The following is a 107,789-nucleotide window of genomic DNA, read 5'->3' as shown; positions in this document are numbered from 1 at the left end:
AATGAAACCATCACAGATAACCATATAAATAAAGATGTTTGGTTCTCTCTGCTTCTTCTTAAGCCCAGAATGTGTAACAAAAGGGGTGCTCTCACACCCTGCCTTACGGGACATTATTCTATGCTATCCCAAAAGATCACCATTGCCTTAGCACACAGGGAAGACCAGAACAGAACCTGGGAAAAGATAGAAGTTGGAGAAACGGGAAGGAGGTACTGAGAGGTCTGGAGACAGCACAGCCTCAGAAAACCAGGGTTGTATTTCACATCGTGGGGCATGATCAAAAGACCTCCATGTTGCGCTTTCTGAGCTTGGGTGAATTCTTCTAAATCAAATTTGCATTAGTGGACACATACAATTATACGTATCAACAGAGAACTGTGTGATGCTTTGAGTCACACACACCGTGTAATATTTAAACCAGATTAGGCACATCTCCTCACACACTTGTAATGTTTGCATGGTGAAAACACTGGGAGTCATTTGTTTTAGTTCTTTTGAAATGTTACTGTCATCTATCACCAACCCGCAGTGCCATGACAGGTAGGGACCTTCCTGCTCTGGCTGTGCTGTTAACACCCAAATGACCAATCTCTGTTGTCCTTCCCTTCCACTCCCTCAGCATCCTGCTTCTAACCCTCTGTGAGGTGAAGCTGTTTTATAATCCACACATGAGTGAGATCATGTGGTACTGATCTTTCTGCATCTGGCTCACTTCATTTAACGTGATGATCCCCAGTTCCCGATGATGCAAAGGACAGCATTTCAGTTTTTAATGGCTGAAGGATTTCCCATTGCACGTGCACACGGAACCACATGTTCCTTCTCCGTTTGTCAGTTGGTGGACACTTGGTTTGTCCCCATTCCTTGACTGTTGGGAATAGCCCTGCAGTAAACACAGCAGCACAGCGGTGTCCTTAGTGTGCTGATGACATTTTCTTCGGTGTTTATCACGTGGTGTAATGATAATGTCCCACAAAGGTCCATGTTGATTAAGGGCTTGGTCCCTAGCTTAGCGTAGTAGGGAGGTGATAGGGACACTTAGGAGGTGAGACCTTGGCTGGGTGGGGTGGTGCACATCTTTAATTCCAGCACTTGGGAGGCAGAGGCTGGTGATGTGAATCTCTCTAAGTTCAGGGCTAGCCTGTGCTGCATAGTAAGACACTTTATCAAGGAAAGAAAAAAAAAACAGACGGAAATCAGGCGGTTAGTCATCAAAGGCGTGCCTTCAGGTGGGGGTATTGGGTTCCCCACTCCTTCCATCATTGTCTCCATCACGTGCACCTCACGACAGGACCAAAACCTTGGGGGCAATTAGTCATGGGAGAGCTCCAAAAGCGTGAGCCCAGACACATTTTCCTCCCAAATGAATTGATAATCTCAGGTACTTTGTTACAGTTCCAGAAAACCGACGGACACGGGGATTGCTGGATTGTATAGCAGTTCCATTTTTATTTCTATTTACTTGTAGATTAGTGAATTATAGTCTTCTCTAAAGTTGGGTCCACGTCCAACATTTTATTCTTCCTGCTTTCTATGTTTTGAAGCAGCTCTGAAAGTTCACTGGGCGCTAAGTGTTTTGTTGGCACCATTTCCTCTGAACCATCCTTATCCTTTTATTTGGAGGCCTTTCTCTTTTCATGAAAAAAAAAAAAAAAGGCTTGCCACCAAGGACTGCCCCTGGCTGCACAACAGGATTTTCTGAACAGAGGCGGGGAAGCCTCCTACACAGCTGTTTCTTCATGACTCTACTCGGTGGGCTGGTATCTCACATGCAGAACCATCCAGAGTTTGCTTCTTGGCTGCACTTGTATTTTTGTTAGTTATTTCTTTCAGTTAACCGAGAGTCAAATGGCCAACGTGTGGAGCACGGGGAGACAACTTCAGCTGTCTGTGTGTGAACTGAGTCGCATACATGGCGTGGTGGTTTGAATGAGCCGTGTCCCCTGCAGACTCAGGTGTCTGAACGCCTGGTCCCCAGCTGCTGGAGCTCTTAGGTGAGGTTGCAGGACCTTTAGCCTTGCTGGAGGAAGTGGGTCCCTGGGGGCGGGGCCTTGAGAATTTATAGCCTTGGGTCCATTTCCTGATTGATTACCCTCTGAGATCTCCCAGTTTGCTGATCTGGCTTCCTGCAGCCGAACCTCTCCCGCCATGTGGACTCTCTGTGGATAAACTCTTCGATAGGTTGCTTTCGATGTTTTCTCACAAAAACCAAGAGGCAGAAACACAACTGGTGTCGTAATAGCGACTCCGACTCCAGTTCTCAACACCGATTGACAACCTTTGAGTTTCACGTCTCGCTCTCTTCCCGAGGGGCTGGTGAGGGAGCCAAAGCATGCAAACTTTGGACAGCCCTCCCCTCTGCTCACTGTGAGCGTCCCAGCCTCACTCATTCCTGGGTAACTCAGGCCATTTTTCATAGCTGCTTGAGAGGGCTGCCCTGTTCTCTCCAGAAAGGTTCAATTATGGAAGCAGCAAGCAGCGTGAACAATAGGCTCACCCTCCTCTAGGGGCAAGTGCAACCTCATCAGTCTTGACATCCAAAACCCGTATCGGTGGACATCCATGCTGTCTTTCCCCTGGAGTGTACCCAGGGGGCACGGCTGGTCACGGCTTAAAATGGGTGTGTTGTTACTTATATGGTGATCAGCGTTGACACTTTCTGTAATCGGCTCGTGCAAGTATCCCATGCAGCCGAAATGAGAACTGTTGATAACTGGTATTATCTAACTAATTGTGACATGGGGCATTTTCCTTTTCAGAGCCGCACAAAGAGGGCTGGCTTATAAAGCACTAAAATAAAACAAGACCGGGAACTGGATAGCGATGGATTGAGAAACACATGCAGAGTGAAGACTAGACACGGACAGGCAAAGAGGCGTCCGTCCACCTTCTTGCTAAGGTGTCTTTTAGCCTATCTCATCCCACATCCCCAGGAGACACATGGCATTACTCGCCCCTCCCATTGTTCTAATTATAACACAACCCCTTGCTCTCTCCCGGGAGAGCACACCAGAATCCCGGTGAGTGGCTACAGTAATCTACTTAACCAACACACACCCTTCTTCACCCCTAACAGAAATTAGACTTTTGTCCAGTTACCCGCGATGCCCTGTGAAGTCACGAGCTTCAGGCACAACTTGCCAAGGCAGCAAGAGCAGGGGGCTGGATGTCCATTTTCTAAGTCAACCATGTGGATTCTCGTCCCCTTGTCTGCCAGTGGCTTAGGAAGCAGCGTATGATCAGACTGGCCACCGAGAAGAGGCCAACAAAATCTTTCCAAGGATGGAGGCTTCTGGTAAAGTGTCAGTGGTAAGAAAAAGAAGACCCAAGGCAGAGCCTGGGACCTTTTGTGGAATGTTTATGGCTGCCACCACTATCTTGGCACCTGGAAAAAGGCTGGCTGGCATATTGTAGCTGTCAGAGTGGGGAGAGTGGGACTTTGGGGTGAGAAATGAGAAATCACATATATGAAATGACGTAGTATTTGTATAAAACTCATGCACCTTCCTTTATTCTTCACATTTACTTATTTATTATTAAGACAGGCTCTCACTATGTAGCCCTGGATATGGTATCCTAATGTTCAGAATTCACTATGTAGACCAAGTTGGCCTCAGATGTTGAGAGATCCACCTGCCTCTGCCTCCTAAGTGCTGGGATTAAAGTAATCTACCAGCACACCTGGCTCCTGTGCACTTTAAATCATTTTGATGGCTTAAAATACTGAATGAAATGTAAATACACTGTACTGTATCATATATGGAATAATTGCAAGAAAAAATAAAACCTGTAACTTTAGCACAGACACATTTTCTGAACGTTTTCTATCACTCTGGTTAGATTGGGAGACTCAGAACTTGATAGAGAGCTGCTGTACTCTACAATAAAAGAGAGAGGTGGAGACATTGTTATTACACCATCAGTGATCATGCATGACGTGTCTGAGTGTCCCTCACCCCAAGGAGATGGACACTTTTGAGGCAACACTTCAGAAAAAAAGTGTCACTGGGCAGAGGTAGTGAATGCCTACAATCCCAGGGACAGATATTGGGGTTCAAGCTTCAAGCTGAAGATCAGAGAAACAAAGCAGCCAAGCCAGTAGCTCTTACCTCTACCCAGCTGAAATGACAATCCTGTCTTCATAAATCCTCATGGACAAAAGCTCTGAGCTCTTATTTTCTCTCATCCTTATTCCTTTCTCCACTCAGCCATGTCACTCCTGTCTCCACCTCCCTAGTGCTGGGATTCAAGACCTGTGATCCCAGGTGCTGAAGATCACCTTAGTGTGAGCTTTTTTTCTTTTTTTTAAGGACTGGATCAATTTTGTGTAGTCAGTGTGGCCTTGAACTAACAGAGATGCATCTACCTCTTAATCTTGAGTCCTGGGAATAAAGGTGTGCACCACTACTGCCTGGCTTCTAAAGCTAACTAGTATGGCTGGCATCCTGAACCCTCAGGCAAGCTTCAACAAATCATAAATAATATATCACCACACATGTGAGTGTTTTAAAGTCCCCCCCCCCCCCCGCCGTCTTGGAGTGTTTCTTGTGTTAAACAACTATGATTTGTAATTTGAAAAAAATGAGTTTAATAATAATAACAGAAACAATTCAGGAGACATAACATTTTCACAACTTGTGAATGGAGCAGACCTGACTCAGGGACTGTCACCAGGAAATCATTTTATTTCATGTAGCTATTTAACGAAAGTATTTGTGCGTCTATGTATGTGCTGAGTGGATGTGCATGCAGCATACATGGACAGGTGCCCCCACAGCTCAGAAGCACCACTTAACCAGAGTTACAGGCGGTTGCGATAAACATGTGGGTGCTGGGAACCGAACCCGGGTCTCCTGTGGGAGCAGCAAAACCGTTCAACCATTGAGCCATCTCCCCAGTCCCTACTCCACTATTCTTTTGAATTCATTCAGCAGTGCTTGTTGGTGGTTGCAGGATGGGGGTGGGGTGAGGGTGCCACCATGGAAACCTAAGCACTTCTATGACTTTAGCTTCATTCTCAGTACAAACGGTCTCAGCACAGAAATAGACCGGTCCAGTCACCTGTAATACTCTGAGTGGAAGCTTACACAGGGCATTTCCCCGTGAGCCAGGGCAGGGGCAGAAAGAACTTTAGAAAACAGGTACCTTCTCTTTTCTCCACCCCAAGTCTTCCCAGTCCCCGACACTCAAGGGATGACAGCTGCAATTATGTAATGGGGACAAGAGAAGGTTGATGAGAATTCAGTCAGTAGCATAGCGAGCTGCCTCCTGGTTCCACAGTCCTGGAAGACAACCACGCTCACCCTTTCTCTGAGGAGGGCTTGGATGATTTTCTTGGACGTCTCCCTCCCATGATGGTAACCATCTCTTGCTGTAGCTGGCTTTCTTACTTTGGATCACCAACCAGCTCCCAAACCGCGACATGGAGACGTGTTATTAGTTGTGAATGCTCAGCCTTAGTTTATGTTCGTCTCAATAGCTCTTATAACTTAAATTATCCTGTTTCTCTTCATCTACACTTTTTGTATCGGGGCTTTTTACCTTTCTTTCTGGGTGTTCTATTCCATATCTGTCTGTCTGGCAGCTGTTGGCGTCCCGTGACAGGCAGGTCCCCCTCTTTCTCCCTCATTCTCTCCTCCTTCTTCTCCTCCCCCCCACCAGCCCTACTCCCTCTTCTGCCTAGCTATTGGCCATTTAGCTTTTATTAGTCCTCAGGCAGGCAAGGTGAGGCAGCAACACATCTTTACCCAATTTACCCAACGCAGCACAAACAAATGTGACATATCTTCACATCGTTAACAAGGCAGCAGAAACACATGCAACACACTTTCACATAGTTCAAGTAATATTCCTCAACACAAACAAGTGTGACACATCTTTGCATCATTAACAAAGGTAACGGAAACACGTGTAGCACACCTTCACATAGTTGGGTATTCCTCCACACAAGCAAATGTAACACACCTTCACATAAAGTAATATTCCACAAGCAGAAACAAATGTAACACATCTTTGCCTAGTTAAAATGATAGTCCACAACATCTTGCTGCCAACTCCCTAGGTAGCAATGATGATTTTCCTCTGGCTCACTGTCCATGTTTTGCCCACGCTCAGTGTCCCTCCAGACGGCTCTCTTGCACAAGATGACAAGATGTGAACTGACACACAGTGGCATTCTCATAGGTATGACCCCGCTGACTCAGAGGAAGCACTCATGCCCCTTTGCCCAGAGTTCTAGGATGGAGGCCCGAGGTTGATGTCACGTGTCTCCCCAGTCTCTCTCCACAGACTCTCATTGGACTTGGAGCTCACTGATTCAATCCAGTGAGATCCTGAGATCCACTCCCAGCTATTGGGGGCGCAGTGTCTGTTCTCTGTGTGGGTGCGGGTGATCTGACCCTGGTTCTCATGCTTGTGTGGCAAACAATCTCCTGACAGAGCTGTTCCCCTAACTTTCCATTCTTACTCCCTTTCATGCATCACACAGCAAGCACCTCCCTGGTTTCTACTTTCATTTTAAAGAACCTTGTTTTGCCTTTAGGGATTGTATTTTGCTTGTAAAATCTTAAAGTTCAGCAATACCTTGTTTTCATCCCATCTATTTATAAAAAACAAATGCTAGCTTTGGGAGGCTGCCACCTTCTGCTTTGGAGTTAGGGCTTGTCATGACAATAACTTTCATTTATAACGGCACTTTGGAGTTTGAAAAAGAGAGCCCTCAAATTGCTTCAGCACAAAGAGAGGCAGCGCTGGGGACATAAAGGTGACTTGAGGTGAGGCGGCCCTTTGCGTCTGCCTCAAGTATCCAGGGAAGTCTGGAAATACCGGGTGGCTTTCAGGCACCGAGAGTAGCTTTGTACCCCACGAGGATGGTGTTTTATTATCATTTTCAAATATTCTTCTGGATGTCCTCACTGACGGTCATGCTGGCAAGAAAACAGTTCTGGTTTTTCTTCCACACCTGTGAAAAGAGCCATTCAGACTTGAAGGCTACGTCCAAGTTGATGTGTTTTAGCACTGCCCGTGATAGCTCGTGCTAATGGCTGAGCCCCAGGTAACAAGGGCTTCTCAGGCAGGCAGCTGAGGCAGCCTCAGATGTGGTTTGTGGTTTGTCTGGTGGCCTAGCCCAGGCCATTCCATTACCCAATCACATTTTTTTTTGCCTTAATTTCAATTTCATCTGCAGAGCTTGTGGTTACTTCCCCCACTGTGACATGTCCTTTTATTCAGGAAAAAAAATGTTTGCAGATGATGGGACTGTGGTTTGTGCTCTCTCTGTGTGTGTGGGCGGCTGTCTGTCTGTCTGTCTCACAGACCTTAAAACAATAACACAACCGTTGCCCTCCCCTCCCCTTTTCTCCTCCCCCTCTCTTTCCTCTCAGTTTATTCTCTACGTGAACTGTGTTCTCTGGCTTTGGAATAACCCGGTAGGCATCCTTGTATTTGTCTGGAGGTCTCCATTTTTATCCCCACCGAGGGGAGAAAGGGGTCAGAGAGGAGGGACTTCACCTTGCCGTCTGTCTCCCCCTTATCTCTGGGGGTGATGTTTTGAATCCCGCAGCTCTACCCACACCCAGCCACAGCCCACGGGGAGTCACTCGCCTTTCTCAGGGAGTGGGCAACCTCAGTCCCCATGTCCTCATGCCGTCTCCCGTTTCTTAGCTCTGACTGTGGTTAGGGAGTTTAACAAGGTAAAATGTGCTTCTGGATAAACAAGACACACCCCGTTCTCAGAGCCATGAAGCTTCCTTAAGTCTGTGTCAGGGGGACCTCACCACCCATTGTCTCAGCAACCCATGTCCAAGCTCAGTGGTGGCTCATGAACTTTAACAGGGCACTGTCCTTCCACGGGCATGATAAATCCATGTCTGCCACACTGCAGTCATGACCTAGGTCCCTCACTACAGGTTGACCTTTCCTATTAATTTCACAGTGAGTGCTCCCAGCAAAGGCTTGCTGAAGCCTGCTGACGCCTTCTGTGCTCAGTGATCAAGGCGGTCATGAAGGATTTGGCCTTTAGAGAACGGACCATCGGGGAAGTGCCTGTCCTCTCCGCATGTGCCCCAGCAGGTCAGACTGTGCACTGCCCAGCAGCTTCAAATCCTCTTGGCCCTGCCTTGGTCTCCAGCACCAGCTCCCACCACCCATGGGGAGGGCAGCCTGGTGAGGCCCTGCTCCTCAACAGTTCCAGGTTAAGGATCTCTGGCTGGGGATCCCCAGCATTCATTGAAAAGCCAGGCCTCCTGTCTGCAAATGTCTGTAACCCCGGTGCTTAGTAGGGAAAGGGGAGGAACAGGCATATCTCAGAGCTCACTGGCCAGTCACTCTAGCCAAAATGGCAAGTTGTAGGCCTAGTGAGAAATCCTGTCTCAAAAAACAAGGTGAAGAGCAATAGAGAAAGACTTCTGCCCTCCACATGGGCAGGAGTGAGTGCATGCATGTGCACGTACACACACACACATAGACACACATACATAGACACACACAGACACACACAGATACACATATACAGACACACACATATACACATACACACACAGATACACACACAGACACATTGATACACACACAGACACACACATACACACGCGCGCGCACACACACACACACACAGACATACACAGACACACACAGATACACATATACAGACACACACAGATACACATACACACCCAGATACACACACACACACACACACACACACACACACACACACACACACCTACTCCAGAACTGCTCAGACACTGTGGCCTGTCTCCTCAAGGGCACCAGCTTAGTGCCTAGGCATTTACAACCTGGAATGTAGGCATTAATGCCTGTGGTGACTTGGTGCAATGGATAATGGCAGCCGCTTGTCATTACTTGGCCCAGAGAGTCCATCAGAAGCAGTGCCTCATTGTGGGAGGCATGGCAGTGATGAGCGCTGTGGTCAAGGCAACAGCTGGGGCAAACGTGAGCCCCATCACACGTGTTCAGCTCCCCGTGGGGCTTTTGCACAGCCCAGATGGGCTGTGGCCCACTCAAGTAGGTTACCCCAATGTAACATGCGGTAGAGAAGTTGAGGTGGGGTGTCTTTCTCAGTTGGACTCTATTTTTTGAGACAGGGTCTCTCACTGAAACTGGATCTCACCAATGTGGTTAGGCTGGCAGGCCAGCGAGCTCCAGAGATCTTCTTGTCCCTCTCCCCTCCCGCTACAGCCCAGCGGTTAGCAGGTCAGCTCTTACACGGGGGCTGGGGAATTTGAACTCAGGTCCTCATGTATGCCCAGAAAGCACTTTATTGACAGTCACCACTTGAGATGTGGCATGTAATGCCTTTTCCAGAGCAGGCCAGCTCCCCAGCTGACCCTTGGGGAGAAACTATTGCTCTGGAAATATAATTCTCAATAAAAGTAATCAAAGGCTCACTGCGTTACAGGGGCAACCGGCAGGCTTTTCTTGAGCAGGAAGTAAACTCCCCTGTTCTCTGTACTAACAGAATCGGTAAGAACACTGACTAGCTGGACACCCCCAACCCGTATGGATCATCTGCTGTGTGGATTTGTGAGACTGGAAAGAACCCAGGTGACCCAGAGAAAGAGCGGCTGCAGATGGGGGGAAATGGAATGCAGAGTCTAGTGTCTGCAGATGATGGGGGAAATGGGATGGAGAGTCAAGCGGCTGCTGTGTGGTAAGAGTTTGGGGGTCTAACCAGGCACAGCTGCACCTTTCATCCATGCCAATAAAAATAAAACGGGGGCACCTCAGTCTCATTGGAGTCAACAGATGTTTCTACTGCTACACTTTGGAAAGTGACTCTGAACTATTTGTTTAGCGACTTAATATTTTCTTCAGTGTCCTAGACTGTGGAGGGTCTTCCAGGAAGTTTTCTTTTTTCTTTTTTTCTTTTTTTTTCCACAGCGGATCTTGGGTCCATGGGGCATCTGATGCCAACATCCATGGTGAAGTCAGGTTTATCCTTTGGGTTTAGGGCTTGCATCCTCAAAGCATCACTGCTTCCTCTTACTGGTTGGTTCTGACCTTGGCTAATAGAATCTGAGTGAATCCCTCATGGGCTGTCAGTTCTGGATAGGTAGCTGTGTGGTCCTCAACAAGATGATCCACTGGTCTCCAGGCAGCTGTCCCGGTCTGAGATCCTTAGCCCACATGGTACCATAGGAAAATGTGTCTCATCCCCAAGTTACAAGGTAGTAATTACATATTACAATAGCAAACAGAGAATCAATCATTTAAAAGTTGTTGTGGGAGTTCAGCCTCCCATGGGCACAGTCGTCTTGAGATGTAATGCTCATGATTTCCTGGGGTAACCTTGGCCTGTTTCCTGTGGGTGGTTCTCCATCATACCATAAAGGCGCACGCCTTTAATCCCAGCACTCGGGAGGCAGAGGCAGGCGGATCTCTGTGAGTTCGAGGCCAGCCTGGTCTACAGAGTGAGTTCCAGGACAGGCTCCAAAGCTACAGAGAAACCCTGTCTCGGAAAAAATAAACAATTAGAAAAGTATGTGTAGTTTCATGTCCTGACCCTGGTTATATTGACAGTCATAGAGTGTCTCTGGTCCTTGGTACTAGCAGGTACATTTTGTCTTAGATGAAATGAGTTTTGTTTTGAGCATATCTGGTCCAAACCATAGCAATCTATTTGGTCTCACTGCCACACAGGGTCACACTTTTGCCAGGAAGTCCCCAGACAACTGAACAATGTGCAATCCTACATCTGTCCACCTCCTTCCCTGTTGTGGAATATTTGCATGCTGTGTGAAGACGTGTTTCTGTAATTGGTGTAATAAAAGCTGAATGGCCAATAGCTAGGCAGGAGAGACAGACAGAACTCCTGGGCAGAGAGAGGAAGAGGAGATAATCGCGGTTTGCATGAGACGCCACGGAGATGGGGAATGAACAAGTTGGACACACAGAATAGGAGAGAGGTAAAAGCCATGTGGCAAAGCGTAGGCTAATAAAATATGGGTTGATTTAAATTACAAGAACTGGTGGGACGAGCCTAAGCTATAGACTGAGCTTTCATAATTAATAATAAGTCTCTGTGCCATTATTTGCAGACTGGCCACCCCAACGAGAAAGTACTACTACCCTTCCCTGGTCTGATGGCACACTGGGGCTGGGTTGTTGTAGAACAGTTAAAAAAAAAGACATTATAGAAAACAACGTGGGGGTCCTTCAATAAAATAAAATAAAAATAGAGTCCCAAATAGACCCAGCTGCCAATTATTGAACATCCGTTGTAAGGAATGAAAGCAGTGCTGTATTTTTTTTAATTTAAAAATCACTTTACGTGTAATAAGGTTTGCCTGCACCATGTGGGGGCCTGGTCCTGGCAGAGGCCAGAGGAGCATGGTGTGAGCTGCTATGTGGATATTGGGAATGGAACCCAGGTCTTCTGCAAGAGCAGGAAGTTCTCTTAACCACAAACCTGTCTCCCCAGCCCTCAAAACAGTATCTTACACAGATACCTGCCTTCCCGTGTTCATTACAGTACCAGTCACAACAGCCAAGACCTGGAATCCATCTGCTAAAGAATAGATTGGAATCCATCTGCTAAAGAATAGATAACCAGACAAACAAACAAAGTCCCACGAGTGTTGATTTTTAACAAAAGTAGAAAAATGAAAACAAAAAAGCTATTTGGCTTAAATGGAGAAATATAATACACAACTCAAGCTGTCAGTGTCATTCATCAGTTGAGGCAGGCACATTACAGATAGCCTCAGAGGCACCAGAATTTGCTGGTGTTGCATTAAGGAAAGAATACATAGTGTTTTCCCTTGGATTTATTTGACCGAGAACGAGCCCAGTTTGAATTCTCTCTCCCTGTCTTCTGTTTGTCTGTAGGTTGTGGTTACTGGCTTGTCTGTAGTCTGTCCCTATGTACTGTGTCTGTCCCCGACACAGGACTTTGTTCTATGTTTGTTGAACAGCACAGGAGACATTCCACGGGGAAGTAATGATGGCGCTAAGCAGAGGTCTGCAACAGTGTTACAAGGGAAAAATTATCCTCTCCAACTGACCCCAAGTGACCCCAGTGCATTCAGTACTGCAAACAAACCGGTATCCAGCAGTAGCCACATGCTGGTTCCAACTTCATGGCAGATATTTGTTCTGTAAGCTTGGTTCTTACTTGCTTGCTGTAGGAACCTCAGACACACACACACACACACACACACACACACACACACACACACTCTCATTACCCTCTGGCTCAGGGGCATGAAGAACACATAATTTAAGATTGAAGGTATACATTAACTTAGCTGTAAAAGCTGGGTATGGGGAATTCCGAGGCAAGTGGCTGGCTGTTGCATCGTTCTTTTAAAGGCAGGTGAAACAAACCATCTAGGTATACAGAAGGATGTCAGGCTAAGTCTTAAGTGACTTCAAGCTTTGTTTTTAACAGCTGTGGGGCTTAGCCAAAGTTCCAGTCTCTTTGGATGTAAGGGGCATTGTCATACAATTGTAATCACCACAGTTAGAAGGACCAAGTAAGTCCCTGACATTGATTGAAAGTCAATCACTGAAAGCAGTGCGTAGTCACTCCAGGACTCTGCTGTCTGGGAGCAACAGGTGCTCAGCTGACCTGGAGGGACTTTAAAAAGACTTAATCTTGAGGGGCCATGTTCTCCATCGAGAGCTGAAACTGGCAAAGTTGACGTATCCCCGGTGGAGGCTATGGAGATATTCTGAGTTTCTGTGCCTCAAGGCTCAAGAATTGATGTTGCAGATATATCGCAGCTCTCTAGCCAGGCTGATGTGAGATTTTAAAAACCAACTATTAGCTCATTAGTTTACCACCTCCTCTGCCATTAACTAAACACGTCTCACCGTGCTGATCAGCAAATTTCAACTGTAGATCTATCTGCGCTGGCTAAAAAAACCTTAATGCTTGCCCCACCCACTTACGCTCTTTATGCCCCACCCACTTACGCTCTTTATGCCCCACCCACTTACGCTCCCTTACCCCTCTATGCTCCCTTACTCTCCACTCTCTTACACTCTCCGCGCTCTTAATTCTCTTCGTCTCTACCCCTTTCTTCTCGTTTCTCATGTCTGTCTGCCCCCTCTTGCTCTCCTGCAGATGAAATTGAAATTAAGGCAAAAAAAAAATGTGATTGGTAATGGAATGGCCTGGGCTAGGCCACCAGACAAACCACAAACCACATCTGAGGCTGCCTTGTGAGAGGCTCTTGTGACCTGGGGCTCAGCCATTAGCACGAGCTATCACGGGCAGTGCTAAAACACATCACCTTGGACGTAGCCTTCAAGTCTGAATGGCTCTTTTCACAGGTGTGGAAGAAAAACCAGAACTGTTTTCTTGCCAGCATGACCGTCAGTGAGGACATCCAGAAGAATATTTGAAAATGATAATAAAACACCATCCTCGTGGGGTACAAAGCTACTCTCGGTGCCTGAAAGCCACCTGGTATTTCCAGACTTCCCTGGATACTTGAGGCAGACGCAAAGGGCCGCCTCACCTCAAGTCACCATTATGCCCCCCCCCCCGCTTGTGCTGTATTGTGCTGGTCTCGGCTCCATCTCAGCCTTTTCCTTTTTCTAATTTTTAAACCTTTACAAAAGAACAACACTGTCCACATTTTCGTTTGGGGGGATTTGGATCTTGGTACTTTGGGTTAGGAAAGGAGTGGAACACATTAAACACGGTGTATACCAGTAGACGCATGGAAGACAGAGGTACCAAAAGTGATTTGAACTGTCGGGCACTGGTTCAAGAGGTTTCAGAGGTGAAGAATTTTAATATAGTGAACAGAGATCTTTCTTGTGATATTTTGGTGAAGAATGTGGCTGCTTTTTGCCATTATCTGAAAAGTTTGCCTGAGTGAAGAGCTCTGGATTAATTCCCTCAGCAGAGGAAATCTCAAAACAGCTTCTTACGAACTCCGTTGTGTGGTTACTAGTGTTAACTCTGATGAAGATGTATAATGAAAAGGAACAAACTGAACAAAGAAAAATATTTCAGGAAAAAAGGAGCACCAGAAAGTGGGATTGAAATAAATCCTGTGTTTTAACAAGATAAACAGATTACGAAATGGAACAAAGGGAGTGTTGACTTCAGGGCAAGACCCCACCAAGCTAAGCTTCCAATTTATGAAAAGGGATTAAAGGAAAGCTTAGAACGGGGTGTGGTAGTATAAACCTTTATTCCTAGCACTCAGAATGCAGAGGCTGGCAGGTCTCTGAGTTTGAGGCCAGCCTGGTGTACAGAACAAGTTCCAAAACAGCCAAGTTTGGCAATGAAGGAAGAAAGCTGGTGGAAAGGGGGGGGTCATGTTCTGGCCCTAGTCAGCAGAAGGTGGCAGCTTTGGCCATGTAGTTCTGGCTCTAGGGTCAAGGATAGAAGAAAAGAATTTTGGAATTTCTCTTTGTGACTAAGGAAAGTCACTGAAGCCAGGCAAGTATCAGGGGTATCCCTGAATGGATGCCTAGAGATGCCACTGCGTGAAGACATGAAGGTGAAATCTGGGTTACCTTGGAGACCCCAAGATGTTGGAGAAGCCAGGACCATGGGATACTTGCTGAGGAGAGCTGCTAACAGGGAGTGGAACCAGCCCAGAAGATAGAAGTGTGTTGCAGTCAACAAAGCTGTAAGGGGTTGGAGATGTGAAGAGTGTTTTGGCATCAGACGTGGAGATGCAGAGTTTGTAGCTTGCCCCAAGATTTTTGGTCTGGTATTTCAAAAACATGCTCCCTTTCCTACATTTTGGAATGGTAATGTGTATCTTGTGCCATTATATGCTGAAAGTAAAAAAAAATTAATGCTTAAAATATTCTCCAAGTTATGGATTCTTACAAATATTGAAATGGCCATGATTCTGCCAACATTATCAAATTTATTTTAGGGATATTTATAAGAAAAAGATTAATAAATTTTGAAATTTAGTGTCTGGTTGGCTGTTGTAAGACCACAGTGAACATTCCTCTTTTTCTTTTTTCTTTTTGGATTTTTCAAAATTTTTAATTAGAAACATGCATGCTTCAAATGTCAATCCCAGCTCCCCCTCCTTGTCCCTCCACCAGCCCTATCCCCACCCCCTTACCCCCAGCCCAATCCCCACATCATTCCACAGGGAGGGTGAAGCCCTCCTTGGAGGGATCTCCAGAGTCTGTCATTTCAGAAAGGGCAGGACCTAGGCCCTTCCCCATGTGTCCAGGCTGAGAGAGCATCCCCCCATGTGGAATGGGATCCCAAAGTTCATTTGTATGCCATGGTGAACCCCAGGCCCAGGAGATTTCTGTGGCCTCCTCACTGACACTACATCCATGGAGTCTGGATCAGTCCCCTGTTGGCCTCTCAGCCATCAGTCTGGGGTTCAAGAGCTCCCCCTTGTCCAGTCTTTGTGTGTTTCACCAGCACGGTCTTGACCCCTTTGCTCATCACTCCTCCATGTCTGTCATTGGGTTCCAGCGGGTCAGTTCAGTGTTGAGCTGTGGGTATCTGTCTCTGCTTCCATCAGTCACTGGATGAAGGTTCTAGGATGTCATATAAGGTAGTCATCAACCTTATCATCAGGTAGGGACTATTAATGTAGTCTCTCCGCTATTACTTAGTTTTCCAGTTGGTGTTATCCTTGTAGATCTCTGGAAAACAGTCCTCTTTTTCTTCTGTTTGCTATTTCAGTGCACAAAAAACACTAAAGTTTGTTTCATATGAGTGTAGCACTTTCAAAACCAGATCATCTCTTTCCCTGAAACAAGCTCTCAGTCCTCTTGATGCTTTTAAGGGCGCCTGTGTATCAGACATCTGCTGTGGCACCATTCTTCTTATGACATGGATTTTACTTAAAAATGATTCCACGTTAGTGTTGAGAATGTTCAGTTGGAAGTAGGGATCTTAAAAATGATACTTATATAGCTTGATTTCTAGAATGTGTCTCCTATTATATACTTCAGAGAGTTCCACAAGAGTTCATCTGAGCCCATGCGATATTCTACCACATCTCCATTTGGAAGGAAGTCATGTAGTGTGACCTCCCCTCCCCCCATACAGGGTTTCTCTGTGTTAGCAGCCCTGGCTGTCCTCTATAGACCAGGCTGGCCTTGAACTCACAGAGATCTTCCTGCCTCTGCCTCCTGAGTGCTGGGACTAAAGGCATACGCCACCACTGCCTGGAGGAAGGAAGTTCTTAATACGCATTGACTTTTACTGAAGTGGCAAAACCAGTGCATGCTCTCTGGTTGCTATCGAAGCACTCAATCATGTCGAAGGACTTTTTGCTGCAATGTTTGATGATAACTTTGAAAATGTGTAAAATGAGGACTACTGATGCCCTAGAATTATCTGTGGCTCTGCTGGTGTAGCCCATTCTGCTTCCTAGGCATATTCATATATGCCTAAGAATATCCGAACCTTGGAAATCCAGAAGGAAAATGACAATTTCCTGCTTCTTGCGGCTTTGCATGGGGTTGCTAATCTCAGCGGATGGTGTTGGCTTAGGAGCACAAATCTGAACACACCCTCCTTGTTGGGGAGACAGCCCAATTCACTACAGTTTCAAGGCTTACTTTCTTTAAAGATTTGGTCAACAAAACAATTTGAATCACTTGTGTTTTTCCCCTTTTGATCTCAGTAGTTATAAAACTTAGCATTTCTGTGGCTCGGGAGATGGCTCAGTGGATAAAAGTGCTTCCTATGCAAGCATGAGGACCTGAGTTCAACTACCCAGCACCCGCATGAAAACCCAGGTAGAGCTGTGGGTGCCTGCAACTCCAGCATCGAGGGACAGAGACGGAGGATGCTGGGAGCTCTCCTGCCAGCCAGTCTAACTGGCAGTGAGCCACTTCTGAAACTCACACAGGCTGAGCTATGTATTGTGAGTCTCCCGCCACTGCAGACATAGACAACATCTCTACCGGTTGTGATGTTCCCCTGACAATGGTTGCCTAGGTTACTGTTCTGCAATTCACAGGCCAGTGTCTACTGAAAACACTGTCTCTCCACTCCAGGCTTGCAGGTGTGCGATGGGTGAACTTTTGATGTTGGGGGGGGGCCAACACTCTGTCCTAGACCCTGCTAACATCACCTCTCTCTCTCTCTCTCTCTCTCTCTCTCTCTCTCTCTCTCTCTCTCTCTCTCTCTCTCTCTCTGTCATTTCATTTATGTGTGCATCTGTGCTTCTGAGTGCAGGTGCCTTCAGAGGCCAGAGATGCTCAATCCCCTTCCCTGACTCCCCCAGAGTTGGAGTTAAGAGAGGTTGAGAGCTACCCCATGTGGGTTCTGGGAACCGAACTCAGGTCCACTATAGGAGTGGTCCTCACTCTTGACCACTGAACCGCCTCTCCAGTTCCAGCCCAGTCAGTTTCTAAGAGGAGACACAGGCCACCTGCTGATCACACCCATCTCTCTTCCCCAGGCCTCATACTGTCCCACGCAGCTTCCTTAGTCCCTAAGCATCCCCAATCTTTATTCTCATTTGGATTTGAGTATTGGGTCTCCGTCTCCATGCTCCTCCACACACAACTGATCATTCCAGTCAATGGCACACTGGGCAGGGGTCGAAACAGGACTTGTTCAGTGGCAGTATGTAATCTTGAGACACCCAGAAATACAGGGGGATGTGGGCAGCTTCAACGCTGATCCTACTTCCTTTAACATGGGGTTTGGTCTCCCCAGGGATGGGGCCAGCGCTCTGGGACGCTGCTGGACAACTTATCTTATTACCATATAAATTGTAAACAAAAGCCCCCTCAATTCCGAGTTCCGGGGGCAAAGCTTTTGGAAATCCAAAAATAGGTTTTGGAAATATAACAAGAGAAACTTTGCATTTTACTTCTGAAGTACAGGGAAAACTTACTGTCCGCATCGAGCAGTTTGAAGACCAAAAGACTTGAAGAGTGCAAGCCGAAGCCTTAACATCAAAGCCTGCAGAGGCCAGACTAATTAGCAGAGGGCAATGGGCTCCAGGCCCGGGGGGGGGGGGGGACCAGGCGGCAGGAAGCAATGTGCCGGGAAAGTAAAACCAGTGACTACCGAGCAATCGCACCACCCTGGACCGTGATTAAGTCATCACTGCGCCTTCCCTGCTTCCCATCATCCCCTGGGGCAGATTCGCACCGTGACAGAAAAATGTGGACCTGGAGGTCTATTTATTATTTTAAAAATGCACGTGTAGCCTAGGATAAACTCACGAGGTTTCTTGTATTTTCGGAACTGAGGACAAGCTGGAAGAGTAACGCTGGTTACAAATGTAAGATCGGGTGGCTCATATTGACGGGCCCTGATGTGTCTGACGCATTAGGTGATTTTTCCGTCCAGGTTTTGCGGCAGCCTAAAGCTTTGCCTGAGAATGCCTCCCTCTGCCTAGGCGTTTGAACGGGAACTGGATTGAGACCGCAGAAGGACTGGGCTGGGGCTGTAGCTCGGTCGTAGAAGGCAAGCAAGAGGATTTAGGCCCCGTCCCTAGAACTGCAAAAGAGAAGAAAGAGCACCACAGGACATTCCGGTGCGCGACCAGCTTACAGGACAGGTGTCTGGCTCAGGACCAGGGACAAATGAAATCCAGCCAAGAGGGTTGCTAAGAGGTCTCCTGGCACCCCAGGCTACGCCCGAATCCCAGGGCTTCAGTGAACACACACCAAATGTACTAGAATGAGAGAGAAGAGAAGGGACATACTTTCTGCAGGGGACTGTGATTTTGGGCTACCCCAGATAGTAAATCTGCAGAGAAATGAGCTAGCAGAGTCTTTGAAAAGGAGAGGGTGGGGGTGGCGAGAAGGCTCTGCAGTTAAGAGCACACCACACATCGCGCTTCCTGAGGACCCCAGTTTGATTACCCCGTATCCAGGTCAGGTGGCTTACAACTGCTTGTCACCCCAGCTCCAGGGGAACCTGACAACCTCTGACCTCTGTAGACACTTGCATTCTTGTGCCATGCTCCCCTCCCCCACATGTGCACACTTACAGTAATAAAAAAAATTTCTATTGCTTCCCAAGAGCATTCTCTTCCACGGCTTGCAAACACGGAACTGGTGTTTCCCCATCCTTTTGATAGAAAATACCCATTTCCCGCTGGGAATCCTGGTCCGAGGCCCCTGTGGATACTGTGGAGTGAATGCACTGCATCCCCCCCCCCCATGGTGGTGCCCTAGGAGCTGGGATTGGGTTGGAACGCTGACCTTGACTACTCCTAGGGATGACCACAAGGACGGGAGGACACTGTATGATGGTACCCTTCCATAGAGACTCAGATACTTTCCAGCGTTGGTCAAGACTTACCTGGCGGCAGTTACCTGAACAGAGGTGTCTGCTCCTGCTGACTGGCTTTCAGGGAGGAATGTACTTAGCCACCATCCATCAGACAACACGTCTTCTTTGGGGTGTCACATCTGGGTCTGGAAGCCCTGGCCCTCCTCTCCTGCCAGGTGATTGCATGCAACTGTAGGGTGCACTAGGAAGGACATGCCCTATCCTCTCTCACAGCATCCTCTGCGGCACCCTTTGGTGAAGGGATTTCCCCAGATAGTTGTTCTCTCTCCTGAGCATGTAGCATTTATGATTTCACGTCAATACTCTTTCATTTAAACTTCTGCAGAGTCCCATGACCAACATTTGCTTGGAGGAATGCAATTTTAAAGGTGGTTGCAGATATTGTCAATTTTGTCTTTTCCCCCTTGGGATAGACAAGTTTGGCCTTTAAAAAAAAACCGGAATCATAGTTTTGACCTTTTTCTAGGAAACTATATTAGGCTTCTCAAAGGGGTCACAAGGCCTTATGGAATGAGCCTTAGAGGTTGCATGCTTTTCATTGTTTTCTTTCATGCTGATTTAGAAATGCTGTTGAATTTATTTCTTGTGCTGTGTGTGTGTGCGTGTGCGTGTGTGTGTGTGTGTGTGCGCGCGCGCGTGTGCACATGCGTGCGTGCACGAGCACGTCTTTAAATGCTTGCAAGACATCCTTCTCCCTATCTATTACGAGTCTACATACGATGCCTTTGCTGAATACAAATACCAAACACAGATGTGTAGAGAATCCTGCTTTTTTGGCAGGACACAGAGAAACCAGAGCATAACTAGTATGCTTCGAACCAACAGCTACACAAATTCAAGAGCACGTGCCCATGCCTGATGCTGCAGGGTGAAAACCCTAACAGAAGAGAGGGACATTCCAATACATCTTCGTAGAGTTTTTCAATTTTCTTCGTGTTAAACTGTGATCCCAGAGTGTGAGCTCTGCTTACCCTAGAACGTAAGAGTTGCGGCAGAAAGTGGCAAACGATGATTAGTAGACAGTGGCCTTGCTTTGCAAAGTCACTCCCCACAACCATACATGAGGTGTAAACCATTTCCAGACTTCTGGAAGGTGGCAAGACTATTTGCTTGCCTAGAAGGGGGGAGTGTGTCTTCTCACGGTGGCTGGAATGTCCCATTGAAAACACGGAATGCTGGAACTGGGGGCATCCGTGATGCCACATGAGAGCTGTAAATGGATAATGTGTGCACCGGAGTGACATGCGAAACTTCAAGGAAGAGGGCGTGTCTAGACAGTGGCACAGCTGTCGGCTCCTAGCCCGTCCTAGGTCACTTGTCCCTTCGCCAGCCCCGAACTGTGTGGATGGGACGGAGGGGGCTAAGAGGCAGCGTCCTACATTTCTCAGAAGCCAGAGTGTGTTAGCTTTGCATTGCTGTGACCAAACCTAGCATGTAGCGAGTTAAGGCAGGAAAGATTCCCTTTGGCTCATGGTTCCACGTCTATTGTGGTGGGATAGCGTAATTCATGGTGGCAGGAGAATATTGCGGAGGCAGTTGGCATCACAGAGGTCAAGGAAGCCAAGAACAAGGCAGGGACTGGGGATGAGTTATGCCCTTCAGTGACCCACCCCTAGTGACCTGCCCAATGAAGGCTTCCCACCTGTCCTCGGTGGAGAGCTACAGGCAATTGTTGGGTACTAAGACAGGGAGAGTCAGTTTGCTTTTCCAAGGGGTGAGACCCCTGATAGGGGGTTATCCAATTCCAGGTGGTCAGTCCTAAACATATGGACATATGAACAACAGGTTGTTGCATATGTATGTATGTAACAATAATAATTACAAACAAGAGGTCATGAGTTTGTGAATGGGAGGAGCTGGAGGGGGTAAGGGAGCGATTGAAATGATGCAAATACAGCAGTCATATATAGGATTCTCAGAGAATTAGGAAAATTACATAAAAAGGGCTTACAGGACAGTATTTCATGTGTTAAACCCGACACAGGACGGCACTTGCATCACCAAGTACCTGGGCCTCAGTCCAGCTTCCCCTCGATCGTGAGGCAGGGACGGGATGGCTCAAGAGTCTTCAGGGGTTAATCTGCCTCTTCCCTCCTTTGAGGGACAGATGTTCACTGAACGCTCAGAGGCCGGTCTGTAATGACTGTTTACTTCCACCTGTGGGAGTTCTCCGCACTGTGGTCCCTTCCTGTAACGAGAGCCCTCGAGCTTGGTGACCGGCATCAGAACATATTCCAACCAGACACTGAGTCACTTGCTTGGTCGGGTCAGATTTTAGTTGTGACTTTTTTGGGCTTACCATCCCTCTGGATTCACAAGAACTAAATGCATGCCTTCCCAGGTGCCGCTGGCTCATCTGTCACCACTCCTACTGGTTCTGGCTGGCTGGGACAGGCTCGCCCATGTGGACTGCATGTTCACGTAAATAAGAATCATGACTAAGGAGGTCATGGCACTCTTTTTGTCTAGTCCTAGTCTGGAGAGCTTTTACCTCCTACATGTGGCAGCTTCTGCCTCCTGTGAGCAATGCTTCCGTCCTATCTACTGCACGCTTGGTGCCTGCCACTCCACACCTGTTCCCTGCCACTCCACACCTGTCACCTGCCACTCCACACCTGTCACCTGCCACTCAACACCTGTCACCTGCCACTCAACACCTGTCCCCTGCCACTCAACACCTGTCACCTGCCACTCAACACCTGTCCCCTGCCACTCAACACCTGTCACCTGCCACTCCACCCCTGTCACCTGCCACTCAACACCTGTCCCCTGCCACTCAACACCTGTCACCTGCCACTCCACCCCTGTCACCTGCCACTCAACACCTGTCCCCTGCCACTCAACACCTGTCACCTGCCACTCCACCCCTGTCACCTGCCACTCAACACCTGTCCCCTGCCACTCAACACCTGTCACCTGCCACTCAACACCTGTCACCTGCCACTCCACACCTGTCACCTGCCACTTCACCCCTGTCACCTGCCACTCAACACCTGCCACCTGCCACTCAACACCTGTCCCCTGCCACACAACACCTGTCACCTGCCACTCAACACCTGTCACCTGCCACTCCACACCTGTCACCTGCCACTCAACACCTGTCACCTGCCACTCCACTCGCTTATCCTGAGAAATGGGCGGTTTATTGTATTCCCCGACTGTCATCTCAGCCCACCTCTTTTATGTCACGGTCACTGTCCCTTTTGGTGTCCTATGGCACAAGATATCGATACCCCCTGCCATTGTATTCCTCGTGTAAAGCTGCGAAACATTGGCTGTCCCATCTCTTTACTCGGGAGACGCGCACTCGCTATTGAACGTGTGGACACACCGTCTTTTCATGTCTCAAATAACCTTAGCCTGCTGCTTGTCTGTCCAATTAACCCATTCAAAACATTCCAGAGTCTTTAACTTTTTTTTTTTTGCATTTGTATGTAGTGGAGATGAGCAGGTGTGCGGATGTTGTGGAATGTTCCTTTACACCGCGTGATGACGTGTCACTACGACTGTTTTAAATAAAAAGCTAAATGGCCAGGAGCTGGGCAGGAGGTATAGCTGGGACTTCTGGACGGGGAGCTCTGGGAAGAAGAAAGGCAGAGTCACCAGCCAGACGCAGAGAGAGCAAGACATGCAAGACATGCAGGAGGAGAGGTAAAAGCCACGGACCACTGTGTAGATGAATAGAAATATATTACTTTAAGTTGTTAGAGCTAGTTAGAAACAAGCCTAAGCTAAAGCCTGAGCTTTCATGACTAATAATAAGTCTCTGTGTTTTTTTTTTTTTGTGAGCTGGCAGTCAAAGAAAAATCTTAGATGCATATGAATGCTTCAGACAGTGTGGGGGTCAGAGGACAGCTTGCTGGAGTCTGTTCTCCTTCCATCATGCAGGACCCCAGGATAGAACCTAGCATGTGAGCTTGGCAGCAAGCACCTTTACATGTACAGTCATGTCACCACCCTCAAATGTAACAGATTCTTATAGCTATTTCATAATGTCTTCCTTTTCTTTGTATTAAAATGACTACGCAATTTCAAATTTAAGGGTATGAACACAATTGTTTTTCTCCAAACCATTTGAAGGTAATTTGCCCATATGATTTCCTCTGACTCCCACCTAATTCCCAGTTCTCCTTATCTTTACTTATTATTACGTAAGTGTCCCTGGAAGCCAAACAACCCAGTCTAATGCCATGCATCCCAGGAACTTGTGTCCCCTTTCCTATTTCTTTTTCAGCATGGGGAACTGAACTTTAGAGATCACACAGGGGATGACTGTGTGGTGATTCGGAAATTTCTTAGGCAGAAGACCATACTCAACAGCAGCAAAGCACGGTGTGTCTTTGTCAACAGGAATGTGTCTGACCACCTGCTATATGCCCTTGTTTCCTTTCTGTTATGCTGTGATGGACCAAAAGGAAGGTAGGGAGGGAAAGAATTTATTTGGCTTATACATCTAAGTCATAGTCCATCACTGAAAGAAGTCAAGACAGGAGGCTAAGGCGGGAACCTGAAGCAGGATAATGGAGGAATGTGCTTGTGGATTCGCTCATAGACTCATTCTTAGCAAGCTCTCTTAAATAGCCCAGGGCCACCTGCCTAGGGAATGGTGCCACCCACAGTGGGATAGGCTCTCTTGCATCAATTAACAATCAAGATGACCCTCATTTTCCAAGACATACCCATAGGTCAATCTTATCTGGTCAATCCCTTTGATTGAGACTCTCTTCTTAGGTGACTCCAAGATGTGTCAAATTGGCAGAGATAAGTATGACACTATATTTTTAAGCAGTAAGATTTTGTCTTTGCCTTTGATTTATGGAGTCATTGTCTTTATGGGCATTACTGAGGACATTATTTGTTTTTGTTTATATTTAAGTCTTACCTGCATGACCTCTGTTTCTCATGGCCTCTGTTTTATATTTATTTTTGCCTGCATATGTGGGCTTTCTCTGTTGAGTCCTTGGCTGTCCATTCAGCATATGATGGATGACATGCATAAAGGGACTAGGGGAGGCCACACTCAGAGCCTGTCCATAGCAAGGACCCCTGGGACTGGGTTCTGAAGAAACAAGGGAGAGAAGACACTGGACCCTAGTAAAAGCTCCCAGCTGTGGGTGAGGGGAAACCCTTGTCACATGGAGGAGAGTACAGCCATTGCAGAGTGACAGTGGCATGAAGAAAAAGAAAATAAATCTGACAGCTCCCAGTGCTCTACAGCTGTCTAGAGCAGTGTGTCCCTAGCTTGGTGGAGCCTGCCCACAGGAAGCAGCGTGTGGTTGATCGTCTGAAATGCAGAGCACAAGAGGAAGGAGCTTGAGGTAGAGCCCAGAAGCAGGGGATGAGATCCTACACAGGGGCTGTTCTCTAGGGAACAGTCCAGCGTACCCAGGAGAGTCATGGAGCTCTAGGGGCAGGGCCGGGCAGGCTGGGGGAGCTCCTGCAAACGAGGGAAAGATGTCCATATGAGATGTACATCTGGCTCCAGCCTGCATTCTCTCATGTCCTAGACTTACTCTCCCTTGCACCTGTTGCCCAGGACCTCAGTCTGCCCAGGGAGGAGGAGTGGAGTCAGTTCCCTTTCTACTGTGTGAGTCCCAGACACACACCGAGGGTTGTGGCTTCCTCCTGTGTGACTCAGTTACCACTTCTCTTCCAAGAACCAGATGAAACACCCCTGTTCTGTGAATTCCCTCCCCCCTCCCTTATTCCCCTTTTATTTACTTTGCTTGGAGACGGAATTACCTAACGTTCCTACCTTCACTTTAACAAAATGGCATACACGAATCATTCACAGGTCTTTAATATTATCTCCAGTGTCCAGTAACAACACAGAATGAGGAATAAAAAAGACAATGCTTGGACAGGACATCTCCAGTGAAACACATTTTAAGGACAAAAAATAAAAAAGCTGAAGAAATCTTACCCTTGGCGTTAGATAGGTTCTTTTTAAGCGATATTGCCTAAAACTTGTGCATAAACTATAGTTTAGAGTGCATGAATGGCAAACGGTCACAGCTGGTTTTCTATTGCTGTAATAAACAGAGTGACCTACAGCAACAGGGGGAGGAAAGGGCTTATTTGGCTTACACATCCAAATCATAGTTCATCTCTGAGGGGAGTCAGAGCAGGAACTCAAGCAGAGCAGGGGCCACGGAGGGGTACTGCTTACTAACCTCCTTCCCAGAGCTTACTCAACTTGCTGTGTTATATGACCCAGGACCACCTGCTTAGGGTGGGTAGGGCCTGCCCACATAAACTACCAGTCAGGAAAATGCTCCATAGACATGTCCATACATCAGTTCCATGGAGGCTCTCTCTTCCCCGGAGATTCTAGTCTGTGTCAAATTGACAAAAACCTAATGTGCACAGATGGTCATCCCTAGACATGATGGGGGAACGGTGGGGGGTTGGCTTCAGGAGCAACACAATTTCCAAATCATTGGCTGCTCGAGTCCCGTACATAAAATGATGTAGTATTTGCACATAACACACACTCACTCACACACACACACATACACACACACACACTCTCTCTCTCACATATGTTACAATCATCTCCATATTACTAGTGTAATACCAAGTCCATATAATTTTCATACTGTGTAGTTCAAGGAATAATGACAGTATAGATACAATTAAACATTTCCAATCTCTAATATTGCTCTAGTGTTCTATACTTTCCTCCTTATCAAGATAGCAGTTCTATTCAATTATATGGGTTTAGTTCCATATTCTAAGTTCTGTAGAAAACCTGGGTTCGGGTAGGTGCACCCCCTCCCTGCCTGGAGAGCCCATCGTGTATTTATGTTTTGGGAAGCAGGGTTTTCACTGCAGGGGACGCAATGAGGGGAAGGTGTGGCAAAGCTGTTTTGGCTGACATGGCACACACACAGCTGCCTCCTGCTGAACTGTGGCTGGCAGGTGCTAGCGCCACTCTGTGCGACAGATATTGGTTTGATCCTCTGTTTAAAACTTGGACTACACTCTGTTTATGCTGTGATGCAGCAAGAAACTCACAAGTTCCCCATACACTGCTCCTCCTGGAGACATCTGACCTAACCCTCATCATGAGAAGTGAGTCAGACAAGTCTAGAATGCAGCATGACTTGCAGGAACTCTGGGACTTCACGAAGGGCAGAGGGAGGTGATGGGATTGTGTGAGAGGAAGGAAGAAGAATAAGACACTGTAGTTTTTTCTTTTCCTCTTTGGAGGCTCGCCACCCAGCTCCCAAATAAATACACAGAGACTTATTCTTACTTACGAATGCCCGACCTTAGCTTGGCTTGTTTCTAGCCAGCTTTTCTAACTTAAATTATCCTGTTTCTCTTTAACTATGTTTTGCCTCTGGACCTTTTACCTTTCTTTATTCTATATAACTTTCTTTCCTTCTTTCCCCATGACTTGCTGTGTGACTGGGGGCGTTGGTGGCGCACGCCTTTAATCCCAGCACTCAGGAGGCAGAGGCAGGTGGATCTCTGTGAGTTTGAGGTCATCCTGGTCTTCAAAGCTAGTTCCAGGACAGCCTCAAAACAACACAGAGAAATCCTGTCTCAAAAAACCAAAAAAGAAAAAAAAAGAGTAAACAAACAAAAATACAGTTTACTTTAAAATTTCAAAGACCATTAATACTGGAAAAGGTTTTGCTTAGTGAAATAAATGACCAAGGCACCGTGACATAAAAGAAGGATGGTGAGAAGAATGTATTAGACAAATCATTTCACATAAAAAGATGAAAAAGCTAGATAGACTATTGGCAGTTAAGAGCCCTTGCTGCTCTTTCTGAGGACCCAAGTTTGGGCTCTGCACCCACCTGCCAGCACAGAATACCTGTAACTCTAATTCCGGAGGATCCGATGCCCTCTTCTGGCCTCTGACGGTAACCACACACACACACACACACACACACACACACACACACACACACACACACACAGGGTACTTAAACTTATGCTCACACACACGCATACATTTAAAACTATTCTTATTAGACGAAATATTTTGATCATGATATTTCCCAACTCCAGACTCCTCTCAGATCCTCCCTGCAAAAGACCAATAAGACAAAAAATGCCTCCCCCCACGCCACAACAACAAGTCCACAGAACCAAAAACCAAAAGCAAACAAACCAACACCACAGAGTTTAGAATGCATTAACCAGTTATCCCCATGCGTGAGGCCTGCCCTGTGGCGTGATTGATAATACTCACCAGGGAAAACTGATGTCTCCTTTGCCAGTGGGTAGCAATTGCAGATAGCTTCTTGGTTAGGGGTGGGGCCTGGTGTCCTCCTTTCCCTCTCAGTTCTGGGACCCTGTTTGGTTTGAGGCTGTGCAGATTGTACGTGCACTGCCACAGGCTCTGTGAATTTGTATGTGCATCAGTCCCCTTGTGTCTGGAAGACACCGTTTCCTCAGAGTCACCCATCACGCCTGGCTTTTCCGACCTATCTGCCTCCTCTGCTGAGTAGATAACTCCCCGTCCCCGGGGGGAGGGGTTTGATGAAGACACTCTGCTTAAGACTCCATGCCTCAGAGTCTCCCATTCTCTGCTCATCGTCCAGTGAGTCTTACAGAGTCGTTAAGAAGGAAAACAGAAAGCACTCTTCAGAATGCTTGCTCAAAGACAGCTGGCTTTTCCTAGGCTTCATCTTCCAGTTTCTCTTCAGATACAGGGCCTTACCATGTAGCCCTGGCTGTCCCGGAACTCTCTCTGTAGACCAGGCTGACCTCACAGAGATCTTACCTGCTTCTCCCTCTCAAGTGTTGGGATTAAAGGCGTGAGTCACTACACCCAACCAGTCTTCATCATCCTAATTCTGATGGCCAGACATCAGAACTCACCAGAACACTGTTCTGAGGCCAGGAAGCTGGGCCATACGGATCCATCCTTCCACGATGCAGGCCAGTCAGAGCCTCATCTTGAGAAAATTCTGGCAAAATTCTAACGTTTTGCTGTTACAATGGATGAGAAGACTTCATTTGCTAATTCTAACATTTTGCTGTTACAATGGGTGAGAAGACTTCATTTGCTAATCTTTCCTTACAGCATTGGCAGTGAAGCTTAGCGTTGCTTAATACTGACTGTTTCTCTTTCACCTCCTCTGATTTTCTTTTTACCTCCCTATTATTTTTTTCTCCATTAAACCTCTTGTCATTTTTTTCTAATTGCCCAGAAGGAGTCTGTATAACATTCTCACTTTTTTTCATTAGTTTGTCTTAACTGTTAGAAATAACTCCCCAAATTTGGCACACATCTTTCCATTTTGTTTGAAGATATGTCTTGTTGTAACAGATGTTTTTAGTACGCTTTACTTTTATCATCTAAAAAAGTACTGATTTAAGGAAAGCAAATACTCCTGGGCTTCCTGTAAAGCCAGTTAACTCGAATACTATTGAAAAGAATCATAGTCTCCAGTCAAAGGAAATGGGGCATACGAAGCCAGCCCATAGCTTCTGGCACCATCTTGCAAATCACAACTGAATTAGACTTTCCTGTGTTATCTGTACAAGGCTGTGATTAATCACAGAGGTGATAGACACTTGGACTGTGCCCATCAGACTCCAATCATCTAGGAAAGAGAAGACTGTCTTCCAAAATGTCTGTCAGAGCTACAGCTCTGTGAGGTTCTCACAGACACAGTAAGAGCTACCCCGACATGCAAGGTCTGCTGTGTTCATTATGAGAACGTCCCAGGTCAGAGCCTACTTTGAAAAAAAATGAGATGAAAGTACTAGGAATGATCCCCTACAACCCCACCACTCAGGAGGCTGAGGCAGGAGGATTGCCAGTTGAAGACCATTCTGGGCTGCACAGTGAGCCTCAGGTCAGTCTGGACTTTGCAGTGACACCGTGTCTCAAAGGATTAAAAACAAAACAAATGTGAGGAAGAGGACAGATCTCCTAGTGTTCCTTTCTAAGCCCCAGCAGAAGGGAGTGGAGTGGAGATTGGCAGAGGGGGATGTTTTACATCACTTCCACAGGGGTCACGTGGTACTCAAGGCCTTCTTGGGATTCTCCTCGAAGACCACTCGGTGGCTTCGCCTCAGTTGTCTGGCCTGAGCATACACAGAGAGAAGAGAACGGTCCCGGGGCCGTCTCTTGTGATTTCAAATGCCAGATGTTTCTTTGAGTGATCACACTGTTTCTCATTTCGTTTTGCTTAGAGACAGTTTCGCTGTGTAACCCAGACTGTCCCCAACCTTGATGCCCTACAGCCTCAGCCTCCCAGGTGCTGGGATTGGGAGTGTTTGCTTTTGCACTCAGTTGGCATGCGTGCTTCTGAGAGAACCCCGGATGTAATTTTCTCCATGCCGCCTCATATCTGGGCACCATCTACTTCCCCAATCCACTAGGAATGTCTTACTCTTACCCCAACACCCAAGTTCTCTAATGAGAAAAGAATTCAGGATCTTCTTTGAAATTAAAAAATGGCAACTGAAGTTATAGCCCTCGTACACACACACACACACACACACACACACACACACGTGCGTGTGCACATGTATCTGTGTGTGTATGTGTCCCTGGTGAGTTGCGTCTTGTGGCCCCCAGCAGCATCTGCTCACTAGACGAATTGTTTTCTCCCTTTCCTGGCTAATTCACCTACATCCCAGGATCTCCTCCCAAGTATGCTACTTGCCTCCAAAGTCCTTCCACATCCCTGCTCTGTTCTTAGAACTCTTGCCAGACTGGCAAACTGGGCTTTGGGGTTTTCTGTTTCCTTTTCTGCCAAAAGGAATAGGACACCGACATTTAGAGCTTGGCAGCTCCAGCAGCCGCATGGCACTAGCGGGGCTCCTGGGCCTCCACAAGTTGGTCCCTGGACCCCCAGACCCACCCTATCTACCTAGCTTCCCGCTCTTGACTATCATCCGCTTCCGTTAAGATGCTTCAGTGAAGGAGGCTGTCCTGTTGTAGGCAGTGACTTAGTGCCCCTGAACGAGGAGGGAAGGTGTGTGTATCAGCTACTTTTCTGTTGTGATAAAATGCCATGGCCAAAAGCAATTCGTGGAGGAGAGAGTTTATTTTGGTTTATGGCTCCCCAGGGATAAGAGTCCATTCTGGCAGGGAAGCCTGTCAGTGATTGGCAGGTGGGAGCGAGGGGGCTGAGAGATGGCATCCTGTACTGCAGGCATGAAACAGAGAAAGCCAACTAGAAGCGGGATGAGGCTATGAACTCTTTCTCTCTGTCTCTGTCTCTGTCTCTGTCTCTCTTTTGAGACAGGGTTTCTCTGTATTGCTTTGGTGCCGGTCCTGGAACCAGCCCAGGCTGGTCTCAAACTCATAGAGATCCGCCTGCCTCTGCCTCCCGAGTGCTGGGATTAAAGGCATGCACCACCACCGCCCGGCAGAGGCTGTGAACTCTCAAAGTCTTCCCCCGTGGCATATTTCCTCTGGCACTTCCTAAACCTCTCCCAAACCTCTCCAAACAGTGCCACAAACTACAGGCCAAGCGTTCAGATGCTTGAGCCTGTGGAGCGCATTTCTCGTCTCCATCACCGAAGAGGAGCGATGGGGACACAAATCTCCGGAGAGGGTGACCCGCCATGGCGAGGGCATACGGGTCTCTGGTGGTCTAATTGCAGTCCAGGGCACTCTCATCCGCTGAGCTACGACGATTAGGAAGCAGCAGGGCTAGCACTAAAAGCTGGCTTTGAAGCCCAGAGGACTCTCTCGGAGGGCGTCAGCGTCTGCAGTGAGTTGACAGATGGACAGAAGTCTTGTCTAGGAAAGCGGAGGGGGACGGGGCGCACAGCAGTGAGACCTTCCGTTCAACCCACACCGGAGAAATCCAGAGTTGGCCTCACCTGGAGTCGCTCAGAGTGACGGAGAAGCAGGCTGGGGGTGAGGTGAGAGGCAAAATGCAGGCTAGAAAACCTAGGAGCATCCCTAGAAAGTTCTAGACAGTTGGGCTCTGTCCTAAGACAACAGGGAGACTCCAAGGGCTTTGGGGGGGTGTTTATCTCTCTCTGTTTGGGTCTTCAGGCACCCCTCTGCTGAGGATGGAGGAGCACTGACAGGAAGGGGTGGGGCCTGATAGAAGAATAACAATGAAAAGAGAGACCCGTGGGTCAGAGATGGGGCTGGGCAAAGGTGAAAGGTGAGAGGCGGATAGGAATTGCAGGAGTTGGTAGGATATGGTGGCTGATCGATTACTTGGATGGGTAAGGTCAAGTTTTCCAGGTGCCTGCCTTGAGCAACTGCGGGTGATTGTGCCTTCCTTACAGAGGGGCAAGGGGCGGGGGCAGGCTCATTGCTGACGCAGGTGCTGACAAGCCTGCGGGAGCTCAACTGTCCCGTCTGACCGAGTTTTGCTGGTGTGCGTAGCCCTGCCAGGCACTGTCACAGTGGGGGCAAGGGGAGGCAGCGTGGGACCGTAGGCGGAATCACGCTTGACGACAAACACGGGTTCCTGCTGCATAAGTAGACTTTCTCTTCCTTTGAAAAAGAGCGCTACTGCGGCCCTTACCACAGCCCTTACCACAACGTCAGAGCCCTGCTTCCCAAGCACAGCTGCGGTGGCTTGAACGAGGTGTCCCACAAAGGCTATTGGGACGAGGAGGAGCCTTGGGGAAGGGGGTTAGGGCACTGGGGTCATGTAGAAAGGGACCTGGGAGCCCTTCTGCTTCCCACCTGTCACAGGGCGGGCAGCTTCCATCCGCTACTATTCCCACGGCGGTGGGCTGCCACGCCACAGGCCCAGGGGCAGCGGGGCCAAGCCACCGTGGACTGAACTCTTGGAAACTGTGAGCCCAGATGAAGAACCTTGTCTCCTCACGGATTGGTTGTCTCGCCACAGCAGCAGAATTCTAACACAACCTCGAGCGCATGCACGAGAGCGACGGAGGCAATACGCCGTGGATACGCCCCTGATCTCCGCTGAGGCCCCCCGCGTTTGGGGGGCTACTCCCCAGCTCCCGTGAACCCCAAATACTCAGTTCCAGAGTGTGCGGGTGCCGCGTCCTGCAAACAAAGCCACGCTTTCCTGCTTTAAGTCAGACTTCTGGGCTTTGGAAGGGGTGGCGGTGGGCGAGGGGTAACCAAGCAATTACTGAAGGCCAGCGACTCCTCCTCAGTGATCTCCTGGATGCTCTGGAGGGACGTGCATCTCTCTTTCCCGACATCAGCGGTCCACGAGCGCTCTTCCGTCACCAACACCTCACAGCTTGACTTATCGACTGGGATTTCAAACGTGGTTTCCGGCCAGTCCCTGTATATGTCTACGGAAGCATCCACGTCCTCCGGTGAGACTTCGTCTTTGGCTATGAGGCATTGTTCAACGACGATATTTTCAATTCTCAGTTCCTCGGTTCCATAGAGAGGGTCTCTAGCCAGGGAGAGGTCTGGGCTGACCACTCTGATGTGGCACGGCAGTTTCGTGACTTGGCACAGCTCCTGCAGGGTCCCCGGTCCGGCATCATCAAACAGTTCCCTGAAGTCTCCTTCTGCGAACAAGGGCAGTTTGACGTGGGCTTTGGTGGCGATGTTCAGGCACTTGAGGACCTCCACCCTGTGTAGCTCGCCGTGAATCTCCGCGGACATCACGCTCTTCTTCAGAGCCAGGAAGCTCTCATTGGCTGCGAAAGACGCCAAAGGCTCCAGGCAGGAGGTGTAGCCCCTGGAGGACCGGAAGCAGAGCTGTCCCTGTGGCATGGCTGCAGCGACATCAGAAACAGCATAAAAATAGCGACCCCTCCTAAGCACCAGGCCCTGGTAGGTGTATGGGATGAGAAAACGCCTCCCTTTCCTTCCCTGGGAAATCTCTGTGGCAACGAACTTTTTCACGTCTTCAGCCCTGAGGATGGTTAAGCGCTGCCCACACTTCAGAGGCTTGGCGAGGGCCTTGTTCTCCGACAGGACCACACTCATTACTTTAATCCTCACCGGGAATCTGTTTGTTTCCATGCTGCATATCTGTCTCAATGTCGTCAGCGTAAAGGGCTTACAATCCAAGCGGGGCTTACAATCCAAGCTGGCAATCTCAGTGATATGGATATCCAGATCGGAGGGGATGCTCACCTGGATGGCACCTGGGGAAGCCGAAAGGGAAACAGCATGAGGCTTTGGAGAAAGGAGCTGAGTCTGGAGGGAAGCACGGCTAACGGATTCATCAATTTGCACAAGAGTGTAAGCTTTATAACCCTCTTCCATGGGCTGTAACGTGCATGGGGGCCGGAAGGAGGCATTGAAACCCCTGGAACTAGAGTTACATACAGTTGTACACCTTCGTGTGGTGCTGGGTACTGAACCCAGGTTTTCCGCAAGAGCAACAAGCGCTCTTAACTGCTGAGCCATGTCTCCAGCTGGACAAAGAACACCCTTTCAAAGTAGAATCTTACTGCTTCCCAGGTTATCTATCCCTTGTTGTCTGCATTTCCCAAGCAGTCAGGCTGACAGGAACACACCACTGTGCTGGGTAGAGTCATACTCAAATTTTAAGGAAGTTTCAATTTCTTCATCTCTTTGAAATCAGTACCACCTTACTTATTTTTATTTAAAAATTTCAACAAATTTTATGTATATGGGTGTTTTGTCTACATGACTCACATGTGTGCCGTGCCCACAGGAGCCAGAAGAGGGCGTCAGATCTCCTGGAACTGGAGTTACAGACAGTTGTGAGCCGCCTTGTGTGTGCCGGGAATTGAACCCAGCCCCATTGAATGAGCACCCAGTGCTCTGACGTCTGAGCCGTCACTCTATGTCCTCCCCATCCTTTTCGGGCTAGGGGCTGGGCAGGGTTCCATACCTGCTGAGCACATGATCTACCATTGAACCACAGCCTCAGCCCTACCTCGTATTTCAGCAGTAAACACTATTCATTCATCTTTGTAGAAGCCACGTGCTGTAAACCTCAGAAGCCAGAGTGAGGCGGAGGGAGGAAGGGCTCAGCAAAAGTGGGTTAGGAGGAAGCCTGGATCTTAGGTGATTAAGTGGAGAGCTGCTTCTGGAGCTCCCGCACACAGGGGAGAGAGAGAGAGAGAGATAGAGAGATAGAGAGATAGAGAGAGAGAGAGAGAGAGACAGAGACAGAGACAGAGACAGAGACAGAGACAGAGAGACTCAGTCCTTACACCCTTACGCCCAGGTCCCCTTAGGACCGCTAGACCAGCCACTTCTGTCACGCACACAGCTGTTCTCATCGTTTCTCAAAGGCCGAGTAGACCAAGAAAAAAAGACATGAGCTCTGGAGGCATCATGGAGTGAGGGCTGGGGGAGCATGTTAGAGCCAGTCTACACACGGCCAATAAGCAAAGTCTGTAGCACGACAGATGAAGGCAAAAGCTTCCATTGGAAACCATGCATTCTCGCATCCTGCCACGGAGCCAAATTAGTCTTTTACAAGCATTGCCTACTTAAAGGGATCTTCCGGCAAGCAAGCAAAAGTTTTAAGGCTGTGGTAAATTCACACGTAGTGTAACGCGGCATTTCTTTTCTGCAAAGGACAATAAAGTGATGCGGCCTTTGAGAAGACGGAAAAGTGCGTTGGAGTCTGGCTTTCCCACGGACTATAAACAAAATCACAGAATGAATGGGTGGCGAGGGACTAGCTTTCATGATAACACAGGAGAGAATACATCAATAATAAATTCGCCCAAAGGGGAGACTTTTTATTTTTATTGTCTGCTCAAAGCCCATCTGGCTGTCGCCACGGTATGGGTATTTATTAAGGAGATCACACTGGAGCATCTTAAGTCCACTGCAGGAATGTGTTTAAATAGATATGACGATAAGAATTGTAATGATGGGTGGTGGGATGGAGCGGGTGTGTAACTGATGGGGTAAGTCACCCCGAGGGGGAGTGTGTCTCCAGCATCTAATAGCTCTTCATAAATCAAGACGTGAAGCCTGGGAGGTAAGACGTGACCACTTCCTGAAAATGGAATCCTCGCACCCGTTTCTGGGGTTCCTCACCAATCTGCAAATCTTTGGGCCTCGGCAAGTTGCCTGCGCCCAGCCTACAGCCACTGCTATTTATTCAGTTCCCTGTCCTTGAAGCAAACTCCCTTCCACACCTGTAGGGGGCAGCATTCTTGCTTTTATTGCCTGTGGCATGGGCGTTTGTCCTGCGAGGGTTTCTGTTCTGGAGAGGTGGCATTAGACATGGTGGAATCAAGATAGTTAGTGCTCCTGGAACCCGTTGTAGAGAGGGAGGAGTGATGAGCAAAGGGGTCAAGACCGGCCTCGGGGAAACCCACAGAGACAGCTGACCTGAGCAAGGGGGAGCTCATGGACCCCAGTTGGGGAACCAGCATAGGTCCAAACCAGGCCCCCTGGTGTCAGCTAGAAGGCCTGGGCAGTCTCTGTGGCCTCTGGTAGTGGAACAGTATTTATCCCTAGTGCATGAATGGGCTTTGGAAGCCCATTTCCCATAGAGGGATACTCTCTCAGCCCAGATACACTGGGCAGGGCCTAGGTCCTCCCCCAAATGATGTGACAGACTTTGATGATCCCCCATGGGAGGCCTCACCCTTCCTGAGGAATAAGGATGGGGTGGGGTAGGGGGCTGGGAGACATGGGAGGGAGAGGGAACTGGGATTGATATGTCAAATAAGATTGTTTCTAAATTAAATGAAAATATTAAAAAAAGATAGTTTGTGCTCAAGAGAGGGGTACAGAATAGTAATATGACCTCCTCACCGCCCTCCTTGTCTTGCCAGGTGATCCTTTCTCTGTAGCAAAAAACAATGCCGCGGGGCAGTGGTGGCGCACGCCTTTAATCCCAGCACTCGGGAGGCAGAGGCAGAGGCAGGCGGATCTCTGTGAGTTCGAGGCCAGGCTGGGCCGACAGCCTCCAAAACAATATAGAGAAACCCTGTCTCGTAAAAACCAAAACCAAAACCAAACCAAAACAAACAAACAAACAAAAAAAACAAAAAACAAAAAACAATGCTACGATGCCATCTGCCAGGAAATCCCCGTCAGAGCTGGTGCCATGCTGTTTGGACTTTCAGTCTCCGAAGCCAGGAGTTACGAAACCTCGTTTCTCTGTAATTGTCCCGGCCTCAAGTTTTCTTGTTCTAGCAACAGAAAACAGACCAATGCACGCTCCAAACTATTTGGCCCCACTCACCTGGCAGGTGCGCCACGACCGAGAAATAGGGGTGCAAAACTAGATGACCATTAAAGTGCTCTGGAACCAGCGGGTTAAGAAGCCTCAGGCGATGCCCTGCCTCCACCCGAACTCTGCGTTTCCTCCCTGCGAGCAGCTTCCACCTGACGATGGCGTCCATGGAGTAGAGCTGCTCATCCTGGCACTCCTGGAAGTGGCCCCTGCAGTCCATGGGCAGGAGCAGCCTCAGGGGAGGGTCCTTCCGCGGCGCCTCGCAACGCAGCAGCCTCCTCCCCTGCCTCTCTTCCAAGCCGATCAAGGACAGCGTTTCTCCACTCCCGAGCTTCGTGGGCCCGTCAGCCACCGAGATGGGGACTAAGTTCTGGAAGCGGGGAGGACTTCTGTGGGTCGTGGGACTCTGGGGAAGGCGGACGGAGCCGACTAAGTCAGCCACAGTTTCAAAAGAGACGGGGTCTGCAATCAGTTGGAAGTTCCCTGCAGAGAGAGCAACAGAAAAGAATGGTTCGGGGTGTCCATGCACCGTGCTCCCGTCCCCACGTATTTCCGTTTGGAAATACGGTGGTGGCTATTATCATTGTTTAATACAGTCCTCTCACCTCCTGCTGGGCTCCAAGGATACGGAGGACCTCAGAGCCGGCCTCTCTCCATCCTGCAGCCTCTATGGCAAACCAGAACGCAGCGCCTCTCCTGTTGGAGAAGACTGTGGCGCCTCCAGTCTCTCACCTTCCCAAAGACCACCACAACAGCTCCAGCAGCCCTTCCAGTGCTCAAGACCTCCGGTATCTCTTGTCACCACCCAGGCTACTCCCGTCCCTAGCTCATTGTTCCTTGCATCTCTCCCAAACGCAGCCGCACCTGGCAGCTCCTCCCCAACACGCCACTTCTCGGCGACAGTCAGACCTTTCTGGACTTGGGACAGTTTATCTCAATTCTTTGTTTAGCTTATACCAGTGAGACGGTTAGGATTTCTGGGGTCACAGTTTTGGAACCCAGAAATTGTTGTCCTGTGTGAAGACGGCGCTGTCTGAAGGACCGCCTTTGCAGACAGGAGAAGAAAAGCCAACACTCCCTGATTGTGTAGCCATCTGCCTCATGACAGATCCCATGGGCACTGCAGCCTGGATCATGTGTGCCCCTCAGTCCCCCAGTGAGTCTCACTGTGTAGCCCAGGCTAGCCTCAGATCTACAGAAATCTGCAGAGAGGAGGAGAAAAGCCAACACTCCCTGATTGTGTAGCCATCTGCCTCATGATGGATCTCACGGGCATTGCAGCCTGGATCATGTGTGCCCCACCCAGTGAGTCTCACTGTGTAGCCCAGGCTAGCCTCAGACCTACAGAAATCTGCAGAGAGGAGAAAAGCCAACACTCCCTGATTGTGTAGCCATCTGCCTCATGATGGATCTCACGGGCATTGCAGCCTGGATCATGTGTGCCCCACCCAGTGAGTCTCACTGTGTAGCCCAGGCTAGCCTCAGACCTACAGAAATCTGCAGAGAGGAGGAGAAAAGCCAACACTCCCTGATTGTGTAGCCATCTGCCTCATGATGGATCTCACGGGCATTGTAGCCTGGATCATGTGTACCCCCACCCCCAGTGAGTCTCACTGTGTAGCCCAGGCTAGCCTCAGACCTACAGAAATCTGCAGAGAGGAGGAGAAAAGCCAACACTCCCTGATTGTGTAGCCATCTGCCTCATGATGGATCTCACGGGCATTGCAGCCTGGATCATGTGTGCCCCACCCAGTGAGTCTCACTGTGTAGCCCAGGCTAGCCTCAGACCTACAGAAATCTGCCTGCCTCTGCCACCCAAATGATGATTTCAAAGGTGTGTGACATTACCCTAGCCTGAGGTTCCCTTCTTAAAGTCACGTTCATTACCGTTTTCGTATCTTGTTGCTTTCTGAAAGACTAGTCATGAGCACTTTTATTTTATTATTTTCGCATGCTATTCTTGTCCTGCTGTGTATGCACACAAACCTTCTTACTATTTGTAAAGTTACCATTCCTCCAATGTCAAGATCCTGTCATTTTTTTCTCTATTGGAAATTTCCATGAGTCAAAAAAAATCTCTATAAGAGTATAATGCTTTCATTTATATTAAAAAAATTCCTTAACAAACGGGAAACATCCTACCAAACTTAACAGTGAATGGTGTCACCAAAGGAAACCAGGCATGTGCTGACAGTGGTTAGGGCGTGTTCTGTGTGTCTGTGTGGATTCACAGCACAGAAGCAACCCCCCAAGTTAATGGCCCCTCAGTCGAGAGCGGTCCATTTCCCTGACCATGGAGGCTGACTCAGAGATGGGCACGTGCTTCAAAAAGACCTTAACAACATTCACCGGGACTTGGACAATATAGTGAGTTCTGTGACAACATCTCATGACCACCCTCCCCCTACCCCTGCTCACGAAGGAAGCTGCACACACTACTCAGGAATGGGGGCCTGTAGTAAAGGGAGGTCTAAACCAAAGAGAATGAGAGACGGGTAGCATTTTCACTGTCCACGCTGTTACAAACTGGGCTGTTCATAAGCACACGACACAAGACTCTGCTTCTGGTGCCAAGGGCCGAGAGAAGTCTGAGATTGCCAACAGATGCTCTGTCTAATGAGAGACTGCTTCCTGGTTCATGGGTGGCCCATCTTCCCTGATGACGTCACATGAAAGGTGAGGCTGGCTCTCTTTTATGAGGAAACAAATTACTATCATCAGGACTCCAGCTAAACACAGCCTAGAGGCACCGCCTCCCACTACGGTGAGGGCTGGGGTTCAGCACACAAAGTGGGCATGGGGGGTGAGCATTCAGGTCCCAGCGGAGAGAGGAGAACAAGCAGGAAAGAAAAGACGCGCATAATTGGCAGACAGCTTCTGGCTCCAGCTAAAGCCGCCCTCCTTTGCCTCAGCATTTTGGTCAAGAGAGTCAGTAATTTCCCTTTGCTATCTAAGCTGTTTTAAATTGCTTTTTCTGTCACTTGGAACTGAAAAGACTCTCCTAATAAATATACCTCTCGGCTCACCCAGGACACTGAGCTCTGGAGCCAGCTCGTGCTCGGATCTCAGTCTGTGTGACGTGTTAGCTTTGTCTCACAAACACTCAGCAGTGGCAACAATTGACATTTAACCCATACCAAGACGTGGTGGAAACAACCGAGTATTTGGAGAAAGTAATTTTTAGAAGCGGTTACAGTTCTCATTGTGGCATCAGGTAATTTTGTTTTCTTTATTTTCATAAGTTGACTAGTTTTCTTTGGTATTATTTATTAGTTACTTATTTGTTTGTGAGACAGGGTCTCCCTACACAGCCCTGTCTGTCCTGGAACTCACCACGTAGACCAGGAGGCTGGCCTCAAACTCAGAAAGATTTGCCTGCCTTGGTGCTGGACTAAAGATGTGGACCACCACACTGGGCTTCTACTTTTTCTTTTTAAAGCAAAAAAGCAACGTTTCCCCACTAAATGCTAAGGCAACATTGACAAAAAAAAAAGGGTTACTAAATTGGACTTCAGAAATATTAAAATGTTTTCTATATCAAAGAACTCTATCAAGAAAGTGAAGACACAAGCTGGGTATAGGGACACATGCTTTTAGTTCCAGAACTCTGGAGGCAGAGCCAGGTAAATCTCTGTGAGTTTGAGGCCAGCTTCCTGGTCTACATGGTGAATTTCAGGACAGCCAGGGCTATGTAGAGAAACCCTGTCTCAAAAAAAAAAAAAGTGAAAACACAATGCATAGGCTGGGTTGAAAATGTTGCCAAATCATACAGAAAGAACACCCAAGACTCAATATCAGTGCAGCTATCTGATTAGAAAAGAGTTAAAAGGTTTGGATAGACAGTCTCCAGAGGGGACAGATGACCAATAAGCACATAGAAATGTGGTCAATTAGTCAGAGGTGATCACTGCACTCCAGCTGGATTGGGGATGGAGAGGTGGCCCAGTGTTTAAGAGCACGTGCTGTTCTTGCAGGGGACCTGGGTTCTTTTTCCAGCATCTATGTTGGGTGGTTCATGGCAGCCTGTATCTCTAGTGCCAGGGGATCCAAAGCTTTGTTCTAGCCTCCGAGGGTACCTGCACTCACGTGGACCCTCTCCACACACAAACAACTAAAAATATAATAAATCCTAAAGAAACACACACACACACAGACACTCATGCACACACACTTGAAAATGTGCGCACACATATACACTCGCACACACGCATGCACTCGCACACGCCCTGTGAAGCACACAGAAAGTCTCTGTGGCTGGTGAGGTTAGGAAGGGATTAATACTTATGTTGCTGGTGGGAATGAAATGGAATACGGCCCCTGTGGAAGTTAGCATGGTGGTGACCCAACACACAATCTAGTGACTCTACTCCTGGGTGTGGAAAGAAGGGACTCAGGACGAGAGAGAGCTCACAGAGACACAGTTCCATCAGTCTACACGCTGCAATTTTCATGGCAGCCAAGACAGGAGAAACCAGAGTGTGTCTTTCCAGGAGGCGGGGTCAGCAAACTACAGTCATAAATACAGTGGGATGTGTTCCGGACAGAAAAAAATCTTCCTCCCAGATAACAGTGTTTCTCAGAAGATGTCTGTGGATTGGTGGCTGCTGGGGGCAGGGGACAGGAGGAGGGACAATTGAGGGTCTCAGGCAGTTAGTAAAAATGCCCTAAAACTGACTTATGCCGATGGGCAGTGGTGGTGCACACCTTTAATCCCAGCAGGCGGATCTCTGTGAGTTCCAGGCCAGCCTGGTCTACAGAGTTCCAGGACAGCTAGGGCTATTACATAGAGAAACCCTGTCTTGAAAAACAAAACAAAACAAAAAAACAACAAAAAACAACAACAACAACAAAACCTGACTTATGCCAGTGATCAGGCAGTTGAGTTTACACTGGAAATGAGTGAACCGTATTATATGTAAAATATGTTCCTGTAAAGCTGCAAACCAAAACAAACAACGGCCCTACTCCAGCAATGTCTCTGGAACTATTTCTCAGAAGAAACCAGGCACAGAGGGGCATGCCAGTCCCAATGGGAGGAGGTGACAGAGCCGTACAGTCTCCCTGCCCCTAATGCCTTCCTCCTCTGCGTGGCTGCTGTCTGTCTGCGTCCTGCTAAGCACTCTTTAGCAAAAGCTTACTGGGTGCAAGCGGGAAATATAACGGAAATCACTGTAATCCGCAGGCAGTTACCGCCTGTCATTTGAACGGCGCTCCATCCGGGTTCTGGGAGTTGGAAGAGGTTGCTATCCTTGTTACCAGAAGGTGTTACTCACCTCGGCAAGTGGGAAATGCCTACCTGCAAAAATGCAAAATGCAGCAGCAGGTTCTGTCCACTGCATTGAACTCAGATGCTGTTCTGTCGTCTGCCGGAGTCATCCTGACCCTCTACATAGCTAAGAAGGGACAGGGACACGACAGCCCCAAGCACTGCCCAGCCCCATCATTCATTTTTCTTTTAGTACCGAGAAAGCTTATTTATTAAGAAGGGACACCTGAGTCAAGAGGATCATAGTAACGTCTAACCTTCAGCATTCAAAGGATCTTGGGAAAGCTCACCAGGCAGCTGAGAGCATTTATTAAGTACCTCCTGAATGCCAGCCACCACCCCAGTGTGGTCCTGTGGTCTCTTTCGACCTCTGTCAGCCTTGGGGCAGGTGTTCCTCCTCTCTGCTGCGGGTGGGGAATGTAAGGCCCCTCCAAGGTTAAGCAGTATGCTTGTCATCTTGAATCACACAGCGCAGACTGAGCTGATATCCAGTTTGGCTTTGGCATAGCACACGCTCTTTCCTCGACAGCACATTGGCTGCGAGTCAGACCTCTTGGAAAACAAGGTGTCCATAAAGCAAGTAGCATCAGGCGTCAATAGCGCTACTCTTCACGCGGTCCACCGCACATGACCAGGGAGACACAATCAAGGAGCGAGGTAGAGTCTGCAGTTGGTGGCCACACCTGAACAAGGTGCGCTTGTGACTTAGGATGGGAGCCTCAGGTCTTGTCGCAAAAGACTGAGAAGGTCTGGCGGAGACGGTGAGGGCTCACGGCAGCCGCCCAGGCCAACAGCACCTCAGCCACTCTGGGGATGGTGGGCTTACCTCCCCCATCCCATTTGTCATTCCAGCACCCCCACGGTTATGTTGAGGTGGGAGGTCGCCAACTTTTATTGTTCAAGTGGGCTTTGAATATGTCAATGAATATGTCAAATGACTCCTCCTGTCTCAGCCCGGGGAGGCGGCTGGGGACTCAGTCGCTGACTTATACTTGTGGTTGTGTCCCTAAGACACCCCCAGACCATGCTTGCTCTTGCTTACTCAGAACTACAGTACCAGTAGCACAACCTTCACGTTGCCCCAGGTAAGTAAACAAAAGCACCCTTGAGGCTGGCGTCCCGGATTCCTATCATGGGAGTCTGGATGGACACTGCACAGAGATCCCAGCCTCAGAGCTGTGTACATGGCTGCCTTCTGCCTCTGTGCGAAGCCTGGGCCTCTGAACTCTCGGCAGTCAAGGCACGCACGTTATGCGCGTGATCTTCTATTGTGCAGATGTGGACATAAGGCCCAAGTGTGGAGAGGTCACGTTAAGGTCCCGCCCATCCAGTCTTCTGATTCTGTGCTGGTCTGTGCCCCTGTTCCAGGGCTGCTGGCCTTGAGTGAGGCCCAGTCACTCTGAGATGTTCATGTCCTGTGGGTGAGGACACTTTTTCGGTCCCTTGCATGTTCAAGTCCCATATAAAGGCCTTGGTAGGTAATGTGATCCCTTCTGGGTATCTTCAGGGGGTTGGCCCCAGGATGAGCACCTCTGACTCCCACGAATTACTCATGATCATTTCTCCAAATCAAGGTCTTTTTTTTGGGAGGGAGGTTTGGAGGTTTTGGAGGTAGAATTTCTGTGTGGCTTTAGAGCCTGTTCCTGGAACTCTCCATGTAGTCCAGGCAGGCTGGCCTCGAACTCACAGAGACCCACCTGCCTCTGTTTCCCCCGTGCTGGGATTAAAGGGGTGCGCCACTGCCGCCTGCCTCAAGATCTTTTCTTAATCACATTTGCAAAAACACATTTACAGTTCCCAGGGTTTCAGACCTAGGTATCTCAGATGACTGCACAGCCTTCCTAAGCCACCAGGAAAACCTTTTGTCCCACACTCACAATGCTCCCTTAGGAGCTGGGATGCAGAGCAGCAGGGGAGCCCGTGCTTGGCACGGGTGAGGGCCTGGGCTCGATCCTGACATCGCCAAAGGCGAGTCCTCTCGCGTGTTCTCCGCTCAGAGTGTCTCTGTCACCACTCTCCTGTTTATATCCTTCTCACTCCTTAGCATTGTCCCAGCAATTTCCTGCGCATACAAAGTATAGTCAGTTCATCAGTTTCTGCCAAATACCGTCATTTTTCAGAAATTAACGCATGTTGGAGATTCCCGCCATGCCACCACACACAGATGACTTGTTGTTAACGGTGCAGAGCTTTTCATGGCGTGGATGCTCTCGAGGGCGCTACATCTGTTTCTTGCTGGTGGATGCTCAGGTTGCCCTTCTGACATTATTTGTTCCTTCCTTAACACATCGGAGCTCTGTTTCGGTTAATTCCCTCTTCTCCTGGCTCTGGAAGAGGGTGCCTGTGGACGGAAGTTCCGGCTCCACCAGGTTCTTCAGCCTTTTAGTCCCAAGTAAACACAATGAGGCTTATATTAATCGTAAACTGTTTGGCTGGTGGCTCAGGCTTCTTACTGGCTAGCTCTCTCTTAATTATTAACCCATAACTATTAATGTATGGATTTCCACATGGCCTTATCTTACGGGAGAATCCCAGGCACCCTACCTTCCCAGTAGCTACATGGCAACTGCCTGGTGGCTCCTCTCTGCATCTTCTCCCCAGAATTCTCCTGGTTAGTTAGCCCCGCCTATCCTTCCTGCCTGGCTACTGACCAATCATTGTTTTATTCATCAACCAATAAGAGAAACATACATACAGAAGGACATCCCCCATCAGGTACCAGTTAGCCTAAGCCTATCAGAACTGGAGATGGTTGCTGATGTAGGTATTGCCTAGCTGGAGCTGATCTATCAGACTGAAGGTTGGGGCTTAGAGTTCAGGCCTGGGGGCGGCTGTTAAAAACTGCCTTCTATCCACTTCTCTCCCCTGGACAGACTCAAGCAACCGAAAAGTCACCAATCAGCTGATCCGGAAAGGGCAGAGATCACCAAGGAAAGACCTGAGTCTCTGATGACATCTGTTATTGTGCAATACCACAGCTGGGCCCCTCAACTTCGGAATTGTAAGTGGATAGCTTTCTTACTTTTTAAATCTGGCTGGGGTTACAGTCTCTGAATTTTCTGTGTGTTAACAGGAGGAAGACTTGGGCAGTTTATAGCGTCAGGTGCTTAACATGCTGTCTGTCAGAAACTAACCGTGACATTAGCCTCTGACGAGTGAATACAGGAGACGTGTGACGGTGTCCGCCTTTCTCCTACTACACGTAACTCTGGCACACGCCTCTCGCACGCACGTCTTGGCACACTCCCACAAGTGTAAATACAGGCCATGGCGGAAGAGTTGCTGAGTCTAAGGCGTATGTGTTTTGAATAAGAACAGGCAATGGCACGCTGCTCTCCCCAGAAGGCTCTGAACTTACCCATCCCCGGCAGAGTGGTGGAGTGTTTGTATTCATCCGTTATGAACAATAAGTCACGCTAGCAAGGCTTTTATACTTTGGTGGGTTTAAGATGAGGTGTTATTGGGCTGGCTCGGAGGTTAAGAGCACTGGCAGCTCTTCCAGAGGATCTGAGTTCAATTCCCAGCAACCACATGGTGGCTCACAACCATCTGTAATGAGATCTGGTGCCCTCTTCTGGCATGAAAGCAGGCATGCATGAGGTAGAATACTACATACATAATAAATAAATCTTTAAAAAATTTGAAAAAATGATGTGTTATTTTTTCATGTTTGGGCTTCCATCATCGTGAAGGAATGCAGATTTTTATGTTGTTTATATCAATTAAATTTAAAAGTCACCAATTAAAATAAAAACAACCTAGCTTCAAATATTCAGAGACAATTAATTTTCCATGGAGTTGAATCTGTAAGAACTACAACATCTCATTGTTAAAAGCAGCCAGATTGCTTCCATTAAATTCAAGGAGATAAAAGCCCCTCTCCAAGCTAGGAAAAATATTTGTAACTTACACCAAAATGGATGATATAAACAATTCTTATAAGCTGAAAAATAAGAATACTCAATTTAAAAAACGGGCGAAGGCAGCCTAGTGTGATGACATTCCTCTGTAGTCTGCCAGAGGCTGAGGCAAGAGGACAGTCAGTTAGATCATTCCCTCAAAACACCAGCACTGTGATAAAAATAGGTGAGGAGGCAGAAGTCGTGAACAGACTTATAACTCTGTGCCTCACGGGGATGCACTAAAAAATCCAAGTGAGACGTCATCATTCAGCCACTAGTATGCAAGGATTTCTTTCTTAAAAGTCTTAGTGCTTACTATTTTTCACAATTCAGAGACGCAGAAATATCCATGCACCAGCCACCTACAAATTGTCCCATCTTTGGAGTATTTGACTCTCCTTGGGGTTGTGTAAAACTGTAGGTTTCTAGGGCAGTGGTTTGCAACAGCGGACAAATATCGTTATGCATCTGTCCACTGTCAGAATGCTCAGCGCCAACTGTGGCTCCCAGGGAAGGTAGACTCTGGGCGGAAATACGTGTCACTGCCGTGCCCAGCGGCTATTTCCAAGAGGGAACGTCACACACCTGTGAGGGCAGGGGGTGGGTGTGCTTTGCTTCATTTTAGGTACAACTGCTCTGCAGGTGAAGGGAAAATTCAAATGTGAGGAACGTTTTCCTGACACATCCGTTCTACGTGCATCCCGAGGAAGTCGTTAGAGGCGAAGCCCCGGCATACTCACTGTCCACGGCCCCCTCGTTTGTAACCAGAAAATACACACTTGGCTCAGGGACTGGAGGTAGCTTTTCCAGTATCGGTGTGGCGCTAGCACGGAATATTATGTAGACTTTAAGGATTTTGAGCTAATAGATCGCAAAAGAAGCTGCTGGTGATATACCCAGAGGGAGGGACTTCAAGGCAGAAGTGTACTAGTGTCGTGGTGTCTGGGATTGAGTTTGTTTGTGGCACCCAGGGCACAGGAACGAACAGAGAAAAAGACTGTGTGCGCCCGGAAAACGCTAGCCACACTCTCTCCAGGCGGCACAGCCCAACCCTGGCCTTCATTCTTTGGTGTTTCTCCATGTTGCTCCATCTGTTTTACAACAAGCACATTAACAGATCCCTTCCGCAAATGGATGAAGCTATCCACAGCATTTTCACCAAGTGAACACAACGCTATAGGAATACCGTGCAACAAAGTTGAGGGCTTTCTTGTTTTGGAGAAAAGCATACTGTGATTAATGTGCAGCTGAGGTTGTTTGTAGGTGGAACTGAGGCACAACTTAGTGCAGTCTGAAAAGCAATCTCAGCATCAGAACTTCGCTCTGTAACGCCACACAAGATTGGTTAGGACTCACAGTCGGGGACTCGCCTGGCCTCAGACTTCCTGGGTGCTGGCTTTTAGAAACATGTAATTTGAGAATTAAAACCATCTTGTTCACTTTTTGTGTATGCTGCAACTTTGAAAATTAAATTGTTTAAGATGAAATTGTTTGAGTAAGCAACATGTCTCCTTTTTAATCTGATTTAGTTCCTAAATTCATTTTTAATATGCAAAGAAGCTGGAAATTAGCCTGATACCCAGTGGGGCAGAAAACGTACTTATCTCGATGAGAAAAATAAAGAACCCACCCAATCTTATACTAAAAGGTGACAGCAAATTGCTTCTTGTATGAATAACTTAATTTGGCTGGGGGTAAGGGTTTGGGGGCTGGGGTAGGGAGTGGGGGGCTGAAGGATGGGGGTGGGGGTGGGACATGGGACAGCTTCTGAAGAATCACAGATGGAGACAGAGGATTCCTCTTTAATTCTCTCCACACACAGTTATGCTTTCCATCACTGACTGCTTCCGTATGTCTCTAGAACATGTTACATGACAGAATCACCTGTCAACTGCATATCATTAGTTTCCAGTGGTTTCTAAATTCCTTTTATTTATTTTCAAGATGGTCTTACTATACAGACCTGTATGGTTTCAAAATCACAGAAATCTCCATGCCTCTTCCCCCTTGGAACTAGACTTAAAGGTGTGGGCCACCATGTCCGAATGAGTTTTACATTTTGTTTTGTTTTGTTTTTGCTTTTTGAGGCAGGGTTTCTCTGTGGCTTTGAAGGCTGTCCTGGAAATCGCTCTTGTAGACCAGGCTGGTCTCGACCTCACAGAGACCCGTCTGCCTCTGCCTCCCGTGTGCTGGGATAAAAGGCGTGCGCCACTACCGCCCAGACTGAGTTTTAAATTTTTGACATGTATTAGCTGTACATTATTAGTGACGCTCAGTGTGACATGTCAATGTTTCTTCAAAAAAATTTTAGAAGGATTTTCATTATGCGTATGCGTGTGGGTTTGTACACATAGTGCAGGTCTGCTGAGGCCAGAAGTAGGTTCCCGATCCCCTGCCACTGGAGTCACAGGTGACTGTGAGCCACCCACAGTGTGTGCAGGGGACACAGCTCAGGTCCTCTGCAAGAACACTATGTGTTTTTATCGCCTGGGTCAGTCCACAGTGTGGTGTTTCAACACACACACACACACACACACACACACACACACACACGCACGCACGCACGCAGGCACGCACGCACGCACGCACGCACGCACACTGCTAGCACCGGCCAAATCCAGCCTCCCCTTGTAGAAACCACCCACTTACAATGTGCAGCAACAGGAAGTGCCCTTTAGAAGACTCTCCTTTGGGTTTTGAGTCACTCTCTGCATGTGATTGTGAGTCGGGAGGAATGTCATGGCTGCTTTCAGATGGCTTGCCTTTATCAAGACTTGAAGTCTTTGCTCCGGCAGACACATTTCACCACTAGGGGGCAGGCTTGAGTCACTTCACGCTTCACAGGTTTTCTGTCCATGCTTTGAAAGTACCCAGTCTGGGCATGGTGTGCACATCTTTAATCCCAGCACTCAGGAGGCAGAGGCAGGAGGATAACTGTGAGTTCCAGGACTCTCTGGTCTACAGAGCTAGTTCCAGGACAGGTCTACATAGAAAAATCCTGTCTCAAAAAAAAAAAAAAAAAAAAAAAAAAACCAACCAACCAACCACCCAACCAAGTGCCCAGAGAAGGCAAATGGTCAGGGGCTTTCTTTGCTCCATAGGCTCGAAATTCTGTTGTTAGCTATGCCCTCCAAAGCTCAGGCAGGCTGAAGACTCCTCATGCTTTCTCCTCAGGGGTTGCCTGAGTCCCTCAACTCTAAGTATTATTATCCAGCTGTCTCTACCAGATCTCTCCTCTGAGATTCTGTAGAGATACCACTTAGACCAGGATGCCGGCAGGCAGGTGAAGTGGCTGTGGTGTGTGTGTGTGTGTGTGTGTGTGTGTGTGTGTGTGTGTGGTGCACTGAGATTATTTTACTCAATCTGTCTCACAATTGTGGGATCTGAGACTAAACGGTTGCACCCACTTGGCATCTTCAGCCATCTTTAGTTATTCTGAAACAGCAGACTGAAAGCCTTGACCTTCCTCCCAAACTCATTCTCTCCCCCATCCATTCCTTTGGAAGCAAACACAATGACCCGCCCACCCTTACTCTAAAGTCAGAAGCCAGGACTCAGGCTGGAGCCCTCAGCTTACATCCAATCCATCACCAAGTCCCAGCGGATCTCTTCCAGCAGATCTTGAGTGTATCTCTTTAAGGTGATCATTTCTACCATGCCCAGGCCAGCCCTGGAACCCCATCAGCCTCTGTTCACCTTTGCCTCAGTCTACCCATTCAACAAAAATCTGCCCGGGTGGCTGCTGCAGCTTCAATATGTGTCCTGAGATTCCAGGTGTGGGAAACTGAATTCTGACTAGGTGCCGGTGGTATTTGGAGACAGGGACTTCGGGAGTGACGAGGAGTAGGTGGTGTAGCAAGGGTGGGCTCTCAGTGGTGTAATTGGCAAGGGGGCTTTACATATATAAGGCTCAAATTTTGCCCTCCACGAGCTCTTTCTAATAAAGCTGCTAGGCGATGTCTCTTCCTCAAATGAGAGGGTAGACCGTGAGGAGCGTCAGGCGTCCAGCAAGAGAGGTGCAGGCGTGTGAGGAGGGCGCCTGGGAACAGGCCCAGGTTGGGAGTGGGCTGAGTTACAAGGACTAAGGAGGAAAGACACAATGCGTTTGAACAGACTGGGGAATAGGACTGGAGGAAGATTTGAGGATAGGTTAGCAACTGACGCAAAAGAGCTCTGCCAGCGGGGCATGATGGTGTACACCGTAACGCAAGCACTCCAGAGGCCAAGACAAGACAGTCATGAGTTCAAGGCCAACCTGGCCTATGCAATGAGTTCTAGGCTGGCTTGGGGTGCATAGTAAGACCTTCCCTAAAAAAAAAAGCCACAAAAGAGGAGTAATTTAGCTATCCTACTCTATGCCTGAGCTGTGAGTAATTGTAACTATGTAAATCCTGTGTGTTTATGTAGACTAGGGTGGAAAGATGAAGAGGTCCGAATTTCTGCCTTCTGAAACAGAAACTATCTAAAAGTGAGGCAGGCATCAGGAAGGCCAGTGTTGGTGCCCCTCCACACCAGCAAGTTCACCTCGGTGACTCACCACTTGGCTGAGGACTGAAAATCCCGGAGAAAACATTGCACCTGTATCGGACATGGACAGACTTTATTTATCATTCCCTAAACAACGCAGTGCAACAATGATTCTCATAGTATTTACATTGTATCAGGGAGTGTAAGTTACCTAGAGATGATTTAACAGACACACATGCAAATCCTGTGGGTTGTATACAAAGGACTTACTTGGGTATCTGTAGATTTTAGTATTCACAGGGGATCCTTGAGCAAACCCCAGTGGAAATGAAGGATGCATTTTCCTTAGAAATACAGAGACAAAGCAGAAGAAAGAGCTAACGAGTGGCTGCTTTGGAGGAGTTAGAACTGGGATGGAGAAAGAAGTCATTATGAGTGTGCTTGTGTGTCTGTGTATATGTATGTGTATGCGTGTAGTGTGTATGTGTGTATATGCATGGGTGTCTGTGTATATGTGCATATGTATGTGTGTGTATGTGTGTATATGTGTGTTTTGTGTGTGTAAATGTGTGTATACATGTGTGTGTATATGTATGTGTGAGTGTGTGTATCTGTGTGTATATGTATATGTGTGTGTGTCTGTGTATATATGTGTTTTGTGTGTGTGTAAATGTGTGTATATGTGTGTGTATATTGTATATGTATATGTATGTGTGTGTATATGTATGTGTGTGTATATATGTATGTGTGTGTGTCTGTGTATATATGTGTTTTTTGTGTGTAAATGTGTGTACATATTGTATATGTATATGTATGTGTGTATATGTATGAGTGTGTATGTGTGTGTATATGTATATATATGTGTGTGTATATGTATGAGTGTGTATGTGTATATGTATGAGTGTGTATGTGTATATGTATATATGTGTGTGTGTATAGTATATGTATGTGTGTATATATATATATACATGTGTGTGTATATGTATGTGTGTGTATGTGTTTTGGGGGAAGTCCTATGCATTTGTCAATAAAGCACTGTCTGGCCAATAGGGAATCTAGATAAGTGGGACTAGGAGTCCAGGAGGACTCTGGGAAGGAGAAACACAAGGAGAGTCAAGATGTAACGCCATGGGGTAGGAAGCCTGGAACTATTCTCCGGTAAGAGAAATACTTAGATTAACAATTATGGGGTAATTACTTATGTCAGAGCTAGCCAGTAAGAAACAAGCAAGGCCAACAGCTTCATAATTAATATAGCCTCCTGTGTGTTTATTTGGGACTGATGCAGCTCTAGAACCAGGCTGGCAGGAAGGCTTTCTCTCAAGGAAAAGGTTTCTCTTTACAAATGTGTATATGTATGAGTGTGTATGTATATGTATATGTATGTGTGTGTATATGTATGTGTGTGTATGTGTATGTATATGTATATATATGTGTGTGTATGTGTATGTGTGTGTATGTGTATGTGTATGTGTATATGTATGAGTGTGTGTAGGGAACTGCATGGAAAGGGAAAGGAGGAAACCAGGAAGAGAGGGAGAAAGGGGAAGGAAGGAGCAAGGGTGCTGCTGTGTTAGCTCATATAAACATAATTACAACTCACGACAATTTAGTGAAGTCCCTTCCTCAGAGCACTCACATATTTTTAAAAAATTATTATTTTTAAAAGATTTATTTATTATGCATACAGTGTTCTGTCTGCATGCATGCCAGAAGAGGTCACCAGATCTCATTACAGATGTTTGTGAGACACCATGTGGTTGCTGGGAATTGAACTCAGGTCCCCTGGAAGAGTCGGTGCTCCTAACCTCTCAGCCATCTCTCCAGCCCTCATTACTATTTTTTAAATGTGTGCATGCATTTTGCCTACACTTGTTTGTTCATTGCATGTGTGCAATGACCATGGAGGCCAGAAGGGGTGCTGGATCCCCTGGAACTAGAGTTACAGACAGGTATGCGCTACCACGAGGGCGCTGAGAACAGAACCTGGGTTCCCTGGATGAACCATGGTGCCATCCGGCCAGCTCCAAGCACTCACACCTGGAAATGAAACAGCGTTCCATTTTAACTCAAAGAAATGGGTCAGGTCTTGTGGAGCCAGACTCAGAGGATTATCCAGTCCCTGTGGCAGGTCACACACTGAAGGATGTGGAGACATCAGACAGCTGGAGGAAAATATCCAGTGCAGTAAAGGGTGATCAGCGGGGCTGGAGGCAGGCGTGGCCCAGGGGAGAAGACGCTTGCTTGCCTAGCATGTGAGGCTGCGGGTTCCAACCCCAGCACCGAAATGAATGAATGAATGAATGAATGAAGAAAAATCCACGCTTGTTTTGTTAATCTTCGGGTCTGGGATTTTCCCATTTAATATTTGTTTTTGGCTCAAAGTGTTTTACATAAAATTGAGGAAAACAAAATCTAGGAGGGAGGGGGAAGGGGAACTAATGTACCAAAGACACAAAACAAAACCCCACTAAAAAACCCGAAACAAATAAATACCTGGAAACATTTTATGAACTACTCTACTGCTAGTGACAGGAGTGATTAACATTCTTTGGCATGTATACTATTCCAGTTTTACGTAATGAATACATGTTGCTTGTGAACAGAAAGTATAATAAATGGTTGTAAGAGAGACCAGAGCATCATAGATCTGTGCCATCGAAGTAAAGTTCCTAACACACAACCTCTTCAAAGACAGCCTGGCATCCTTAGTCCTCTCCAACACGAGTGGCTAATTTTGTTTCTATGCACTTACATCATCACACACTGAGTTTTTGTCAAGTGAATCAGAAGTTCAATGCCCACCCTGTCTAGCTGCAGGGTTATTGTACATCTCTTCATCATTCTTCCATTCTCTGCTCATTCGGTGTTTCAAGAAGCTACCATGCCCCTCCTTGTTAAGTGGATCAATAAGGCTTTTTATTAGATTTTTCTCCCAGGTACACAGCAGTCATAATTAACAAACTCAGCTGTCATTCAAGCCCAGAGCATATCAAATCTAAAGGCCACAGAGTGTGTTCTCAGACAGCGCTGCGCATGTCTTCCTGAAAGCAAGATAATGCCAGGCAAGAGGGAGGCCTATAAATATTGCATTCGGGAACACTGACATTGACCTCACTCTTTGACAGAAACATTAAAGCAGAGTGCTCTGACATATCTTCCTGAGATTTCTATTCCCAAGGGTAGCCAGACGTCAGGCCCGGGCATGGCTGACAATTCTGAAAGGTCTTATACCTATTGCTACTGTTTTCTTGTCACACAGAAAAGGCTAGATGGCTTTTCCTCTTGGCCTAGCCGGTAAATTGGCTCTGCAGAAGCCCAGACAGATGAACAACACGTCCTTCCTTAAGCCAGAGAGATTTCTCTGAGTTGAAGCTCCTTGTTAGTTCTTAAACCTTCCCTCTCCTCGCTACCTGCAGAAGAGCTCTGCACACACTCATAGGACACCACGGGGAAGACGTGGATTTCTTTGATTGCCATGGAGGATTCTGGGGACATGGAGAAAGGCTCAGGGCAGTTTGCTTCCCTAATACTGCACAGGGTCACAAGATGGCGCTGTCACCACAGCAAAGCGCTTTGATCCCATCCCTGCAGGGGGAGTGTGGGATTCCTGGCACACACTCTCACCTGGGCCCAAGTGAGGCTCCCAGTAGGAAGGATGCCCCATCCTGGTTCCATGCTTGGGGACAGATGTATGATTGATGGATGTGTTTTTAGTTCATTACCAGGCTGCTTTAAAGTGTTAATAGTATGCCAACACCATAGGAAAGTCCATCTCTAAACAGTTTTTACACAGTCACTCTGGGCAGCATCATTTTTCCCCCTCCATAAAGAATACATAAATGGAGAAAATAAGCCATACTTAAAACCCCAGAGCAATTTTTGTTCCATAAATTCTCCAACGGACACTCACCGCAAATTTCAAAATAGGGATTTTAATTTTTTGCTATTAATGGTGCTCTTAACAATTCCTTATATCCAATTCAAGCCCTTAATTCAAGATCTCAGGGTGTGTTAGCTAGCCTTTTCCCTCCCTCCCTCCCTCCCTCCCTCCCTCCCTCCCTCCCTCCCTCCCTCCCTCCCTCCCTCCCTCCCTCCCTCCCTCCCTCCCTCCCTCCCTCCCTCCCTTCCTTTGTCCGCTTGACACAAGCTGGAGTTATCTGGGAAGAGGAAACCAATAGAGAAAAGGCCTCCGTCAGCTTGGCTTGCAGGGCGAGCCTCGGGGCGTTTTCTTCGTGGATGATTTATGTGGGAGGGGCCAGGTCCCTATGGGCTGGCTGTGCCACCTCTGGGCTGCAGGTCCTGGCACTTATAAGAATGCAGACTGAGGAAGCCACGAGGAGCAAGCCAGTAAGGGGCGGGCGTGACTCCATCCTCCTGCGTGGCCTCTGCTTCAGTTCCTGCCTCTAGTTCCTGCCCTGGCTTCCCTCGGTGACAGACTGTAACCCTAAGCTGAAATAGACCATTTCTTTTCCAGGCTGCTTTTTGTCATGGTGTTCATTGCAGCAACAGAAGTCCTAACTAATGCACAAGGGCAGAAGGTGATTATCCAGACAAACTCACAACAGCGCAATAGTCACACAAGGAGGGATGCCGAGGAGTCCACTGGCCGGGCGCTTCCCAGCGGAGATCTGTTTCACTCCCACCAGAAAAGGAGGTCTAGCACACAGTCACTTGGGCTCTGTTGCTGTGATGAACAGGTGACCAAGAGTTGACCCAGCGCTGTGGTGCCCCGACCGAGGCAGGAACCAGGTCAGGAGCTGGGCTCCACCGGGTGACTGGTCTTCATGGTGCTTTGCTCAGCCTAACCTGCGCTCTGCAGATATCACCGCTCGTTACTGGTGAATAGGCGGAGTGTCATAGTGATTGCCTCGCTCCGGCATCTCGTAGGATGTTAAAAAGCCTGGCAAGGGAAGGAGGCCTGGAAAACTGACCAGCAGCAGCTAGCAACTGAGAACGGTGCCGACCAAGAGCTCCAGCGAGCCCGACTCACGCTGCGCCCGAGCAGCCTGACCCCTGAGGCTGGGGAGCTCCATTGTGCCTCAGGCCCACAACAGGGGCGTGGTGAAGAAACTGGGGCTCACAGAGGCTACCCTCCAAGGGCTTCGCTGCTGAGGAGCTGGGGCTCACGGAGGCTACTCTCCAAGGGCTTCGCTGCTGAGGAGCTGGGATGCGGGCCTCGCATTAGGCTGCAGTCCACCCCTCTCCACTCAGTGCGCCCCTGTCTCTGTAGGTTTGTTTCCCTCTGGATCCTTCGCTCTGCAGCACCCTCACCCCACCTCGTGGGTACCACTTGTGACAGTTGAGACGGATTGTCACTTAACGGGATCTCGAATCACCAAGCAACAAGCCTCTGGGCATGTCTTCGAGGGACTTTCTAGACTGGGTTAACCGCGGTGGGGAAACCCTCCCTAAATGTGGGCAGCACCATTCTGTGTGCTGAAGTCCCAGACTGAATGTGAGAGAAACCAGCTGAGCGCTCAAATCTCTGTTTCCTGACGGTGGATACAGTGTGACCGGTTATCTCAAATCAACACTCTTTCCTCGCTTGGCTCTTGTTAGATACTTTGTGCTGCAAGAGAAGTAAACTATTTAACTGAAATGCTAATAGTGTTCCCGAGGGAGTATCTCCTTTCTCCCTGTAGGTCTCCAGGATGAGCACACAAGGCCACAGGGTCCCCGGGGGCAATTCAGCATTGCTGGTAATACCTTCAGCGCTGCAAGGCCCACAATGCCCGCAATGTCCATAGTGCTGCAATACCCACAGCACTGCAATGCCCACAGCACCGAAATGCTCACAGCACTGCAATGCCCACAATGCCCGCTGCAATGCCCACAATGCCCACAGCACAGCAATTCCCACAATGCCTGCAGCACTGCAATGCCCACAATGCCCACAATGCCTGCAGCACTGCAAAGCCCACAGCACCGCAATGCCCACAGCACCGAAATGCTCACAGCACTGCAATGCCCACAATGCCCGCTGCAATGCCCACAATGCCTGCAGCACTGCAATACCCACAATGCCTGCAGCACTGCAATGCCCGCAGCATTGCAATGCAGCAACACGTGAACCTGTTAGTGAGCAACCATCCCTTCCTCGCCCTACGAAGTCCGCTCAGAGAGTCCATATCCTTGCTCTTCATTAACCATCCTACACATCTCCCGAAAGCTTGTGTCCCAGCCTGCCGCCTTCTCTGTCTCGCCAGGCCCCACATTATCCAGTCAGTTATGCACCACCACAGTCCCCCAGTGGAATCCAGCGACTGGATTCCAGCGTGCTGTCCCCACAGCATCCTCACTCCTAACCGCAACTCCCCCAACTCCATCTCTCAATCACTTACACTTCACAGGTTAAGCCGGACGGTTCTCAAACCTTAGGACACTCGGGAGTCTTTGAGAGGGCATGCCCAAGTGCACAGTGTTCTGTGTGAGCAGTCTGAAGTGGGCGCAGGAGAGCACAAGTCTACCAAGTACTCAGGGATGCTGCCAGGGGGCCCCGCTTGAGAGGAGCAGCTCTGAGCTATGCTCAGCCCTGACTGCTTAGTATGGTCACCTGGGGAGCCCCAGTGCCAGGCAGGCCCAGCTCCACCTCAGCCTAATTAAATCAGGCGTTCCAGAGTGAGGCCACCGCAGCTTTTTAGAGCCCAACAGGGACTGTGATGCACAGCCAAGAACATCGATTGCCCTGAAGATCCTGACTTGGCCTTATTTCTTTGGTTCCCTGCTTCAGGACACCCCTGAGTCACAGACAGACCTACATAAAGTCAGCTTCCTGCTCTTTGCACGGCTGAACCCCAGCCACTCAACACACAGAGATTAGGACCACTGAACGGTATCTCCAGCTGTCGGCCCCGAGTGCTTGAAGCAAGTGCACCCCAAAGCCCTCGGTGATCCCTGCCAACTTTGTCAGGCTCCTGGGTATCAGGCATGACATAAAACACAAAGAGTCATGGCTTACTGCACTATAGCATGGAGCTGCTGGGCCTCGGGGCCACGCTTGTTAGTAGGCAACTGCCATTCTGCAGCGGCAATTCCTAGGGACCAGAGACGGTCTTCTGCACTGGGCCTGAGGTCAGATCAGACACACGAGAATCTCATCTACAGTCATTATTGTGTGGTGGTCTTTCTAGGGTCAGCACCATTTTTACTTTTTGGATTGCTGAATAAAAAGCTGTGTTACTACCACATAACATGGTGTTTTGAAATGTGTGCACACACTAAGGAATGGCCAAATCAAGCTAACACCTGTTACTTCACAGACTCACTCTCATGGGATGTATACTCGTTCAGCATTTTAGTTTTTCAGGTAGAAGCTATTGACTGGAGTAGGCATCGTTGTCTGAGGGTTTGCTTTCGGTGGCTTCATTACCTACATGCGACCATGTCTGGAAAACACTAAATGGAAAATCTCAGAAACGAATTATGAATTTCAAGTCGTTCAACATGGTGGATAGTGAAAGAATCGGGATCGGCTCAGGACCCCCCAGAGCAAGTTCTCTGCACAAAGGAGATTCATCGGCCCCAGAGGCAGAGGATGAGGGGGGAGGGGAAGGGAACAAAGGAGAGGGGACGGGGGCATTTGTCCTGGAGGGGGACGGAGGAGTGCCTCTGGATAGAGAGAAGACAGACATGACTCATAGGAAAACGGCAGTCCAGAAAGGTAAAAGGGGAAATCCCTGTATCAGGACGAAGTGGTTGATTTTGATTGGGTGCGCTAATTAGACGAGCCGAGGGGGAGTTTTGACAGCTGTACTTCAGTACTTTTGATAGCTGAACCTTGGTAGTCAGCCTTAGAAAGAGGAAGTAGCCAGACAAGAGACTAGATCTTGGCGACTAGCTTTGGGAATGCCATCTAGTGGTTTTTTTTTTTTAGCAAGTCGGAGGGAATGGGGGAAAAGGACGAGCCTTGCCGTGCTTGCCATGCTCAGGCTGGCTAGAGTCCTTTCAAGTCGTGTGATGGGATCTCTTGATGTCCCTCCTGCCCCACCCTGGATGCAAATGATGCCATGGCCAGTGCATCTGTACTGTATTCACTACCAGCTTGACAGTCGCTAGGCCGACATTTCTGCGGGGATCACAGTGTCTGTTTTCAGGACCTGGAGAACAAGAGTTGAAATGCTGGTGTGGATGTGGAGAAGGGGGGGGGCTCTTACACACTGTTGGTGCGGGTGTGAACGGGTGTAACTCTTCTGCAAATCACTCCAGAGATTTCTCAAAAAACTACAAGTAAGGTACCATCTGACCCAGCTGGCCCACATTTGGGCACACGCATGAAGAACTCTGTATCTTACTATAGAGATACTTTTGTATCCCTAACCATTACTGCTCCCTAGCTGGGAACTGAAATTAGCCCACACAGCTACCAGCTGATGGGTAATGAATGGCAGCCATGTACTCAACAGAATTTTACCCAGCTGTAAAGAAGAAGAAAATCACGGAAATTTCAGGGAAATGGATGGAACTGGAAAAAAATATACTGAATGAAGTGACCCAGGCCCCCAAAATTCAATTTACTGTTTGTTCTCTTATATGCGATAATGGCTTTGAAGTTGTAGTTATTGCACTTGGAATGTCTGCAGACACTTGGAAGAGGCGGCAAACGGGTCATACAGAGGGGATAAGAGGTTTTACGTAGGGTGAGGATGGCGGAACACACATACTACGGAAAGAGAAGGAGGGACCACAGGAGAGACCTCCTCTACTGCCAGAAGCTCCCACCATGATACGCGGGGCAACGTGGGGCCAGACATGTTCAGACTCAGAACCATGGAACTGCAAGCTCCTCTGCCTTTCAGTAATTTTCACAGGGATTTTGCCAGAATAATGGAAGCTGTTTGACAAGAGACACAATGAGCTTTGGGGAAATGGATGAATCTGTTATCTGTTCAGTCAAGAAAGGCTGACGCTCCCATTTCTTCCTCCCAGGGCACACTGGGCATGTGAGTGAGTCTGCTCTCAGCATTTGGTACCAGAAGCTCAGCATGAGCCAGCAAAAGGCTGCTTGCCCCCTTTACGTCGGAACTCTCCGTTTTTATGTCAGAGATTATTGTGCCTCTTCCCAGGCTTAATTTAACTTAATTTCATTCAGAACGGTGAAGCTCTTAAAGACTTTTCTCAACCTTGTTGGGAAGGTGTTATAAAAGGGTAAATCATGTGGTGGTGTCACCATGCATCAGCCTTGTGAGCCTTAAACGGTGCGCCTAAGCTATCTAAGATGCTGGTACAACCCTAAAACATAAAGACCCATAAAAGCACAAGAACGGAAACTGAGTCAAATACTAAGACTGGTTGAAAGAAGTGACAGATCATAGTCTCCTCACTAAGTAGACAAGCTCTACAATGTACAACTCTAGTGACTTTCTCCACCAGGTTGGACTGACTACCAATGCCTAGGTCTAATGAACAGTATACCATAAGAGAATAACATTGTTTCTAATCCCTTAGTACTGCGGGTTCATCGGGACAAGACTAGGGATGGCCTTGGCTTCCATCTCAGGTAATTGTAACCATTGTTGACAATGATGAAAGAGATGGCAACAGGGGTACACAGATAGAGTGTCTTCAGTAAATGGTAGCGATGCCAGGACAGGAAAAAGAAAGCAGAGTTTAAGGCACTGCCTTGATGTGGGAGCAGGGACCATGGCCTGCGCCAGCTGGTGTGGTTGGCTGCAACTTAGTACCCCCATCCGACTAGTCCCGCTGGGTACCACCTGAGGGAGGAGTCCTTAGTACCCCCATCCGACTAGTCCCGCTGGGTACCACCTGAGGGAGGAGTCCTTAGTACCCCCATCCGACTAGTCCCGCTGGGTACCACCTGAGGGAGGAGTCCTTAGGCTCTGCTACCCTCAGTGACAACCCTCAACAGTGAAATCACTGTCTACCTTCACTTGTCACTTATTTGTTATTCAATCTATCAACACTTCCAAGTTCTACACCATAGGAAGTGAGCTAGGAAAACAAAACCAACCAACCACCACCACCAACAGCAAAAAAAAAAAAAAAAAAAACAAAACAAAACAAACCAATCAAGCTCGCTGTCTTCTGGATTAATCCAGATACGTATGCTTTTCCTGGGCCTCGGAGGTTGGCTTTTGCCCTGCACACTCAACCTGCTTTCTCAGGACGGTGGCAGCGAGGCTGAGGAGGCCGTCTTTGCTGACTAACTTGCAGAGCAGAGGGTGCAATAGCGCAGTTTCCAGTCCCTGATTAGTTTAATGAGGCTGGCCTTCTGATGACTCTGAAGGAAAGTGTATTCCTGAGCGCGGAGAGCTGCCAGGCTTTCATTACTGCTGAGGAGCAGGGCGCCTGCCGAGAAAGGCTGAGTGCAGATGAGGGGCTCAGTGGGGAAGAAAAATGGCTAGTGCAGCCTGATGACACTTCCGCCGTGTGCTTCAGGGAACAATTCAGTCCGTGGCTTCGTCTTCGAAACAACTGTCCTAGAGACTTTCAGCTCTTTCTTGCTGCTCTTCTAGAATGAGCCCAGAGCAGTTCTTCTCTCCCACCCATCCTATCACTGATGCAGACCTGTGCGGCCACGCCCACCCATCCTATCACTGATGCAGACCTGTGCGGCCACGCCCACCCATCCTATCACTGATGCAGACCTGTGCGGCCACGCCCACCCATCCTATCACTGATGCAGGACCTGCGCGGCCACGTTTGAACAAACCAGTAGTACAGACGTTCTCTTTTCTAAAACGGGGGTCAGTTCTCTAATTAGCTATGGAGAACCGTGTGGCCTTTGGATTTAGGGAGATTCAATCAAGCTAACTGATGTATCAGTCACCTCACACACACCCATTGGCTTTTGTGGCAAGCATGGTTCAAGTCTGTTTCAGCCGCTGTCGAGGCACCCAGGACATTATTATCCTGTATGAGCAGCATGCAGCGTGACAGGTCACAAAAAACGTTATCTTCTCTGGTCAGTGCCTCCCCGTTCCCTCTCGCCTCAGGACTCACAGCTCTCCTCGGTTACTACACTTGGACCTTCTAGATTCCACTTGTCCTTGTCAGTGAGGCAGCATAGTGTGTGTCTTTCCAAATCCCACCCATTTATTTCACTTGGCATAATGCATATCAGTTCTAGCCGTGTCGTTGGGAATGTCAGACTTTGTCTTCATGTAAGATGTAGAACATCCCATCACTTCTACGCTCCCACTCCTCCATGGATGGGCACTCAGATCGCAGCCATAATCTTAACTATTGTGAATCACGATGACAAAGAAGATACATTTCAATAGAAACAAATTAATAGAAGTTTGTCCTGGCTGGTTGTTCCTGTCAACTTGATACAAGCTCGAGTCATCAGTGAGGAAGGAGCCTCAGCTGAGAAGACGCCTCCTTGGGATCCAGCTGTAAGACATTTTCTCAATTAGTGATCAATGAAGGAGGGGCCCAGCCCATGGTGGGGTGGGGCCATCCCTGGGCTGGTGGTCCTGGGTTCTACCAGCAAGAAGGCTGAGCAAGGCTGGGGAAACAAGCCAGTAAGCAGCTCCCCTCCATGGCTTCTGCATCAGCTCCCGCCTCCAGCTTCCTGCCCTGCTTGAGTTCCTCTTCTGACTTCCCCATATGATGGACTTTGATCTGTAAGTGTAAGTCAAATAAATCCTTTCCTCCCCAACTTGCTTCCTGGTCATGGTGTTTTGTTGCAGCAATAGAAACCCTAAGAGAGACAACATCTTTCTGATATGTTAGAATAGACCAAAATATACAACTTCAAGGAGAAACATGACATACTCTTCTATGAGTCTTAGAAAACAAGCTCCCAGTTTTGGTCAACTAGCAGTACCCAAAATCGCTGCTGCTTTTATCTTCGAGGGGAGCTTCACGGAAGCTGAAGGCGGGCGCGGTGTTCCTATGCAGCAAGTCTAAAGGGGACATCAGCTGAACAGAGCATGGACTTTTTTCTTTTTTCTTTTTTAATGAAAGGGTACATTGTAGGATTCATTTTTGGTTGGTTACAAGGTGTCAGCATTGGCTCACAAAATCTGCCATCATTTCACCATCAACTCTTCTGGGTGACAGTGCCAGCATCCAGGTGACCTTGCTGGGTCATAAAGGTACTTCTCAGCTGTCCCTGGGCTGCCCTTGACATCAATGCAATTGAGTTTCAGGAGGGGAAAGCCAGTATTGAGAGCGGTTTCTTGTTGGATGTGGGCGTGAAGGTGTGGAGAGCTATTAATTCTTACAGCAAATATTTATTCTTTTGTTTTTGCATGTTCACTTGAGAACTGAAGCCAACAGGGTTTTATTTCCCATGGAAGGGTTTTGTGACTCATCTTCTGGCTTTATGGGCAGCAACTTGCAGCCAACATAACAATTCAGGCAGTTGCTAAGCACCAGGGGATGCAGGAAGCCACTATGAGGCCCTCTGCTCCCCAAGCAGGGATTGCTACCTCCAGCCTGGCCATTCGGGTCCCCTTTTGTATTAGCTACTTGTTTTGTTGCTGTGAAAAAAAATCCTGGCAAAAGAAGCTTCAGGAAGAAAGGATTTATTTAGGCTTACTGGAGGAAGGGACAGTCCAGTTCTGGTGGGAAGTCCTAGTTGCAGGAGCATGGGGCAGTTTGATGTCACAGGGCACCAGCGGTCAGGTAGCTCAGGGCTGTGAATGCCCGAGTTCAGCTTCTTTTTTCATTTCTATTCAGTCCATGACCACAGTCCATGGAGTGGAGTTTCCCACATTCAGAGTCAGTCCTTCCGACCTCAGGTAACCTGTTCTAGATGAGCCAGCTCAGCCTGGCCCCGAGATGTTTCTCCAAGGTTCCTGTAAATTCCATCAAGCTGATCGTCAAGATTAAGCATCACACATTTCCTACTGTGTCTGACCAATGTCACCATCACCTGGTGTCTCTGCTGATCACAGGCCCTTGATGGGACCTAGAGAGGCAGTTGATTGCAAGGAACCCAGAGAGGCAGTCCACTGAGGCCCCTCTTAGTACCCTGTACCAAGTACACACCCAAAACAGTGTACAGCCCCAATAATCATACTTGCAAGATGGCTTTCGCAATGGTCTCAGTTTTCCAGCTAAGATGTGTTGTGGAAAGCCTCCCCCAGATGGAGTTGGAAGAGGGAGGGCCGAAGCTTACAGGATCACAGGAGAGCCTGGGCAGGGGTGAGCTTCCTTGTCTGTGAGTGCCTTGCCCAGGCTGGCTTTGAACTCTGCTCTTTCCTGAGAACTGTCCCGCAATGCTATGGCTCACAGAGGAAGCAGAACTCCTGAACTCGGCAGGATGCTAGAACCTGGAGGACTGAAAAAGGGCAGAGCAGAGCTCTCCAGGTCTGCTGTCAGGTGCTGGGAGGAGCCTGTTGCTGAGGCGACTTTATAACTGTTGTCCGTGGCTGTCCTCCACAGTGCTCATGGCAACCTTTCCTGTTCAGGGAAGTCTGTAAGAAGGGCTGCTGACTCAACCACAAGCCTCCGCGTGCCTCAGTTTCTCATGAGAGACCAGGGTGGCTGACTTGTTTCACATCTTATCTTACACAGAGGACCGTGTTTCTTCTCTTGTTCAGGCTGTCAAGGGCGAGCCTCTGTATTGCCGAGAGCAGAGGCCAGATGGCAGAGTCCCGGCGCTCCGGATGGGGCGGGGTACCACTCTGGTGGTGATCGCCTGCCCTCAGCTTTGTATTTGTCTTATAGTCAAGCAGACAGAAGCACGAGTGAGACGTGGTGTTGGGGGGGACCCTTCATATTGTGTCCCCCCTGGGATTCAGTAACTTGGACAGAGCCAAGGAGCATTTCGAATTCTTTCTCCGGGAAGAGTTGGTGACTCAATCAGAGCAGAGAGGTGTTGACGTCTAAATCCTTTCCGCTGTATTCCGTGTTGCCGGCCCACCATGTTCCAACAGAGAGAGCCTCTGGAATACATGCCAAACGAGGCTCAGAGGAAAACACAGCTGTGGTGTAGTCACTCGTCGTGAGTAGGGCCCTCCGTCAAGGAAGCAGGCAGCGTGCCTGAGCTCGAAGGATCTGGTCTTTACGGAAGACTTTTAAGCTTTTGTGTCTGCTCTCCCTTTGACCATCGCTTAGCTGAGTAAACGCCACCACCATCAGGGACTTCTGATGCATTTTAATCTCTTTGAACTTAAATGGCCAAGTGCAGTGGCGAGCAGGCCACTGGTCCTCTACACACCTGGGTTCACCTTGGTAACTTGAGTGATGACACACTTCAGCTGCTGTAAGATTCCGTATTTCTAAGGCATAGCCCCCGGCTCCTGACAGGAGCGGCAGGCCTGAAGCTGCTGCCTCTGAGTGCCCACCCGTGGCCTCCCCATCTTGGTTCCATGACTGGGCTCCTGATGCGCACTCCAGGCAGAAAAATGCTATTCCGGTGGCCGTGATGCTGATGTCTCCTGTGTTGGGAGGAGGAACATTTGGCTGCCTCCCTGCAGGCTCTCCCTTCACCTGCTGTTCCATTTCACGGTCCACTTACACCCCATCGCCACCGACAGACACGTGAACGTGATCTGCCGCATCAAGGCACGTCGGCAATCCAGGAGGTGGGCTCCCAGAGGTCCCAGGCACGGTGCATTAGGCAGTGGGCCAGCAGGTTCCCATCCCAGAAAGCTCCCCATCTCATTAGTTTCTCCCGGTACGGAATGCACGGCCATCTAGGTTAGAGCAATCAGGGCAGAATTGCTTGTGGTTTCGATGGGAGCTGCGCTAGGTTCCCGAGGCTTTGGACGACGCTGTTCTGTGAGCTGTGGCATTTTAAAGTAGGGCTAACTCGGGTGGTGAGTGTGTTTGTCCCATGCCTGTTTCCCCGGCTTTGTTCTGAGAGGGAAATGCACACTGGTGTCGGCCTCAGATCCTTGGCAGTCTCCAGGAAGCTCTTCTCTGGGCTTACCAGGACAGCACGACATGCTCAGGGAGTAAGCAGAAAATGTATTTTGCTCGGCTATGAATCCTGGCAGGGGCTTTGACAGTCAAATAAGATTTGAGGGTTGAAGGGAAAAAATTCTTTTTATCTGTAAAGTTAACAAACTGAATCTGAGACTTAGTTGTTGAAGTGACCAGAATAGGAGGGCCCGTGTGGATGGATAAGCAATAGATTACTTCACGAGGCTGCTGTCGATCCTACCACTCATTCAGTTTCCAGCGGATCATCCGTTTTCTTAGTTGGAAGAAAACTAGGCCATCACATGGGTAGGTGACGACTGGGCTTGGTGTTCATGGACTCAGTAATTGATTCCTACGAACTCCTGGGTTCAGCTCAACACACGGAGCATCTGCTAACCGCCCAGCCACACTGTTAGGTCTGACACCTGATTTGCAAAGGGTGGAGAAAGGACTCTTAAACGTATCATTTCGACAGAGAAAGAAGATGAAGGCAGCTTCAGAGGGGTCTCAGTCAGCCGGAATCCTGGTCTGAGGGCAAGGTAGAACCTTGCAGGTAAGTGTAGACTCTGGCTGAGTTTGGTTTCTCCTTCGGGAGGCAGTGACTATATCCCCAAGAGACTGTACTTCCAGCTTTTGGAACTGGACAGAGATCTCTGGTACTGGGCTTTAAGAAGCTGAGATCTGGGCCTGGGAAATGGACTGCCTTGCAGCACAGGGCTGCTGACCCTGTAAGGCCTTGAACAATTTGTTTGTTCCATTCACCCAAAATGCTATAAAAATAGTGAGGGTGGTGAATGGTGATTGATGAACATCAAAACACAAATAATGCCGGTAATTGCAATTTAAAGAGGAATGTCCTCCGCTTTGATTAATCTGACCCTCTGGGCCACCCTTAACAGAGAGGCGTGGTAGAATGCTAATCAGGAAAGGCAGCCAGGAGAGAAGGAAGTAACTCCCCAGGAGTCCAGCCCTGCCCGGCTTTCTCCAAGGCTGCCCTCTGAGGTCTCAGCCCTTTTCCATCTTTTTGGCTGAAATCTGAAACAGGCCCCGGTCAAAGCGTCAGCATTACCGCTTCACCCTCAAGCTCTGCTTCTTGGAGCTGTTTCCGCTGGGCTGGACGAGCATCCTGAGTGGTACTAGGAACACCGCCCCAGGCAATTTTAGAGCACTTGGTGCCCATCAGTGGCTTGATGAGCTGGCTAAGCAGTCCACAATGCTAGGCAGTGACCTTGAAAGGTCAGGCAGGTCCCCCACCTGCCAGCAAGCGGGAAGGCGTAAATGGAAGCAACTAAGCCAGCTGGGCCCCTCACAGGCCACTGGGAGAGCCCCAGGGCAGCCTCCTCGGTTGAGGGACCTGCTCTTCTGGCTTTCTGGCCATCCTGGGGCTTCCTCCTCCCCTTCTTCTTGTTCTTGCCAACCTCATACTGAGCCTGCAGGGAGAGCCACCCTGCGGACAAGCCCTGTACACCCCAGAGGGTTCCACCTCCCTTTTGGCGGCAGCAGCAGCAGGTCTTCGAATCTTAGTGGCAAGGACATAGTCCACATGCCTGAGCCAGGAGGCGTGTCTTCTGGCTCCCCATATAGAGTCATGTGTGTTAGGACAGTTTCTGTCCCTGCTTCCCCGGGAGGCCAGGCCACAGGACACAGCAGTGGTGGAGAGGGCAAGCAGGTGCATGGGTTCCCAGCAGACTTGTTGCTAGGGGACCCTAACACCTGCCTGATGCCGCTCGCCCACGCCGCTCGCCCATGCCGCTCGTCCACACAGCTCACCCACGCCGCTCGCCCATGCCGCTCGCCCACAAAGCCTGTCTTCAGAGGTTCTGGTTCCCAGAGCTGAGGGAGGTACTGCACACCCCCACCCAAGCCCCACACTTAAGCTAAGAGAATTACAGCGTTAAATGAGAACGTTCTGGGCCTCAGCTGGGTTCATGGAGAAGAGAAAGACAAGGATTCTGCCTTGCATGTCAGAGTAGACTGACAGCTTGGGCTGCATCAGTGGGCAGTGCCAGGGGATGAGGTTTCCGGGGAACATTCCAGAAGATTCCTTCCTTCTAAGTTAGTCCTTGTCCCAGAAAAGTTTCCTCAGAACCCAAAATAGCAAAACCAATATTTTTCATTCCTTCTTTTCCAGGGAATTTGATACGGGACACCCCTCTGCGTGCTGTGAATGTTTTATCGCCATTGGTTAATATAGAAGCTGTTTTGGCCTATGGCAGGGCAGGATAGAGTCAGGTGGGAAATCTGAGCAGAGAGACGGGGAGAAAGAAAATGGAGTTGGGGAGACGCAAGCAGCTGCCGGGGAAGCAAGAGGTGAGGTAACAAGCCAACAAGCTTCATGGTAAAATGTGCAATAATAGAAATGGGTTAATTTAAGTTGCAGAGCTAGTTAATAAGAAGCCAAGCAGTTTGTAATTAATCTTAAGCCTCAGAGTGGTTATTCGGGAATTGGCAGGTGAGAGACATCTGGCACAGATCCATCCACATAAGACCTCAAAAAGCTTTAAGAAGCTCTTAGCAAAGAGAAATGGAGCCACACGGGGTTTCCTAGTCTCTCATGCCAGCCATGGCACAGAGACACATCCCCAGACAACTGCCAGAGAGATGGAGCCGGCCGCCAACCGCCGTGGGCTGAGCCGTGTGGCGGATTCCTGCAGCCCCCTACACAAGCCACGGTAAAGAGGCTCCCTGGGAAGCCGTGTTTTAAAGTCTTCACTTGTGTTCTGGGAGAGATGGGAAGTGTGTGTTCATATGCAGAGATGGGCGCTTCTGGAACCGTGACTAGAATGGAGAAGTCACTGGGAAAAGTCACCGACAGCATCTCGTTGCCACTAGTTTTCTTCACATCTCTACAGTACTGTTGGTTTAAACACGCTTACATTGTTTCAGATAGGTATTTTTAAATGATTTATTGTCTTCATTATTTTATGTGTATGGGTGTATTGCCTTCATGCATGCCTACACACCATGTGCTGTGTGGTATCCAAGGACTACAGGGGAGGGCATGGAACCCCTGGGGACCGGAGTTACAGACGGTTGTGAACTACATTGGGAGTACTGGGAACTAAACCGCTGCCCGAAGAGCAGCCGGTGTTCTTAACCACTGAGTCCTCTGTCCAGCATTCTAATGTTTCATTGATAAAGAAGCCATCAAGCGTGCCCTTTGGTTAATTTGCTCAAAACTCAGCACCTTCCTTCTGTGGATCCTCCCTTGATTTCAAGGCCAGAGGTTACCCATCAAGGGCCTGTGGTGGTCCTGTGGTGTCCCCAAAGTGCCAGTGGAATCCTGCACCTGCACTCTGAGCTCTGATGCCCATGCAGAACTACTTTCTGCTCGTTTGTCCTTTAAGTCCTGGCCTCCTCCCCTGCATGCCCTGTCTTCCTCCTTCTCCACCAGCATCTGCATGACCCTGCTCGTCCTCCTGCTTCTCCTCTCTTGGTGTTTCCTAACTGACCCCGCTGTAGATAACTCAGACCGTGGGCTGCTTATTTCATGGGCTCTCCTCGCTCCTATACCTGTGTTCTACCAGCATTCTCAAGATCAAGAAGGAAACGTTTTGCTCGCCATACCTTTGTATTCAAGAGGAATGTTGACCACGCCCAAAACCCGCTCACCATCCTTCACTTCGGCTCTAACGTGGACTGGCTTGAGGTCAACCACCGTTATGATATCCCCTTTGGAGAACGACAGGTTGTCTAGTGACCCTGAAGACAGTATTGGCCACGAGAAAAGGGAAAGGAAAAAAAAAAAAACGAACAACTCTTAGAGGTTGAAGTTACATCCAGAGGTTCACATTTCTCCAGGTAAATGAGAGCTTTAAGTAAAATGTGTGAACACTTAAGTAAAATTTGTTAAATATGACGGGGGAAGATTAATGGAGGCCTCTTAATGAATACAGAGGAAAAGACTGCTGGGTGATGGAGGCGGACTCTTCACTCCATCAGAATATGTGATTCACTTTAAAGTGAAAAATGTTCCAAGTCATCCCCCCCCCCCCGGAAGTAGCCATTATGATTTGTCTTGCCCAGTGGGCAGCATGGCCACCCCTGCCATTTCCAGCAGCAAGCCCCATTTTCCCTGTTCTGACAATGCAGAGGCAGTGCTAGATGGCTCTCTGATGCAGAGGCAGAGTGCTTGCTAACCACGGGAAACCGTGGAGAGCGTTGACGTGCTTTTGTTTTTTTTTTTTTTTTTTTTTTTGGTTATCACCAAGCCAACAAAAGACAATTTTTCAAGCTCACACTTATCTATGCCTTAGATTTCACGTGTCAAATTGCGGTAATTTCTCAGCAGAGTGAAAAATATTCACTGCTCAAAAATAACATTTTTCCCCCTTCCTAGGCAATACTGGTGAATTTCTCCCTCCTTTCCCAACCTTCTGTCAGGTTAAAAAAATAAATAAAACAACCCTTCAAACAGCAGAAATATGACAACCCATAGCAAGGAGCATTGCTAGGCTGTATATTTCATTCTGCCCAGGGCTAAGGAAAATGCTTTAGCAAGTAAATATATGTCTTCCATAAACAGAACATTTTCTCGCTCTTTTCCAATACTCTACCTTCTTGGGAAAGAGTTTTTTTCCCCTTTATGGTTTGTTAAGAAGAAATAAGTGCAGTTTTTTCCCCCAAGGCAGGTGATTCTTGTAGAATAATACTTGATTCTCCTAACCCTAGTCCTAGCATCTCTCGACATTATCTGGATAGAACACGACTCCCACGCCCACTCTCATTCCTGATGTCTTGCAACCAGGCCTGATAAGGAAGCCTTCATCTTTGGAATTTGCCAGCTTATGCTCCTCCTGATTCCAGACTTCTCTCTCTCTTCCCCCTCCCTCCCTCTCTCCCACCATCTCTCCCCTCTCTGTGTCTCTGTGTCTCTGTCTCTCTCTCTCTTTCTCACCTGAAAAATAGTTTCCATCGGTCACTTCCACTTGTCTGGGCAAGGAGTTCTGATTTAATGAATTGATGTAAGAATCCCAGGTTTGCTCCATGACGACAGGGTCGTTTCTCCCCTACAGGACATGGCCAGCGCTGCTCCAGGCAGTGAGCAGACAGCAAAGTTGTCTCTTGTGAGCAGGTAACCAGCTACCTGATCATGACCTGAACAGTGAGGCAAGTGTCATAGGAGGAGGAGGAAGTAAGTAACTGGACAGGAAGAAAGAGTTTGTTGGTTCAATGTCCAAGGGCTGGGAGGGGCAGGTACCTGATTGTTTTGGATGAAGGATTTTCTGGAAAGGCTGGGTAGGCATGTTGGGAGTATCTTCTAGATTAAAGTATTGCACGCAGCAGCATCATGCACAACGCCACCCAAGTATCCCATCACAGTGCTGATTCCGTAGGTGGGGTCTGGTCGTCTGCACGTCTGGCAAGCCTCCAGATGACGCCTGCTGGTCCTTTAACTACCTTCTGAGGAACAGGGTGCTAGCAATACCAGCATTGCTTGGGTTATGCGCATTCGTGGTTAATTCTGAACCGCCAGGAATGCACAGGTGTCACAGTAGGGAAAGAAAGAAAAGCACCTCCCCTTGGGGTCTTTAACCAAGAGAGGGAGCAGACTTGAATTCTCCACTTCCTGCTCCCCGCCCTGTCTTCCATCCTGGGTCTGCTGTGTGAGCCTGAATCTGTGTCTGTCTGAAGAAGAGGCTTCTTGTGACTCTGTCCCTGCACCTGTGTCTTCCATCAGTGTGTGCCTGTCCCTAACACCAGGCTTCTGCTCTGTGTTTATTGAGCAGCACGGGAAGGTATCACACACGGGAGGAATGGGACGCTTTACAGGCATCTTTGACAGAGTTTTGCTGGGGACTAAGTCATCGACGCCAACTGATTCCACCTGACCCAGACAACGGGCACCATTGTTTATCAACCAATATCCATAAATGGCCGCCTTCAACTTTTACGGTGTGTTTGCTATTTTCAGCAGATGACATACATGCACTGGGGTCAGGGGCAGGGAGGAGCACATAATTTAAGATTACAGCCATGCGTTAGCTTAGGTTGTAAAAGCTGACTGCATGGGAAATCCAAGGTGGGGAAGGCTGACTGTTACCTTGTTTTCTTAAAGGCAGGTTAAACAAACACCTGGAGTGCACAGTTGGGCAGCGGTCCTGAGTGGCCGCAAGGTGTAGTGTTAACTCTGGCTGTGAGGTCCAGCAGAAGTTCCAGGCTCTTGGAATGTGAGGTCTGTAGATCATCATCACCAACATCGCCCGAGAGGCTGAACACAGCCAACAATCGACTCACAGCCTACCCAACAGGACTGTCCAGGTGTGGGACCCAGTAAATCGTGGCCCTGGGTGGACTCTACCATCCAGCAGCATCTCTACCATCTACCAGCATGCTGAGGATGCAGACTCAGGCTCCACTCTAGGTATCTTGGACCAGAGTCCCATTCCCTTATCACTGGCAGAAGGGTAAGCAGCTGTCTGTGGTGCCTGTTAGCATACCAAAGCACCCACTGGCCCCCAGGCTCCTTCAGTATCACAAGTACCTGCTACACATTTCAGAGTCCATGCTGGCACTCTGGCTGGCTCTTCTCAGGTCTTCTCTTCTACTCTAAACTTCTCCAGCTCAGGGGCTTTCCTCCCTGCAGCTACTCGTTCTTATAACCCTGCTATTCCCGCTATGCTCGTTCTCTCTGCCCATTCTTCTTTGTCCTCATTTCTCACTGTCCCACCTCTCTCTCATTTTCTCTCTCCTCTTCTTCTCTCAGAGCCAGGTCCAGCTGACATTATGTTAGGCTTTAAAGGGACTCTGTCAGCACAATTTTACTTCCTATAAATACCTAAGTAGTAGCCGCTAATAAACTTTGTGTGTGTGTGTGTGTGTGTGTGTGTGTGCTAATGTTAGGCAATAGACCACTTAAAATCTTCTTCCTATATATTCAAAGATCTTTATATTCATCTCACTGCTTTTGGAGCAAGTCCTACAAGTGTTAATTATAGTAATTACTGAGCTAAATGGTTTTTAATATTTCTCAGGCTTTTGTTATCTGTTGCCAAGCTGCTTTGCAGAAAGTTTGAAAAGTTGAAACTCTAGCTGGTAGATCAGGGTACCCGCCTTCCTCTCCGGCTTTGAGAACTGTTGATTTTTGGAATATTTGCTAATGTGGTAGGAGCTAGCCTGGCATGGTTGCTGTCTTCCTGCTTCCTCCGTTCACTGTGTAGCCATGACACCACGGGAGAACAGCTCGTGGGATTCAGGCATCCGAAGGCCGGTTAGTTTTCCCCATGCCTGTTCCTGGAGCTCTCCCCATGCCATGGGATATTCATGGCCATAAACCTTTCTCAGCTCTCTCCCACATTCCTGGGGCAGTTGAAACTGGTCCTAGAGCAGCTCTCATCTGATCCAGGTCAACGTCTGAACTTAACTCTGCTCATAGGCTACTGTTGTCAAGCCTACCCGCACTGCTCCCGGTAGCCCCCTTCTTACCTGTGTGTTTTACAGTTCAGGTGTCACATGACCCTCTAGTAACCTTGTAAAGTATGTGTGTGTGTGTGTGTGTGTGCATGTGCGTGTACATGTGTGCGCGCGCGCGCAATGATGCCATAGCCAGGAGGACAAGCTTCAGTGAGGAGAGGGGACTTAGTTTAGTGCCACTTCTCTGCTGGTCAGATGTTGTCACTCTTCAGTAACTGTTCAGTTCTACCAGTAGCCCTAGACTAAGCTCCCTCAGCACTTTCTTTATGGACCATGCACAAGATTTAGGAGGACACCATTGTAATGTCCCCATTTAAACTTCTGGCTGTATGTGTTTATTATCTAGTTGCTTGTTTCTCTCTAGCGCTAGATTTCCTAGCTAACACAGGCTCCGAATGTTAGCATCTCCTACCTCCTCTCAGATGTAGTCTATGGCTTGGGCTGGCCTTTTACTGAAAGAGCAGCCATCACGCCAAGGCTTATGCTGGTCTCTGCTTTGAGCCTGACAGAAAGGACACGGCAAAGGGGTAGGGTGCTGGCTTTGGGAGAACGATGAAGAGAATCTGCTTTTCTTACATTAACCATTAGAAAGATAGAGAAGTCACAGCCATCGGGTCTAAATGATGGCCGTGGGGGCGAGGACCTCAATAGCCAGACTTGTTCCTGGTGTTAAAGACCCCTCAAAAACAGAAATGACAGTGAGCGTGGCAACCCCCCTGCTCCAGCCCTCAAGCCTTATGTTTTGGAGATCACAAAGAGGGTCCACATGTCTGCCACCGGTGGGTTAAAGAGATATAAGGAACTGTGGGATTATATTTGGTTTGTGTCATATTAGTTTGAGATGAGGTTTCTTTTGCTAAGGTTGGCCTCAAACACGGCTATGCTGAAGACGACTGAACTTCCGATCTCTCTGCCTCTGCCTCCTGAGTGCTGAGATTATAGGTATGCACCTACACATGCATTTGATGCAGTGCTGGGCATTGAACCAGGGATTAAGGACACTAGGCAAACATTGTACCAGCTGAGCTACAGCCACCATCCCAGGGTTCTGGTTTGTTGCTCTATGGATATGTTTATGAGTGAAGGGCTGTGCTGCTCACAGCGATCTCCAAAAGTGATAGCTCTTCAGCAGTACTCTCTTTAGCTTTTCCTGCACAGTCCCATTTCCTGTAACTGTAACAAAATAACCAAGACTGTAACTGTAACTGTAACAAAATAACCAAGACTGTAACTGTAACTGTAACAAAATAACCAAGACTGTAACTGTAACTGTAACAAAATAACCAAGACTGTAACTGTAAAGACTGGGCAATTTGTAAAGAATGGAAGTTTACTTTGAGGCTGGGAAGTCCAATAGCACACCATCTGGTGAGGGTTTTGCACCTCATCCAAACATGGTAGAGTGCATCTCACAGGGACACAGGGTCAGTGGGCTAGATCAGCGCTGCGGGTTAACCCTTCTGTACACTGTGAATATGTATTACTCTCATTGGCTGATATAGAAGCTGATTGGCCTATAGCAAGGCAGGATTAAGTTACGAGGGATGATCAAACTGAGGATACTGGGATGAAGAAGGGCAGGAGTCAGAAAGATGCCAGCCAGCAGGATGTACAGAAAATGAGATAACAAGCCATGAGCCATGTGGCAAAGCATAGCTAAGAAACACGGGGTAGTTTAGACGAAACAGTCAGCTAGTAGCAAGCCTGAGCTATTGGCCAAGCATGTCAAATTAACATAGGCCTCTGTGTGGCAATTTGGAAGTAGCTGCCAAGGCGGGAGAACTCTGCCTACAGATCAGGGGTCTTCCCCATCTTATAACACCACTAACATCATCAAGGATCCTCATCACCATGGCGTCTTCCAATTAGTTGTCTCCTGTCTTAGTTAGAGTTTCTATTGCTCTGAAGAGACACCACGACCATAGCAATTCTCACAAAGAAAACATTTAATTGGGGCTGGCTTACAATGGTTTAGTCCATTATTGTGGGTGGTGTGTGTAGACATGGTGCTAGAGAAGGGGGCTGAGAGTTCTATATCTTGATCCACAGACAAACAGAAGAGAACTGAGTGCCTCACTGTGTCTGGCTCAAAGCCAGCCTCCACAGTGACACATCTTCTCCAACAGGGTCACACTTCCTCCAACAGGGCCACCCCTTCTAATAGTGCCACTCCCTACGGGGGCATTTTCTTTCAAACCACCACCACACCTCCCCATGGCCTCACAATAACTTTGGGGATTAAGCTTCCTTAATGTATAAATTAGCAAAGATTTACCTTTTAGTAAAGTAGCAAAAATTTATCTAAACAATTATTTTTTTAAAAGGCATTTTCCTTGTAGATGCTGACGTCTCTTTGAAACTCTCGACCAAGTCCAAGGGAGCAGTGTTTCAACAACACGCTTGACTTCAGTCCACTTTGAGTTTGCTTTGTCTGAGTTCCCTCCCATTCTCCACAGATGACACCGTATCTAAAGAATATGGGAGAAGATAGCTCTCCAGAAACTTCCTTAACATCAAACATAGCAGTGCCCTTGAGCAGTCTGGAGCTTGAAATAGAAATCCAAGCTGAAAAAAAAAAAGCCCGTTCATGGACAGTCTAAAAGTAAAACAAGACCATAAAACTTAATGGGAGAAAGATCTGGCCATAGGCTTGTTGTCTGGGTCACTGTATGCAAAACTATTTCTTTATAGGAAGTGGCTTTCAACCAAAAGACATTTGAACAAACTAATAAACAGTGAACTTTGAGCTCCCTTAGTTGACTGAGTCACAAGTTGACAGAACGTTTGTGGGTGTGGGTTTCCTGAAGAAACAAACTTCAGTGCAAAGAACACATTTGGAGCAGTGACTTTCTTTTTAGTGGCTTTTTAATGAAAGGACTTTGCCTTATAGAAATAGTTTCACTGTCTTACTGTCTTCCCTATGTTTTACATATTGTAGGATTTGTGGTTGATAGCTATTTGGAGGTACTTGTATAAATTCTTCTTTGCCAAAGAGTTATGTTCATGCATCACAGAACAGAGTGACATAAAAAGGCAAGGATGTGCAGATCACAAAGTCACTGAATCCCACATCTTAAACTAATTAACGTCTATGCTTTGTATAGAGGTGTTGGGTGGCCATTTATCAAAATCAGTCTGTCGCATTTGGGAGATCAGGTGACATCTGTCCCATCCTAAGCATGAAAATTCAAGTCTAACTATATCAAGTCAAGAAAGTTTTGGTTTGGAGACCCACGGTAAATGGGGGTTGAGAAAGGAAACCAGAGCCAAACCCAACAATGTATGCAACGACACTCCATGGAGTAGCTGCAACTCTGTCCACACATGGTACCCATCTGACCAAACAATGCCAAAATTCTACCTGTTTATTTAAGAAGTCCCAACAGAAGAAAGACCAATGGGATTTGATAGTAGGATCCTTCTGGCCCAGAGCCATGAAGACATCAGGCGGGTATGTATTGCCATTCAGGTCAAATACCTTCTGTGTATATGTTTGTCTTATTGGTTGATAAATAAAGAACTGTTGACCAATAGGGAAGCAAGATAGGTGGGACTAGGAGTTGAGGAGGATTCTGGGAAATGTAGTAAAGAGTAGGAGTCACCATGTGATCCCAGGAAGAGAGGACGAAGGAGGCTGGCATCCTCGGTAAGATAAGACTGTATAGAAATATATATATGTTAGTAGTTATGGGTTAATACTTAAGACAGAGCTAGCCAATGAGAAGCCCTGGACATTGGCCAACAGCATTGTAACTATGTAGAGTCTCTGTGTGTTATTTGGGGTTGATGTGGCTCTGGGACCAGGCTGGTGGGAAGAATGCTCGTTACACAGGAGGATTAACACAAAATGACATTGGATTTCTTGGACCCTGAGGGAAAGACTGAAGTCCCCACACACACACACACACAGTCTCCCTGAAACCCACTGCCCTTTAGGGCCTTCAGCCAACTTCACCCTCAGAGAGAGAATTTCTGCACTTCACTCTTATATTTAAATTCCACTTTGAACATCCTGGTTTATTGTTCTGGCAGAAACCATGGTAACCCAAGACTTTGGCAATTTGTTTTTCCATTTCTCTATGCATCTTTACTCGGTGGAAGCAGAAAATTCCAGTACTTACTGTCTCAGGTACTTTCTGTAGCTGGGAATGGCCACATGATCCAGCCCAGGTCAGTGAGACAAAGGAGAATCTTCGATGGGAAAGTTGATTTCTTGCTAAAAGTGCACTGTGCCCTCCCAATCTTGTATGTACCCAAGCTGTACTGACACCTAATGAACCACCCACGTGAAGACAATGGGAAACTCACGGATGAAGGCAAGAGGCAGAAATAGTCATAGGACTGGAGAACTGGAGTGAGCAGTAGGGGCCACACCAACTTGCTTGCTTCACAGGCTTTCTGTTGTTCTAGGCTAAACGCTCTAAGTTCAGATGTTGACCCTCTTAAAGGTGGTTCTGGCTGGGCGTTGGTGCCACACGCCTTTAATCCTAGCACTCGGGAGTCAGAGGCAGGCGGATCTCTGTGAGTTCGAGGCCAGTTTGTTCTACACAGCGAGTTCCAGGACAATACAGAGAAACCCTGTCTCAAAAAACAGAGCCAACAAAACAAAGGTGGGGTTCTGCTAAAGACATACAGCGATGTAATGATTCTTAATAACATTTTGCTATTCTCATAGACCAGTGCCTTGCCCAGCCATCATCAGAGACACATTCCTCCTGCAGTCGATGGGAATAGATACCGAACCCCACAGCTAGACAGTGTGCAGAGACTGAGGACCTTGGGGCACTCAGTCCTAAATGTGACCTCTCCATCAAGCCCCTCCCCTCAGGGCTCAGGGAGCTATGCGGGAAGTGTGTGAGAGCCAGAGGGAATGGAAGTCACCCAGGCCTTCTAGACACAGCAGGGCTGACACACGCATGGACTCACAAAGGACAAAGCCAGATGGGGTTCCAGCACTGAGAGGTCTCAGAAGTCTAGAGCAGAAAGACGACTATCAGAAAGGAACTACAGGCATTAAAGCAAACGTCCTAAATGATCACCTCAGTTCCAACATGGTGTGCCATTTTCTCCCACAGTTGATTATCTACTCTAGTACTCTACTGCTTTTGTCATATTGATAACTCAGGAAGGGGATCTAAGAGGACTACTGCCGGAGAAAGCCTGGTTTTCTAGCAGGATCACAGCCTGGAGGCCGGGGATGAGAGTCAGCTGGGGAGGGTCTCGTGGGAAGCTTTGGTTCGGGACTCATGTCTTCAGGAGCTGCCTGCCAGGGGTTAAGGATTGGATTAATCAGATTCTCACTTTTCCTGGTCAGCTTTCTCAGTTCTTTAGAGGTAGGCGGGGATAAAGTCTAAAGGACTCTATTCCCACGGCTTTCCTATCCTCGCTGGGGAGGCAAAATCAAGCATTACAGGACTTGACATTCCGTTTTTTACTATCTGAACTTCGGGGGCTAAATTTAAATGGGAAGCAAGCCTGAGGGTTAACAACCTAATAGCTCCAGGTGGGTTGAGAAACTCTTCAGGTGGGACAGTTGACTGAAAACACCTGTGGGCCGTGAGACTCCGCCCCCTCCCCCAAGCTTCTGATAGGAAACATGTGTCTGGGCCTCCATTGCCACCTACCCCTCTGAGACTGCGGGGCCCGGGGCCAGGGGACCAGGACCGACTGCAGATGGACTCCCCATCCCCAGAGTTCCTTCTCCGCCCCTGGAGCCACACATGCACAGTCTCCACTCCCGAGGCGAAACTGGCGTCCTTCTACGCTCTGGTTAAGGGGAAAATCTGCTTTTGTTGAGGTAGGTTTAGTTTTCATTTCCACGCCGCCTCCGTCAGTGCGGATCTAACAAAGACATCTTGTGGCAAGATTTGACCTCTGAACCCTGAAAATTGTGTTTTTCCCCTAGTGGGAGGAAATGATTTGGAAATTTAGATTTGCACGTATGGATTTCAGCACGGATTGTTTAAAAAAAAAAGCCTCTTTATGGAGTTGATCCTTCCTTGGGAAAGTTTGCTGAATGAAATTTCATGTCAACTAGTTTTAGCTGAAGTAGTCCCCCCGCCCCCATTCCATTGTGTTGGGGCTCACTCAGTACCAACTGTCTTTTCCTGGTCTATTTCAAAACACGATTTAAAAATATAGACGTAACAACTCTTCCCTGAGATGCTGTTTCAAGTGAGAACCTGAGATGGCCCCTTCCCCAACACAGCATTTAATCTGTAATTTTGTAGGTTACTCTCATTTGCAGACTTTAGAAGGTACCTTTTATTCTCCTCGAAGTGTTAAAGCAATTTAGATTAATTGGCCTTGGAGTCTTTGATACCCATTTTAAAGACATTTTAAAATCTGGTGGAGACGGTACCCTTTCATATGTGATAAGTAAAATCCTTGGCACATGAAAGCCCTCTTCCTCTTTTTGTTTTTGCACAAAAGAAAATTTTCAGAGCTGCAGAGAAACTGCAGAGGTGAGAGACAGGAGGGTTGTCCCATGCTGAAGGCCGGCTCCGCTCTCCCTTCCGTACCCTTCAGAGCTGCCCGGGGAGAAGGGATGAGGGTGCTGGCTCCCCTCTCAGGACAAAGGGCGACTGCCAGGCACTCCACGTGGTTCCCACCACGCTTCACATTTGATGGCCGCCACCCAAACACGTTTACCAGGCCAAGTGTTCCACCACAAACAGCACAGCACGTCCAAAAGCTAGTGCCACTCCCTAAGGACAAAGGTTCAGTTTAAAGCTAGCCATGTGGTCGTCCCCGAGTGCTACCGAGGTAGGGTGGGGCCTTGCTGGGCTCGACTCTGACTCTAATACCCTCCATGAGGTTCCTGGGCCTAGCTGTTGAGAGGTAGATGCCATGCACTCTCCCTCTCCCTCTGATTGTTAGAGACAAAGTCCATATGGTGAAGGCTAGCCTCAGAGTGGAGACCCTCCTTGCCCAAGGCTTGGCCTCTCAGAATTCACCAATGTCCCTGAACTTGAGGGAAGGTACAGACATGATACAGGCATCACTTGGGCTTGGTGTACATTTCTTTGTTTAATTGGGGACCTTGGCTGGACTGGTAGAACGCTTGGTTAATGAGTGTGAGAAACACTTGGGGGTAAGCTAAACACCGGCAATCCCATTGCCTGGGAGGCTAAGGCAGGAGGATGGTGAATCCCAGGGTAGCCTGCACTGTGCAGTGAAAGGACAAGAAACGAGGCCAGCAGGAAAGCGCTTTTTGACGCTTCCTCGTGGACTCATTTCTCTCTCCCTCTGGCTAAGATATAATGTGTTGCCTTAGTGACGGGGAGAAAAGACTTACGAAAGGTCAACAAAGCCATCTGAGCCTCTGGTGGTGCCAGCCTGTAATCCCAGTGACTCTGGAGTCTAGGCCAGGGGATAGCAAGTTCAGGGGCGGCCTGGGAAACTGAGCCAAATCCCGGCTGCAAATATAAGGCACAGAGAGCTGGAGGTGTAGTTTACCAGTATAGCACTTGCCTGGGATGTGGATTCAAGCCCCGAGACTTTCACACAAACGAAAAGTATAAACAGGAACAGCCCACGAAGTAAAAGATACAAGTGCCAAAGAACTAGTGATATTCAGAAGTGGAGAGCGCGAAGATAACCATCAGAAAGGATCTAAAGGCATTTAATCGAACGTTACCGAGGGAAAGAAATGCACTGCTGTTAACACATTGCAGTGATCCTCATGGATTGGAAGTAGACAGAGTTGAGGCCACGCTCAGATTTCCAGCCCACAGCACTGCGACGGAAAGGATTTCTGCTTCACGTAGCTTACATGAGATACTTTGTTGTGGGAGTCCTAATAAACACAGTGTTAACAATTAATAATTAATATCTCTATTTTAAAGATAACAAAATAGACCACTACCTTACAGAAAAGAAGGTTACAGAAAATAGATATATGAACTTATAAATGGGGGTGGGGGATAACTGGGCACCGAGGAAATTTAAATAACTATGGGCATACTTCATTGGGTGCCCTGAAAGTATATTTAAAAACTTAGCTGCCCAAATTGATGCTATTAAAAACAGGAGACATATTGTTAATACCATGGGTCACAAATAAGACCACTACTACAGCTTAAAGTCAAATTTCACAGTTTAAAGTCAAATTTGAAGCAAGTTTTAATTAAATACTGGCCAGGTGGATGGACTCTGGTCAGGTCCATTCCCATGTTCCCAGGAAATGGTCCCCAAATAAAGTTTGGCAAGGGATTAAGAAGGAAAACCCATAATCCATTGCAGTTCCCGTCATGTCCAATCAGGGGCAAGCATACATCTTTATGTATTTCCTGCCTGTGAAACCCCTGCCCACATGTGATCAAGAACATCTGGTGCTGATGGGTCAAACAAACTTGCTTAGGGGACTGAAAACACATGGCTTGTTATCTCCCATAAACAAGAGCTTCCAGCATTTCAGGAACTGTCCTTGGGCAAGGGGGGCCTTGCAGATCAGAGGCATTTTTGTTTGACGGATCTCTCAGGCAAAGTAATTAAAGCACAAAATGCATCCTTGGCAAAAGGAAAGTTGTAAAAGATACTCATAGGGTAGGTTTCTTGGGATAATTTCACCAAACATTCAAACTCCCTGACCTGTAGAACATTAAGGAACAGAACCCTCCTCCATATTGACGTTTAACTCAGACGTAAGCCAATCAAAAAGAAAAAAAACCACACAAGGCATGAATGATGTTGTATAAAACACAAGTGATGAATATTGTTGTAAATTTCCCAGATGAAATATGTCAATGCAGAAACCATAGTTTCTTGAAGTGAATAAGAGATAGTTTATAGTGATCATGGTCTGGGAACACAGATATAGGTTACCCCAAATCTCATGTTCTGATGTGGAAACAGTTTCATGAAGTTTTATAGTTTTACAGGACAAAGGAAATTATTAAGACAAAAAATATACATTGACAGTAAAGGGAGATAGGGAAAAGCTTTTCTTCAGGTCCAAGATGGTCTCTGAGCTTTGGGGTGAATGGGAACTAGTGGTCTTCTAAGTTAATAGATTCCAGAAGATTCCTATTAGTCACAGGACATTGGTTCTGACATAGAGACGGGCAAGGAGTAGCCGCTCTGAGGCTTGAACTAGCCGCTGGACCTGCGACATTCCAACCTCCCCACAGTGCTGGAATTCTAAGTCATCCCGTCTCTGCACACACAGCTTCCTTCCAGGAGTTCTCATTCACAAATCGTTGCACACACAATTAAGTTTATTTCAGTAATACAAATGTGGTCAGTTAGGTGATCAGTTAAAGTAATCTATATTGAAGCGTTACAGAGATAATGATAACCTATGTACATGTCCAAGAGTCAGGGGATTATTAACCATTGAGACATAAATTCACTCTAGTCTCATTCTCAGGGAGTCAGAAGACCCGTCATTGTAACTGACAAGCAGGCTATAATATTCATAGAAAGGCCTAGATTAATTTTAAAATATTAATTTTACTTATTTTACAGTTGAGTCATGGGTGATGTAGCCTCTGTGATATGGGGGAGGCCCATAAATTTTATAATTGTACAAAGGTCATAGGTCAGCACAAGTCAAGGAGGTGGTTCAGTGTGCCTTCAGCTTCTCTTGAGTTGCAGGGAAGCAGAGTTCACATAGGAAGTGGAGTTCACTCCAGGAAATTCTGTTTCTTAGGCTTGGCTATAAACTTGGGAAATGGAAGAAAGAAAACGATAGTTTGATGTTTATACTGCTGATTTTCCCATCACCCCTTGTCCTGGCACAACTTGATGGGTTACCAGTCACTTTAGGGTGTGACCTTTTGGGTAGATGAGCCCTGGGTCTTGATAAGGTCTTTCTTTGTTTCTTTTGAGTGGATTCCTGAGTTTCCCAGTTATCAGGTTTAAGACATATTCATACAGCCAACTGCCAAAGTCAAAAAACATTTCAGAGATTGAGGGGCTTTTCCCAGATTCAATGCTGACTTTAATCCCTCAACCTAGCTACAGAGAGCTCATCCCCAAACATGTTTTCAGTGTGTGAGTTTTCTAGTTGAACTACACAAACAGGCACATAGTGAAATGGGCCGGAAGTCAGCTGCCCTAACCCCATACCTTCTCCGTGCTTGATGGTCTCTGACTCCATAACAGACCCCACTTTCTCTCAATCATATTCTGCCTGAGAGGACAAAGGGCTCCTCCTTTCTTGGAAGGGGACTATGCTTGTAAAATCCCCCACTTTTTTTTCCTTTATAAAATTTCTATTGTATTTTGAAGCAAGAGTTCTTTGTGACAGGAGCCCGCTTTCCTCTCTGGCTCAAAGAAAAGACTTCTATTTGGCCTTATATTTGCAGTGGCCTGTAAATCACTCGACATAGGTGCAGTACCATTAGTGCTACGTTACTTGCTGGGTGTCTGGGAGAAGGTGCTATGGAAATACCATGGCTTCCCTGTGAGAAGTCACTCTGTACACTGGAGATGAAAGGAAGGCTCTTTATCAGCACTTGTCCAGATGGGGCTAATGCCCAGGGAAGAGTGGCCTCAGACAGAAGATCTGACAAACTTACATACAGTTTAGGCTTATGCATTTTACATGAGCTGTCATCATTAAGTCGTTTTTAGGTCCTGGCCCCACGTTATATTTTGGATAATTTAAATAGACAAGAGACTTCAAGTCTGGTCACTTGGCACATGAGAGATTTGCAAAGCAAAGGCAGTAATATTTCTGAAATACATCTGTGTTGTTCTTTTCTAATAGCTGTTACTTGGGTCATCTTGCCCACCTGGAGGGATTATGCTTTTTCTGATAAGAACACAGCAGACTTAAAGGTGGCTGTGACCCTGTGCTGTCCCCTGGAGTTGCCTCTTAGAGACACATTCTTTGATATGCGTGGGGATGGACCTAATGGCTGGTTGTAAGTCAGGGATGTCCTCTTTCTTTGTCCTGGGAATGGAACCTAGTTGAAGGTCAGTCTTGGTGAATGAGTTTGAAGACAGGATGGCTGATGGGCATATAACTGCCACGTGAACACGTTCTGATCCAGCTTTGAGCTTGTTGAGCAGGGGCCTCGCAGACAGGAGAAAATACCCATAGGCCTTTGCTTTAAGTTGCCAGGTACCTGTCTCAGGTCAGAAAGGTGAGGAAGAAGCCATCCATCTTGGAAATTTATCATCTTCATTACTTAGCCGTGGCTCCTCTGCCTATCAGGGAGTCCTTCTAACTTTTTATCCTTCTAAATTTCCCTCTGAGGAACAGGGGTGGCTGTCCACATGGAGGAAGCGAGCCTCAGAAGTCCTTGCGAAGCTGCCTCTCAGCATTCTGGGAGAGCTACCCCTGGGGGCACTGGCTCATGATGTGGGAATCTCCGGATAGATGTACCCCAGGACCCTTAGATGAATCTACTGTCTCCCTCAGCCTTTCTCTCCCGTGTCTTAAAGGTCCATCTTCAACGACCATTTCCTTCACCTAGAAGGAAAGACACTATGTTGACACTATGAAACAAAGACACTATGTTGACATTAAGGAAAGACATGTCTTTTTTTTTATGTTATCAAGACATCTTCAATGCCATATCCTGTAGACTCTGAAGTGTTCGAAGACGACCTGTCTTTCTAAAAATGTGTTTGACCTTGTAAACATACCTGTTGTGACTACAAATTTAGTTGTAATAGTTGACTAGCTGCTAAACTCGTGACTAAACAGAAGCAAACGGCCAAGGTAGCAGCGGGAGAGAGACGCAGTGTGCCAGACAAGGTAACAGGATGAGGAGACGAGGTGAAGAGGAGACGAGGGCAAAGATCTGGGAAAGGTAGAGAGAGCCGGAAGAGGAACAAGGCCGCCGTCGTCGTAGCTGTGGGCGGGACTCCATGCTGGTGTGGTCTGCATGTTCTCTCCCCCTCTGGGGCTTCCACTGAGCACCTTGTCCTGACGACCTCTCAAGGCCCCAGAGGACAGTGTAGGCGGAAGTTACCGTCCTGCCAGGTCCTGCAGCCCTTCAGCCCCAAATAAGCACACAGAGACATAGGGCTTCTTACTGGCCGGCTCTCTCTTAATTGCTAACCCATAGCTATTAATCTATGCATTTCTACATGGCCTTATCTTACCATAGAATACTTATCTTCCCAGTCCCCACATGGTGTCCCCTGGCGGCCTTTCCTCTCTCCCCAGAATTCTCCTGTCTTCCTGCCTCTGCTGGACGATCACTGTTTATTTCATCAACCAATAGGAGAAACGTATATACAGAGGGACATCCCCTATCAGGACAGGCCAAGGAAGCACTGGGCATTCCTGAGAGAAGCTGTGTGCCGTGCTTTGACTCAGCCATCCATGTCAGAAGGCAATGAAGATGGTGACACATGCCAATCCTTGGAAAAGCTGAGGCCCTGCTTTCCCTGAAGTCACATTAGAAGAGGGGTGGGCACTTGGGTGATGCTGTCCCTGACAACCAGGCCTACGCCTGGAGGGGTGTTTTCTTTTTCTGTAATATTTATTTATTTAATGTGCACTGGTGTTTTGCTTGTATACACCCTCTGTGAGGGTGTCAGATACCATTGAACTGGAGTCACACACAGTTGTGAGCTGCCATGTGGGTGCTGGGAATTGAACCTGGGTCCTCTGGAAGATCGGCCGGTGCTCTTAACCGCTGAGCCGTCTCTCCAGCCCCTTTCCTGTGTTCTCACTCCTCAGCATCAGTAAGAGAGCCCACTTGGGAGGCATGAGGACTGTAAATCCCAGTGTTTACACCAACAGCTGTGCACACCTGCAACCCGAGTGCTGTGGGGGTCCCAGGCAGAAGGGACTGACTGCCAGTCTAGTTCCGGGTTAGTGAAAGATCCCGTCTCAAGGGAACAAGGCAGAGCAGGGTATCTGCTGCTGTCCTTTGGCCTCCACAAGTGCATACACGTGTACACATGTGCGCACACACACAGGGCGTTGTGCACATCCCCGCATACGGTCACACATACTGCACACATACATCTAGAAAAAAAATGAAACAAAACACCAGAATGCAACAGTGTGTGCAACACCCAATGGCGGCCGTGGCTCCAGAGGTGCCTTGCCCTTACTAGCTCCCTCAACAACCCTCACAGCCCCACGTAGCGAGCGATAAGCGCTCTCACCCTGCAGAGAAAGACACAGAGATATAGGCGAAGCGACTGGATAGGGTCAACCGGAAAGCTGCAGACCCCACCCTGGTGCGTTGGCCAGCCACGGCCCTTTGACACGGCCAGCGTTGCTTTTTAGAACGTGCCAGCAGTTAACTTATTGTATGCCACCAGAAGCCGATGTTATTCCACAGCCGGGGGACAGTATTTCTGCGCCTCTGTCATTTAGAATGGTTAATTACTTACTCGATCAAGATTTAACGAGTAGAAATAAAAGGATGTCTCCAGTATATAGACGTTTACAGGTAATATATATATTCAAAACAGGCTAGTCAAAAGTCAAAAACATCTGTTGGACACATTAATTTTTGCGGGAGCAGTGCTGTCTCATTCTGATATAAATTTGCTGGGGAAAGGTATTTACAGATTGGCTTTGGTGTTCTGGACAGGAACCGCCCCTCTGAATTGATGAACATGTCCTGGTGGAATCAGTGGGCTGTATTGCCATTCCACAGGGAAGATAAGAACTGAGGCCGCGTCCTGCGTGTGATGATGAAGCCATCAGCGCGTTGCTGCTTGTTGATGGAGGAGTTTATGTTAGCCTGCCAGCCTTTGCGATGGCTCCAGTCAGCACAGCTCCTGCTTTGCCAGCCGAGGGCACCCAGCCTCCACTCCCAGTGATCCCAGTTTGTTCGGCCATCTTGAAAAGCTGGATGTCAAACCACAGCAATGACATTGTGACAACTGGGTTCACTAGGCCTGTGATGCTGTGCCGTGAGCTCCCAGAGACTGAGATGGCATGCACGGGGCGTGCAAGGGTCTGCACCAGACTGAAAGAAGCAGCAGACACAAGCCCCCACCCCCAGCTGGTACCCACTGGCAAATGAAAACTCAGCTTTCTCCAAGCATCTTTTCTTGTGCTCTCTTCTTTGTTTGTTTTACCCTATTCTGATGTGTTGGTTTTTGTTTTATATATTATATCAATTGTCTTGTTACCCCTTAAAAGCCTGTTTGTTTTCTAATGAGATACAGAAAAGGTGTGGGATACAGATCCGAGGGCAAGTGGGGAGGAGCTGGGAGTGGAGGGAGGGAAAACTGTAATCAGGATAGATCTTATGGGAAGGAAAGTTCACATTTCTGATGTTCACTTTCTACAAGTAAACAGGGATGGTGAGGGGAGGAAAATCTGATTACCTGCTTGGCACAGTGGGGCTCTCCTCGCTACCAGTATTCCTTAAACAAAAAAAGGAATAGCCAGTCAAATACCCAAACCCTTGCCAGCAGGAACTCTCTGGAACATTCCTTGAAAGCCTTGAGAAAACATGGCTACCACAGCTGATTGCCCTGCCTCCTGGGGTGCAGGCTTTAGCCAAGGCTGTTTGAAACCGTTTGTCCTTTGGTTATCACAAGCCTCTGTGAATTCTAGATAACTCTATAAACATCTCCATCCAGGCCAGATGAGAAGCCCCGGTGGTCTAGCACATGCTTTCTTTTTAATTTTTAAGATCGTAAACACATAAATCTCCCCTTCCCTTTCCTCCCTTCAAACCCTTCCGTATAATTCTCCTTGCTCTCTTTCAAACTCGCGGCCTTTTCCTCATCACTTGTCATTGCATGACGTATGTACACATACTTACTTCTAAATCCAGCCCGCGCAGTCTGTATAATGTTACTTGCATGTATCCCAGGCCCATTCTCTTCCATCTCCCCTTCTAAAAGACTTTTGTACATTCTAGAATCCAGCCCTCTGCCGGATGTCCAGCTGCCAACAATTCTCTCCCATTCTTGGGTCTCCTCTTTTCCAGGCTTCTTTTTTCTTTTCCTTAGTGGTGCGGAAACTTTTTAGTTTTAGGGAGTTCCACTTGTCAGTTGTTGCTCTAATTCCTGGTTGGATGGAGTCGTACTCAGCCTATTCGGGAAGTCCTCTCCTCCATCTGTGCCAGACAGGGCACTTTCTTCCAGCAGTTGGCGTGTCTCAGGGCTCAGACTAAGGTCTGTGATGTGTTTGGGGTAGTTTTTTGCGTCAGGTGATAGGTAAGGGTCTGGCCTCATTGTTCTGCGTGTGGACAGCGAACTTTCCCTGCACCATTAGGTGAAGATGCTTTCTTTGTTTCATTGTTCTGCGTGTGGACAGCCCGTCCCCCCCCGCACCATTAGGTGAAGATGCCTTCTTTTCTTCAGTGTATTTCCTTCCCACCGGTGTCAAATACGCAGTGGCTGAAGTTACAAGAGCTCACGTTTGGGTTTTACGTTCTGTTCCGTTGGTCTACACGTCTCTCTTTGTGGTGCTATGCCATATTTTGAGGTCTGGAATGGTAATCCTTTAAGCATTGTCTTTTTTACTGAAGATTGTTTTGGTTATCTGGGATATTTTGTGGTTCCAGAGGAATTTTAGGACAGCGCTTTCCATTTTTTTGGGGGGGAAGGAGAATGATAAGGGTATTTTGATTAGCATTGCTTTGAATCTGCAAATAGCCTTTGGTAGAAAGGTCATTTTTCACAACGATAGTTTTACTAATCATGAGGTGAAATTTTATGTCTTTCCACTTTCTAGTGTCTTTATCTTTTCCTTCAGAGAGCTCAAGTTTTAACTATTGAAGTCCTTCAGTTCCTTAGTTAGGTTATTCATAGATACTTTATTTTATTATGTGGTTATGTTATTATGTGATGCTATTGTGAATAGGTCCAGTAGCTTTCCTGTGTGTTTGTTGTTGGTGTATAGAAAAGCTTTTGGTTGGTGCGAGTTGACTCTGTTTCCTTCTATATTGCTGAATTTATCATATCTAGAAGTTTTACCACTAGAACTTTAGGGATCTCTAATTGTATAGCCTCATATCATCTATAAATAGGGATAGTTTGACTTCTTTCCCTATTTGTATCCTTTAATTTCCTTCTCTTGTCTTTTTGCTCCAGTTAGTATTCCAAGAATTCAATTTTGAGAATGAGTGGGGATAGTAGACATCCCATTCCTACTCTAAGTTCAGTGGGGTGGCTTCAAGCTTTTCTCCATTTGGGATGCTGTTGGCTGTGGGTTTCTTGTATATCAATGTTACAGTGTTTTGGTGTGTTCCCTCTCACCCTACATTTTCTGGGACGTTTATCATGGAAGTATGCTTTTCAGCATCTATTCAGCACCATGTGATCATCTCGTGTCTATTTATGTGGTTCATTACATTTATTGACTTGCACATGCTGAATCATCCATGCATCTCAGAGATAAAAGCCAACTTGGTCATGATGAATCATCTTTTTGATATATGGCAATTTTCTGTTTGTAAGTATTTCATCTAGTATTTTTGAATCTATGTTCATCAGGGGTGTTAGCCAGCTGTTTTCCTTTTTGTTGTTGTTGTTGTCTTTATCTGGCTTTTGGTATTAGAGTGATACTGGCTTCATAGAAGGAATTTGGAGTTTGGGAGTCTCTCTCTCTCTCTCTCTCTCTCTCTCTCTCTCTCTCTTTGTCTCATCCTTTCTTTTTTTGAATAGTTTAAGAAGGATTGGCTATAGATCTGTTTTGAATGCCTTGAATAATTTTGCTGTGAAGTCATCTGGTCCTAGTTGTTTTATTTTTTTCTGGAAGATTTTTTAAAATTACTATTTCAATCTCTTCATTTGTTATGGGTCTGTTTATGTTATTGACTCCTTCTTGGTTTAATTTTGAAATTCTTCCATTTCTTTTGGGTTTTCTATCTTTATGGAATACAGGTTTTAAAACTACTCCTGTATAATATTAATTTCTTTGTGTCTGTTACAATGGTTCCTTGTTAATTTCTGATTCTGTTAATTTGGGGCCTATCTTTCTTTCTTTTAGTTAGTTGGGCCAAGAGTCTACCAATCTCATGTATCTTCTCAAAGAGTAAGCTCCTAAATTCACAGATTCTTTGTATTATTTTCGTTGTTCCCATTTCATTGATTTCTTTTCTAATTTTTATTATTTCTTGTCACTGACTGGGTTTGGGCTTGGTTTGTTTTTGTTTTTCTGATGTTTTGAGTTGCATCATTAAATCATTCATTTGTGCTCTTTCTGGTTTTTTAAGGTAGGCTCCCAGAGCTATACATTTCCATTGCAAGACTGCTTTCAGTGTGTCCCAAAGGTTCCTTGTGTTGTGTTTTCATTTAGTTTGAGGAAGGTTTCTATTTCCTTATTTTTTTCTTTGATCCATTTATCATTTAGTAACAAGTTGTTTAATCTCCATGAGTTTGTGTATTTACTAGAGTTTTTTGCTGCCACTTTTTAAATTTTATTACCCTGTGGTTGGACAGGATACAAGGAGTTGATTTCATTCCTTTTGAATTTATTTTAGAAGAGCTTCTGTTTGCTATTGGGTAGAATGTGCATTTTGGTGTGTGGTGGTGTGAATAAGAATGGCCCTCATGGGCTTTGCGTAGGTCTGAATGCTTCATCATCAGGGCGTGGCACTATTAGGAGGTGTGGCCTTGCTGGAGGAAGTGTGTCACTGGCGATGGACTTTGAGGTTTCAGAAGCTCAAGCCAGACCCAATGTTTCTCTCTCTTCCTGCTGCCTGCTGATCTGGATGTAGAACTCTCAGCTACCTCTCCCCATGTCTGCCTGAATGCCGCCATGCTTCCCATATGATGATGATGGACCAAACCCCTGAAATTGTAAGCCACCCCAATTAAATGTTTTTCTTTATAAAAGTTGCTGTGGTCAAGGTGTCCCTTCACAGCAATAGAACGCTGCCATTCTGATGGGTTTTCCTTTATATGGTGACTTGTGTTTTTTCCTCTTGCGACTTTCCACACACTTTCTTTGTTACATATACTTTAGTGTTTTAACTATAATATGCTGTGGGGATTTTCTCTTCCAGTCTTGTCTGTTTGGTGTTCTGTGTGCTTGATGTATTTCTATGGGCGTGTCTTCCTATAGCGATATATTCAGCCTCTGCACCTGTAGCAGTGACCACGCCTTTTGGGTGTGGTTACAGGACATGATCGGTTAAAGGAAAAGGATCGTGCCTCAGAGGGTCTCTTTGGGTCATGGAGAGTGTCTGGGAGGCAGAGTCTGCATCCTTTTGTGCAGGACCGCCGCGACAGTCAGTCACGTGTTTTCTCTGTGAGTTCTTTCCCCCCCCAAAACACCATCTATTATTCTACAGGGTCTGGTTAATTCATTACTACCCGCCTACATCTTTCCTCATTTGGGGGAAGTTTTCTTCTACGATCTTGTTCAAGATCTGGTCTATGCCATTAACTTGAGATTCTCCCCCCTTATTTACACCTATAAATTGAAGGTTCGGCAGTTTCACGGAGTCCCATGTTTTTTTCTGTGTTCCTTTCCGTGTTTCTTTCTTTCACAACCCTTGCTTATTTGACCTGGAACTGCGGCTTTGTCTTTGAGTCCTGATATTCTGTCTTCTGTTTGTTTCTACAGCTTTGAGTTTCCTAGTTGAGTTGTCGGGGTTTTCAATTCCACCTTCATTTCAGCTTGAGTCCTCTTTACCATCCAGCTCCTTGCTGGATTCTGCTCTTAAGCACTGGAGTGTCTTCCTTGTTTCCAGCAGCCTGTGTATGCGTTTTCTTGGGCACCACTCAGGCATTTATTGTCCCTGAGCTCTTTCTCCTTTATTACACCAAGCTGTTTCTTTGTGCCTTCTTTAAAACTGCTTTAATTCCTCGATGAAATTTACGGTTGTTATTTTAAATCCTGCATGCTGGGTTTCATCTAGATGTTACTCGTCAGCAAACATTTCTACAGCACCGGTAGGTTTTAGGGAGAAGATACTGGCCTGATTTCCCACAATGTTACTTGTGCAATGAGTTCTGGGCATGGGGACTGCTTTAAAAATTTTTTTGAGTCTGTTATGGACAGAACAGGTTGGGGTACAAGAGAGGCTTTGTGGGTGGTTTGGGTTAGAGGTAGGAAATGGCTTGTGTGGAAGAAAGTCAGGTGATCAGAGAGTACTGGACTGGTATGCAGAATATGCTTCCTGTTCCAGGCTGGGGTGCTGGGGTAGATCTGGCTTGGTAGAAAGGTTAGATATAGCTTTGAGGTGTCTTATAGACTGGGAATAGGTAGGTCCAGGATGAAGTCTAGAGCGCCTTTACAGTGTAGGCAAGGGAGTCCACACCCAGCAGGTAGACTGGTTGTTGGCCAGACCTGGCTAGACCTTGCAGGTGTAGACGAGTGTGGACTGGGATTGCAGGAAGACTCGCCAGGCTAGAGACGGACCCAGGAAGTCTGGGCACTGAGTGGATCGGTTGGGGTGGCACAGAAGGGACCTGTTGGTGGTTGCAGGTAGGGTCAGTCCTGGTGGGAGACTGGAGTCCCGCTGTGGCACAGGCGGAGTGGTCAGACTAGGCCAGGGTGCTGGGACTAGATCTGGAGGGTTTTTGGAAAAGGATGCGCCGGAGGCCTGGGTACCAAATGATGTGTGGTTGGAAGCTGCTGCACACAGTTTCTTAAGATGCGAGCTGTCACCACACAACTGAAAGTGTGCAGGGAGGCAGGGGTGCCATTAAAACCCGGCGATAGCAAAGACTTCTAATACTCAGTTAATAGGTAGGAGAGCGGCAGCATTCACACTCGGTCAGTTGGGAGGAACGTGGAGAGATGTGGCTCGGAGTCCCGACTTTGACATAGCTGCTTTGAATGTAGGGCTGGGATGTATCACTGTTGGCTGAGTTGGGCTGTGGTCTATATGGTGAGGATCGCCTGCAGAATCCTAGGGCAGGGCACAGTGAGTGGTTTATATGTTCCTATGGAGACAGGCTCATTTGAGTACTGCATATTTAGTAAAAGTGCACACACACACACACACACACAGCAAGAGAATGGGGAGACAGAGGCACCCTCAATTTCAGTACGTGTTTTAACCACTTGAGTTGACAACAATGGCTTCTATTTGTTAAGCACTTTTTATACCGGGTCAGTTAGAATGCTTTTGTTTGAAAATTACAGAAAAGAAACTTGACATTTGTTTGAATAAATACAATTTCATGGCTGAAATGGTGAGGCACAATAGGGTTTTAATGTGTTTGACTGGGGCCTTGGCTCAATTTCTCCACAACCCGCCCCCCCCTCCTTCCCTGTTCAGCCTTCTCCAGGGTGGCTTCCTTGTTACTCCATGGCTATTAGGAAGTCAATTCATAGATATTGTACCATCCTCACAAAAGAAAAAAAAAAGAATTTCTCTTTAAAAATGGTCTCAGTTAAGAGTTGATTTTCATGGTGATTGAACCAATCTTGGCAACACGTTCTAGGATACTTGATTAAAAGTAATTCCAGGAAGGGGCTGAACTTTTTCCCTCCCACGCCTTTAATCCCAGCACTCAGGAGGCAGAGATATTTCCATAAGCTCAAGGCCAGCCTGGTCTACATTGCAAGTTCCAGGTTAGCTAGGGCAACATGGTAAGAACTTATCTCAAGATAAACAAATAAGTAAACAAAAAAATCCAATAAAATAAATCAAGTCAAAGCCCGATCCAGGCAGCCTCACCCAGACCCTATTTGGGAAGGACGGTGGGAAGATCACTGTAATAAGAGAGGGTTCGTAATGCACAACCTCTTCTCGCTTCGAGTCTCTGTCTGACTGCACATCTAGAGATGCTAAGAGAAGGTTCGTGATGCACAACAGACCTCGTCCTCTTCTCGCTTCAAGTCTCTGTATCTGACTGCCTTCCACTCTAGAGATGCTTCGGTCCTGGGGACCTTGAAACAGATTCCACCTTAGGGATGCTTTGGTATGGGAGACCTTGAAACAGACACACCTGCTTGGCAGTGTGTGATGGAAGGGGGCTGGAATTACATGCACAGGTCCACTTTTAGAACAAAAAGTGGACCAAGAGTGAGGACCAACTCAGAGGACAAAGACCCCATGGGGGTGGATTCAGATGGAAAGTGGCTGAGAACCAGGGACCGACTTCAGTGGCAGCAGGTGTTTCTAGGGATGCAGGAAACACCTGGAGCACTGGAGCACGGGTATCCACGTGATATGGAAGATCAAACCTGTGATCTGGGAACTGACACCTGATAGTAAAAATTATTTCACCAAAACAAGGAAACTATTGGTTGTGGTTTACTACTAGAGAAACAGAGTCAACAAACCAGCAGGGTATGTTTACATTACTCCAGCCTTTTTTCTCCAATCTATTTAAGCATGTCTTTGGTATTCCATAGGCATGCATTTATCCCATGACTTTTGTGCTCGCATCCATTGGGCAAACAGATGAGCCACGTCACCTAGGCGACTCCCCAAATGCCTCTCCATTCAGCATCTCTGTCCAACTCCAGAGAAACCCTTCTGAGTAAAGAGAATGAGACCGTTTTTTCCCACAGTGACTGAGCCAGACCAGGACAAAACACTGCCAAAGCATTTCCTAGGAATTCAACTTCTTTCTTCCTGATGTTGGATTCAGCTTTATGAATGATCAGCCTCAAATGAGAGTTCTGGGATTGCTTACTCAGTCCAGTGAGGTGAGAGGCTCACTATGAGAAGCCTGTGCTTTTCACCGTCTTCCACGAGTCTCCTTGAAGACAGAACACACTGGGTCAGAGAAAACAAGCACACACGAATCCTGACTTAGAATGACCACAGGTGGGGGAGCTGGATGGAGGTGTGGCTCAGAATTCAAGAGGGCGTGGTGTTGGTATGGAGGACTTGAGCTCAGTTTCCAGCATTTGCTGCCCTCCTCTGGCCTCTCTCTCTCTCTCTCTCTCTCTCTCTCTCTCTCTCTCTCTCTCTCTCTCTCTCTCTCTCTCTCTCTGTCTGTTTGTGTGTATGCGTGCACATGCATGCATGTGTTCCTGGAACTTCCCTGAAAGGGAGGAATGCACATTACCTACACAGTTGGCCTGCCTGGAACACAGAACACGTATGTGTTGATATGCGGCAGTGTGGGAGAAGGTTAGGGTAAAAGTGGCTGTCAGGGTTGGCTCCTGACTAAAGCTGTCAGCAATTAGAATCAAAGTCCCCACCTCTTTCCCCCATCATGTCTCTAATCTTCTCTGTACCCCAAATGAGTACCACATGCTCTACCCCAGATCATCTCTCAGGCCTTTGGAGCTGCATGGTGTTGACTTTCAACTTTTGTAGAAGTGAATGGTCTAGAAGAATTAGACATATAGTGCAAAGATGAGCTTCAAGAGTTCCACTGGAGGCTGGAAATAGCTTTGGGTGGGTGCTTACACATCTTTGCAGATGGGTGAGGGCCAAACCTGGGTTCTCAGGTGGGGCAGGGAAGGATTTTGTGTCCTTCTGCACTCGATGTTGGATCAATCTAGTCTTCCGTGTTGACGTTAGATCTCACATCGCGGTAGGCACTCTAGCTGAACTACTGAGGGGTCGCAGTGAATCTAACGTCGGTCCCCGAGAAGAGTAAGCCATCTGTAGATGAGCAGGGGAAAAAGTGTAAGAATTGCAACCTGAAACAAAACGGAAGCTTTGAGGCCTGCAGCACTGTTACTTGCCGCCACTAAAACGTGGAAGCCGTTAGGTGTCTGTGCATGGATGGATGGATGGATAAACAGCATGGCACATATACACATGAAGGATTACTGTTCAGCTCCGACAAGGAAGGGGATACCGAGGCTTTGCCACCTTGTGCCTTAGATTTGAAGACTTGTACGAAGTAGAGACAGAAAGGACACAACTATACTTTTCCTCTGCAGGAGGCATCCACAGGAGTGACATTCATAGAAAAAACACAGGGCACCAGTTTTCACAGCTGGGGTGAGGAGGGCGAGTTGTTTAATAGATAAAATGTTTCAGTAGGGAAAGATGGGAAGTTGCTAGGAGATGGACTTACGTGGCGTGGTCACACAACAGTGTGGCTATCCCTATGCCACTGAATTGTAAACTTAAAGTGGTTATAGGGTGACACTTATATCATGATTACTATATAACAACTATGACGATGATGAGGATGAGGCTGATGATGACAACAACAGATTCCTGAGGCCAGTGTCAAAATACTAGAGTCCCACTGCACTTGTTCTCAGCAGGCTGTGAGCATGTGTCTAATCTCTGCCGCAACCGAGTCTCAGGCTTCCCTCCTCAGAGAATGAGGGGGTTACCTGACTTATGAAGCAAAACACGTTGTTATAATGGCCACTTAGGCACCGGCAATTAAAACCAATACCTATTACACGGTCATTTAAACGCCTGACAACTTGCTAATGCTTTTTATCAGTTAATAGGATCAGAAAGAGGTGAATTATATTTAACTATTATACCCACTTTAACGTGAGGCTAATGACCGACAAATTGGTGTGTTATGAAATAGAGACGTAGAGCTAGCTTGAGGGAGTGCGAGAGACTTAGGCGGATGGACTCAGACCTTTCACTGAGTTACCAGAAGAGCAGAGAGCTGACTTGGATGAGCACACACACATACCCAAAGTGTGGTGGGTTTCTAGCTCTGAGAAAACTTCCCTGGGCTGAGGAAGGCTTGGGGCACCAGCTGGGAGCAATCTGGTTAGATGCACATCCTGGAGGGTACCGAACTCCACACCTGCCCCCTTTTGGAAAGACTCATTCCCTTACTGGACGACCCATGAAGGCCCCTAATAGAGCCACGTGCTGACCTACTGACTAGGGTCCTAGCAGTGCGCTGACCCCACACACAGGAGAGCTCTATGGAGGGGGGGGGCGGAGATGAGCTCCCTATGCCTGACCTGCTGTTTCTGTGGTCAGGGCCCCTGCTGGAATCACTCGAGGGGACATGAAGCTCCCTCCTACCACGGCAGTCACCCATGCACCCAAGAGGTCCTGCTACTGAGTGGGCATAGCTTGCGTGTGTCCTCCAGAGGCCTGCGTGCTGGAAGTTTGGTTCCCCAGTGTGGCATTGTTTGGGTGGGTGGGCCCTTTAAGAGGTGCAATCTGCCGGGCGTGGGTGGGCCCTTTAAGAGGTGCAATCTGCCGGGAGTTGGTGGCACACGCCTTTAATCCCAGCACTCGGGAGGCAGAGGCAGGCGGATCTCTGTGAGTTCGAAGCCGGGCTGGACCGATAGCCTCCAAAACAATACAGAGAAACCCTGTCTCGTAAAAACAAAAACAACAAAAAAAAAAAAAAAAAAAGGAAAAGAGGTGCAATCTCCGGTGGAGGTCCTTAACGGGCGGTGGCTCCTGTAAGAGGCTGATGCTGGTCATGTTGAGTGTGGGGTCTGCAAGAGTGGTTCTGGAGCGTGCATGCGTGTACATGTGTGTGCATGTGTCGTGCGTGTGTAATATGGAGCTTATGGAGTGAGGCCTCCGTGTGCCTGGTCCTTCCCTGCCAAGGCTCTTTCCACTCTCTTGGTTGTGGTCATGCAGCCAGGGCACCCTCAACAGGATTCTGTGTGGCCCCCTGTGGTGTTGTGACCTTAGGGAAGCCACTTGACCTACCAGGTCAGGGTCTTTCTCTTTTCAACGCCAGGAGCCAGGGGCAGAGTTCAGAACTATTCCCAACTGAGGCGGAGATGGTAATCACACACTCATTCTGTTATAATAACACAGAGGGATGCAGGGCATCTTAACGGGGCTTTAGCGAAGCGAGAGAAAGTCTCCCTGGCCTGCCGAGCGCAGCCCCGGAGGCCGGGGTTGTGGCATTATTTTTGGGTACAGGGCCCAGCTGGATGCTTTTGGCATCCAAGGATCCACAGAAGCAGCTGGAGGAGCCGGGAGTCTCTGCTAGATCCCTGCCAGGCACAACACGGGCGTTTTCCTTCCAGCGCCCACCACTTCAGTTACAGGGACATCTCCTTTGTCATGGGATTTACTTCATCCAGGTGGAAGTCTCTCAGGAGGTAGAACTTCTGATGGCTAATACCCATCGTGGCCGGTACCCATTGGGGCCGGTACCCATCGTGGCTGGTACCCATCATGACTGATACCTATCATGGCTATGTTTTATGCTCTTGTACCTCTCTCTTAACTTTCTCTACCTCTTGTTAGGTCAAATCCTTGTTTGATAAACAGGGATAACATGCCTCAGGCAGAGGAGGAAACTGAGTCAGGGAAGTGGTTCCCAGTGGCTACAGCTGGTTTGCTTTTGTTTCCACTTGATAGCAGGCCTCCGACACACGGGGGCGCCCTACAACGTAGCCTCTGCACTTGTACAGGAAGGGAATGCAGAGGAAGCCACTGTCTTGCTCTGCCAAATGCCTCTGATTAGCACTCAAGATGGGGTATCTGAGGAGTGCCCCATAACCTAAGTATTGCATTTAGATTTCCACAACCAGGGATGGCCTAGAGACCACACCTTTTCTCCTGAAGGAAATGAGGGGGGCGTGTCACACAGTTCTCGCTTATCTTCCCAGTAGCACAGGAAACAGATGTGTTAAAACGGCTCCGGCGTCCTGGAATTGTTACTCCAGCTCAGCCTCAGCAAGTCTAAAATCTGGAAATTCAAGGCAAGGACCAGAGAAGGACCTGCTTGCCTTGCTTGCAAAAGTTTCCCTGGTGTCCTTCCAAAGCGAAGGGGAGACATGGGGAGAGGAGGCTCCAGAAGATGGGAGGACCTCAAGAGGTTTGACGTCCTGGCTGTTTTGGGCTGGTGGTCACCTATGCTGCCCACTCATGTGCTTCTTGAAGGACGTGTGGCCCTCCAACCCCACTGGGTGACGGTGTGTGTCTGGGGTGCTGTGTGAGGCAGAAGGAGCTGGAGCTGGACCAAAGGATGTAGGGTTTACAGAAATGTCCCATTTCTGTTCTGATACCATGTTTATCTATTCATGTTGCTAATAAAGGAGAGTAACCCGCACTCAGGTAGTTCCCACTGTATACTCTGCCTGGGCGTTCCCAGTCCCAAATGCACACGAGTTGTATGCAGAGGGGATCGAGGACCAAGGGCTTGCAGACCTATCCTATCAGCTACCAAACTGCAAACAGTATATCAGTGAAGGATGGGACTATGTCTACTGCCCCTTCTCAGTGCTAGGGTTTTGTCTGCTTTGAACGCCTGCAGGTCTTGTGTGAGCCTTCAGTCTCTGTGGGTTCATGTGGGCACCTGTTGGGTTGGGTACGTATTTCCTCCTTGGAGTCATCCATCCCCTCTGGCTCCCATACTCTTTCTGTTTCCTCTTCTGAACAGAGCCCTGAGCCCCGAGGTTTGATGAATGTGTCCCATTTAGTGCTCTGAAGTCTCTCACTGTCTTTACATTGTCCAAGTGTGGCCGCTGTTTGTTCCCATCTACTGTAAGAAGAGGCATCTGTGATGAGGGTTTAGTAAGGTAGTGATCTATGGAAATAACAATATTCCAAAAAATTTTGAAGCTATTTTGAAAGGTACTGTTTCCCTGATTTCTTTCTTAGGTGTCATTTGTCTATAGGAATGATACTGATTTTGTGTGTGTGTGTGTGTGTGTATGTGTGTGTGTGTGTGCTAATTTTGAACCCTGCTACATTATTGAAAGTGTTTATCAGCTGTAGAAGTTTCCTAGTGCAGTCTTTAGGGTCTTTGTGTTTAAAATCATATTATATGTAAATAAGGACACTTTCGTTTATTCCTGACTATTTACATCTTCTTGATTCCTTCAGTGGTCTTATCGTTCTAGCTAGGACTTCAAGTTCTGTATTGAAAAGATATGGAGAGAGTGGACATTCTTGTCTTGTTCCTGATTTTAGCAGAGTTGCTTTGAGTTTCTCTCCGTTTAGGATGATGTTATCTGTGGGTTTCCTGTATACTGCCTTTATTACTTGGAGGTATGTCCCTTGGATTCCCAGTCTCCCCAGGACTTTTATTATGAATGGGTACTGGATTTTGTCAAAGGCCTTTTCTGCCTGTCATGAGATGATCATGTGATTTTTGTCTTTCAATCTGTCTACATTATGGTTTATGTTTATGATTTATGTGTGGTGAACCATCTCTGCATCTTTGGGATAAAGACTTGATAATGATGGGTAGACTTTTTCACCTGCTCTTGAATTTGGCTTGCAAATATTTTATTGATAATTTCTAGATCTACATTCATTGGTCTACTGTTGTGATTGTTGCTGGGTCTTTGTGTGGTTTTGGTATCAATGTAGAGGTGGCTTTGTAAAAAAGGATTCCGAAATGTTCCTTCAGCTTCTATTTTGCAAGCTAATTTGCAGAGCAGTGACATTAACTCTTCTTTGAAAATCTTGTAGAATTCCGTGCTGAATCCATCTTGCCATGGGATTTTTGTTTTTATTGTTGTTGACTTAATTATTGCTTTTATTTTACCAGAGGTTATGGGTCTGTTTAGATTGTTTACTCCATCTTGATTTAACTTTGGTAGGTCCTATAAATCAAGAAATTCATCCATTTCTTTTAGGCTTTACAGTTTGGTGGAGTAAAGATTTTTAAAATATATCCTTGTTGACTCCCAGAATTTCCATGGTATTCATTGTAATGCGTCCCATTTTATCTTTAATTTTTTATTAATTTGGATTTCTCTATCCACCTTTGGTTAATTTGGCTAAGAGTTTGACAATATTGTTTTTTCTCAAAGAACCAAATCTTGATTTTCATTGATTCTTCGTATTGTTTCTATTTCATTGATTTTAATCCTGAATTTGATTATTTCTCTCCATCTACTCTTTCCAGGTATTATTTTCTTCTTGTTTTCCTAGTGCTCTCAGATGTGTCACTATGTTACTGATATGAGGGCTCTTTAGTTTTTTTTTAATGTAGGTATTTAATGCTATAAATTTTCCTCTTAGAACGGCCTTCATTGTTTCTCATAGTATGTTGAGTTTTTATTTTCATTCAACTCTGAAAGGTGTTTAATTTCCTTTTTTATTTCTGTTTTGGCACAGTTTTTATTCGGAAGTGAGCTGTTCAGTTTCTGTGAGCTCGTACACTTTCTGTTGTTGTTGACAACAACTTTAATCCATGGTGACCAGATAGGAAGCAGCATGGTATTTCCATTTCCTTACATCTGTTGAGATTTACGTTGTGTCTTAATATGTGGTCAGTTTTGGAGAAAGTTCCATGGGATGCTGAGGATGAAGTGTAGTCTTAGTATTTGGGTGGGATGTTCTGTGGATTTCTGTTTTTTTTTAATTTAAATAAAAAACAATATCATTTTATTTATCAATCCCAGTTCCCTCTTCCTCCCATCCTCCCATTCCTCTACTGACCCCCCATCTACTCCCCAGGGAGGGTGAGGTTTCCCATGGGGATCAAAGTCTATCACATCATTTTGGGGGAGGGCCTAGGCTCCCCCAATCTAGGCTGAGAGAGTATTCCTCCATTGGGAATGGGCTCCCAAAACCTATTCGTGCACTAGGGATAAATACTGGTTTCACTGCCAGAAGCCCCATAGACTGCCCAGGCCCCCTAACTGACACCCACTTTCAGAGGACCTGGTTCAGTCTTATGATGGTTCCCGGCTATCAGACTGGGGTCCGTGAGCTCCCACTTGCTCAGGTCAGCTGTTTCTGTTGGTTTCCCCAGCGTGGTCCTTGACCCCCGTGTTCATCACTCCTCCCTCTCTACAACTGGATTCCAGGAGTTCAGCTCAGTGTTTAGCTGTGGATCTCTGCTTCTGTTCCCATCAGCTACTGGATGAAGGCTCGATTTCTGTTAGGTACATTTGATTTATGACATTGCTTGGAATATAGGTGATGTCTATCATTGATGCTGAGATGTGTTTCTTAGGTGCAGTAGAGAGAAGGTTCATGTTGTCTCAACCAATCTGCTAGTCTGTGTCTTCATATTACGGGGGCTTGTCTTATTCATATTGATTTATTAATGAGCAGTGTTTATTGATTCCTTTTATTTTGTTGTTGTGGTGTGGGTTTCCCTTTTTGATTTATGGCTTTGGAATTATTTATTCTTTGTGTTCTCTTGGAGATGGTCCTCTTCAAACTGAAGTTTTCCTTCTAGTGCCCCTTTTAGAGCTATATTGGTGGGAAGAATTTTCTTTTGCATTTTGTTTTAATCATGGAATATTTTTCTTTCAATTGTGATTGATAGTTTTGCTGGGTATAATAGTCAGGGTTGGCAACTGTGGTCTTTCAGAGCTAATAGAACATCTGACCAGGCTCTTCTGGCTTTTGTATCCACTATTGAAAATCCAGTGTTATTTTAACAAGCCTGCCTTTATATGTTAGCTTGTGTTTTTGCTCCTGTAGATTTTTAATATCTTTTATTGTACTTTGATAATCATTTTTATTTTAATTTAATTAATTTTTTAATCTTTCTTTTTCACCCTATAAGTTCTTGGCATATATAGTATGACTTCCAGTTTTATGGGATTCTGAGTGGTGGAATGGGCAGGTCTTTGCATCTGTATCTGTTTCTTGTTCCTTTTCTTGGACTTTCTTCCTTCTGTTTCTTTTGTCTTATTCTGATGTTTTAGTTTAGTTTTATCTTATCAGTATCCCTGAGAAGCCTGTTTGTTGGTGCTTCTGGATGGGAGGGGAGGGGGGAGGGGATCTGGATGGGAGGGGAGGGGGGAGGAACTGGGAGGAGCAGAGGGAGGAAAATTGTAATCAGGATATTTGTGAGGAAAAAAAATCTATTTTCAATAAAAGGAAGGGGAATAAAACCCAAACCTCAAACAACACAACAACAGCAAAATAAAAAAGATAGTACCCACATCATCACACCCACTTATGGTGTGAGAGCATTAGCAAGCTTGTAGCTTCATTTGTGGGTGCCTTAGCATTTTAAGGTATCAGATACTGAAGAGAATTAATATGTGAATATTTGGATTTTAATGAAATGTCTGAGAGTACCAGGCTAAGTTTGCAGTTGGGTTTATATTGACTGGAAAAATTTATTTTGCAAAATCATAATTTTTTACTTACTAGTTGTTAGTAATTGTAAATACTTAGGGTATCATTGATTATATAATACTTAAAAGATTTCTAATTATCTAATAAATTCTTAGGATTAATAATTGGGACACTGCCAAAATTGTAATTAGTAGCAAGCATTACTGCACAGGCACAGATTCCCCTCAGGCACTAAGAAGTCCATTAGCACTGAAAATGGAAAACCACCGTTTCTCTAAGGCAGAGTCAGACACATTCAAAATGCTGAAAAGTCAGTGCTTGGTTATGCACCAGCTCAGCGATCTCTTAAACACAGTGTTTTGGGCATGAATTCTTCTGGGCAGAAGAGGTTGGGCTACAGTTCTAAATCCATAGGTTGGAGATCCCTCTTTCTAGAAGCTTCTAATGAGTATCAGAACTGGAGCTTACTTCTGGGGTAAGAACATCAACCGCTAAACTCATAGATTTGATTGAAATCCCCGAAACAGACTTAAAGGACGTTAACATTGGGAATGTGAACGCGTAAGGGTGAGGGTCTAAAAAGTTGCACCCACACCATCGCACCACAAAATGTCGTCACTTAAGACAAAAGCAATTGTCTTCTCACACCGTTCATGACGGGGGGGGGGGTAGCCTGAGAGCAGGATGGGGACGGGTACGGGCTTTTGTTCAGGTGTCCTAGTCAAGGTGTGTGTGGGGACTTGGCTTGGAGATGTAAGATTTCCCTCCCAGCATTTATCAAGTGAAGCCTGAGGAAGACCTTGTGTGGACAGCCTTACATTCCTATAGGAGAGACTCGAGATGGTCAGCCACTACAACCTGACCCTGCAAAGGCCATGTGCCGGTCATGTTAGGAGGGGTGGGGCCTAATGGGAGGAAGTGAGGTAGTTGAGGGCATGACACTTTCAGGGGAATATCAGGGCTCTGGAATTTCCTTCTCCTTTATTTCCTGGTTACCATAAGGTAGGTTGCTCCCCCCAATATTTGTGCTCACCATGATAAATAGCACTGGCCACAGGACCAAAGGCAATTGGACCAGTTGAGATGAACTCAAACCTCTGAAACCATGAACCAAAATAGACCTTTCTTTTTTTAAACTGGTGGTCCTTAGGCAAGGATGGAAATCTGAGTACAAATCTTTCTTTTTCTGTTTTTTTTTGATAGTTCACACTTTTTCCTTTTCTTTTTTATTTAGAAACAATCATTTTACATATCAACCCCTTCTTCCCTCTCCCTCCCATCTTCCCATACCCTCTACCACCACACCCCCAACTCGGCCCTGACCCATGGGGGAATCATCAAAATCTGTCACATCATTTGGAGGAGGGACTTTCCTTTGTGTGTCTGGGCTGAGAGAGTATCCCTCCAGAGGGAATGGGCTCCCAAAGTCCATTTGTGCACTAGGGATTAATGCTGGTTCCACTGTTAGAGGTCCCACAGACTGCCCAGGGTCTCCTAACTGTCCCCCACATTGAGAGGATTTAATTTAGTACAATGCTGGTTACCCAGGTTTACTACTGGGGTCTGTGTGCTCTCACTAGGTCAGGTCAGCTGGTTCTGTCTGTTTCTCCAGCACGGTCTTGACCCCTTTGCTCATCCATCCTCCCTCTCTACAACTGGATTCTAGGAGTATGGCTCAGTGTTTAGCTGTGGGTGTCTCCTGCTTCCATCAGCTACTGGATGAAGGCTCTAGGATGGGAATTAAGGTAGTCATCAGTCTCCTTATAGGGGAAGGGCATCAAAGGCATCCTCTCCACTACTGCCTAGATTCTTAGTTGGGGTCATTTTGTGGGTCTCTGGACATTTCCCTAGTGTCAGATTTCTATTTAAATCTATATTGGCTCCCTCTACTAAGATATTTCTTTTCTTGCTCTCCTCTATTCCTCCTCTGTCTCAGTCTTCCTGATCTCTCTTGTTCTCCTTCCCCCTCCTGTTCTCCCATTCTCTTTTTCCTACCTCCCTCTCCTCTCCACACCACCCTGTGGTCCCAATTTGTTCAGGAGATCTTGTCCCTTTCCCCTTCTCCGGGTGACCATGTGTGTCTGTCTCTCTTAGGGTCCTCCTAAGCTTCTCTGATGGTGTGAATTGTAGGCTGGTAGTTCTTTGCTCTATGTCTAATATCCATATATGAATGAGTACATAACATGGTTGTCTTTCTGTGTCTGGGTTACCTCACTCAGGATGGTTTCTTCCAGTTCCATCCATTTGCCTGTGAATTTCAAGATTTCATTGTTTTTTTTTCTGCTGAGTAGTACTCCATTGTGCATTGTGTAAATTTTCACTATCCACTCTTTAGTTGAGGGTAATCTAGGCTGCTTCTGTGTTCTGGCTATTACAAACAATGCTTCTATGAACATACTTGAACACGTGTCCTTGCTGTATGAATGTACATCCTTTGGGTATATGGCCAAGAGAGGAATTGCTGGATCTTGTGGTAGACTGATTCCCATTTTCATGATAAACCATCATACTGATCTCCAAAGTGGCTGCACAAGTTTGCACTCCCATGAGCAGTGGAGGAGTGTTCCCCTTTATCCACATCCTCTCCAGCATAAACTGTCATTGGTGTTTTTGTTTTAGCCATTCTGACAGGAGTAAGATGGTATCTCAGAGTTGTTTTGATTTGCATTTCCCTGATGGTTAAGGAAGTGTCTTTCAGCCATTTTAGATTCCTCTATTGAGAATTCTCTATTTAGTGCTGAAGCCCATTTTTTAATTGAATTGTTTGGTGTTTTGGTGACTAGCTTCTTGAGTTCTTTGTATATTTTGGAGATCAGCCCTCTGTCAGATGTGGGGTTAGTGAATGTCTTTTTCCATTCTGTGGGCTGACTTTTTGTATGGTTGACTGTGTCCTTTACCTTACAGAAGCTTCTCAGTGTTAGGCAGTCCCATTTATTAATTGTGGATCTCAGTGTCTTGGTTACTGGCATTATGTTCAGGAAGTGATCTCCTGTACCAATTCATTCAAGAGTACCTTCCACTTTCTCTTCTAAGAGGTTCAGTGTGGCTGGATTTATGTTCCATTTGTACTTAAGTTTTGAGCATGGGGATAAATATGGATCTATCTGTAATCTTCTACATGTCCTCATCCAGTTATGCCAGCACCATTTGTTGAAGATGCTTTATTTTTTCCATTGTATAGTTTTAGCTTCTTTGTCAAAAATCAGGTGTTCATAGGTGTGTGTGGCTTAATATCAGGATCTTCATTTTGATTCCATTGATCTACCTGTCTGTTTTTATGACAATACCAAGCTGTTTCCATTACTATAGATCTATGGTTGTGCGTGAAGTCAGGGATGGTGATGCTTCCAGAAGTTCTTTTATTGTACAGGGTTATTTTGACTAACCTGGGTTTTTTGTTTTTCCATATAAAGTTGAGTGTTCTTTTAATGCCTGTGAAGAATTGTGCTGGTATTTTAATAGAGATTGCGTTAATTCTGTATATTGCTTTCGGTAAGATTGCCATTTTTACTATGTTGATCCTACCTATCCAAGATCAAGGGAGATCTTTCCATTTTTTGGTATCTTTTTAAATTTATTTCTTTAAAGACTCAAAGTTCTAGTTATACAGGTCTTTCACTTGTTTGGTTAGAGTTACCCCAAGATATTTTATGTTGTTTGTGGCTATTGTAAAGGGTGATATTTCTCTGATTTCTTTTTCAGCCATTTATCTTCTGTTTGTAGTAGGGCTACTGATTTTTTGAGTTAATCTTGTATCCTGCCACTTTTCTGAAGGTGTTTATCAGCTGTAGGAGTTCCCTGGTAGAATCTTTAAGGGTCACTTATGTAAACTATCAAATCATCTGCAAATAGTGAAAGTTTGACCTCTTCCTTTCCAATTTGTAGCCCCTTGATCTCCTTTTTGTTGCCTTATTGCTCTAGCAAGAACTTCAAGTACAATATTGAATAGATATGGAGAGAGTGGACAGCCTTGTCTTGTTCCTGATTTTAGAGGAATTGCGTTGAGTTTCTCTCCATTTAGTTTGATGTTGGCTGTTGGTTTGCTGTATATAGCTTTTATTATGTTTAGGTATGTTCCTGTTATCCCGAATCTCTTCAGGACCTTTATAATGAAGGAATGTTGGATTTTGTTAAAAACTTTTCCAGCACCTAGTGAGATGATAATGTGGTTTTTCTTTTTCAGTTTGTTTATATGGTGGATTACACTGATGTATTCTCATATGTTGAACCATCCCTGCATCCCTGGGATGAAGCTTACTTGATCGAGGTAGATTATTTTTCTGATGTATTCTTGGATTCGATTTGCCAATATTTTTTTTTTTGGTTTTTTCAAGACAGGGTTTCTCTGTATTGCTTTGGAGGCTGTCCTGGAACTCCCTCTGTAGACTAGGCTGGCCTCGAACTCACAGAGATCTGCCTGCCTCTGCCTCCCGAGTGCTGGGGATTTGCCAGTATTTTATTGAGTATTTTTGCATAAATGTTCATGAAGGATATTGTTTTGTAGTTCTTTCTTAGTTGTGTCTTTGTGTGGCTTGGGTACCAAGGTAATTGTTGCCATGTCAAAAGAGTTTGGCAGTGACATTTATGCCTCTATTGTGTGGAACACATTGACGAGTATTGGTATTAGCTGTTCTTTGAGTTTCTGGTAGAATTCTGCACTGAAACCATCTGGTCCTGGGCTTTTTTGTTTGTTTGTTTGGAAGACTTTTGATGACTGCTTCTATTTCGTTAGGGGTTTATAGGTCTATCTAAATTGCTTATCTGTTCTTGATTTAATTTTAGTAAGTGATATCTATCCAGAAAACTGTCCATTTTCTTTAAATTTTTGAATTTTGTTGAGTGCTGGTTTTCAAAGCATGACCTGAAGATTCTTTTGATTTCATCAATGTCCTTTCATTTCTGATTTTGTTAATTTGCATGTTTGGTTAGTTTGGATAAAGGTTTGTCCATCGTGTTGATTTTTCTCAAAGAAGTGACTATTTGTTACATTGATTCTTTGTATTGTTTTCTTTGTTTCTACTTTCTTGATTTCAGCCCTCAATTTGATTATTTCCTGGTGTCCAATCCTCCTGGGTGAGTTTGCTTCTTTTTGTTCTAGAGCTTTCAGTTTTGCTGTTAATTCTCTAGTGTGACTATTCTCCAGTTTCTTCATGTGGGCACTTAGTGCCATGAACTTTTCTCTCAGCACTGCTTTCAAAGTGTCACATAAGTTTGGGCATGTTGTATCTTCATTCTCATGATTTATTTCTTCCTTGACTCAGGCATGGTTCAATTGTTCATTGTTCAATTTCCATGTGTTTGTAGGGTTTCTACAATTTTTGTTGTTGTTGAATTCAAACTTTAAAGCGTTGTGGTCTAATAAGATACAGGGGATTATTCCTACTTTTTTTGTACCTTTTGAGGTTTGCTATGTTGCCAAGTATGTGATCGATTTTAGAGAAGGTTCCATGTGGCGCTGAGAAGAAGGAATATTCTTTTGTGTTGGGGTGGAATGTCCTATAAATGTCTGTTAAATCCAATTGGGTCATAACTTCTGTTAGTTCCTTTCTTTGTTAATTTTCTGTCTGGTATTCCTGTGTAGTGGTGAGAGTGGGGTGTTGAAGTCTCCCACTATAAGTGCGTGGGGTTTTATGTGTGATTTAAGTTTTAGTAATGTTTCTTTTATGAATGTGGGGGTGCCTTTATATTTGGGGCATGGATGTTCAGAATTGAGACTTTTATCTTGATGAACTTTTCCTGTGATGATTATAAAATGATCTTGTTCATCTCTTTTGATATTAGTTTGAAATCTAATTTTTTAGATATTAGGACTGGTACATCAGCTTGTTTCTTGGGTCTATTTGATTGAAAATCTTTTCCCAACCCTTTACTCTGAGGTAACGTCTGTCTTTGAAGTTG

General features: G+C 47.0%; 1 protein-coding gene and 2 long non-coding RNA genes across 6 annotated transcripts; 2 read left to right on the top strand and 1 right to left on the bottom strand.

Annotated features, from left to right (window-relative positions):
- Positions 1–30,239: 30,239 nt before the first annotated feature.
- LOC101824203 (protein THEMIS3-like) lies at positions 30,240–69,801 on the bottom strand. The gene is made up of 4 exons (XM_040752907.1): positions 69,671–69,801; positions 68,341–68,475; positions 36,307–36,780; positions 30,240–33,265 (listed from the first exon to the last, which is right to left on the bottom strand). The coding sequence occupies exons 1-4, from the start codon at positions 69,759–69,761 to the stop codon at positions 32,226–32,228; spliced, it is 1,740 nt and encodes a 579-aa protein (XP_040608841.1). The 5' UTR covers positions 69,762–69,801; the 3' UTR covers positions 30,240–32,225.
- On the top strand, positions 65,222–73,493 carry LOC121142711. 4 transcript variants are annotated; one of them, XR_005879752.1, is made up of 5 exons: positions 65,222–65,326; positions 66,905–67,663; positions 68,301–68,574; positions 69,789–69,907; positions 70,832–73,493. It is a non-coding gene; the product is annotated as an uncharacterized LOC121142711 (long non-coding RNA). The 4 variants fall into 4 exon arrangements; XR_005879751.1 differs by adding an exon at positions 70,503–70,668 and having other exon boundaries at positions 66,905–68,574; positions 70,836–73,493; XR_005879750.1 differs by adding an exon at positions 70,503–70,668 and having other exon boundaries at positions 66,905–68,574.
- Positions 73,494–77,795: 4,302 nt separating this feature from the next.
- LOC110343215 lies at positions 77,796–86,253 on the top strand. The gene is made up of 2 exons (XR_002385415.1): positions 77,796–77,983; positions 85,698–86,253. It is a non-coding gene; the product is annotated as an uncharacterized LOC110343215 (long non-coding RNA).
- Positions 86,254–107,789: the final 21,536 nt, after the last annotated feature.

Source organism: Mesocricetus auratus, unplaced genomic scaffold (genome assembly GCF_017639785.1).
Source record: "Mesocricetus auratus isolate SY011 unplaced genomic scaffold, BCM_Maur_2.0 Super-Scaffold_100010, whole genome shotgun sequence".
NCBI lineage: Eukaryota > Metazoa > Chordata > Mammalia > Rodentia > Cricetidae > Mesocricetus > Mesocricetus auratus.
Note: the sequence above shows the minus strand (reverse complement) of the source record. Positions and strands in the feature narration are given on the sequence as shown.

What these genes read in the sequence shown, in the direction of transcription:
- LOC101824203 (XM_040752907.1), bottom strand. Translation starts at nt 69,761, where the DNA reads ATGGAGCAAACCTGGGATTCTTACATCAATTCATTAAATCAGAACTCC. An exon ending in CGATGGAAACTATTTTTCAG is followed by an intron (nt 68,476 to 69,670) that starts GTGAGAAAGAGA and finishes TACTGTCTTCAG; the next exon opens with GGTCACTAGACAACCTGTCG. An exon ending in GGTCGTGGCGCACCTGCCAG is followed by an intron (nt 33,266 to 36,306) that starts GTGAGTGGGGCC and finishes CGGCTTCCCCAG; the next exon opens with GTGCCATCCAGGTGAGCATC.